Source organism: Anas acuta, chromosome 3, assembly GCF_963932015.1.
Source record: "Anas acuta chromosome 3, bAnaAcu1.1, whole genome shotgun sequence".
In the NCBI taxonomy this organism is placed as follows: domain Eukaryota; kingdom Metazoa; phylum Chordata; class Aves; order Anseriformes; family Anatidae; genus Anas; species Anas acuta.
This window is the reverse complement of record NC_088981.1, coordinates 23,294,322-23,438,500: the sequence shown is the minus strand read 5'-3', so window position 1 is coordinate 23,438,500 and position 144,179 is coordinate 23,294,322. Positions and strand designations below refer to the sequence as shown.

The 144,179-nt window shown below is 41.4% G+C and overlaps 3 protein-coding genes and 1 long non-coding RNA gene across 6 annotated transcripts in view; 1 reads left to right on the top strand and 3 right to left on the bottom strand.

The window, feature by feature from the left end:
* LPGAT1 (lysophosphatidylglycerol acyltransferase 1) overlaps window positions 1-43,216 on the bottom strand; it is a 66,167-nt gene extending 22,951 nt beyond the window's left edge. The window contains exons 1-5 of one of the 3 annotated variants that reach the window (XM_068676124.1): window positions 43,016-43,216; window positions 42,427-42,685; window positions 16,573-16,691; window positions 10,351-10,446; window positions 7,074-7,347 (exon numbers count right to left, since the gene is read on the bottom strand). In XM_068676124.1, coding sequence (XP_068532225.1) covers window positions 7,074-7,347; window positions 10,351-10,446; window positions 16,573-16,691; window positions 42,427-42,664 — 727 coding nt within the window. In that variant the 5' untranslated portion in view covers window positions 42,665-42,685; window positions 43,016-43,216. Of the gene's footprint in view, window positions 1-7,073; window positions 7,348-10,350; window positions 10,447-16,572; window positions 16,692-41,286; window positions 41,508-42,426; window positions 42,850-43,015 lie in introns of those variants that run through there. The other 2 variants (XM_068676123.1, XM_068676125.1) reach the window with 2 other exon arrangements.
* A 22,020-nt stretch (window positions 43,217-65,236) lies between these two features.
* On the bottom strand, window positions 65,237-86,108 carry INTS7 (integrator complex subunit 7). The gene is made up of 20 exons (XM_068676120.1): window positions 85,948-86,108; window positions 85,741-85,870; window positions 85,190-85,336; window positions 84,489-84,626; window positions 83,948-83,994; window positions 83,246-83,445; window positions 81,689-81,811; window positions 79,173-79,290; window positions 78,331-78,465; window positions 77,682-77,779; window positions 76,750-76,989; window positions 75,998-76,135; window positions 74,865-75,071; window positions 71,565-71,759; window positions 70,746-70,849; window positions 70,272-70,340; window positions 69,013-69,145; window positions 67,626-67,724; window positions 66,589-66,774; window positions 65,237-65,696 (listed from the first exon to the last, which is right to left on the bottom strand). Exons 1-20 carry the CDS (start codon window positions 86,042-86,044, stop codon window positions 65,409-65,411), a joined length of 2,892 nt encoding a protein of 963 aa, XP_068532221.1. The 5' UTR covers window positions 86,045-86,108; the 3' UTR covers window positions 65,237-65,408.
* An 88-nt stretch (window positions 86,109-86,196) lies between these two features.
* Window positions 86,197-112,255, top strand: DTL (denticleless E3 ubiquitin protein ligase homolog). Its single transcript, XM_068676121.1, has 15 exons — window positions 86,197-86,353; window positions 86,476-86,601; window positions 87,407-87,505; window positions 87,844-87,905; window positions 87,997-88,117; window positions 88,608-88,673; window positions 89,868-89,983; window positions 90,930-91,003; window positions 91,959-92,062; window positions 93,043-93,147; window positions 95,578-95,690; window positions 99,927-100,016; window positions 101,818-101,953; window positions 106,117-106,961; window positions 108,523-112,255. The coding sequence occupies exons 1-15, from the start codon at window positions 86,299-86,301 to the stop codon at window positions 108,589-108,591; spliced, it is 2,181 nt and encodes a 726-aa protein (XP_068532222.1). The 5' UTR covers window positions 86,197-86,298; the 3' UTR covers window positions 108,592-112,255.
* On the bottom strand, window positions 96,905-133,670 carry LOC137853604 (uncharacterized). Its single transcript, XR_011094590.1, has 5 exons — window positions 133,385-133,670; window positions 132,812-132,958; window positions 120,884-123,891; window positions 100,954-101,162; window positions 96,905-99,584 (listed from the first exon to the last, which is right to left on the bottom strand). It is a non-coding gene; the product is annotated as an uncharacterized lncRNA (long non-coding RNA).
* Between the last annotated feature and the right edge of the window lie 10,509 nt (window positions 133,671-144,179).

The following is a 144,179-nucleotide window of genomic DNA, read 5'->3' as shown; positions in this document are numbered from 1 at the left end:
AGGAAAACTTCAAAAAAATAAAGATCCAGTTTTCTTTGCACTTTAAGGACATTTACAGATGGGCCTTTGGAAGAGCTCTCAGCACTGACTTCACTTGCAGCTCTCTGATGAAGCAATAGCCATGCAGATCCCTTTGGGCAACTCACCCCACAGGGGTAGGACAAGTAGATAAAGGTGATTTGTGTCATAAAATAAGAGTTGGATTTTCAAAGTTTTTTATTTGTAAAAAAAAAAAAAAAAAGCCCTTACAGGTTCTTAAAAATCTGAGTTACACGATAAATAGGAAAAATTGGTCACTTTGTGTGTGAAAGACAGGAAAGCAATGAAGAGGAAAAGCCGGTCGGTTTTCACAATGGAGCTTCCATCCCCAAGATCTCTGGAAGGCTGGTAGCAGGGCTTGCTCTTACGCTCCTCATCAAATTCAGAAAATGAAAAAGGGTCAAAGGAGGTGAACATGCTTGCTGTGAAAATTATTCAGTAGAGTCAAATCAAAACCTTAATGTAAGCTACTACCAGCAATAGTCAAGAACAGACAGCAGCTTAGCCAGGCCCTCTCCCTGCTCTTGCTTCAGCCCATCTGGCCCATCTTCAATCCCCAGGTTCACCAAGGGGGAGAGCAGCAGATCTGGAAAGCGAGCCAAGAAGGAGGGGCACATTGCCAGATGGCACTGTGAGCTGAGTTTGTCAATTTTGTTTCCATTCCGTGGGAACTGGAGCTGTCTTGTATCGGAGGTCATGTCACATTTGGGCTAGCAGAGTAATGGCACACAGTTACACCATAGCCAGCAGCATATCTCACAGAATTGTAAAAGCTGCCTGTTTTAAATAACCACCTGTTGGCACAAGTAAGAGGTGTTACATCTTAGTACCACGTTCAAGACTCTTCAAGCCTGCAACTGAGATACTTAAATATGATAGAGGTCACATTCAGCACGAAGACAGTGAGAGACTGTTCACCAACCTTTCCAACACAAGTATAGGTAGAGGTATTCAACGGAAACAAACAGAGAAAGGTTTCAGACAGAGAGGAATGATTCTTCATGCACAGGGGAATGAAACTGCAGGGTACTCCTTGCCGAAGGATGTTAAGGATGCCAAGACTGGGCTTCAAGAGGAAACTGGACAGGTATATGGAAGATGTCCATTGGAGGAATAAATAAATAAGCAGAAACCCCCATCTGGCTTGCAAAACGTGCCACACTGAAAATAATCACAAGCTAGGAGAATGTGAGGGAGAAGTGTGACGGGAGGAGTGTGATGTGTGTTTGCTCTGTTCATACTTTGCCTCTGGTATGCACTTGGAACCACAGAGAAGATTTGGGGTTAGACAAACGTCTCGTCTTGTCCAAAATTGCCACCCAAATTTTAGTGAGGAGCTACCGCACACATGAAGCAATCTGCAGCGCAGTCTGAGGCATGCTCTGAAAGCCACACCAACTAGAACATACCTGGCTGACTCACAGCTTTCCACCTGCATTTCACTTAATTTGCACTCAATTTAATTAAGCGTGTGAAGACATTTCCAGCAACCCAATCGCATATATCTGTCATCTTAAAAAAGCACCTCCTGTTGTCACGGAGCCTACCTGTACCACTTCATTACCAATGCAAATGCAGTACCTGCGCGGGGCGAGACGGTGTGTCAGACCATTTAGTTCATGAATTATTAGCAGCATGCAATGTGCCAAAATCTGACAACGTGCAAGCTACACAGGTCAAGCTGAAATATCCGCAGTGTCACCTTCTGGAGATACTGTATTCCAAAATGCTGACAGACACGTGAAATGAGAGCACAAGGCTCCAGGCCTGCCAGGATCATGACAGAGTGCTTGTCAAGGCGCTCTCAAGAAAAGCACTAAGTGCAGAGCCCTTCATTTTAAAAACAGCAATGTATTAGAGAGAAGCCAATATGAAATTAATAGTAAATCCACAGAAGTATTCATTTAGAAATGGATTTCGAAACAAGGCCATTCGATTTATTATTTTCCCAGATGTAAAGTGGGAATGGACAAAGACAAGTAAATTGTCTGAGTAAGCAACAAAGATCATTAATTGTAATTAAAAAGTGCCAGACAAATATGGGCACATTATCTTATTATTTACAGTGAAATGTTTTTAAATCATTTATTAAATATTTAGCTAGAATTTCAAACTGTTCTTTCAGTGGATAGTGCTTCAAACTTCGCTATGGGAAGACTGCTGCAGTCCTCCTCGTTGCTGATTTCTTACCTTCTGCTTTTGTGGGGCAGATCTGTGCATGGACTCCTCAGATCAGCTCCAACACTTTCTAGGGCAGCGTGGGGAGAAAGACCCACCTCTGGCAGTCCACCAGGAACCCCAAGTTCAAAAAAAAAAATAAAATTCTAAAGGAAACTTCAGCCTCTGCAGGCCTCCCTTTGAGCAAGCAGGTCTTATATATTGTGATGTGTCCTGTCTATGAGGCATGTTTATTTTTAAAGCCATGAAGCTCTAGCAGATCCTGATGGACAACTGCACACAACACAAGGGGGTCGGACTTCCACATCTCTGAGGATGCTGTTTTCAGGTGTAAGGAGACTTTTGAACAAGCAGAAACTCAGGAGAGGCTACTACAAAAGTTAAATATGGTGTGAATCTCAGGTATGGAATTTGTAACAGAAAAAGAGGGCATCGAGCATACCCGTTCAAGAACCCCTCTTGGCTTGGCCAACGCAGCTACAGATGTTTCTGGCAGCCAAACCCTTTTGAACATTCTACCTCCACTAAACGACACTCTCATCCTTCATTTCTAGCACCTGCTGAAAGACTGAGCAGCCTGGCTGCCCGAGACTTCAGCAGCAGAAACAGCTGCAGAGGCCAAATTTAAGTTGATCTCTCCAAGGACTCATTTTTCTCCCACAGCATCAGTCTGCTTGTCACTTCCAGCCCCGGTGGATGATTTTGATTTCTCAAATTGCCTCAAAATGCCAGCAGTACGATTCTGTTTAAACTCTACATAAACGTTCACAACAGGCCTGCGGGGATCTGTCCTACACGGCTGTACTCAAACCACACGGTAAAAATATACCTCAGTATCAATGGTACTCACTTGCCTTGGGAGTGCTAAGGCGAGACGTGCACAAAGACAAGATTGAGCAATCAGAGGTTATGGCAGTTTTCCGATCTAGACAAAAATAAAAATAAAACAGTCTCCTACTTTTTTATTTTATTTTTTTAAATCACCAGCAGAGGTAAATCTGCATAACTATTGTGTCTTATTTTTGTTCTAACTCTGCATTCAGTGATGGTACGTTGCTTTTTATTTAGTTCAGGCAGATTCTTCAAGACAGCAGTGCTCTCCCTTTCTGTGGTGCTCACACAGCAGACATTTGACCACCTCCAATCGGAGATTTACTGAGGCTCAGAGCTTCTCATTGTCCCCTCCATTTATTCCCTGGTGTTACTCTCACCCAATGCTGCCATCCAGGCTCGACTAGGAGCAGACTCTTCAAAGCCACCAGCAGACCATCAGTAGTCACCACTGAGAAAAAGAATAAGCTACAAAGAGAGGCTTAGCTGGAAACCTTGCCTCCAGCCAAGCTCTGGAACACCGTCAAATTGCACTTGGAATAGGAAAGAAATCATCAACCGAGAGTGAACCTGGGGACTCCAGCTTCCACTTGTGAAAGAAAATATTTGCTAGCATTCACTAGGATTCAGGTGTGGCTTCCTGAACGGCTTACACTGCTCTAAATGCAGCCAAAAGAGGCCCATTGCCTCCCCTGCAACACATTCTGCCCTCTACTTGTCCTCTTGTGATCAGCTGGAGCACTGACCTCAAAATCAACTCCTTCCTCAGAAATTAGCACTCCGACGGAACATCTTACTCATCAGCCCAAATCTCTGTGCAAGAAATCACCTGGGAACAAAACCAGGAGCCCCCTTTACAGGATTAAAACCAACAGCCAAGTCCACCTTCCCACATTATCCAAGTCACATTCCACAAAAAGTGAATCAAAACGTGAGCTAAAAAAAACAAGTCCAGAGTGCAGCTCTGCAGAAAGGAAAACTGAATTTCTCTGAGATAAAGCAACAAAACTGAGTGTACTGTGCTACCTCTGAAGACAGACAGGTAACATTTCAATATGTGATCAAGCTCATAGCATCCTCTTATCAGACAGAATTTACTGCACAGTAAAATAAAACAGGATAAAAAAAATATACTAAAAAATATACTATGCTGATTAAAAATAAGCTCTGTAATGCATATCTTCAGTCAGCAACTGCTCCAAACTCCTTTGAATTGCCAACTGTTCCTTCTTAAGAGTTGGATCTACACACAAGTCAACCAAAGAACAACAACAACAATAAAAACAGAGTAGTTGATTTTTGCCAGAAGATTTTGCTAGTTCTTGCAAAGAGAACTCTCAAACTTTCAAGACCATCAATTCTTTCCAACTCAGGAAACTGCGGCCTAAGTGCCCTGGAAAAAACGGAAAAGAAAAAAAAAAAACACCAAAGAAAAATAGCCCAACCATCAGTCCCCACAGGGTTAGGGTGACGATGGACAGACATCAAGTATTTTTATGCTGTCCTGTTTCTATTCTGCACTAACACCCAGGAAACTCAACAGGAAAGGGATGTAATTTTTGAGGAGAAGGAGTTAATGTATAAAGCATTTTAACAAAAATCAGGTGAGGGGGGAGATGAACTTTAATCATTAGTAATAAAACTTGGAAGTAATGAAAAGATTGGGAGAATGATAAATAACAGAGCAGAAAGCTTATTACAGTAAGTTGAGTAACTTGGGAACCCAGGACAGAGGAACACCAGGGACACTTAAATAACACGGTGCAGAGAACACGAAGAAGTAGTGCAGGGGAAAAATGTTTTCACCGAACCATGGAATTCAAATGCGATGCTACCAAGACAAAAAAAAAGTCACTTCCCAAGCAAGGGAGTGCAGTAAGGAAGGACAAAGTTTACACACAATTTCTGCGCAAAGCACTGCTGAAAACAAAACCATACACGCAGCTAATTCTGGCATCCAGAACTCAGTGATGGTAAAACAAAGAAGATAAACCCAAGTTTGATTTCACTGGGATGGGTTTCTTCAAGTGGTTAAAAAAGGAAAAAATAAAAAAGATAAAAAGTAAAGATGACCACTAACCTGTTAGACTTTAAAATTATATAAACTTGTAATGTTTTATTTCCTTCAGCTGAACAAATATTCCTCAATTTTCTGAAGAGGCAAGAGTAAAGTAAAAGCATTTGAAAGGCAGAAGATTCGAGCAAGAGTCTTCCATGCAAGGTATAGATCAAGAACTAAACTTTCATACATCTCTGGAAGAGAAATTTTACAATGGTAAAATTTTACCATGGTAAAAACATTTTGGTGAGCTTAAGAGAGGAGAGGACTTAAATAGCTCGGTTTCACATGTCAAATATTACTCTTTCCTAGCCTACAAAATTTATTTTTACTTCTCTTTTCCTTCCCTTTTATTATGTTTTCATGTCCAGTGCTCTTTTACTCTGAAAGAGTAATAGCTAAAATCAAATATTTCTCTCCTATTTTTCCCCAATTCTGTGTTTTCAGAAGGATGGGTAGATGGTAGATGTACTTTTATTATATTTCTGAGATGAGTCATTTATTTTGTTACCCAACTAAGTCAACTGTTATCAGATACCCCTTTCTCAAGAGTCTGAATCACACCACTCGAACAAACAAACAAAAACTAGCAGAGCTTGATGTTCAGAGAAGTTGCACTCTAAGATAGAAATCTGAGATTATGAAAACAAAATATGTTTGGTTCCCTTCCAGAACCAGAAGACCTGCAATTCATTTGGGGAACTAACTTTTCACACTGTTCTGCCTTTGAGAGAAGAAGAAATGGAACAGGCTGAACTTTTCCTTCTCATTTTTTAGAACCCAGAATTTCCTAAGAAAATTTGGGCTTTCTTGAGTCCTTCTTTTCTGAACGTAGCCTGAAAGGAAATATTCTAATGCATTCCACAGCTTGATTTCAGTTCATTTAAAATATTCCTTCCACTCCTGCAAGAGCATCATCTCCATTCATTTCCAATGTTGACAAAAGTAACTTTGAAACTGAAAATCTGGAAGTAATTTCTGTATGAGGTTTCCTCTTAACCCTGAAATTTGAACTTCAGCACAGAAAAAAAAGAAGTTATCTGTGAATGTGGCTTCACTAGGTTGGGCAATTTGGTTCCAAATGAGTAAAACTGCTAAATGATTATAATAATTTTGGTATGGAAATACCACCACCACCCAACAATAAGAGAACAACACAATTCCCCTATCCATTGTTTCTATAGTAAGTAAAAGAAATCCACAACTGGGTTAAATAGGATCCAAGTCCACTGTCTGAAAGTGCCAAGAAGTTCATTTTTAAAACTGAGAGACTAAAAGCACCAAGTCCCGTAACTACAGGCATTATTTATATCCCAGCTGTACTTTCCCCTACAGCCCAGGCATCCCAGAACAATAATGCTGCAGGAATATTCTTGATCCCTCATAACTCTTCCAATAGAGACCCAAACCAATCTTTCAAATCCAGTCAGTGACAGCACAACTCCCAGTAACAAAGGCCAGTCGTCATAAAAATCTGGAGAGAATAAAAGAAATTGAACTCAACAGAAAATAGTTCAAGAAGAATGAAATACACAGTACTGGATGCAAAATTACTTTTAAAGCCAGAAATAAAGATTTAAATGTTGCTTATTCCATATTCCAGAAATACTTTTACTGCAGTTCCATAGTGCTGTAAAGCAGCACAAACCACTGGTTTTGCAGAAAGGAGCTGCCCCACCTTCTCGTCCTGCCAGGTGCTCATTCCAGTATCTGCTCTGCCCATCACGTGTCATGGTGCAGACTAAATCAAATTAAAATTAAGGTTTTCATTCCTTTTTGTCCCAACACCAAAAATAGAGGAAATAAAAGCAAATGTGAAAACATTTACATAAATATGAGTGTGCGTTACAGGTGCATTTGACATGTAGACAGACCAATTCAATATACATAAAAGGTTTTGCTTAACAATGCAAACATCTTGGACATTCAATTTGCTTTTTATCCACAAGAGTTCAGTGATCTTTACCTTTTATCACAGCGTCTCTCCCTGCAGGAGTTCCGTTTTCTTGCGGAGCAACAAGCGTTTTCAGGATTACTTGCGTTGCCCCAAGTCTTGGCAGGGTGACATGTTTAAGAAATGGCAAATTGTTTTTCTTGGCAAATGCCTGGCTTGTTTCCCTCCTTTTCCTCAGAAAGCCACCCTCTGGAAATAAAACAATCCATTTCCGATTACGGCTCCTGTAATATTTTTCTAGATGCTCCTGGAGTAACACAAGCTGCTGGTCACGGTGTGCTTTTCCCTATAAGAATAAAACATTGCCTGAGTAAAACGAATGCTTAAAAGAGACAACATCAGACCAATAATTATTACATTTCAAAGATTTCTCTCCCCTTTCAGAGACTCAGACAATATTCTCCTCAGAGCACCCACTGCTGCTTCACAAACCATCTGAAAAAAAAATCTTTGCTAGCAAGGATGAAACTCTCTATTTGGTGACTTCTCTGCAGGAGACACATCTGGACGGTGAATGGGCACTCCACCAGTAATTTCTCCTAGCCGAACACTAACTTTCCTTGCATCACCTTCCACACACCTCTTCCCCTCAGCCCCAGCCGGGATGAGAGCTGCACGGGCACCAGAAGCCACAGCCGGACCTCACGGCCAGGCCGGGTTCCCTACCACAGCAAACGACGGATTTCTCCCCAAACTGGGCCGCTTGGTGCTCCCCCTCTGCTAAAATCAGCACCCTGACGGGCACACTTAGGGACTGGATCTCTTCCATACTACATAGGAAAGGAAAAAAGCCTCATGTGAAAAATGAATGTTTACAATGTTTACAGGTTTTCTTCCTCGAGGAGAAACTGTTGAGTGGGAAGCATTTTTTGCTTCGTGTAAACTTCAAAAAAAAAAAAAAAAAGCCCACAGCAATAAAAGTGAGAGACAGCCTAGCCAACTAGATGTATGACACCAGCTTCCAGTTTGATAATTAGCTGTATACGGGCTATAGCCAGGTGATAATTAAACCCAAAGGACCAAGGGTAGGGAAAAAGACTCATTAATTTCTCCTCTTTAACATATTAGGACAACTTTTTCCACTTAAGACAGTAAAATTTGTCTTTAATTACTGCAGAAATATCTACATCATCTTCAACAACAATCTTGTCTCTTCCCACCTCCACACAAAGCAAGAGCAAGCCACCCAAATTTTCACAGGCATGAATTTACATGAATTAGCATTTTAAGGGTTCTCTAAGTTCAACATAATTGTCACAAACCTTCCACTGTACTTTTTTTTTTCCCCCCCCCGGCAGGAAGAGGGAAGTAGTGGTGTTAAGGGAAAACAAGAAGAAACAGTATTTTATTAAAGACAAGTTGTGTGAAAGTCTGGATCCTAAATTTTAAAATCTCACCACTGCAATTATTTCAAACTTACCTCATGAAAAAGAAGGAAAAAGCTCTGCCTGCTCATGTTAATGCAATTAAAGAGCAATATAAAAGTTCCTCAGTTAATACAGTCTTTTGACACCAGACCACAGGACTCCAGGATAGCACAGTACTTAAGAAAAGAGCAGTGAACAATAAACTGTATGCAACTTAAATATCAGGACTTTCCAAAACCTAAACATACCTGGCAAATAGGACAGGTGGGTAACTGCAATTTAGCAAACACTGGGTCAGCTTTCTTTCTTTTAGAGGAAAGAAAACAGGCAGCAGCAGAGCACTGACAAATTCTTTAGGGTGCCACGCTATTTGCATCATCAATACAGCAAGTTACTGACAGCCTCGGTTACCTGTCAACTTCTCGATGGGAGAAGAGAAAGCACCATTCTCCTTCTAGTAGGCACCAAAAGTATTCCTAATACTGCCGTTGTTGCTGCTCATGAAAGTGAGGCTAATGTACCTTTTTAACCAAATTGGTTATATTGCACCATCATCAAATTGTTTATTTTTTTCTGTAAAAATAACGTATTTGCTCATCCAAATGTTAGTAGGGCCTTTCTATAGTTAGGTAAAAGATCATTACTCTCTCACCCTAAGCATGTCTGCTACACCCATTGATAAGAAGCTACCAAACGACTCAGAAACATTTTATTTTCAATATGTTTGCATGTAGACTTAGGACGATATTTTATTTTTGATGTTGCAGACCTCAGTCACTTGAAGAGGAATGTGGAAAACTATTTTTTGCAGCTCAGTAATAGTTCAGCTTTGTAACTGGAATTGCAACAACACATTCAGAAATTACAATTAACAAGCTGACAGCCACGTGTACCTCAAAATGTGTATTTTGTGAATTTTAACCACTGAAATACATTATGAAGTATCACACCTGTTCTTTTCAATATGCTCACAGTACACTGTCATGTATCTCAAGATCTTAGCTTTATTATCTAATTTTGCTTGATGTTTTCTAAACAGGACTCTGGTTTTAGTTAAAATCTCACTGTAGATGTTTACTGCTGTGAGTATTTCTTTTTAAGTAAATTATTTTTTTCTCCTCTATAAATGTAAAATACGTGGATTTTCTCTGGTTGCCCACAGAGCTCAAGTCTAGACAAAAATAAAGAGGAAAGAAATACGTATGCTAGATAGTACAGTTCATAGCACCAGATCCATACTTACCACTGTACTTTTACATTTCTATTTTTACAGTATGGTTTAATCAAAAGCTAACAAACTTTCCCAAAAAGAACAAAAACAAAACAAAAGCCCGGGGGAAAAAATAAAGAAAAATAACAAATCATTTTTTCATTTATTAACATTTAGGATGCTGGTCCAAACACATTCTTTCCTGATGCTCAAATACTAAGTGATCCTCAAGAACCCATTCATTGCAATTAGTGCAGGTCCACCACTACCTGAAACTGGTACCGTGTCACTGTCTAAAGGAATGGTCCTGCCTTTCTCTATCTGAAATGCTGACAGTCAGAGCAGTGAATTAACCAGGCTGACTGCACAGCTTCAAGGTCACTAAGGGAAGAAGAGAGGGGACAACAACGGGCAGTCAGAAGTGGAGAGACAAAGAGGACTACCCACATACTTTGCTTGTCCAACTCTCACAAAAGACTTTCATCATAATCAAGTCCTGTAGACCTTCATGTCCACACAAATAATAAAATAAGCTTTAAAGTAACAAATTTCAGAATATACTGGATTCACTCTATCAGAATACACACATATTTCAACACAGTTATTTCATCCTGCAAAGCAACCCTGAAGGATTTGCGCAAGTAAGTCCTGTCACACCAACACACCCCATATATAAAGATAAATCAAAGCACCGTTACATGTTTCTATTTACCTGTCTTATAAAGAAGTCTCCATGGATTAGAGACACAATGCCAAAGTTTGTATACTTAAAAATATGATCCATCAGCCACATCATCTGACGGACAACCTGAAAATTTAAAAAAAAAAAAAAAAGAAAGAAAGAAAAGAAAAAGCTTAGTAAATCTAATGTGTAGAGACTTATGTATATACCAGTCACGCTCATAACAGCAATAAAACTACAAATATATGGAAGAAAGTCCATTTGCATCAAAGTATAAAGCTACACAAATGCTATGCTTCTCCCTCAAGAACCTTTTTGTAACATAACATACAGTTGTACTCTATTAGCTTTATGCTACAGTCATTTCTACCCATAATGCTTCTTATTGACACACCATCACAACTTTAAGTCATCTGCAAACTAAAACTATTTCTGGTGTTTGTTAAAGGTCACAAAACATCACAGGTTTGTGTTTGAAATCTCCAAGTGTTTTATATCTACCACAAAAATCTTTCCTTACATTTTTGTACTTATTTTGGGGTGAGATCATTTTGTTCTCCCGTTTCTGACATGCACATGCTCCCCACATGCTCACTACAATCTCTGGGCAGTGGCGTTCACTGAGACCTATGCACAGCCTGCATACCATTATGGATTTCTCTCGTGGCAGAGCAGCCACATGTGTCCCTGAGAATTTCATTAAGTCATGCTCCTTGTCCTGCCTGGCCAAGCAGCATGGTGAGAAAGCAAAAACAGAGTGGAGCCATTAGATTCCCCTTGACCACCGCTTTTGTAGGACAGCAAAAGCAGATACTGCATGTGCTCCGTCCTCTGAGATTTGAAGTCAGAGAATTATTCCAGAAGTAGATAACAGAAGGCAAAAGGTTCTGCTCCCAAGGTCCTTCCCCTCTACACCTCCTGTTTGTATATTTTAAGAGGAGTAGGAGTTGGCTTTCCAACACTGGAAGATCTGATGTCTCATCCATGCTGTCAATGATACGTTAGGCTGGCTGCCTTCTACTCTTCCCTGTGTTAGAAGGCTGCACAGACTGCTCCAACTTCAGTAAAACTCAGTCATGTAACATAATACTCTTCCATTTATCACGATCCAAAGAGTATGGAGAACCACTGTAATTCTCTGACAGTCTGAAGATCATGTTTTGCGGGAATTTTGTTTCGTGAAAAATAATAAAAAAAAAAAAGCTTGATAATTTGCAGTACCTATCTAGAATTGCATGCATCAGTAAGTCCTCCTTCCAAATAAATCTAATCCTCTCTTGGAGTGTTCTGATTTCCTATTCTCCCTTTTGACCACAGAAGCTATAAATGAATCCTGGGTTATATATTTGGAGAAACCTAACTGTTACCTACCCTGCTTCTTTTACTTATCCTCAAACAACTGCGGCCAGATGCTTAGCAAAGTAAAATTTTTACACACTTTGGAGAGCATAACTGCCAAAGAACATTTAAGATGCTTTATTGCCTTATACATATAGCTGATATCTCAGCTAAATCTAAACGTCACAGAATGCATTAAGAACACCGTAACTGTTGTGGGTTTTTCGTATCAGCAAACTTTCTATTTGAAGATTTTGGATAATGCTAGAGCACTGGAATCTGGACTTTCTAGCATCACTGGAAGTGGAAGGAGAAACCATGTCTGAGAGAAAAGGGCAGCTCTGAAAGACATGAAATACTTTGCTCCAGAAGCAAGCATCCATTCCTTCTCTATGACATGCCAGTATCCTCTCCTGTCTGCTAGTGACATTTCTTACTAGATGTTAAATATGTAAGGGAACAAAGACACAGTATGTATTCGTGAGGGATAAAACAACAAAATTAGTTCCTGAATATAACTGCCCACTTGAGACTAATATAGGTGAAACATTTTTATTGTGTTTTTGTTTTTTTTTTTTCAGAGCTTCACATTCTCTCCATTTCAGTAAAAGAGAAAGCCTTAGGGAAGTAAAAAAGAAATAAACGGTGGGCCCCAAGGGCAAGAATACAAAACATAGCATTACTGAGAGGTGTTACTGCTCCTCAAAGCACCATAATACCACCTCTTCATGTCCATGCACCAGCCTAGGGAAGACATGTTGTAGAGAACTGCATCATTTGTCATCATCAAGCTAAAAATAGTTTTCAAATTGCACTGATGATGCTTTAGTCTGCAGCAGCACCCATATGACCCTCAGCGTTCATCTATTACTTTGGCTGTTTTACAAATATTGTTCTATTCTATCAAGTAGAAGCTAAGCCAACATAATCTGCTTGGCCAGAGGAGATGAACAAGCATAATAATCTGCTTCCCTGAAAAGAAACAGTTTGGGTCTTTTGAGGAGTCAGCCTTGGTCCTATGTGTGGCAATCCAAGAGGAAGAACTCCTGCCCAGCAATGCTGGGGTTTCCCTCCTCCCAGAGCACTTTTTGTGGCTGTGTGCCAGCTGGGCATTTAGATCACAAATTCAGATGACTGTAGTTTTATCTTGAAGGTTGATCATTGATCTGCAGGGTCTGAAGTCCCATCTCACCATGTTTTAGGTGACACAAGAGTTTCTAACTACCTTGCCTGGACTTCCTCAGTCTTGTTGGGAAGGAGTGATGCCACTGCATCAAAGACCGGCCTAACACAAGTTTTAACTAGGGCAAAACATATATACTGCTGCCAAGTGGGCTACAGAAAGGCAAACATCAGAGCTCAGTGATTACAAATTTGCCTGTAAGCCTGTGCAGTGGTGTACTATAAAGTACAGAAAGGAAATACTAATGTTTTATGTATGTAAATTGATGAATACACACAAGCACATAAAATCAAAAAAGGGGAGTTCAGAGGGTAAAACACAATCATCCTGTTTGCAATCAGAAAGCAAACTAGATTAATGGGTATTCCTTCTGTTCTGCTACCAAGGGCAGAGCAGAGCAAACTGCAGGATAATGGTGCTGGCTCTTTTATTAGTGTCCTCAGGAACAAAACAGCACATCTCATGTGGGTCTCTAATCACACGTATTTCAAGTAGGTTAAGCAAAGATACTCAACATTTTTGAATGTAGGCTCATAGGTGTTCATGGACAGAGAATTTTTGGATGCTGTTTCAGGTCCTTTTTTCTACACCAGTTCCACTTAAGCAAAGTTCAGGATGCAGAAAATAGTTTTTAATGAGTTAATAGGAAATGTAGGTGCCTCCTATTCACAGGCCCGTTTTCATTTCACCCTGCTTAGATTTCATAACAAAGCAACCTGAACAGACTGACTTTCATTTTTAAAGCACCTGTCCATAACAACAATGAAAGCCAGGTATGCATGTCTTGACATTTGTACTAAAAAAGCTGCAAGATGCATTTTTTTTCTCTCCATTGTACTGTTTCTGTTCTTAATTAAAAATAAATAAATAATAATAATAATCAAATTTATCAGTCCTAACCCAGCCAGAATGCAGTAATAACAATATTTTAATCTACTTCTTTAACACAGGCATTAAAGGCTATGAGACCTCAATCAACTTACTAGGAGTTTGCCTTAACAGTCACAAACTGGAACAAATGTTTTGAGCTATATAAAAAGTGAAATAAGGTCACATCTGATTCAGCAGAAACCTTGCTCTCTGTGACTTGTCTTATAGTATTAGTCAAACAACACCAGGCCAGCCCTTCCGTTAAAGCATAACTTCTAGCTAAGTTCCACTTCACTAATAAAAGATAAAGTTTTCTTTATCCACCTAAGTTAATCTGAAAGGGAATAAATGTCTTAACAAATGCATTTTAACTTAGTGTTTAATAAGATTAAGTTTGCTTAAAACAGATAAGATACGCTATCATCTGTATATAAGAATTTATAGAACACTAGAAAAAAGTATGTCACAGTTCCTGACCTGGCCCTTAGGAAATCGATTGTCGAGCTGCAAGAAAATTTTTGAATTCTACTTTGCCACACAGAAAAACGGAACTTAGTCTTAAATTGAACATTTCTGACTTCTTAAATTAACAATTAAAAAGGCAGCAGCAAATGGATACATGCTTGCTGCTTAAATCTGGATTCAGTCCATACTGCCTTGCAAAGGACAATAAAAAAAAAACACTTTGGACCGCCACAGGAGGAAGTTCTTCCTAGTTCTGACATTGCCTTATCACTGAGAGGCCACCTTTGGTACGTTATTTTACTTCTCTGTACACTCTTCTGCATGAGATGGAAATGAGCATCTCACTTTCGCAAAATACTTTGAGCTGAAAAGGGTCTCCCAAGTGGTAAGAAGTGTTTAGGAACTAACAACTTAACCGTTGTAATAAAAGCAATTCTTGGAAATTACTATCTGGTTACTTACAGACAAATACCAAAGTTACAAAATACTCTAATCTTTTGTAACTCCAGAGTTAAGTTTAAACAGTATTTAAAAAGAAAAAAAAAAAAAAAACTGCCTCATTTAAATAGCAGTTTATTATATAATGATTTCTTTTGGATAGGTTCCCCCCTCACTCCCTCAATGGTTTCACATTCTCTCCTGGTCAGAAATATGAAGCATGCTATTTAAAAGTGCCCGATTCAGCAAGTTCTATCAAGGATAAACTATCCTGATCTTTCTCATTATTTTTAGCCAGCTGTACCACTCATGCAGTATTTTAAGAATGTGTTGAAGTTTGTACTTATTTTCTTTATTAGCCAAAAAAAATATTAAAGCCGCTCTAGGCTCTGGCCATGTATATTCCAAGAGCAACAACAGCAACTCTAAGGCAAAAATGCTGATTTTTAAGGCTACTTTTCTTTTCTAAAACCCCACAAACATAACATTCTCCACAGTGAAGGTTATTTGCCACCTCAACACCTTCCTCCATTTCTAGGATCTTCTGCACTCACTGAAACTTGCTTTGTCCTGACTGAAGCTTTTTAGCTAAGGAGTCAAATAGGATAAACATGGCTTAAATTATACATATGGATGAGCACACTAGGAAACATATATGAGTCAACGAACCTCTGTGATATTTAAAGCACATGAGACTTCAATAGTCAGGGTTATATGACATACACATCCACAGGACTGTATCTTCACAGTCACACCTTGATCACAAAGGACAGAACAAATGTTTCCCTTCATTTGGGTATAGTACAGAATACCATACAAGCCTAACTTGAGAATTCCCAAAGGTATTAAAAGAAACTAAAAGTGCTTCTAGAACATTTTCTTCCCTAGGTTATAGTAGAAAGGAAGAAGTAAGTCCCTTTCTTCAGCCTTGAGTGGCATTGTGATACTTTCCAATTCAAATCTTTGAGGGGGGGTTGTTTTTCCTTTGTTTTATACATTGGCTCTGCTGGCATAAGTAACATCTGGGAAAAAATCTACAAAAAATGTTAAGTGACTGGTAGAGATACAGTGGATACATAATCTATATTAATGTACACTAAGAAAAACAGTGTCAGTTACAAGCTGTGCAAATGCAACAAAGAGCAGCTGTTTTTTTTCCCTTGTTTCCTCACAGTAGGAGAGCAGGAAAACCAACAACACTACGACAGACACAGCTGGTGGAGCTTTTCAGCTTGCCAGGTGTGTCCCTCACCCTTTGTAGCCTAATCATACTTACCCTTTTCCCCTAATTTCCTCATTGATTTAATTTTCCATTTAGATCCATTACTCTAGTTTCTGGCACTACACTCTTAGACATGAATTTTCTGAACAGCAATGCACGAAGTGACTGACATTAATTGCACTTCTCACCGAGAAATGCTTAAGAATCTGTGAAATAAGAGCTTAAGCAATTCTGACCTTAGCTAGCCTGGATGTGCTGTCCTAGGGGAGTCACTTCCAGTTTCTGAACTCCAACCAACATCCCATACAGACCTTGCTCCTGACTTCATGAGGAAAATTCGACGCTGGACTAAAGTCATAATCAAGAAGCTACACCTGTGTTGGTTTGACCGAAGTTGGTATGAATTGCAGAAGGACATATGGTGAGAGGAAAGAGTGGAGGACACGATTACCTGCAAGGAGATCTGCTTCCCTCCATGTTAACCTGGACCTGCACACTGAGTCAGCTTGTATCTGACATTCCCTAAAGGCAATGTTTATGGTCTAAAAACCTGCTCCAAGGTAATGTCACATTAAATGAAAACTAAACAAAAAGCTTCCTGTATTCAGAGCCTTGGGATTATTTGATGGATTAACAGACAAAAGAAAGTAAGTCATCAGCACCGCACACAGACACACGCACACCCAAAGGTTACAAATTGCGAACAGAAGCTGCCCATTCCCCAGTTGTAGCCTACCGTGCCTTTATCCTGAAGGCACATCATCAGAGTGCAGACATCCCCCGTTGCTTGATGGTTCACCAGCACCATGGCTTCATCTTCCGATACTGCTTTAACATCATCACCCCATTCCACTACTATTGAAAAAGAAAAATAAAAGGTAAACTTTGTGATGACCACATTGCTAATTTCACTATATAAAAAAAAACTCCACACCCACACACTTATAACAAAGAAACCTACATGCTACATGTCAATTTAAATTGGCACATAGCATAAGATACGCTATATTAGCAAGACCATTTCTCCAAGCAGAGGGTATCCAGCTTAGTTTTAAATCGCATGCATAGAATAAGAACAAAACAAAAATACTCTATCAGGACATATGCAGAGATTGATCTTTTTGTGTCATTACACCATTCTATATTTAGGGTCTCAAAATTACATAAGGTTTTGACCCAGCTTTCAAATTCAACCATCTTGCCTCGTTAGACTTATTTTTCTAATTATGTCGTAAAAAAAAAAAAAAAAAAAACTGCTTTTACTGTTTTTTGTTTGTTTGTTTGTTTGTTTTTTTAAACTTGGCAAGTTTGCTTCATTTCTACACATACAATTATTAAGCTACTTGGGTAAAAGAAAAAAAGAAAAAACTTTAGTTGGAACATTCTGTTTAAAACACTACATTAAACAAACTTTGTAATTCAAATGAAGTTAGCTGTAAGCAAGAAAGTGGGTTCAGAAAACGAGCTGCTCAGATGACAGAAACTATTAGTCACTATTTTGTAGACCAGAGACCAGATACTCCAGTGGCAAGAATGACATCAGGAGGAAGCCACAGCTGTTGATCATCCAATATCTATACTCACAAAAACTATGCTGAGGTGAGGAGGAGGAGTTAAAATCACTAGTTGCATCATCACAGAGAAAATAAATAGATAGAGAGTAGAAGGCCTCCTGCAGAAGAACACAGGATGGAAAACAAAAACGCCTGCCATAAATCAAAGGCCAGCATGCACCTACTGCTCTTACTGGGGCAAAGAGACCGATGAGCAGAGTCTGACCCTCGCCAACAAGAGATGGTTACTGCAGCTCAAGGAAAGGGGAAGGATGGAAAGGCTGAGTAGTTCTGTGAAGCTCAAAAGGAAAAGTAAGATGCATTGCCTGTGCACGTAGGACATGATTATTTTTCTGTATTCGTTCAGGACCTCAAGAGGTTCTCACTAGCTATTATCTCCATTTCTGACCTCAAAGGCAATATGTCAGCTCCACTACAGTCCTAAAGATCCAGTTAAGAAAGGTTTTGTTAAAAGGTCTCCCAGCAGCAACCAGCCCTCCCTGCAGCACAATTCAAGGGTTATAGTTCTGCTGTGCTCCCAGCTGTAGTTTAACTGAGGAGAAACCCATGGGCTATGCACTGAAGGCACGAAGTGATAACCCGTGTATAGCTTCCCTGTCCTCGCAGAAATCCAATTAGCATCACACATTTGAAACTTGCTGCTAATTTTCCATCAGCTCCAAAAGCAGTATGATCTGAGATGTAAGCACAAAGTAAAATAAAAAAGTAAAAAAATAAATAAGTAAAATAAAATACTCTATTTGGTCACAAGTAGATGGAATCGGACTACAAATACAGAGAGGGGAAGCCTGTTCATCCCATAATGTCCAACCTTCCTTCCTCTCCCTGGCAATCTAAGCACAGGTCCTTCCTCAGTTTTCTCAGTGTGAACTTTGAAGATCATATTTTTTCTTCCTCCTTGATTACGAGCAAATTCCCTCCAATGTCCTCTCTAACTCCATGGAAGGCACAAAGCACCTGGATGCTGCAATCTCAGTTGATGAGGCAGGTGCACATTCAAGTATTTCACATTTCTGGGCACGACAGTACCCAACAATGCAAAAAAGTCAGACGAAAGAAAAACTGTCTTAAAGGAAATGTAGTAAGCCCATTTTGGAATTATTACTTCAGCGACTTTACTAAGGAGCCAATACACAAATAGTCATACTTAACTGCAGCTTTCCAACAAAAACTGAAGTTTTAAAGCACCAAAAACTAAGCACTAAATACATTGAGCATTTGCAATATAAGGTGGCTCACAGATGTCTAATTATTACCAAATAAAACCATTTTACTTCTAGATCTGTCATTGGGGATGGGGTAATCTTTGCCATAGAGACTTCCATGGAATACATCAGTTTATATTATTAATCACTTCTACCACAGAACAGTTTAAAAAAAGCAGTTGAAAAATAAACTATTTTTAATCTTGGAATGTATTTCACAGATCCAGCTTTCTGAAGGATTAAAGTAAAGTTCATAACAAAGTCATGAGAATTAACACACTACTGAAAACAACCAAAGAGAACTTATAAAGCTTTTTTTTACAAAAAAATAAATTAATTAAAAAAAAAAATATATATATATATACACATATATGTACACATAAAAGAGTAGCATACTAGGCAAAGACTAAGAGGTGACCTTGACGTTTTCAGATAGGTCCCAGTCAAGTGAAAAGAGGGAAAAATAAGTTTCTGCTGCTACCTAGAGTATTCTACCTGTTCTTGTTAGATATAATATGGGGCAAACACTCAACCAGCTTACGATGCACTAATGAGTTTCAGCAGAGATGTAGTACCAAGGTGAGTCCCGTGGCAAGGTTAACAAAAGTTTCATTTAATCCTTTAGTTGACAGATAAAATGAATTGAGTAAATCAAGTGGTAAGACTAATAGCTCAACCTCTGCAGCTCAGCTGACAGGTAGCAGGTTACTAAATCAGAGTGATTCAGCTGTACATCCTCTAGCCTCTTTTCCCTCTGCCATTTCTCCTCAGGCAACCTGTCTGTTGTGCTTAATATCGTTTTATGGTCAATTGATTGAGCTGATTATCAGGGAGAAAAGAAACAGTTTGTACAAGTCCTTCACATAGCATTTCTGGATGGGAAACAGAACAGCAAACCACAAGTGTGCAGAAGAACCACTGCCATTACCACAATTTTTTAAAGAAGAAAAAAAAAAAGCCATCTAGCTTAAATTCACAGTGCCCTTTAAACGCAGTGGAGGAATAAATGTCCCTCTCAGACTTTCCCACTGCTCTCAAGTTTTCAAAATGGGCATTTTTCTTTCAGAAATACTCGTGCCATTACATTCCTCCATTCCAATTGGAAACACTCAAATCACAGATGCATGGCAGCAGAACCAGCAACAGTGCTCTGCTCCACTGTAACAAGACAAAAACAGTTCAAAGACAAATATTTGTTGCTCAGGGTGCCTGAAACCCAGCAAGCATTCCTCCACAACTTCCTTGTATTGCCAGGACACATTTTATAACGATACCAGCTCTGTGTCTACAGCCCTGTAACAGTTAGATTTCTGTAAATGTGGTGTAACATAGTGAAATAATATAAAGACAGGGAGGAGCAGGAAATCAGTTTAACCTGGTAATTTGAAGCCACGGTAAATTCAGTACTGAACAAATCTAGTAATCCTGATGAGTAATGAAATCTTTTACCAGCAGGAGTGACACAAAAATGGCTTAGCTGTAAGAGAGACTTCATTTGTGATTTAGTTTTGAAAGCAAAAGGTTTCTCCAGGAAAGGATGAAGACACAGCATGCAGCTGCAAGTAAATGCAAGACAGAAAGACTTTTCCTTCCGAGTCCAAGATGTACACAAGTCTCTAAAACTAAGAAAATATTTCATAAAATGAGCTGCAAACTGAGCTTTTTATGAGCTAACTCTTGCAAAGCTTAAAGAAGAAAATAAAAGCAATAAAAGAGGTTTTTTTTTTCAGATTGTAACTCAATTATTGCACATCTAAATGCAGCTATGGAAAGCTGTCAGAACACGTGGCTGCTTTGTAATCATGTCCTTACCATAACTGCATGAATGTAAGTGATGCTATGAATAAATATTCAAGCACTCTAATTGCAGCATGTCATTAGGCTGTGCAGATCACTACTCAGCTAGCTAACAATTCAGCAGCTTTACATCGTACTTCAGAACATAGCTGGCAAGAATGACAGCCTAGTATTCTGCACGTTGTCTACAGGTGAAGCAGTCCTGTGATTTGCATAGCAATTAATATGAACAACTTCACTTTGCATGCTGCACTTTAAAACGTCAAAAGCATTTAAGATTTTCTACCCTTGCCTCTTCATTATAGTTAACAGTTGCACTACCGTGTGTGCAGTAAGAACCAGCATTAATTTTATTGGCAAATTAATGACTTAAGTTCTAGTAAGCACTTGGGCATATTATTAAGAAATCACACTGGGTTTCAACTTCTTTCTCCACTGAGTTGGAAAGCAGAAAAAGGAAAACCTCCTTCCAGAAATTTCAACAGCCATTAGGAAATGTGAAGGAACCAGATGCAATTCTCTTACCAGCATCATCCAAATCTGAAAGCTCCCACATCAATTCCATAAATAAAAAACAAGACCAATGCTTATGGCAAGGTCAGGGAAACTCAAAGTGTCCTAATTACCTTTATTAAAAACCCAAACACCATGAACACTTCTTTATCAGGGAGTGTAGAAATAGGACAAGGGGTAAGATCTTTAAACTAAAACAGGGTAAATTTAAGGTTATATATTTGGAAGAGATTCTTTACTGTGAAGGTGGTGAGGCCCTGGCACAGGCTGCCCAGAGAAGCTGTGGGTGCCCCATCCCTGGAGGTGTTCAAGGCCAGGCTGTATGGGGCTTTGGGCAGCCTGGGCTGGTGGGAGGTGTCCTTGCCCATGGCAGGGGGTTGGAACTGGGAGGGCTTTAGGGTCCCTTCCAGCCCAAACCATTCTGTGATTTTATGATAGAATGGTTAGATAAATCATCTGCAAGTTATGATATACATGAAGGTGTAACTGATTTGGGTATCCGCGTTATTTACCTTTTAGATTTTCTTACACAGAGTATTCACAGCTTTCTCTACAAATCAGAGAAGCTAAGAACTTCTTACTCCGGAACTCCCCACCCCACGATTTATTTTTCTTCTGATCACTTGTAGTCACACGCATCCATGAAGCAAGACTTCAAGAAAAACAATTCCAACAAGCTGCGGGTTGGCAACGCTTAGAGCGGAACAGTACCACCTTTTGTGGTTCTTGCAAAGCTTTAGTCACAAATAAATGGCGTTATTAATGGACAGTCTCCTTTGATTCCTCAAAAATCACCCTGCTTTCAAAAATAAGGGACCTTATTATTATCTACTCAATAGTAATTTAACTCATGACAACCAGGTTTCTACATTTTAAACATCCCTTCTTATGCTCCAGCATTTGTATTTGGCAAGGTTTTTGCTTTACTATTGTTCATAAATGTCCAGTCAAAGCATGTTTCAGATGGAGTTGTCAAATACATTTCTGTCTCCTTTACAGATGGGATTCCTTAACAGCTGCCATTAAGAAATTGCACTCCTGGCCTCATAAAAAAAAAGTGGATAAAGACACGCTAAAGGTGTTTTTTCACTCCCTTAACTAAAAGGCTAATGGCATTTGTCTCTGTAAATCGATATACTTGCCTATGGTGGAAAAAAGAAAACCAACAATGGGATAAGTAAATCAGCATACAATTAGTTTTATTTTTAAATAAATATTTTAGGGCTAGAAGGCATTTAAAAACTCTATATAAAATCAGACACATTCTATTGGAAAGAGGAAAAACGCTCTTCCTACCCTTGAAAAAAGCTCTTCCTAGGCTACCCTTTCTTTTCAAGATTCACTTTTACTGCCAAGAACACCTTCATATATTGTCTCTGTACACACAGGACACACAGTAGATTAATAAAAGTACAATCCAGAAAAGGAAGGAAAGAATGTGCATACGACATCAGGTATCATTAAGCTCAGCTTCACTCATCGTCTTGTTTATCTTATTAAAGAATGTGTCTTTACTAACAGAAGTATTTTAAATATTAATGCCATTACAATATACACACCTTAAGGTTGTAAAAATAGTTTCAAACAAGATTTTGATACCAAAAAAAAAGTGTCTTTTACAGATAACTCAATTCAGGCCTCCACTGAGAAATTTTTCTTATTTCCCCTCAAGAAAACCACTTATCAGAGAGAAGCAAGAGAAGAACAAGCTGGGGAAGAGAAACGCACAAACAAAAGGAGCCTGTTGTAGAGCATCTGTTAATATACTGAGATGTCCCAGTCACCATCGTAATTTTTCTGTAGCAAACTATTTCACGCTCCTTCACGTTTCGTTTTAGGAGCATTTCCTTTTGCTTTCAGTTCCGTTCTTTTCAGCTTCTACCTTTTAGGACTGAAATTTACGAACTGCTGCTTTGTGTAGGACTTTGGTGGTCATAGTATTTACGCTGTAAGTCCATCCACCCTCTTATTGCAATTAACTGGCAATAAGAGGTGGTAAAAACAAGTGAAAATCAGAACAGAGATGCCCTGTCTCCTATCTCACAAACCCAAGAACCATCCTTTTCCTAAAGCACAGCACTTCCATTTAGAAATAGCCCCTGGTGATGACTACTTTTGAGGATTGACTTCATTTTCCTGGAATGCACATTCAAGACCTCATGGGCACAGTTTTCTTGAGTTCTGTAATTCACTGGCACAAGAGATGTTGTTTGCGGCTGAAGAGAGGGCTCATTCTACCCACGTGTGACTGAGAATCAATAGAAATGAAACCTTGGCTCACCTTCAGTGAAGCAAAATCTTTCACTGACTTCAGTACAGACAGCATCATCCCAAGAGCTGCTTCTCTTCGTAACTATGCAAGGCAATCAGTTGACATGATAAGAAAACTTTTCAAGTCAAATTCTGTCAGGACAGGTGAGCTGCGCTGGTTACAGATGCTTAAGGCATAGTTCCAATATATCATCCACCTTACGAGGATGCATCTTTCACTCGACATACCCTCCATACCTGCGGGAGGTCTCCAAAAGCTACCTTACACCACTCCCACAACTCCGCTTGCATTACAGGGCACCGAAGCCCTGCTACTTCTCCTTCTGACCACAGAAACTGGAACCCTGGTCGAATACAGCGGTTACCACTTCCAAGCAGAGGCAGCAGATGGGCAGTGCTCACAGCTTTTCATGGCTATGCTGGTAACAAACCATGGCAGCCGAGAAGCAATCCTGCTGCCTGTTTTGCTGCCTCTATTATTAGAAAAGCAACTCCAAGACTGAAGAATGGGATGGAGTGCTGAAATCCTTTTGAAGTACCTCGAAGCTCATGAGTCAGACCACTTGCAGACAGAGCCAGCTGTACAGCACGTTCCTCCCCAGTGACGGATAAAATGCATTAAACATTAACTACCCAGAGGAACATCAATGCATTCATGAAATAATATAATATCTTAAAGCCCTAATACCTAATATATTGCAGATGATACAGAGGCCCGAAGAATCATTATTTGTTTAAAGCCCAGAACAAGAAGAAGAAAAACAACGGGCCACTGTCCCAAATTTTTCTTGCTGTGGAAGAGTAATTTTTCATAATTTTAAACACATGAAATGAAACATCAGAACAAGTAAAGGTTATAAAGGCAAACTGAAAAAAAAAAAAACAAAAACAAAAATCTAGGCTAGAATATTAAAAGAATCACAAGGAGTTTCAAAGGACAGACAAAAAATGATTTAATTAGAAGCACATGGCTCAGATTCTTCTAAGACCTTGGTGACAAACAGTAAATACACTGCAGATGAACAGCTATCACTTCAGTTCATATTTAAAGCTGACAGTAACGTGCTGATCATTCCTAGTTATATTGTGGAAAAGAAACAATTCACGTTCAGAAATAGGGATTTTCAACATTATCAAAGACACACAATTTATGGGACTGCCTTTGAGATTACTGGAAACCAAAAGGAGAAACGGAGGCTAGCTAAAGATGACTTTTGCTTTTTGCTGGCTAAATATTTGAAGGATGGCCAACAAGCTGCAACACTGTAATGATGGAAGTAAAGAAACATATTTATGTAACACAAAAATCAGAGAGGCTCTGAATAGATGGACCTCCGTTAAGTTCTTAAACTGATAAAAGACAGGATTTGCAGTTTACCAAGACTATAAAATGTTACATATTAAGAAAGAAACGTGGCACAAGTCGCAGGGCCCACAAGACTGCTCGTATGGAAAAAAACATTGATTTGAAAAATGTTGGTCCATGTGTTCTTTTGCTCCATAGACAGATATTAAAGAAATTTTAAACAGAAAACAAGACATAGAAGGTTTTTCTACCAGTTTGCCCTTTGTGTCTTTCAACTCCACAGCACAGACAATGATGGGAACACCACGGTCAATCCCTTAACTCAGGATATCTTCATACAAATTTCCAACTGCTGCGTGAGCTGGAGAACTTGCTCCCTCCTGGACTCTCATCAGAATAATTCAGAGGCAGGCCCCCTGGATACACAATCTCAAAAGAATTTGAAATAAAAAAGAAGGAAGGGGGAAGTGTCATTTACAACACAGACAAGGGACATGGCTCTCTGAAATTCAGTTCGTTGACACTGGGACTTGAGCTTTAAGACAGAAAGTTACAGAAAAAAGAATCTTCACCCCCAGCACAAAGTCCACTGACCAGGGTGCACCCCATGGGTCGGGACCAGCACAGGCACTGCTCAACATCTCTGTTAGCAACCCGAATGACAGGACAGAGAGCACCCTCTGCAAGTTTGCTGCAAGCCTGCAGACAACGCAGAACCGGGAGGAGCGGCTGGTACACCAGATGGCTGTGCTGCCATTCGGGGGGATCCAGGCAGGCTGGAGAAACAAGCCAGCAGGAAATTCACAGCGTTTAACAGGGGGAAATGCCAAGTCCTACACCTGGGGAACAGCTTTGCAAAAAAAGGCCTGGTGTCCTGGCCGATAAGCTGACCCTGAGCCAGAAGGGTCCTCCCCTCAGCACTGGGGAGGCCACACCTGGAGCACTGGGCCCAGTTTATCCTGCAGCAGGAACAGCCTGTAGTCACAAAGCACATTTCACATAAGAACTGACACATTTTCTTCTATCTTATTGCTGACACCACTGCTGCAGAACTGCAAAGAGGTAAATTTATTTGAAGGACGGTTCAACTCTTACGGATGTAAGATGCGGAATGTGATTCACCTGGCACCACCAGACCAAGGCAAAGAGTGGGGTCAGCGAGCAACAACACTAACCTGAGGCAGCAATGCATTTCAGCCACAACAAGGCACTGTGTTCACTGTTATAATATCTTCAGATATTTATCCAAAGATGAAGAATTCCAGGTGTTCATCTGTATCTTTATCCATATTACAAAATATGGCAAAACAAGCTACCTCACTGAGACTCTTTTGTCTGCATGTCAAACACTAAGCATGCAGGCAGTTACACCCGAATTAAGCAATTTTTACTTACTCAAATACCAAGACATCCAGATTACTACTTAACATTCAGATTTAGCCATCTACCACCTACTTAAACACAAGACTTGAAGATTAGAGTAGTAGTAAGTAAACAAAAAAGCAAGCACGTTTTCTTCCGCACTGTGAAATGGGAGGGCCTCAATTATTTCCCCTATTCTTTTTCCACAGATTCCTATTTTCCCTGTTAGGCAAGTTGCAATGGCTTTCTTTTGCTTCCCAAATATTAGAGCAGTATCACGTGAGCATTTGTGCTGGTAATTAAAAGGAAAAAAAAAAAAAAAGGGGTGGAGGGGGACAGCCCTATCAGAGGTATCAAGAAGACGGGATGACGGCAGCACCAACTGAACCAGAATGAAGCCTTATGGAGCTGTGCTCTGCTAGGCTGGAAGACCTGCCAGGCAAGTCCCATCAGCCCGACATACAGAGCATAACCTGCACAAACCACCCAAGTTGCTATGAGTTGCTTTAAAAACAATAAATCCTTGCTATAAAAGTTGTGTAAGCATGTGCCACACACACTGCAGAACCGCTGTTTAGGCAGGGATAGAGCGACAGCTGTTTGGTTTGCTGTTTGTTTAGGGAAAGCAAATTCTAAAGAAAATAAAAATTAGTTTTAAGAGAGCGCTCTGAGAGCACACCCTCTGTCACAACTGAACTACAGCATCATGACAATAACCTGAGCTGTCTCTGCAGAGTCAACTGCTACACGGCTGAACCTACCCAGGGGCATTATCACAAACTACAATGCTATTACTACAGTTTCCTTTTGAGTCACTGGCAATGGTATGCATTACTAATTTGATGCTGTTGCTTGTCTTTCCAGATGTGAAATTCCCTGTGAGGCCAGGGCAGAGTCATTCATAAGATGCTTTATTTCCATCAGCTGTTAAGGTGGCTCCAAAAGCACAGCGACTGTACCAGGAGGTGTAGGCAATGCCAGGGGTTCATGGCCTTAACTGAAGGGACACTTCTCAGAGTGTGTCATCAGCACCAAAACAGTGCATGGAACCAGCCGTGCGAAAAATGCCTTCAGGGAAATGGCGTGTGCAAAGCAAATGACTTGTGAAATATCAGTCCTGTTTCCTCCAGAGACAGCTACCTTCTTAAAAGCAGGGGGGTGGCTGAAACCTGGTTCACAGCCTCAGCTGTTAAATCTGAGGATATTGATTAAAAGAGAAACGAAGAAAGTCAACTAGCTGGTCTAGTGCAAGCTGGCTAACGCAAATAACCAACAGGCCATCCTGCAGGACCACAGCACTCCCGTCCGACGGTTTCCATCCAACTGCCTGGCTGCTGACGCAGCCTCATGCACTGCAATGCCACTGGATTTGCCATGAGGAATCAGTTCTCCCTATCACAGAAACATAGTCTGCACTGCATCGCTCAGAAAAAAAAAATAAATAAATAAAAAAAAGGACAATAGTAGAGTCCAGTGGCTATCAATAAAGAATAATCTACCATCATAAATAGGTAAGTAGATGGATGTCACCAGCAGGTTTAATCAGGTTTTCTTTTTTCCGCCCATGCTGGCACATAAAAGCAAGTGCTCACATCAAAGTGGCTCCAAGAGCAGGGTGAGGGTGAGGGCCTGTGGCAATCAGAAGGATGGCTGCAGCTCGTGCACGGCCTTTATTCCACTAGCTCCACTGAGATAACGCTGCGCAGCATACCCAATAGTTAAGGCTGCTGTTAATCAAGGGCAATATGCAGCACGTTCAGAGGTATACCTCTCCTGGCAGATTTTGTGCTTGTAACGAGGGCAGATTCGAGGCCTCACTGCTTGTCGACAGCCGATTCAGAAGATCTGACGAAGGAACCCATTACAAAAAGTTTAAGTATGTTCTGTGGTAACAGCTGCACTGCCCAAAACGAATGCGTGATAAAATCAGCACAAAGTTTTCACGGTTATTTAGGAGGGAGCAAGCTCTGTTACAGCAAAGCTTATCATACACTGCTGCTCAGGGTGGTTTTTCGTTGGTGGTGGTTTGCTTAAATGACAAGTGAGGTATTTGGAAAGGCTCAGTGCAAGGCATACAGAACTTTATGACACTACTTAGTTCAGGCTTCCACGTCAGGCCATGTTACATGCCTTTAAACTGCAGGTAACTGGTGGCTTACAGCCATGAACACGCTCAGGAAGAGATGGCTAAGTGTTCTCCTCAAAATGTGCAAACTGCAAGCATCATCCTGTATCGTTTCAAGGAATCCAGAACAACTAGAAACTTTTCAGATGTTTTTCTCCCGAAGAAATAACCTGATACACCCAGAAATCTTACAACAAATACCCCAGTACTGTGGAATACCAGCTCCTTCTTGGGACAGCATAAGACCTCAACAGAAGGTAGTTACATATACACAAAGACCTCAAGACGCTAGCCAGCGATGGGAAGACATGAGGTGGAAATTTCATTTCTATTCTTCACTGCAGTTTTTAAAACACCATATATTTGGGGACTGTACGCTTTTCAGAGCACTACAAGAGTCTCCTTCAGGTACAACACACACAGAATGGGCAGTCCAGCACCAGTTTTCTGCAAAGAGGGAGAGCAATCTCTCACAGGAAATCAATAAAGCACATTATTCTAGCGTGCTCCTACTGTAGCTGGAGAGCTCGCTAATGGAGGGCTTTCTGGTACCCATGAAATGCTCTGAGGCACCTTGAGGTTTATCAAATACAAAACCCCAGAAAACTCTCAACAGGGCTGGAAGCGAACAAGCATTACTTTTTCTTAAATAAGATGTTGAACTTGCCTAAAACTCCAAGTAAAAGCTTGCATTCATCCCTTTATACCAAATCTAGTTAAATACCATGGTGAAAAGGTGTGATGAAACCCTGAGTGAGCATTGGACTACTTCACTCTGAGACTGCTCCCCCAGGACTGGGAGCAGGCAAGCGATACAGCCAAGAGCATAGGTCCCAAGAAAAGCTGCCAGAGCAGCTACAGCTAAGAATTGAGACTGCACTTCTTGAAAGATTTGCTAACTGGGAGTTGGTGGTGGTGGAAACACCACCAGAATTAAACAGCTGAGCAAGGAAATGTTTTCCAAGTGTTTAAATCCAACTGGGCTCAGAGAAACATGATTTTGCATATATTCTCTGAATAAGTCAGCTTGATTCAAAAATATGAGACCACTGACTTTTCCTCCAAACTGAAGCAAACTACATGACTTTACTTACTGGATGAAGGTTCAAGGCAAGAAAACCAAAGATACTATTACAGGGAATCAAGATTCTACAGGTCGTAAGACCACTCCTATATCGCAGCTCTCCTTCTGCTTACCTAAATCAACTTCAGTTACCCTGCAGTTACCTCTTCGGACCCTTCATGTCTCCGCAGGTCCAGACAGAGGGCTATGAAGATGATGAGAGGGCTGGAGCACCTCTGCTATGAAAAAGGCTGAGAGAGCTGGGGGTGTTTAGCTTGGAGGAGGCTCTGGGGAGACCTTACAGCAGCCTTACAATACTTAGAGGCCAGAGAAGAAAGACAGAGACTTTTTACAAGGGCATTTAGTGATAGGGCAAGAGGTGAGTGTTTTAAACACACACAAAAAAAAAGGGGGGGGGGGAAAATTTAGGTTAGCTATTCAGAAGAAATTCTTCCCTCAGAGGGTGGTGAGGCACTGGCACAGGCTGCCCAGAGAAGCTGTGGATGCCCCATCCCTGGAGGTGCTCAAGGCCAGGCTGGATGGGGCTTTGGGCAGCCTGGGCTGGTGGGAGGTGTCCCTGCACATGGCAGGGGATTGCAGCTGGGTGGGCTTTTACGGTTCCTTCCAGCTCAAACCTCTCTGTGATTCTGTGTTACTGCAAAGTGCTGTTGATGCTGTCTTGTTATACAACTGACCTTTTTCAGCCCAGCTTATGTTGGAGTATATATAAAAAAAAAAATAAATGCAGAATGCATTCAGAAAACCCTTTACTTTTTAGATTATCTCTGCTAAAAGGCCTACACAGGAAAGGCAAAAGGCCATTCTGTGCATTTATTCACTGTCCCCTTGCAGTCAACTCAGAATCGAGGAGCTTGTCTCCCCTTGAAGGGCACTGACCATTTCAAGCCCCTCAACTCAGTTGACTCCAGACAGAAAAAGAACAAATTCTGTGTGCCTGAATGACTGTAAGAACAGAAATACATATTCACACAATGTATTTTGAGATTGCAGAAGTAGCATAATCTAAAAATCAATATCCACAGACAGTAAAATTGGGTGCTAATCAAGCAGCTGCAGCATTATTCTTTCCTCCCCCCCACACACCTTTTTTTTTTTTGCCATCCTCCAGGTGTTAAAATGGGTTAAGATCACCACAAAACATAACGAAGTCACTGAACATTTTCAGGTTGCAGTGTGGAGGGCAAAACTTAACAATGAAAGGCGTGCAAAGAATCAAGAAATAACTGGATACAGATGCAAGGAAGCACAAGGACAAACCTTTTAAAGGAAGCCTTAAATGTCTGCACTATTGGGTTTCAAGGGCTTTATTAAACTTTTCACCCATGCTACAAACAGTCTAAAACAAAGAAGTTAGAACAAGAACTACAAACATTTCCTCCTGGGCTTTTGAGATACTATGATCGTTTTTTTTTCAATGAATGGATATTACAAAGGCCCAGGGAAATAAGATGTTTTGTTGCCACGAATTTAATCTAAGTAAATTAATCATAAAACAATAAGAAGTTAGTAATGCAGATTAATTTAACAGCAAATTCCTATATTCAGTTCTATGTTTATGCAAGGCCCACTGTTAAGAACAAAAGGCCACAACAGCTTTGAGAAGCATGCTGGAAAGAATATGTAAGTCATTCTAGTTGGGAAAGTTTTTGCTGGCATGATGCAGCAAACAATCCAAGTTAAATATGTAAACATATTTACCCCAGATTATGCTATAGCAGTTCAGTGACTCTGAAGAAATAAATGTGTAGCTATGTTACAGGTTGCCAGTAAGCAGAAGTCCATTACCATAAAGTCAGAGGAGACACCATCAGTGGCACTCTCAGGCTGCCACAAATGAAGTGATTAGAAGGGAGGGCAGCCTCACTCTCATTATTCTAGCTGATGTACCTCAAAGCAGCAGCAGCAAGTATGCTGTTCCTAATTTTAAAAAAAGTTTAGCTCTCTGGCACCTGTTAGTATTACAAAACAAATAATCCTCTTATACCTGCTAACTGCAAAAAATACCTTGGATTTGCAGGTGAGTCTTACCAGGAGTTTCAGTAGTACTTTTTACAGTCTCCAACAAATTTATTCAAACACTCTGAATAGCTGGCTGTAATATCTACCCTTCATTCTCAGCACGCAGACTAATATTCAATGTACCTTTCAAAGAAATACCCAATAAATCCCAATTTTGAAGTACGTTGCTACAATGACAGTAATTGAGGCTTCTCTTTCTCTCTCTTTTCACACCCCAAGTGAATAAATAAATAAAAAAGATCCACATCTCAGATCACAAAGTTCTTCTAAACGTTGGGAACACACGCTAAAAATGACAGCAGACAAATGTTGTGTGGGGAAAAAAGAAAAAAAGAACAAACTTCCAAATACATCAATTAAAACCAGTACTTCACTATAGAGCAGCTTCTCTGGAGAGCACCAGTAAAGGGACTGAACAACAAAGTTGTGAAAGAGACTAAAAACAGGCTTCTCTATTTCAAACACAGCAAACATGCCACAAATACAAACAGACATTGCAAATCTCAACATCCCGCTTACAATTCAATGATTAATGTGAATACTCCTAAGGCCGTGTGTATCAACAGTACTTGATAGGTAGCTTGTCATATCCTGTGGCTACAGGCAGCTTTACTTACTCAGGAAGCACATGCTGCAAGTTTCACAAATTGCTCTTTCCTCTGACAAATGACCAAAAATGTGGGCAAAAAACTGGGCAAAAAAGAGTTTATTCAGGCCACAAAAAGTCTAGCACTAGCACAGCGTAAGAGTTTGGCTGATCCATTCAAACATCAAATTCTACCTATCCAACTAAAACCTCCACAATTTGCTCAAAGACACCCTGCCTCGAAACAAACCTAGTGAGCAACCAGACGTTGCTTTTGCATCAGACAAGGATGGTAGTGGGACTGAAAAAGGAAGGAACGTGCCACCTGGAATAGCTTGTTCCTTGCCGCCAGTCACCCAAATTAACCTGCCTTTGGTGACGCACTGTGACACCACTCGTGGTTAGATGAACTCAGCACTGCAATTTAGTTCTTAAGTTTCAGTAGGCTGTTAACATATTTGCAAAGAATGGGAGCAATAATGGGGAAAAAAAAAAAAAAAAGGTGCTTCAATGTTTTCTGTCATGGAAGTTCTACTTCAGCCTGCAAAAGTCTCATAAAACTTCAAAAGCCCAAGGTGGGCATCAGATGATCCTTTAAATATATCCAAGACAACAGAACTATCTGGATAAAGACTTAGCCACTCCCTTCCCTTATTGAGTTAGAAGAGCAAAGTGTTAGATTTGGTGGTACAAATGTAAGTCTCTAATACTGAAAATTAGTTTTCATGTAATCCAATGCATGCAAGAGGATTAACAGACATTCATATTAACCATACCTTCATCTGAAAACACTTTTACAAATGTAAACTAAACGTCCTGGGTTCCTTCATGGTGTATCAGCACATACACAGGCTATGGTTATATTTGTTTCCAAGTAAAAAGCTGTTGCTAGGAGGAACAAAAACCGAATTTGATGCCAGCGGCAAGTGCAGGAAATAAAAAGGGGTATGTAATCCAAATGAAAGGAATGCATTTGGAAAGGAGGCTGGCAGCTACCGGAGCTGGAGTTTTGCCAGGCCATCTATATGTATTTATGCATATCAAAACAGACCAGACAGGTACAAATTTCGAGAGGTCACCTTACTAATGCAGTGCCTTCACGCACGCTGCGTGACGGTGCAGAGCCCTGCTCGACAGATCGTCACGCTGCTCACCGCCCACACGGTTGCTCTCTCCCAGGTCTCTTCAAGCACTCTCAAATGCACCTCAAGCCTCATGTTTCCATGTAACCCTGGGTCAGATTTCTGACTGACTTCCTCTGGCTCTGCCCTGCCTGCGGTAATCAAAGCATCACTGCTGTGCCTCAAGAGCTGCAGTTGGGTTGACGTCCTTCACGCCTTCCTTTTAGAGATGCTACGCCAACTCCTTTATATATACACAAAGTGAGTAGAACGTCTAAAACCCACAATACTTCAAGTTCTATTACTACCTTATCCTTTTCCTTATATTAAAGCTGAACAGCTACCCATGTATACCTTTGGGATCTAAAAGGCCATGATAAACCAGGTGAACTAAACATCTGTCAGAGGAAAGGATGCTGCATCTGACACCATCTGCCACTGCCAGATGAATGAGTTGTTCTGGAACTGCAGAAGCAACAAAGCCTCATTTCCCAAAGATTTGTTGCCTAACCTCCCTTCCCACAACGTGCTGGACAAGGTATGCTAGCAGTGGGACAAACCCAGAAGCACCTGTGCACTAGTTGGCAGTACAGCTGATGTCCAGCGACACAGACGATGGCCAAATTCCGCCTGCTCTGCCCTCAGCTGCGGCACAGGCTCGGGTCTCTCTCTTCTCTGCTCAGCTGCCAGTTTTCACAAAACTCCCGAGAACATCATTCTCTCTGAACCATCTGGTCAACTGCAGACAAATTTGTGAGGAGGCAAATCAGAAATGTGGGAGGGATGACAAAAAGAAGAGCTGTTAAACAAGGGGCTTAATCCCAAAAGGAAACCATACTACAAACACTAAAAACATTTATCTACGTACATGATAAATTATCCAAGTCACCAAATTACATTAAAAAGGTGTTCAATGGCCTATCCCAAATACCACATTCAAACACAACTGACGCTTGTACTAACCAAAAATACATATTCTGAAGGTTGGTGGTTGTTTTTTCCCCCCGTTCTGGCAAACGAGCACAGACGCTACAGACATTCACAGAAACTGCACATGCTTGGACTGTCAGGATGCTAGAAAACAAATGAAACTAAATAAACAGGGTGACAAAAAAAAAAAAAGACAGTCAAAATCCTGCCTTTTGCCACCAAAAAAACACCCCCCCACAAACACTATGTCATTGACCTACAGATTCAACTTTCCAGAACCCGCGTCCTCTCGGACAGCAGCACGCTGGCCCTGGCTTGCAGAACACTTTCTACTTTTAGTTCTACAGAAGTGAGAAGCAGTAATAAAGCTGCTAATCCTTCTTCTCCCCCTTTATTTAAATTACAAAGGTAGGTGACACTCTAAACTAGCTTAAACTATTAGATCCCTTACACAGGGCCAATTCCTTACCTTTTAGAAGGTTTTGAGATCATATTGTATGATACCACCTATCCTGCAAAGTAAATATTTGTGAAAAGCCATAAGGAAAATAAAACCCCCAAAATCAGCACTGCTGACTTATTAAACGTTAAAAGATTTAAATTTATTACCTTCCAATGATACTTAAAATCCCCTTCTTTTTTTACACACAGGTGGGGAGGTTGCATCTCTTCTACATTATTCTGCCCGGGAAACAGAGCCATTAAGTTGTCTGGTTCAGTTCTGATTCAAGTTTAGCTGTGAATTAAATGGTTCTTGTTTGATTTTAGCTTGCGTTAATGAAACTGTTGACCCTCGTTGAGCCCCTTCTTAATTCTCAAATAGCTTTAAAATAACTGAGACAAGAACAGCAAAGCGTGAAGCTAGTACTTTTATTAAAATATGTTGAGAACAAGGAGAATAATAACAAAACGTGCCATCATGCATTGAGCCAAATTTTTCCCTAAGCTCTCCATCGTGATACTGACCTCTTTCCTAAGCTGCTACTTTGCTTAAATGTTCATTATTTTGGACTGTTCAACACTGCACAACTTCTGCAATTTGCTGGCTATTCATATCACTTAGCTACTTTCAAAGTTCTTTACAATTGTCTCTGCAGCTGACAAACTCAAACAGCCAAGTATACAAAACTTCCGAGGAACCCCACTGCTAAGCTTTCATTAAAACGAACACTGGCCTTTTTATTCCCTAATCAACCCGTTTTCGGTTCACGATAGCCCCTCGATCTCACCCTACGCTTGATTTTCTTCTCTAAAGCAACTTTGCAAAAGGCACTTTTACAGCCCAAATAACAATAATCACAAGACAGCAGAAGGAGGTGAAGTTCAGTGACACCTTAACCACTGGAGCCCTGTCCTGCAGAGGACTGCTCTCTCAAACTGGGGCCATGTGCAGTAGTTCAACGACTACAGCAAAGCTGGCCGTGCCACCGACAGATGCAGGTCCTCTTTCCCTTTGCTGTCTGCTCCCATCTTCTTTCACCCTACCTGTACAGCGAACTGGGTTTGGGAGCTGGTGTGTTTTGTCCCTCAGTACTCCAGCAAGAAAGGCTGTGGGGAGTTTTTAGCGTGTCTCAGGGCTATGATGCAGATCATCACACAACCATTGCAGTATTTGGCAAGAACACTGAAGCAGTGGTGCAACCATGAGGCTGAAAGCCTGGGACTGGCCTTCTTCGGGGGCACTCCCTGCTCAAAATGCTTGTGGGGAGTAAAAATACAGCCTTGTATGCAAAATCCCGCACTGGTGTCATGGAGCATTTTTAGGAACGCAAACATGTTGGTCTTATTTATTTCAGTAATTGCACATACGAATGGATGGACTATTATCTCCAGTGTGGCAACTGCAAGAGCAGTGCAATTACATGCCTACGCAATCCTGCATTTGACGTGTCATCTTAAGCATTAGTTTATATTCCGCTGTAATAAACACGAGCAGATTACATATCTTGGAGCTGTATTTTGGCTCAGTTCACGCCGGAAAGTTACACCACTAAGCTTATATTCCATAAAGGATTTACTAACTGCCCTGTCTAATTAAAGTTGCACAACTCTTCAATTTTTAAAGTCCTGTTTTCAACGGCTTAAAACCTTGCCAAACTAACCTTTGGCAAGACGTCTCCATCCCTCACACACCCAACAGAGAAAGGGAAAGTAATACATCTACTCGTTTGAGCTGCATTCTAAAAAAGTAATTTCTCAGAACAAAATGACAGAGAAAAATAGGTTTTATTCCTGTCATAAAATTGTTTTCTCTAGTTTTCTTGAAAAGCTCTAAGATTTTTTTTTTTTTGCACTAAAGCAGTTGTACTAAACACAAGTGAGAAGGAGAAATTGCATCTCTGGCATCAAGGCATTGTCCCTGACACGTTCCAAATCCCCCCTTCACACACACTGCAGAGAAGTGGTGCATAAAGAGTTTAATGCCCTAAGATTCTGCTCTTCCTCCAAACCAGAGCTGGACAAAACCTTTCCTACAATTACTTCATGTAGTTCCTAAGACCCTACCATGAAGAAAAAAAAAAAAAAAACAACAAACAAACACAGAGAAAGAGAGAAAAAGAATGAGAGAAAAAACTACAGAGAATAGAGAGACATTTCTCAGGTATTCTTAGTCATATCCTTCCAGGCACTTACCCAGCAATGAAGGGAGAAGTACGATGACTAGCATGAATAGATACACTACAAACAATGTCAGGCCTAGAACTAGGAGGGATGAAAACACGTCCTAAAAATAGAAATCTTGGCCGTAAGCAGGAATGGAACTGCAGCTCAGAAGCATTCCACAGGCATTCCCAGAGTAAATAATTTCCCCTTCACACCTTTCTGTACGAGTACTCCTCAGTAACTTCACTCTTACTTTCCTTAGGCCTACCTGACAGATTTGGTATGCTTGCAACATAGTGTTTTATCCAGATCAAGTGAAAACACGGGAGCATAGACTAACCCACCCTAAAAAAGAGGAAGCAAATAGCAACAAACAACACAAATACCACTAGCAAAAAAATAACAGCATGTGCTTGTGCTTGAAGTTCTGTACCAGCAGGCAGTAGCTTTCTAAAAATAAAACTTTGAGAGCATTTCAATAGCTAATCTTTCAGAATGACCGCTTGTAGTTAAATGATACAATAGGAAAATAAAAGATGAGCATTACTGCTTTTGACACGCTGCTGATGCTAGACGAAGTACAAAGCAAGAAGTATGGCAAAGCCCATGTTCTGAAAAGGCGAGATGGGAATTTCCTGGTGTGATTTTAGATGTGGTTAAAATAGGTCAGGGGTCACTACACAGCACCCTTTACAAACACAGACATCACTTGCCCAGAGAAGGGGACAGTGAGTTCACTGTACTGCTCACCGCCTCTTACGCTAAGGCACAATGAGCCTTTGCTCTGTGGCCGCACCAAAACCAGCTCCAGCGTCCCTCACTCATTCAACTCCGACCTTTCCTTATCAAGGCAGCTCACTAGTTACACACAGACTTCCTCTTACAACATAAATTCAAAGATCCCAGATTGTTCCAACCCTAGCCTACGCCGCAGTCAGACACATCGGGGAGAGCTGCACTCAAGTCAGGGACTGCCCAGAAGCTCAGCGCTGGTCTCTGCCTGGTGCATTGCTTTCCAAAGCCATCAAGGCACATCGGCTATCATCACACATTCAAACAAACCACAAAGCAGGAACAATCTTTTTTCTTCATTTCCACAACACCGAAACATGACTATTTCCCCCAGCCGACTGCCCAGTCCTCGCAGTGGTGAACAATCCCCAAATATTACCAATTAGAAATCATACTGCAGGAACAAAGTGGGGTAGAAGACAATGGCAGGGGTGAATGCATAGGTATGCGTCCTGAAATAACACCCCCTGCCTTATTTGGTGCCAAAAACGTACTTTTATCTCATCTGCTGTTTTCCAACTCGTGTTGCACTTCCTGCCTGACGAGAGGGGCCCTGGCCATGCCAAGCAGCACTGACAGCACGCCTTGCCTGTGCCAGTGAAATGTTATCACAACCCCACCTGGATCTTACCAAAACATGCTCATTTGTAAAGGGTTTAAGGAGTTGAGTCTGTTGACTGATGAAACAAAGAATGTTTTGAATTAGGAGAAAAAAAAAGGGGTGATTGCTGAACAGGTTATACAGAAGAAGTTAAATACTGGTCACTACTTGATTTTATGTAAGTGCCTTACAATAGATTTCAAATTACTTGAGGGGAAAGACAACTAGAAATCCAAATCTCAGTTTTACTCTTTCAGGCTGAATAATCAAAAGGGATAAAATATAAATTCTCACTGCTTGACAAAAACAGAATATTCTTAGATACTATTTAAACGTCCTTGCTGGCCGGTACAGAATGGTAACAGGCAATACCATTTGATTAGTTCAGCTTTTTACCTGCATCACGATACCACCAAGCATCCTCACACCACTAAGATGCTTTCTGCATGGTGGCAGAAGTTTATTACTCTTCCTTTCACCACCCTGTCCAACTTTATTGAGAGACTTTGTGTGCACTGCCAAGAGGCTAAAACAGAAGGTAGCACTGAGTTACCCTCTACCTTCTTCACCGCTGGAGTACAAAATGCTCCAAGCACAACTCTGAAGCAAAGCCCCTCCGAGACAGACCCCATGTGATGTGCCTGGGGCCCGGAGAGGCAGAAGCTCCTGCAGACGGAGGACACTCGCCCATCGCCAGCTCCTTGTCACCACGGGGCAGGGTGAGGCACACGGAGCTGCTCCCCGAGCAGGACTGAGCTGAGCAGAGAGGAGTGAAGCATGAGATCAGTGTCACGATTATCAGGACTGCTGATGACTATCGCGGAGACTTATAATTGCCATTCCGCAACAGCAATGTCACCGGCTAATGATAACTGCTGCATAGATGGCAGGGGAAGACAAGAAAACAGTGCACCTAAGCATTTTTAAGCCAAGCGAGGTTTAATTCTACCAGCCCCAACTATTTTTAGAGACTTGATTAGACATAGGGATATTAAACTTTACTCAGTAGTAGCTACTGACCCGAAGAAGTTCCAGTTTAGAAGATGGTTGCTTTAAAAGGAGTTTTGTAGGTGAGCAGGGACTCATCAGAAATTCACCTCTGCAGATACGCTCCATCTCCCTCCCATTACATCTACTGTACTATTTAGGGGCTTTTGTTCTACTTGTATGTTAAATGACAAATTATAGCACAGAAGAAAGGCACTTGCCAACAAAAGCTCAAGCACTCTCAAGTTCACTTATTTTCAGGCTGCATCTTCCAACAAACGCAGGAAAAATATTGAGAAGTGTTATTCAAAGGTGCCTTTCAAACCACACTAACACGTAGATTCTGAGTGCCCTAACTGAACTGCTCCTACAAGGGCAATACAAAATACAAAAAGCCTTCAAAAAAATGGCTTACAAGAGTTCCAAGAAGGTCTTTCTGAAAACAGCTAAAAATAAAGTAACACCATTAGATATCTGAACATTCTTCATAAGAAGATACTCAGTTTTCCCTTTCTTAGGAAATACTATAAAGAGCACAGGAGCAACATATCCTTATCATACCCTGCCCTTGAAAAATCAAAGTTCCAAGTTCTCTCTCATATTTGTATCTTAAAAGGAAATATTAGGGAAAGGAGAATTTTGACAACCTCTCTTCCCTTTCCTTTCCCTATTTTGCTTGTCCAGTTATCTGCTACCTTTTTACATAAGATCAAGTGCACTGGCAAACAGAGACACCTACATTTATCAAAAAGCACAGATTAGAGCTGCTGTAACAGACACAGATCATGCACTTTCTCTAACAAATCCTCTGGGATCTTAGCACAAAAGCACAGGTTTATGCGGGGGTGGGGAGGAGAAGGGCAGACCTAGTTCATGAGTTTTCCTCAGCTGTTCTAGCACGATTCAGTGAAGTGTACCAATGATTATGCAACAACAGCAAAGCCCAGAAGGAAAAACTAACACTCACCGTATTTTCTTCATTTGCGTTACGCTCTCTCCTACATATTACATACAAACTTACATGGGGGATTAAAAAAAAAAAAAAAAGTCTGTCCTGAATCTAGCTTGCAGGCTGAGTTTAAGTCCATAATTATAGTTTAATGTCACTTCTTACTCAACAGATGACCCAAACCTGGAAGGGGAAAAATAAGTAAAAAATAAAAATAGAAACACACCTACAACACAAGCAAAACAGAACATTACCTCCAATTAAAAAACTTATTTAGCTGGCAACCCTCTGAATTGAGAGGGAAAAAAAAATATAAAAGAAAAAACAACTGACCAACCACTCCACCACACCAAAAAAAGAAAAATCCTTAATCTTCTGGATGAACCCATACATACCTATTATCTTCTGTTTACTTTCACAAAGATGGAATATATTGCAGCCTATCTTTGGCTTAGTCTTGGAACTGAAAACAGACAAGTTCTAGAGCAATGTCTCTTTCAGATACACCACTGTAAGTCTTAGGCACCAACTCTAATAAAGTAGTATTTCAGTCCTGAATTAATGTATGTCATACTCTATATGAAGAGGAGAGCACAGCAACAACATAAATCTATAAATCTATAAATCTTTTATAAATCTACCCATCTGGAAACAGACGGTCAGATTTCCTCTGTCTACATGTACTGCAGTCAGAAAGGTATCCTAGCCTTTCCAGGTCTGTTCTGCGTGTGGTAGTGAACACTGATGAGGGTAAAGGAAGGAAGGACAAAGAAACGAGCTATTTTTGCTATTTTGTAGCTTTTAGCATAAAACATGTTCATATCTTCATACCAAATAAGAAAATATATTCAAACTGAGACTTCATACTAGCGCTTGCTTAAAATCCTCCCCGAGTCAGAAGCCATGCTTTATAGTGAGAAGCGAAGAGAAGGGCCTCCTTACCCATACATCATCCCAGCAAACACTTCTGGGTAGCTGTTTGTAAATGATACGTCACATAAACATACTAGGACATTTCAAGACTGCAAAACAAAGGATTTCAAATCGTCAAGATACAGCAGCAACACCAATGAACAGATGCTTCAGGAAGTCTCTAGGATATGCAGATCATGCTAAGACCACTTTCCAAGCAATAGGCAAAAGAAACCACACAGTTCTGCAGTCAGCAGGAAAACTGTCCCAAAGAAACTGCCTTCAAAATTGACAACCGTATCGCCATGGGATGACGGCTTGAATTTTAACTAGCATGTTCGATATACGCAGCGTATCCTCAGGGTCGTATGCTGTACGACTTTAACGTTCCCGTTATGCCCATGAACTTTCCCATTTCCAATTAATATAATACACACAACACCTTGAAAATTAACCCTCCCTTCCGGGAAGATTTTTTGCTTAAAGGCATAAAGCAGACTTTTAAAAAATATACCTGCCACTGCAAATACTATGTGGACTTCTTTTAAGGAGCAAATATAAACAGATTTTTAAAACAGCATATCTGGAAAAGCTTGAGCTGTACCAGGCAAGGCAATTTCGAAGCAGTGCAACGCTGCGACAGTTCTAGCCCGGCAGACCAGGATCTAGCTTGCTGCTGCCACCATCTCCTTAAGAAGAACTGGAAGCTCACCTAGAGTATCCACAGAAACTTTGTGCATCTCGGAAAGGCACATGACAGGGTACCAAAAGGCATATTATCAGAGGCTTCAGCTCTTGTAGCCTAACAAAAAGAGCGCTCCGTCTGGGTCAACACTGACATTCTGACTAATTGGGAGTCTGACCAGACTCCAGAGCTGTGTGTTGCCATTCCTTTTTTTCCTTGTTTACATGGACAAGACCTGCGGATGCAGCCTGGGCAGAAGAGAGGGAAAGAATTTTAGGAGGGCTGTTCATATTTTGCACTCAGTAGATTCATTTCCTCCCCTTTCCAAGGTCTAAGCACATACAAAGATCTGACAGCTGTTTTCTCGCAGGAAGTGCAGTAGCCAGGATGAAAATCAGTGTATTCAAGGACAAGACTAGAGCCTTCCTTAATATTTCAGTTCAGTCCTTCATCTCGATGAGCCTATGAATGCTAACAAGTAAAAATAAGTTCAATAATCACTGCAAAACAAGCATGCAGGGGAGGGAGGGGGAACCTACAGGTTCTGTAATTAGCTTTGCTAGCAGTAAATGAAGAAATAGTATAATCAAGAAACACCGGGTATCGCTATTTCTGTGAAAAAGGCTGCTTCTGTTTCCCTGTTTCCCTCCGTTCTCAGGCAGCAGAGAAGACAGTTGCTGTTTCAAGGACCAGAAGACCTACTCTTTTGAGATGACCTTCATGCCAAACTTCTTAGCTTTGCGTCCTGACAGTTTTAAGTGGAGATGACTTAGAGATGCATGCACTTTTACAGGAAGTTTGTTCACACTCAGAGTTTGGCTCTAGCAGCTACACTCACTGCACAAACCAACACTGCTCTGAACAGACGTGCCTCCTTCACCTAATGCTAAACCGAAGCGATCCAGACACATAATGCCAAAAAAGCATTGTTTCTGATAGCACCAAGCATCGATTGAGAAACTCCATTGTTTAACACACAATAAATGTGCAGCTACAGTTTAAGAAACGTTTCGGCACGCTCGGCATCTCCGTGCAGAAGCACAATGCATCCGTGCAGGGCACCTGGAAGAGAAACACCCCCCGCGCCCCCACGCCACAACACCCGCGTTATCAGGCTCATCGCCAGCGTAATATCGGTACGTTCGGTAGTTAATAAGACGTGCTTACCTGTGTATCCTGCCCACCAGCCCCAGGAAGCCACCATAGCTAAAAGCCATTTAAACAACACTCCTTCGATATACCAGAAGAGCTTACTATCCAGCACTCGGAGCGGCTGCAGCACAATTAAATACAAGACGTAGGACGGAATAGCAACCAGGTTATTGGCGACCATAAAAGCGAACCTGAGGAGTGCTTTCAGCAAGGTACAGCCCACCCGCTGGGCCTGCTGGAAAGTCACGGCCATCCTCTTCACTGCGGGACCGTCCTGCAGGGGAAGGCAAAGGGGGGAGCAGGTGAAGGCTCCGCGTTGGGCACGGGGCACAGGGGGCTCCTGCCCGCCCGGCCACCGCCGCTGCGGGGGCACGGAGGCAGCGGGGCAGCTCCCCAGCTCCGCCCGGCGGCGGCAGCAGCCTCCCCGCCTCCCTCCTTCCTCCCTCCCTCCTCCTCCTCCCTCCCCGGCGGCGGGACCCCGGCCTCCCTCCATCTTCCCCCCCGCCTCCTCCGCGAAGGTCACGGGCGGCCTCTCGCTGCCCTGCCCTGCCCGGCGCTGCCGAGCGGAGCCGGGCCCCGCAGCCGCTGGCGGGGCCTCGCTCACCTCCGGCAGGGCGGCGGGGCGGGGGTGGCGGCGGCGGAAGCGGCGGCGGGGCTGGGGGAGCTGGGCCCGCTGGCGGTGGCGGTGGCAGAGGCAGTGGCAGTGGCAGTGCCGGCCGGCGGCTGGCGGCCGCTCATGGAGCCGGAGGCGGCGGGCTACGGCTGCTCAGCCCCGCGGGGAGGGAGAGGAGGGAGAGGGAGAGAGAGAGAGAGACAGGGGGCGGGCGGCGGGGAGGCGGGAGCGGCGGGCCGGGCGGGCAGGCGCAGACCGCGGGAGCACCTCGGTTCTCCCCAGCCGGGCCTCGGCTGCCCTGCCCGGGGCTGCCCTTCCTGGTGCTGCCCTGCCCGGTGCTGCCCAGCCCGGTGTTGCCCTGCCCTGCCCGGCCGCGCACAGGGAGCCCCCTGCACCTGTTGGGGCCGCTCGGCCCCCGGTCCCCACCCACGCGGGTGGGTTAGGGGCTGGCGACCCCCTTAGTTAAGGGATGGGGGCTCTGTGGGGCACGGGCACCTGCAGCTCACGCTCTGGCTTGGCAGGGCTCCGTGCTGTCGGTCCTGCCAAGGGCAGCAGCCAGGCGGTGTGTGCTGCTGGCTCTACAGGCATAGGTGCACAGGGTGTGCTTCGTATCCAGCAAAACCTTCAGCTTTTCCTCTCAGCCGTCACCTATTTCCTCTAGGAACGCGCCGCAGCCATCCCCAGGGGCTGTCACAGCGACAGCGGGCCCAAGACCCTGTGCCCCAGCAGGGCAGGCCGGGCCCCAGTGCTGGAGGCTTCGCAGCACCCTCCTCACAAACTGCTCCACACCACTGAGGAGTGTTGCCTTCCATGAATGAGGAGCATCCCTTACTGCAGTCCCCTGTCCTTTCACTGGGCACGTCTGGCAAAAAAATCTCACCCTTCTCCCAGTGCTGACCTCCTCCAGCCATCTCCAGGCTGACCAGGCCCAGTTTCCCCAGCTTGGTTCAAACATTGTAACGCTTCCACTGAGCTGAGCGGTTTGTGCACAGAATTTTAACTTGGCTTGATTGTCGGGGAACAGACACAGGATGGAACAAATAAATAAATAAATATACCTCAAGAAGGATATCTCTGCTGGAACATCTTTTGCACTGAAAAATAAAATTTTCAAACTGTAGTAGTTAGACTGAAACACATATCGCTTTCACATCCAAACCGTACTATGTGTAATGCTAGTCTACCGTTTCCCAGACACTGAGTCTTCAGAGATGGCTGTACCATCAAGGAAATTAAAACCAAACCTCCACTCCAGGGAGAAAACAAAGATGTTATTGCAGATCAATCTCATTTCAGAATTTGAAAACACAAACAACCAAATAATGTCATCGTGTTCTGTTCGAGCAAAACAAAACAAAATTGCTGACCTTCTTGACAAAAAGGACGAGTCTTGCATTAGCAGTTCCAACTCTGGGTGTTTTGCTCTGATACTTTTATTACTAGGTTAAATCTGACAGTGCACTCAGTCAACTTTAGCTGTTCTGAGGTGTTATCAACTTCCGTAGGACTCGGGTTTTTTTTTCTTTTATAACACATGCAAACAACTCAGAGCATATACTTGAGCTTACTCTCAGCAAAATGTCAGTCCAAACTCCTCAAGATAAAGGACAACTGTTAGGTAATAATTAAAGTTACATTTTAATTTTTACATCCCAATAGCAAAATGAAGCCTTGTTTGGATATTATTCCAAAATAAAAATAAGTTATAATTCATGTTTTTCATATAAAATCTGGTTGCTCTTTTTATTCTGTTTTAATCACTGCACAATTTTTAATAAAATCCTGATATATGATGCTTCAAAATGAGAGAGTCCGCAGCATTTATGTTAGACAACTAACGAATTAGGTAATTTGTACAGCAGAAAGGAATTGCACATGGGGGAGCAGGCGTACAAAGCATTCTTTGTCATCATGATGGCCTTAAAGCTTAGGAAGCTGTGGTTTAACATTTTGCTGAATGAGCTAGTAGCAAAGACCCACCCTTAGTCCTCATTTCCTGACCTTCATGTGGACAACCCATGTTCTAGGAAGCTCACTCAAGGAAATAGCCCTTACAGATCCCGAGGTGCCTGCCATCCAGTCTGGGGCTCTGAGGAAACTTTTCTGGTATAAAGTAACACCTCTGTGCATATATGTGCCATTACTGGAAATAAAAAAGGGGAAAAAACCAAACAAACAACAAAAAAAACAAAGTGAACTCTTTTCATTTGGTTGATAGCTGTTAATGCTGAAGCTCTGCAGTTTCACAAGAGGTTTGTTGTGGTTTTTCTTTCTTCTTTTTCTTGTTTTAAATTCAATTCCTCGAGGCAATTCCTCATAATTTCTAAGAGATTGTGAGTTTTCTTAATGTGTAATTTGTCATTTAAAAAGGATTTAAGATTAATATAAGCAACTCTTGATTTGTGGCCTTTTTAACCATTTCTCTACAGTTTACACATTTTTCAACTAAATAACTTACTGTAACTATGTTTCTCAGCCCAGAAGATGATAATAACAAAGATGTCGATACCGATCTTTGGAAAAACATGTTTTAATGTGCTTATTAACTGTTAGAAATATACAGATACCAACACTGGTAATATTAGGTGGTTAAATGATGTCAGGCATAGCTGGAGCAGAAACTTCACTACTGGAAGTGTCTCCTACAGCCTCCAAGAAAACCTATGGGAAAAAAAAAAAAGTGAGAGAAAAAGGTTAGACTTATTCCTGCCTATTAGATGGAAAAACCGTGTTGTTATGGCAGTGGGAGTGTTACACAGTAATAAACAAACACATCTGTTACACTCAGACAGTTACGTTAAGAAGTTAGCCTAACCAGCCTATAAATGAGTGCAGGCAAGCTGCCTGCAAGGTTCTGAATTCACCAGGCTGGCTTTGATCACAGTATCTGGCTACAAGATGCAAGTCAGTTTTTACTCATTAACCCCTTGAGAGACTTTAGCAGAAGATAATTTTTTTTTTTGCCCCTGGTTACCCTTGAAGAAGTCCCTGGCTGCTGTTCGAGGGCAGGCATTTGCATTGCAACGCTGCCGTCGCGTTAGAGCTGCCTCCAAGCATAGCTGCGAGGAGAGAACACACTGCGGACGTTCAGGCAAGCCACATGTCACGGAGGCATGGATCGCCATAATGAAATCCAGGTTCAAAGCTGTAAACACCAAATCGACTTAAAGATGTGTTTCTGGAATTCAGAAACAGTAAGTTTTGGAATGCTTTTGAACCTCCATCCAGGTCCAAGGCTGGGAAATAAAAAGCTGCTCCTTTGTCCTGACCAGATTCAATCAGTTCTCCCTGCTTGCTTTTCGTGTAGCAAACTAAAGTCGCAGATGCCATATGGCCTGAGAAAAAAGCCTTAGGAATAGGCATTCATGTGCAGATGACACTAAAACCAAAATTGCCTTTAAAAAATCATGAAGGCCTGTCATACAGGCAACAGAGACAGCCTGAGAAACCTCAGAAATTCCGCAGAGCAGGAAATGACTACTGTTTCCCACCTCTCAGGGCAAATTATTACTTGAAAAAAGAAGTATAAATTTTATTGAAAAGGTAGTGTGAGAGAAGATAAAACTAGACAAAACTGACATTGAGGAACCACAAAGATGGAAGCGTGTGCAGAGCGCAGACAGCTGGAAGATGCACAGCATGAAATAGGGCATATGCTCAAGGCAGCATAATTCTAGAAAGCATCTCAAATGAACTGAGTAGTTGCTACTGGATTTGGTAAAATAAAAGTTTAAAGAAACACCAAGAACCTCACAATTATGTTTTCCATAGGCTGCAATCAAGAAAGAAAAAGGAAAAGGAATAAAAGAATTTGTGGGCCTGAAAGAAAGTTAAATTTGTAGCCTCCAATTCTAAGGTGCTTTACATGGTGTACAATACCCTGGTTTGGAGGGTTTTTGTACTGCCATCCTCAGAACATTAAACATTTCATTTCTTTTTGACAATATCTGTTAAACCTTCCGTAGTATTCTCCAACCCTGTCTGCCATTCCATTCTCTGTAAAGAGGTAAAACCACCTCTGTGCTCCAAGTCAATTCTTAAACTTAAAGGGTAATCTGTTACTCCACCTCTACGAGCTGTACCTCAAGGGGAACAGGGAAAATCATGCCTGTTAAAGTCCCTTGGTCTTCAGTGCCAAGAGGGTCTTATGTCCTTTCTCTTACTGATCCAGTGGCAGGGCCACCCTTTTTAAAAGCCCCACTTTCAATAATCTTTTAAGAGGCACGGTTTCCTTTTGAAGACTCACACACAAAATGAAAACAAAACAGAACAGCCATTTTCCTTGTCTGATTTTTCCCCAGGAAGTAAATACCACCAGTCTTTCTGCAAATAAAAGCAACTCTCACTGAAAGGTCATCTTCTCCTAGGGGCATCTCTGCCTAGGGACAGTTCAGGGTAAGATGAAGGAGCCACTAAAATGGAGTAAATTGTGCCAATGGCTTTAGTACCTGTTACATCCCTTAAGATGAGCCAAGCTGCAGGCAAGCCTGCCTTGCCAGCTCCTACAGTTCTATCATACAGCATTGTCATTTTTGCTCGTTTCTCCAATATTTTAAGCTCTTGGATGAGAGCCTAAGTTTCTTCTCATTAAAAAATTATAGGCCTCAGAGAAAATGTGTCACAAGTGTGTCCAAAATTTCAGGCTTATGATAAATGCACACTTTTTTCCCCCTCTCTACTATCTTGAGTTTACATCAGACCTCAGACAGTGTTCTGACAAAACTGTAGGCTGCCAAGTTAAGGCCTTAAGTTGTTCTAGAGGCATTTGTATTTTTCCTAAAGAAAGTGGCAAAGAAGACTTCCTGATTTTTAATAAACTATATAAAACCACAACTAAATAGCCCAAAGAAATCAAAAGGTTATTACTAGGATATGAGAGACTGAAAAACAGAAGCTATTCCTTTAGCTTACATAGAAATAGTGGTCACATATCGATGTCATGTTGCTCGAGCTTAAATATATATATATGTTTTAATCATGATTCATTAAATATTAGGCAAAACTGAACATTACATGTCTTTGAGTTGATATTTTCTTCCAATATTTTTGTAAGCTTAAACGAAATCAAGAAAACGTTTTATAACTGGGTGCATTGCATCTGTAATTTTACTTCAGGGAATTTCGTATAGTTAGGCACAGACAGAACAACTTCTGGATCCAGCGAGGAAACATCCCTTCACTTTCCATTCAAGTGTGATGCTTAAAATTCTGTCCAACATAAAGTAAAAATTAAAATTCTACCCACGGCTTCTGAGGAGAACAAGAGGAGCCACAGCCAAGGAGGCCATCTGACATGGAAGACACAGCTACACTAAATGAGTACAAGTACAAATTATCAAGTGTGCTACCAGGGAAAAGAGAGGACCACTCACATCTATTGCTGGCTCTGGCTACAATCCCATCATTCTGTCTAGTGAGTCCTGCAGCAAAAGGGATTTTCTTTATGCAGTGAGAAATCGCAAGAGCAAGGATACAACACTCCCTGCCCTGCACTGCTGATTGAACTCATCTGTTGGGTCACCACTGCTCCAGGTAGTTGAGCAACTTGGACCTGAGGCAACAAATGGCATTCCTCCTGTTGATCATACCTGTTCCTGATCCTGTTGATCAGTCGGGCACTATCTACAGGAATGTGTGTTAGTCCCGCCTGAGAGCTAATTCTTGTTTATCAAGTGTTTACCGATAGTTTCCTGAGGCCAAGGCTGTGTCAAAGTAGATTTGATGAGTACAGACACATAGAAAATGATAATTTGTAAATTTCCTTAGGTGTAGGTAATGTTCTAAAATTTAGAAGTGTTCAGTTATGATTTATTTTTTTAAACAAACGAGCAAAAGAGGTTTTTGGTCACTTTACCTTTGTATTACAAAAACAGGTGTGATAACCAACACCTGTACTCCTTTTGCTACAAAGAATCTAACAAGACTAACTATAAGCTACAGAGGGGGCCCAAGCCACATGACGCTTCAGTGAAGGCTGCCCTGGTCTCCTAAAAGGGTTTGGGTAGATTCACATCTGAATGTACTTACTGTTTCTACAGCATAGCAAACCAAACCCAAACACTGTCAAGAAGTTTGGCATGAAAATTTTGCATGAGAGCAGCACACTTGTCTTTGTTCATGTCCTTTACCGTTTGTGAAAAAGGTGGAAAAAAAATAAATGAATCACATTTTTAACAATTTGCCACTTAGTTAAGAATAGCAGAACATGAAGCAGATATAATCATCCCTCTCTTTCTTCTATCAGCCATATGTAAATTTCATAATTTTCCACTTGAGAGTAGCTTGTTAGCCTTTACAGCAGTGCCACTCAGATTTTCCATCTCAAAATTTTACACAAAATATATGCATCGCCTTCAGAATATTTTTTATTGGTTTTGGTCTAGCGTTAGCCTCTTGTTACAGCTACATGTTCTGTAACTCAAGGAGATCTGATAAGATTACTAGTAACCTGTTTCACAGTTACCAAATCAGTATCACCTTTAAAAAAAGGGGGAGGTTAGCACTCAAAAAAGTTAGGTTTTAGACAGATAAACCATTCAACAGATGCTTCAATCTCCTCCAAGAAGCACAAGTAAACTTAAAGTTCTCATTTCTGGTTACAATTTTCATAAAGGTATAAGATGAGCAAGATCTTAATATTAACCATAGCGGGATAATGCCTTGAGTCTCAGATTCATGCCTTTGCTTCCACAAAGTACATGTTGTGATGTGACTCTCACCATTGCAGTAAGCATACATACGGGAAGAAAATGGTTGCTCAACCTATTACAGTGCCACTTCATACAATGCTAGATTTCTCCATGCACCAACATCCGTCACCGTGAGCTGAATTATTCAGATGTTTTGAGGTGTTTAATTTCTCATTAAAACTAAACTGAAGACTTTGACTGAGACTACTTATTAAAGATGGATAACACCACTATGCAACCAGATGGTCAGTGAGGAACACTTTAATTTGTTGCTGCAGATATGGTGTTTCTGCCATACTGTGTTTGTCAGGCAATGGGTGGCTTAAGTGGAGAGCAATGCCAGGTTTGCCTCTCAGTTACATGGGCATTTTACATCTGTTGACACTACCATCACCAAGGAACCATAATCAAGGAAAATTTGTGCTTTTTTTTTTTTTTTTTTTTTTGTGGTGTTTTGGTTTTGCTTGTTTGTTTGTTCTGGGTTTTGAAAGAGAGGAGTTCTAAAGTTGCACTCAGCTACTTACTGAATCTTTAACCTCTGTGCTCTCTTGGTTATGAAATCGTTTATTCACAACAAACTGATTGAGTTCAATCATATCTACATAATCATATTACTTCAGGCAATTTTGATATACTGATTACATATAAATTTACACTTTACAAGATTTTTATAATCCCATAATGCTTGCTCATGCAGTCATTGTACGAATGGAAAACTGAAGCCAGCCTGTCTTTAGGCAGATGGGACTCCTCTACCATTTACTAGCTATTATTGTATTGCTTTGCGATTAGCCATTTTGAAAATACGTAGTGAAAAATGTGAAGTTGGCTGCACTGAATTAATCTCTAATATTTTTGTCCATCTGTACTGGCAGATTGTGCACTGCACTGCATGGCCCTGATTTTAAAGATCACATGCTGTGAGGTCAGTCACCAGATTAAGCTCCTATTTTCTTCAAACCCGTTCAAGTTCAGTTCAAGTCAACATTTACCAGACTGACTGACTTGTTTTTTGGTAAACTCTTATCAACATCCGGTCAATGTTTGTAGATCAAACCACAAGTACAAGAGAACTGTATATAAATACCTACCCCCAATAGATAGCTTATTATAAAATTAAAAAGGTTTTCCGACCACTTCATCCTTCCTATGTTTGTTGGATTACGTTAGCATTAAAATTAATACTGATGTTCCAGAAAAGTGTTACTTTTCTAGTTGAAAAAGAAAGTAGAGTCCAATGTAACAATGCCAGCCACCTTTGCAGGGGAGTATATTTGTTCATGTGAATTCCAGTGGCTTCAAACAACTCTGTGCAAAGTGCAAAGATCCATCCCAACTGAGCTGACTGAAGCACTGGGGACAAAATGATCAGGCCTGATCCAAGGTCCACCGAGCATTTCTAGGAAGTAGGTGTTGTAGAATAAATACCATCAGTGAAATTTGATCAGGACTAGGGTCTAGAGAGAAATAAAAACAAAACTCAACTTCCCTCCCCCAGTTTAGCACAAATTAGCACAGCATTCAAGCCCTTTGTCTTATGGTGCCGTAGACAGATATGCAACTCTTTTGCTTAGCTTCCTCAAGACTGTGTTTGACTTGGTTGCTGAGTTAGGGTAATGATAAATATGTCTATGCTGCAAGCCAGTTACGCGGTTTTTGCACAACAAGCTGAAGCTGACTGAAGAAATAGCCCTGCACTGGGAAATCCAAAAGGAGAAGTCACATCATGATTTGCATCTAAGCTACATTCACCCACACCCTCTGCAGTCTCACTACCTGATTGTTGCATGGCTAAAAAAATTATTGCTGCCTTTTTGCTGAATTCAGTAAAATACTGTTGTCTGTTGCTAACAGCAATTAATCATTTCCTTGGAAAAGTTCAGTTACAGTTATTGTTGGCATTAGTTAATCAGTAATCATTAATTAAGTCAGCCTATTAACACTATTAGTCAGGCATTAAAAAGTAGCCTTTTTTTCTTCAGGCTTTAAGATGTAGGAGGTTGAATTCCAGAAAATCCTTACGCATCTAAGTTGTCTTTTCACATTAAGTTTATTGATCTAAGCTAAGGACAGACCCAGTGTGAATCAGGGGAGGACAAAGGGAGAAGGCTATGTTACAACTGTCACATTGTACAATTGGCATTGCCACGATCACATTCACATCATCCCCACAGTAAATCCAAGCCAGGCCACTTTTTCCTGATTTAGACCAGCCAGCAGCAAAAGCTTATGCAACAGTCATCATCAGATGAAGAAGAATTTTAATCTAAAGTGATGAAAATAATGCTTTTATATACTTCTTACTACAGGACTCCAAGACTACTTTCCTCAAGTCTGTGCCACACAACAAACATGTCTATAATGGGCAAATACTTCAGATTTCGTGCCATAGAGTAAAGTGCTGCCCAAAAGGTCTGCAAGTTGGCATGTGCAATAAATGCTGGAAATTGTTCTTCCTAAAATACCACAATTGTTTCTCATCGGTGCTATTGATGCCTTTCAACTTAATAAAATGTTATAAAATCCATTACACCATTGTTAACTGTGGCTAAGAAAAGCAGTCCTAATGGCACGGGTGAATCCAGCCAGACCACGGGGGATTACATAGCTTGATTTGATCAGCCTAAAGCTCATAACAAAAGGCAAAGGGAAACAAAGATTTCAAAATGATTGAGACACAACCGTAATGCTACTTTTGCTTAGACTTATTCATTTATCATATTTTATGAGAAGAAAAAAAAAAAAAAAAGATGAATGAACAGAAAAACCACACTCCAAATGAAAGACTTCTCCTACACAAAACAGATGGAAGGGGAAAAGAAAAATGAGAAGTTATCCTTTCTTCTTGTATCTGCCCTCCATACTCCCAGTTTCTCTGAGCTGCTCTGGACACACTTTTTTAACCCTACCTGGCCAATCCAGCCTAAAAGCAGTCTCAAATACCACACTTTTGTTAGGGTCCCAGCTTTCACCTCTCAGTACTCTCTAGCCCTAAGAATTCAAATGAAAGCTGGGCCCAAAAGAGCCCAGAGAAGGAGGAAGCAGAAGATCACGTCCCAGGCCAAGAGCATACTTGAGTAGGACATCGTATCTGTGGTGCACTTAGCCCAGGACACTCACCAGGTAGTTCAGATGAGGATACAACCCCAGCTTTGAGGTGAAATGTGTGCATATATATCTATCATATACATAAATGAAATTATGAGACTAATAAATGAGAAGTCTGGTGATTGGTATAACTCAAGTCTTTCTGCTTGCTTCCACTAATAATTGTCAAGACTGAAAACAGCAGTGAAAGCCACTATAATTAGATTTTGTGGGGGAGGAGAACAGGAAACAGGCTAATGTGTTGAGGCTCTGAAAAATTATCAAACAAGATGTGCCTTGTGTTAATGCTGAGTGTAAAATGATACATCACAGCAAATGCAGTATCATAGAACCATAACTGCTTATCACAATGAGCTGTGAGAACTTTGTACTGACTTAATTGAGGTCAAGATTTAATTGCATGTCTTTTAGATAACATTTCTAAATAGCAGCATATATCTAAAGGGAAGACATTAATTCAAACCTTTTAGGCCAAAAAGCTACAGAGAAGCTGAAAGTTCCAGTCAGAGCAGGAACATTAAAAAAGTATGAAGATATCTTGCCATAAAATGTGCCTTGATGGGCAAACTGTAAGTAAGGATCAAACCAGCAATATGCTGGGGGAGCAGGAAGATACAGAAGAGGGTAGGCCTGGGTATTTAACCTACTATTCAATGTTCTTTTCTCTGTACTTGAGTCTTCCAGGAGATTGTTGCCTCCTGAAACCAGCCTGGTATCCTTTATCCCATTATTAGTACTCAGCGGGTGCTGGAGTTAGACCCTTGTTAAGGCCAAGCTACTAGAGAGAAACACAAAAATAAAATCCAGCAGTTGAAGAACAGATTGCATTACAGCTTGCTCATAAGGATTCTCTAGCTTGAGCAGTGGAGAACTGAGTTGGTGCCTGCTTGGCTGTGGGGAGCTCACCAGCTGACAGCCCGGTCAGGAGCAACCCTGGCTAGAGAAGTGTCTTGGGCACAGAGACCTACAGGAGCACCTACCACATGTAATAATCTGCTTGTTTTCCCGAAGGCAGGGAGGAATGGAAGCTGAGGCTTTAACACCTTGCAGTCCCACATCAGTTGATGCTGTCTCAGGCTGAGGTGGAGGCCAGCAATTTGGGGTATGCAAACTATTGCACATTCCAGCCCCTGTAACATACACTTACTGTGGTCACTCCTCTCCCCAAGTGGAAGGAGCATTGGAGTTGCTACATACCTTAGATATTGATCACTTCTCCACTAAGGATGGATCAGGAAAGGGTCACATGGAGGAAAAAAAAAAAAAAAAAAAAAGAGGAAAAGAAACAACTCATTAGCTGAGGCCACAACAGCATTTCCTGGGCTCTGCTTGGATAGATGGCAGGGGCAGCAGCTAGCACTGCAAGCAAGCAGAAGGTACACATGTCCCAGCCTATGGCTCACATTCCAGCTGAGGAAATGATGCATTCACATCTCTGCTATTCATTATGCTGCCAACTGCCTTAACACTTTGCTCCTGGCCACTACATTTTCTTGGTGAAGTGCAAACAAGGAAGAAGGCAGCCATTAACACAGCCTGGTCAGGTAGAGGTAAATCAGGTAAATCAACAAGGGTGATCACCACCTGGTAACCCACCACACAAGTGCACATTTTCCCTCCTCCCTCTGCTCTCCCTTCTCTCTGACAAAATCCGAAATACCACAATTTTTGCAAAGATAAAGAAAGAATCACTAGGTAGGTATATTTGAATGACCACATGCATACCACTACTTGACTTTACAATCAAAACGTAAAGATGAAAATACTGACTTGCTCATGCTGTCTCTGGTCACCGTCTTTACAAAACAGGTAACAAAAGAAATATCCATACAAAATTTGAAATATCCATACAGAATATAAAATACAAAGGATTAATATTCTATTCTGATAGGGAAGTGTCGAGTGTTGTAGAAAAAAATATATATTTTAGTCAAAGGGTGTCTGTCTCCCGTATTATCGCTGCTTTTCAGTAGAATCTCTAATAACCATTTCTTTCTAGGTCTCTGTGTTCTTGTTCACAGCACTCTTCATCCTGTGAGCTATGTTGCTGAGATCCTACCAAGCCTGTAACAGCTGATCTGGTTCACGTTTAATTTCACTTGAATGGTTATAAAAATCCTGCAGGGTTTCTAACAAAGGTCACCACAGCATATACAAATGAGCAGCTCTTTGTATGCTTTCATCATGCAAGACAAACAATATGAATTGCCAATTAAAAACAGTTAATGTGAACCTAGGTATTATATATAAGCCAAAGAAGCCTTTTATATAATCTGATCCCAGCTAGCCAGTAACTTCATTATGCAGGGAAACATGAGCTGGAATACTCAGATTTTTCGGGCTAGTCTACGGTTTCACATATACAGACATTTGCATGCACTCTGTTCTGGGCTAAGTCCACTCAAGTACACTGTTATTCTGCAAACAGAGTTCAACGGAGTTGCCACCATAAACACAAAAATCAAAATATGAATTCATGATACAATGATACCAGTCATTAAAAAAACAGACAAACAAAAAGCAAGAAGCAAGTAGACTCCAGAAATTTCTACCAGCTAGATTAAAACAGATGATTATAAACAAGATTCTAGTTTTAGCAATTTAGAAGTGCTTAAAAATTCAAACTTTATTCCTGGTTCTAATTCCTGTTGCATTGGAGTTGATCATCAAGTACACTTCAATTCCAAATGAGAATCTGAGAAGGATCTCAAGGTAGTCAAGTGGTGACGGGGTGGGGGGGATAAGGTGTTAACAGTTTATTTAGTAAATACAATGAAATGTCTTATGTTAATGAAACTCAACTGACTGAAAACTTATTTATCTTTTATCTTTGCTATTACAGAAGCATACGCTTATCTGGTGTCTTATCTTCCACATCATCCCTCTTCAGATTAGCAGTTGCTTGCATGAACACAAATACTTCAAAGGCTTAAACTCTTGAAGAAAAGGTAGAAAGCTTTCACGCATCTCCAACATACTTTAACAGAAGAAATGCCCACTCATCTGTAGCTCCTTCTACTCCTAGGTAGTCAAAATAAAGAAAGAATCTAAATAATGATAGTATTAATCACAAGTAGCATTCTTTGCAATGATTGGATTCTTTCTTTGCCAGTCTGGATAACACAGGTAAATATTTCACTGTATCAGGTGATATGTCCTGCCAGGTTTGTAATTGAAGTGGCCTGGAAGTTTTAATATTTTAGAGTGGCACAAATGAGTCACAGCCTTGACCGCCTCTGTTGAGCATAAATTATGTCTTAACAGAAGTCTAATATAGAACTACAGCAAAGAGTTTGTGTCCTGTGTTGACCCTACTATAATGTTAACAGGATTTGTCCTATATTCAAGGAAACTTTTGTCTATGCTCTATTGAGAAATTTGATTCCCGTGAGTTTCTTGTAAATCCATCTAGACTGAGTAACTTGAGTTACTTAATCACTGGCAAACAAGTTATGTATTGGGCAGCATATCTGTGGATTGCTGGTCTTGTTGGACGAGGTTCTTCTCATCTTTGTCGTTGTGTAATTTCCAGACATCAATTTTTCATTATCAACAACACAATTAGTGCTCAGAAGTGGTACAAATGAATCAGTGCACAACCAGCTAAACTGCTATGAATAACAATGGCTCTGCAGTTTCCTTGGAAAACTGGACTAAATCTTACCTTGCAGGTGAAGGACAAAGCAAAGCAAGTTGGATTTTTATTCCCACTGATATCAATATTTGAAAACTCCAGTTTACTAAGTACGTATCATTCATTTACTGTAATCATCTCCATGAACAGGATCAGAGGGCACTCAGTTTTTGCCTCACGCAAAAGGTGGAGATGAGGCAATAGGAGATAATTGCAGTGATACATTTTTAAATTGCTAACTTCCTTCTGATCAACTTTGGTTAAATTGCAAATCTCACTCACACACGTGCTTCCCACCTCCTGCCCGAACTTCCTTTTACACAATTTTGAGTGGAAGACACTTGGCTTGTAACACTCCTATTTATTTGCTATTCTGCTATTCCTTTACTCCTTGAATGGCCAAATATATCAGGCACAACCCTGTAAGAGGGCGCATTTGAAGGCCAAATCAAAGTTAATTGAATTAACAATGTTGTCAGAAGGATAGATTTTATTGTACATTTGATTAGTGGTGTTTGTTCCTTTTTTTGTTTTTAAAGCCACACATCCTGGAGTCAAGTACTAAAAATAAAAAGGAGCAATGAGATTATGCAAATCGTTATTTACGGCCATCATGAGCGCGGAGAAGCAGCTCAACGTAAAAGCTCAAGAGATTAAAAACTGAATAATTTCTGAGAATTTATTCAGATTGCGTAGCAGAGTATTTGAGGTTGCCAATGCCAGCCTCTCCCTGGGCTGCCTTGCAGCCACTAGATTCACAGCAGGAAGCACACCCAGGCTCCCAGCAGTTTCTCCTATCAAAGAGCATTCAGATAAATAAGCGGTTGGACATCGGTGAGGACTCATGAATCAGGAAAAGTACTTTGCATCACTGATAAACAGTGGCTGCCCTGACAGTAGATTATTAGCCCTTAAATGCTGTTATTAGCCATGACGATAAGGGGATTGCCCAGAAAGCCCAAAGCCCAGGAGGAACAGAAAGGCACGGCCCAGGTGATTAGGCAGATATCACAGAGGGCTCTCCCATCTGTCTTGTCACAGCAAGTGCTCACTGTGTTTATACTACAGAACGGGCTCCATTGGAAACAGATTTCCAATTACCATATCCCTCTTGGTAAGCTGTATTCTGGTACGGCATTGTTTACATATATGCATAAACGTACTCAGTGAGTCATTGGCACTCTCATCCACCATTTAGTACATTCATACCATGAAAGGAGAGACCTGGACACGAGTACCTGGTCTAACACTGGGTTTTGAGAAAAAAGTTTTCCTTACGAATTTAAAAAAAAAAAAAGGAAATTTAATCTCCACAACTCTGAAGAAAAAAGCGTTAGGAGCAAACTCAGTTTTTTTGTTTTTTTTTTTTTTAAAAGGAAGGCACCTAAATAAAAAACAAGGAGTACCTTCATGTTTTTAACCTAGCATACATATGGTTACAGGAATACAAATTTCTTTAGGGAAGAGATTGAGTGGGCTGCACCACCCAGATGCATCCAGTCTGTACATAATAGTCAGGATCAATTTACATTGCTCATGAAAAACACGTGCCAGGATGACAGCTTCACTGAATGAGTTGCAACAATTAGCATTATTAATTACAATAGCTTTTGTTCATCCCTCATGAAGTGATGGAAAGAGACCTTCTGATGAGGTCAGACAACATTTTTTGGTTAATCATTAGAACTCCTGGAACTTCCTACTTGTCTGAGGTGGGTGATGAGCTCTGATCCATCACAACCCACGTTTCTTTTTCAGTTTACTCAGCAAGACAACGGTGTAGTTTGAGCACAGTCATTTGCATAGACCTGTTTCTGAAAATACGTACACACGGAACTAATTCCTGTGGATTTAAGATTAAGTGACAAAAGCCAGGCCCCAGCTGAAATTGTGAAGTGTTCACGTAAGAGTAACACCAGTATAACAAAAATAACATGAAATCAGAACCTTAATGTCTGTGTAATTTAGGATTTTTGTTAAACTATGCAAGTCAGGCAGCTGTCATTGCTCATGACTGTCAGTATACATACTGCTGGCAAACTGGGACATTTTCAGTACATCTCACTCACTCCAGAGCACAGACTGACATCTCAGCACAGACCTGGCCTTATCCATCACTCCAGAGAGGGCACTTCTTCCCTTCTGCCCTGCATTTGGGTGAGGACTCGTGGCAGCAGGGAAGGCCAGACAGCTGGCTGGTGACGACTGCAGCAAAGTGAACTCTGCCCTCCAACTGGTCATGCAGAAATGCCACAGTTCAGATGTCTCCAAACAGATTGTTCCCTCCAGACTTGTGTTAAATACAGAAACACACCGCAGATGCACAGTCAGTCCAGCAGTTGATTATTACTTCTCGGATACACCGTATTTCTCTCCCAGCACCCTCCTGGTACTGGCTCCGATCAATTTGCTGCAGTCAGCCAAGACAGACCTGCTGATTCAGCTGAAAAAACACCCTAGCAAAATGAAAGCTTTAACTAGATAAACTTATTACCTGACGTAAGGAATAAAGATGGAAGCAGGAGCAAGAAGCAGAGAGAGCCTGCTTCAGCAACAACTCGCAGCTAGACTGCCTTAAGTGAAGTGTGAAACTGTACCCTGAAGGCTCACCCATCACCTCTGGCAGGGGCCAGCCATTCACATGCCTTCCAGTTTATATTTACCAGTCCCTACTCGTTCAACTGCTACTCATTGGTTTTGCCCTGTAGTTAAAAGCTGTGCATTAAGCACCAACACTTATTGATTTCAATTTAACTACATATCTAAATTTAGTACTTCTAGGGAGCAGGGAGCAGACCTGTAAGACAGAGTACCAGCAAGTGAAATACCAAAACTATAGAGAAATAAATTTTAAATCACCCAATCCAAACCTTTATCTTCTCTGGAGCTATCTAGTCATCACTGATACCCATTAAAAACTCCACAAAATGGCTTTTATTAGTCAGATTTTTGAAAGACTTCATCAATCTCAAATCTAAGGGAATATGATTAAAAAAAAATAAATCAAAAAAAAGAAATCAAAGGACTGTGACATGACTATGGCCTATTATTTCTATGCAATGGAAGTAATGCAGCAACTCTTGGACTGCTGTACTAGGTCAACTGTTTCAGTACTGACAAAAGGGAAAAACAACAACAACAAAAAAAAAAAACAAACAACAAAACCACCTTTTTACTACAGTTAAGCATCCAGCAGACTCAAGAGCTAAAGTGATCTCCATGGGCTCTTTCTACCCCAAGAAAGATTTCCTCTTGAAGTTCAGTGACCCCTTCTTACCTTGTCTGAGATCCTTGGATCAAGGGGTTGAGGTTCCATTAACTACGTGTCCTTAAATTGGACAGCATTAGAGATGGGCAAGCAAAAGGTAGATCAAGACTTTATCCTAAAAGCAAATAAGCACACCAGGGAGGTACGCCCTACTTCTCAGCACTAAGCTGACAAGCAGCGGAGTAAGGCAACTTTCTGGGAGTATGCAGTACAGCAACAGGGATGGCTGTCTTAAAACAGCTCACTGAAATACATGCTGTCTGTGACTTCAACAGTGAGTTTGAGCAGCTGCTGTTTGTTTGTCTGTGAGAAGTCCCTGGGAGCACAAAAAAACATAAGCTATCCAGGGTCGCTGCTAAGACAGATAACTTCCCTGCAACAGAAAACTGCACCTGGCTTTCATAGTCACATAGATAGAAGGTAACTGCAACACTGCATAACGTATCTGGTAAGAAAAGCAATGTAACACTTGTTTTCCACTTGCTTTCAAGAAGTGCTTTGGTCTCTATCACTCTCTATGCCTTGGAGATTAATAGGACAAGGATTTGGATAAGTCTCCTCTGGCTTAGCATCCAAGCTTGTGTCCTTGGAGGCATCGATGTGGGTGAAGCACAAGCAACTCTAATAGTGCTGGATGCTGGGTTACAGCAGTCAAGCACAGGGAACCACCAGTTCTCAACCCAGAACCGCTTTGTGAGCTGGCAGGGCTCCTAAATCCACTCCTTCCTCTCTCCCTTACTTCTCCTACCCCTCTGCAGGGCTTGGACAATGCAGACACCCGACTACACCTGTGCTGCCACAAAAGGAACAGTGTCATAAGAAGATGCTGCTCAGAACCAAAAGGGCACATGTATAAACATGGTGACCAAGGAGACAACAAAGCACCATAAGCCAGCAGAAAGAAGACAGTCAGAAAAAAAAAAAATAGCTATTCCAAAGGCAAAATGCTTCCATACCAAAGTATCATTCCCTCCATGCGCACATACATATACCCACTTACACATACACACACCTGTGCATGTTTTCTTTTCAGGGTGTACAAGGCAGCATCACATGCCTTTAAGAAGCCGCTAAACTTCAAGACTACTGCTGAAACAAGTTGTCAACTAGGAGAGAAATGTGCTTAGTAGGCAGAGTTAAAAAAAAAAAAAAAAACAGACTTCAAGTTATTCTTGAAAATTTTTCCAGCTGAAAGTACCTTCGGAGGACAAAACCAAAAACTTTTTTTTCCCCCTTTAGTCATCCCAGGTGTTATACTAATCCTCCTGGCCCAACCCAGCTTGATAGACAACAGGAATTTCACCAGCCTAAAGATTACTACTACATCCTCTTGCGTTTCATATATACCTATTCCACAACCCACCCCCCAAACCACTGATTACAGATTTACTATTTAAATCTACACATAGTTCTAGTTTATTTAGCAAGAACAGACCTTGTCTGAAAACCTTAGGCGACAATTAATAGTCACGGTAGCCAGGTGTATTAATACATCTGGGTCCATGTGCAGGGACACCTCCCACCAGCCCAGGCTGCCCAAAGCCCCATCCAGCCTGGCCTTGAGCACCTCCAGGGATGGGGCATCCACAGCTTCTCTGGGCAGCCTTGCCAGGGCCTTACCACCCTCTGAGGGAAGAATTTCTTCCTAATAGCTAATCTAAACCTACCCTTTTTTAGTTTAAAGCTGTTACCCCTTGTCCTATCACTACATGCCCTTGTAAGAGGTCTCTCCCTGTCCTTCTAGAAGAAGCAGCCCCCCTTTAGGCACAGGAAGGCCACTGTAAGGTCTCCCCAGAGCCTTCTCTTCTCCAGGCTGAACAACCCCAACTCCCTCAGCCTGTCCTCAGAGGAGAGGTGCTCCAGTCCTCTGAGCACCTTTGTGGTCTACCTCTGGACTTTATGTTATCAGTAATTTGTGAAATTTGTGATAATTTATTGTGATAATCAGTAATTTGTGGAATTTGTGATATCAGTAAAGAAATTCACTTTAAAATTGATGCCTATATTTAAAGGACCATTAAACTTGCTTCTAGACTTAACTCCCGTAGAGTTTCAGAGGATTTAAATTCAAGATATACATACACTTATTATAAAATTAAAACAAACAAACAAAAAAACACCTTAGCTAAATTAAAGCATTTCAATCCTCAGGTCAAATGAGTGCATATTCAAGGAGAAAGGAAAGGGAAGTCCAAGATGCGAATTTCAGGGAAACATTTATGAAGAACACTCAAGTGATCTTGAAAGATTATACTCTAAACCCTGGAGAAAGTTATAATTCTAAATGGGAAAAACTCCTTTCCTACCTCTTGTAAGGATCTGCATTGGCTTGAGCAAGAGATCGGCTGAGCATCTAACACTTTCTGATATGCCTGAGCACAGGTTCGCAAGAATGTGTTTTCTCCAGCTTTAAAGATTTTCTCCATGTCTGAGAAAGTCTGGTTACATCATCCCTGGGGAAGTCAGCTTAAATTCTAGCCCCTGATTACTATTGGCTTAATGCAGGACTGCATGGATTCACTTGAATCCCTGGATTATGAATGTTTCCAAACTCATCTGAGTTTGATAACCAGCTTCACCCCTCCCCAGACCAACAATTTATCAAAGCTAGATGAAAATGTATCGTAATTATAAAGACTAAATAATGACATAGCTAGCATTTGCCTGCATAAACTCTTTAGTTTGAACTCTTAGCAGCAGGCTCAGGACCAACGACTAGCCACTGAATTTCCTACTTTTGCCAGTGAGTGAGAGACCTGAACCATCTGCCATTATGAGCTTGCAGTAGCCATAGTGATCAAGTTACTGCTTTGTTTATTGAGAAATGTTACGGAGATTTAACTTGGGCCCATATCACAGAAGTACTTTATAGAAGATAATGCGACAAAGGATCAAGTATGGGCACCAGAAACAGGAGTCAAGCAAGATAACCTCTCTATTTCTATTAATAGTAAAGGATCACATTTACCCTTGATAGTTTCAACAGCTTTCTGTACATTGCTGCAGCTCTAACAACCTTCTTCACTTCTTGTCGGGTATTTTGAGTCACGAATTTCTATGAGAAAATTTGGTTGCTGTTTGCCAAGTGTATTACACCCTGTGTTAGGAATAAAAATACATATAAAAACAAAAACACAGCCAAAATCAACGTCAGTATAAAACTGACATAACCTAAAACACTGTATTTGCTTAAATGGCGGTTTAGTAACAGGTTCAGGGTCCTGCTTGATCAGCACGCACATCTAACCTGCAAAGGAGCCAACAGCAGTCATTTGTCAGAAATTCACATACTTGTCCAGAAAGCTACCTTATAGAAGTTAATTTCTAATAAATAGTACTTGGCACTTTCCAGAAGACATTACCCCCCTATTCCCAAGCTCCCATACCTAGCGTTCAGATTTCAGGTATTATTTATTGGCTCCAGAGTTGACACGAGTCCCTGGAGTTCTGAATGCCTCTCAGATCAGGCAAACAAATTCCTTTGGAGAAGGATTTTTTTTTTTTTTTTTTTTTTTTTTTTTAAATTGTAGCAAGGTTAATCTTACTGGCTTGCAGACAATTAAGGCTCAACCAGGGAAAGCCTTGACCTGGCCCAAGTTTATTCTGCTAACCTTCTCATAAGCTCAGCTATGCACCGTGAATAGCGTATGACTTATGAGAAAAGTCTGCTTCCAAATGTGGGAATTTCGTTTTGTTTCTAAGCTGGTTTAGAATGCAGCCATCACAGGTTTCTAGCAACATATCAGTCAATAACAGAGCAAGAAACATTCTCTATGCAGTATGAAAAATTACTTAACTTTTTAGGCTGGAGCTTTTTGCTTTTTTTTTTTCTCCTCTCTTCTGTTACTATATAAAGGGTTTTGTGCCTAAGAAAATGACCTGGGACTTTAATGAAAAAAACAACCAGCTACAAATAGTTCAGGTCTCCAATATGACAGGCTGCACGTGCAATGGGTGAATCATCTCTTTCTGGACCTTATAAGCTATTTGTAGTTATAGGCATGTGTATGCATGCACGCATGTATTATATATGTATGCACACACACAAAATTAACTACATAACCATTGACGTGGGGACAGAAAACACCACTTTCTTTAGACATCTTGAAGGGCTATGGTAGCTTGCCTCCTGCACAAAATGAAAATCAAATTTAAGAAAGACACTTGATTTTTTTCAACAATTCTGTAATCTTCCTATTCTATTCTTGCATCGTCTTTTCTGTTTAGGATCTGACTAAGGTATTATGAAATCTTCCATGATCACTTCCAACTTTTTTTTCCCTGTTAGTCTCAAGCCAAGAGGAAGAAAGTTGACTTCTTAAGCAACTGTTAAGGGAAGCCACAGTGAAAATGATTCTTCATCCAGTGAAGCTAAAGAAACCTAGGTTTGTAATAATTAATAACTGCACTCTCTGCATATAAAGCAAGAAGAATCTGCAAGCTCTAGTCAGCTTTTACAGTGAAATTAACTTGAAGAAATAACAGGAATTCACTTACAAAACAATGGAAATTTCTACTGCAATGACAAGGATTACACCATTTGTAAGTTGTGATGTCTCTTAAGAAGTGCCATCTTTCCTCCTCCCCGATAAGCAAAGCTAATTTATTAGGACCAGGTGAGCAACTTGTTATGTGATCCTTGTTACGTGGTCTGGGAGTCCAGACACAGGCTGAGTTCAACCCTTTAATGTTTCAAAGGAAGCATGAAAACTATGTATGAGTCAACATATTTCCAAAATGATTCTGAATCAATTTCTAGTATTGGCCTCCTTTTTCTTTCCCCCATGTTATCCTGTTAAACTAACAATTAGGATTATTAAATCACTCAAAGAGTACACAAGACTACAAAGCTTAGACATATAATAAATTTCCTTTTTTTAAAAACAAAGCAGTTAAAAGAAAGAATGACTTGCAAGTTAATTTCCTCTTAAAGAACAAACAAACAAAAAAACCAAAACACCTCAGAACTAAAGCCTCATGAAATTCATATACATGAAGGTAAAAACATCACAGTAATCTTTGCTATGTCATCTGAGAAACAGTTATTGCTCCCACCTGTAAAATCCTGCTTCTTGTAAGACTCCCCTGACAGCAGTCTTCTTCCTTTGTAACAACCAGGTATGAGGAGTACGCTGCAACTTTCTTTCATACGCATGCATCAAATAGTGCTGATGAATTGTGGTAATACAAATACACCAGCTGAATACTGAGAGTTGCTATTAAAGCATCAAAAGAAAGACCTCTGGATATTCCTGCCAATTCTTTCACATAAACAAAAAAAAACACCTTGGGATGACACTCAACTCTGTATTAACTAGCTGAAGTTTTTGCTGATGTCCTAACATTAGAAATCATGTGCTTAAAAAAAAGGAAACCATTAAGTATGGAAAGTACTAGTGAAACAGCTCTTATGGTGTCCCCTGCTATCAAAGTTCATGGAGCCTGCTGCAGCAGGTTTATAAACAGGAGTGAAGAGATCACAGAGAAGGTCTAATATTAAGCACAACTCCAAGTTTGAATTGATCCCTCTGCTGAATCAAGTTCAAATTTATTGTAGATAATCAACCTAAAAAGCAACAAATTGGCATCTGAGATTTAACCTTCTAGAAAAAGTATACACCTTTCAAAAAAACCATAGAAGAAAAACTGTCATACCACTGACCACAAAAGAGTCACTTCTAGGAATTAAAACCGTGAGTATGCTGTTCTTTGTTGTTGCTGCTGTGATGATGATTGTCCTTGCTGTTGCTGAAGACGAACTTGCTGTGAATATGGATCCTCAAGAGACTTAACAAAAATAGTTGTTTTAGGCCCCGTTTTCCAAACAATACCATTTGAATCTATTACAGAGGACTCTACTGTGATGTTATGGGTGCCAAGTATCACGAAGTTTAACAGAAACTGAGTGCTGAAGTAGTCGTTGTGTGGTTCCACCCTCTGCTCCATTTCATTGCTCATATTGTCAATAGGAATCTGAGAACACACAAAAGGTTTAAACGTCATTTTATATAACCTCTTAAAATATGTTTTTTGTTCTCTGTTTGAAAGACAGGAGGGGGAAAAAAAAAAAAACCTTTGTCCTCAGTTTTCCAAGACCAATGCACATGTGTGCTTGAGTCAGTTTTGACAGAGTTTTCATTGACAAATGTTATTTTCTTTTTTCTAATATCTATCAACGTTTTTTTTTTTAAACATCTATCAGCAACAATGCAGCTAACATCAAGTCTCCCCTACCTCCCCAGGGTTCTGGTTTTCACAGAGTAATGCACATCAGACAAACACTACACACTTCCTGGTCCTATTTTAGAAGCAACTACCTCCCTTAACCCCCAAAATCCCCAAACCAACCAAAACAGACATTTCACTAAACACTGTTAGCAGAACCTGAACTTCAGGCATGCAATCTTTGATAAAACTGTTCACTTGAATTTAACAGGCATCTTCTCAGGTGCTATTTTATTTGGACAGCCTGTCTTTCTGATTTCCATACTCAAAAAAATCCTTAATATGAGGACAAAAGTTCTAGAGACTAAACAGCAGAGAACAATTTGTTCCTGACTTTCTTTCCTCCAGAGTTTCCCTTGATATATAGGTAGACTGAATTTCCCTCATCTGAAGCAAATTTCTAATGACTGGGTCCAAACAAAGTCTCTTCAGCATGGAAGAAAAGTTGTTACTAAAAAGCTGCAGCAAGCATAGAAATCCCAAATCCCTTCCAAGCACTATGATCAGATCCCACTGGTACTTGAGTGTCACCAGTGAGAGGATTAGAGAAGAACCCGTTAATTTCAACCAGAGGCAAACAAAGAGCAGGGAAATAGAGCAAGAAAGCTTAAGATTCCTCCTGGACATATTCTACCCATACCTTATAGTCTTGTCCAGATTTGCTTTGCAGCACTGAAGATACATTTAGACAGACTGACTGGATTTTACGGAAAAGGCCTGGTTTAGACCCATGCTGAACCACTCCTTCCACCTTTAAGGCCAATTGCTGATTGTTCTGTACTGCAATAGGTTCTGCTGGGTTCCTTGGAGATGGGGATAGAGCAAGCTGAAACACAAGATGACAGACAAATATGTAATCCTATGCCTCTTGGAAAACAAAAACAATTTCAGGATGAAATGGAACATCATCTTATAGTAAAATTTCAAAGAGGGATTTGGTAGAGAAACCAGCAGATGCAAACACAGAATTTGTATCAGTGATTACTATAAAAATTTAGTAAGCACCATCAGCAATATCAGGCATGGTCTTTGTAACTCTTTCTTTAATTAAACACCTTCAAAATGAGTAAAAGTCTTCTAGAAAACATCCAGAAGTAAGCTCTTAAGTATATGAACCTAAGCACAGAAGTAAAAAGCTGTAAGAATAGATAATATATACATATATCTTAAGGCTTTCACTTTTCCCAGAAAAAAGGACCATTTGAGTTAAAAATACAAAATCCACTCAACCCCCCACTCTTGAAGGTGTCATATAGCCATTCCTATTCAGTCAACCGATAAATATAACGATTTTATTTCAAGATAATAAATCTTGCTTTTTGAAGGAAAAGGAAAAACAATACAGGCTTATAAAGGCTGCCTTTCCATAGAACATATTTAGTTCTGCAGATGCAGAAACAAGAAAAATTGCAGTCAGGTTTTATTTTAAGATCCTGCAATTAAAGAACTCAATCCTATTTGGTTGATTAAGTCACAGCCTAGTGGTTCTTAACGATTACATACTATTATTCAAGTTATGACATGCATATTAAGTTATTCCTAACTACAGTACACACCTGGGTTTGACTGTTAAGTACCTTCACTAAAGATATTGAAGCTTTGTGCCTTCAGAAAGGCTTTTCTCATGAAGTAAAGACTATAAAGAGAAACTTTAGGCCACATTTGAGCAGTACTTACCTTAATGCTTGTAGACTGTAGTTTCTGAAAGAAGTACCTTTGAAAAGAAAGGGGTACCTTCAACAAGGCAATGACAGCACTGCATAGACAAGCTGTATGCTGTAAGAAACAGAAAAAAAAAATCAAATGAGATGAAATGTTTCATAGAATATGGAAAAGACGCACTCATGGTAATGAAACTGCAGTGACTTCCACTAAAAGTCAGAAATATATTGACATAATCATATGATTACAGCCCCCACAATGACAGTGACTACATTCATCCTCTGCTTATGTTCTCTCCTTTATGAAGGTTTTCTGCTCACGATAGAGCAAGGAGACCAAGAAAAAGAAAAATGTAAATTATTTCAGTCCTAGTGTTAGAATCAGCAGCTTAAAACACTCATGCACAAAACTCTGACACTCAAACTCTCTAAAATAAATAGTAATCCCCCCACAGCAAACAAGACTGGCACCTTCCACAACTTGATATGGTGCAATAATATAAGTTTTAAGCCTTTTATCCACTCTTCCTTCCCTTACTGCATTGTACCATCCTTCTTGTTCAGAAGAGTGAAGTGCTACTGAAACCACTGAGCTTAGCTGGCACAGAGACAACGATGACAATTAAGTTAACAGGGTTTACTTTAGCTACACTTTACACAACTTTTTTTTTTTTATATGCTATTTGGAATTGGTAAGGGCTGTTGAATTTAGAAGAAAGGCAAATAGATGCCAGCCATAACAAAGGAGCTACCCTGTTTCCATCAACATGCACTTCAGCTTTATGATGTTCAGTAACAGTAAGAGACAACACTATATTAGCACTGTAAAGGAGTATGTTATCAGCTCACTGTTTGCATTCAGCAAGCTTTACATTGTGTTCTCTGATGACCTGCACTGATAAGAGAAACCCTATACTCCAGCAACGTAGTATTAACTACCAACAGCTCAGAAACTGAAGCTGGGCTAGTGCTGGACCCTTCAGCACTGTGTGTGGTGGGAGAAGAACTCCTTCATGACAGCATCGTGAGTAAACAGACCACGCTTCACTATTTGAATGTGGGTGTCATTAGAGATCTGTCAGATACTTGATGTTACTTTTAGGTATTGTGACATTTATCAACATCTGCCATATTCTTAGCACCAGAATTTTAAAAGCATTGTTTTAATCAGGCCAATAAGGTTATAGGTATTTTAGCAGATTTTTTTTTTCAAGTATTAGAGTATATCCTTAGGGACCAGGTTCTGTGTGCCACTAACAGCTTATGTTAACTAACTAAAGTGTGCTCTTTAATTTCTTGGCCTCCATGAAGATATATGCATACACTATATATGTGTGTGTGTATGGAGCTGATGGGTTTTTGGAACCTTCATCTACAGAAAATACATTTAAACTATTACTTGCCAAGTAAGACACGGGAGCATACTTCCTGTTGAGGGATTCCACTTCTTCTAGTACACGATTAAATACAGACATCATTCTTCTTTCATATTCACTCTCAACATGTGCTGTTCCATTTGAAGTGTATTCCTGGAAACTAGAAAATAAAACATTTTGTTGTACCTAATATATTTTCTTCATCCTAACCTAGGGTGCTCAATCCCAATCAGACCATTTCTGTTACAACTTAAAGTCCATTAAGAAATAAACAGTGTAAACACTTCAGCAGACAGATTTATTATTTTTCTACTCTAAGACTTTGCACTTTACATTTAAACCCTTTCTTAACTATAGCTTATCCACCATGTTGTGTCTTCCCCCTTTCTCACATGAAGCAGTTACAGGTCTAAAAAGATTCAATAGATTTTATTTAAGCCTGCAGTGTTTACAATGTTTTAAAAAGTCTCACAAGTCAAAGAGAAGGGAGAATGCCAGTCAGAGTTAAGAATAAATCTGGAAACTCTTAATCTCATGTTCTGAATAGAATTCTGCCTCCTAAACACCTACCTTTTTGAAGTCCACAGCTTCATACTTGTAAGAAGTATGATTAATGCATCTTCTGAACAACGCTTAGTTCATAATAAGTAGGACAGTCATTTGGGGTGTCCAGTTTTATTTCAACTTAGAAGAATCACGCATTTATAAAGATATTTATCTACATTATCTTCCTTTCAATCTCTGACTCAGAGTTCAAAAGAGTGATTCAATTCATAGTTGCTTCAACATAATTTTGCTGGTGCATATGAGTCCACAGTTTAAAAAGAAAAAAAAAATTGAGAGTACTGGATTTACATTAGAAAGCTTAAACTAATCTAACATGTCTAACATGCCCTTCATGTCTGAAGGAAACTAACATATACCTACTTTTTGCACTTACAATTCTGAGAGAATTCTCACAATTCTAACACAGAATGACACATATTAAAATACATGGCCAGAGCTTAAAAGCTGCTTATTTTAATGGAAGTCTATATTTAAGATGAGTGCAATATAGCTCATATAGCTCACAAGAGCAAAATAAATAATAAAAAGCAGAATCTGAAACACAGTCTCTATACTGCCAGCTATAGCCCAGTAACAACAGGTATCCTCAAGCCTACCCTGAGTAAAGTCACAAGGGTCCACTGGGAAACTTTCTGAACATTCCTTGAATTCCTAGACTTAAAGACCCAAGGATTTAGAAACAAAAAGCGAAAGAGTAGGAAGTTAACTATCAAACCTACTTTGCAGATTCTGGATCCAAAATCAGAGCTTCAATCGCATGTGAAATCAACAGGCAGCTCTGCTGTTGTCTGATATTAACAATAAGGAGTTAAGAGACTTACAAACTTGGGTTCCTAAAACAAGAAATGCAGTACTATTTACTGGCTTTTTTCCTTACTTCTCTAGTTTTCATGAAGTAATCCTATCACCGTTCCTTTAGGAAACAGAGCAAACACTACCAAATTCCAAGTTTTATACTTGGCAGTTGCAAGTTTTGAGTCATAACTTTTTCAGAAACTAATTCCAAACAATAGCACAGCAGTACCCATTTCCAAATAGATTTTTTTTTTTTTAATAAAAAAAAGGTACCCAATTTTTAGGTAAACTGCTTCAAAATGGCTTTGTGCCAGCTTTCATAGAAGAAAGGACTGTTAACCTTCATGCTGTCTGCATGAGAAGACAAGAGGACTAACTCTGAGCTTTTAAAAGGATACAGTTCTACATTCCTTAGAGTTGCTGAGTCCGCATCAAAAGATGATTGATAGAGATCCCCATACCGTGCAGCCAGGTTTCGGAACTCTTCCATTGATAGTTTCATCTACGGAGACAAATTACCAGTCAAAAAAAAAAATCATACATCCAGAAAACCACTATACTAACATACACAACTGAAGGAATAAGACACCATTCAAGCAGATCTAGAAAGTTTTTGCTTCTTCACACAGATAAAAATCACCAGAGTGACAGAGTATTATCCATGCTTTATACAGGTATTTTTCCTGTAACAAAACACAAACATATCCTTTTTTGGGTTAAAAGCAAAAACCATGAACAACCTCCACTCTCCCCCACTGACAAACTAAACTGCTCTGTCTTTCAAAGACTACCCACTGATTCCTTCTTGCAGGCTACGTGCATTTAGAAACCCCCTGCTTTGGTATTCTGTATGGTACCAAGCTGCTTGCCAACACTCACCAGGAAGAATTACAGTGCGAGCCTTAAATGTGTATTTTTACTTTTAACTAATATAATCACAGTATCCGATGTATTTCAAAGCAAGGTGGAAAGGTCTCGCTGCAATTTTGAGTGTATTGCCTGGGTTACTGCCTGCATATTCTTGGAAACTGTGTGCACGAATGTGGAAAAAAACATGCTCTGCTTCCCTACAGTTATAGGGTAAAACCAAGGCCCACTGTTCAGTCAGGCTTTTCGCAGATGTTTTTCAATTCTTTCATCTGGTATCTCTGCTGAGAAACAAAATTCACACCAGTTATAAAAGTAACTACACTGAAGAGTGGAACAAGAATACATGCCTGGTTAGAGATGCGTCCGCACCGTTGGAGATCATTTCCTGATGTCATAGCAATTGTTGTGGCAATAGCTGGTGGTGGACTTGTTTTTAGGCTGTTGCAGGTACAAATAAGTTGAGAAAAAGCTTGCAGAAGGTCAATCCTGAGTTTCACAAATCCACACTGAAAGCTCAGAGGATTAAGTGGTGTACTAGCAGCCTGAAACACAGTAATAGGAATGTTGGCAATCTGGGTCAAAAGCAAACATGGTAAAATAACTTTGCAATGTCACTGAACTGTCTCATCAGACAACTGAACTCTCCAGGTCAGTACCAAAAGCTGTTTTTCAAAACCACAGTTAACGGATTTGCTCGATGTAAATCATGCTGAATATGAAGGCCACGGAAGTTTACAGAATTACTAAGCTGTACTTCAAGTGTATCATCCTTGTACCAAGTGTGACTTGAGCTGCTACAGTACTATTAGGGCACCTATTTCCTAAAGGCCTAGCCTTTAGACTTCAAATGACTAGTCCAGATAGTCCCTGCCCTAAGGGAGGACACAGTTTGCCTTCTGATTCACAGAGGACTGAAAAAGTGATTCTCTGCATGAGCCACAAGATAAAAAACTGGCTAAAGATACCTGCACCAAAAAGGAATAATCAACTTTGATTTTCTTGGAATTGTGAAATGGACAGGAACAAAGGCACTGAACCTTGCATCTGATGAAGACAGGGACAGTTCAGTGACAACCAAGAAGCGTAAACAACTGAACCCCAGGAGGAAAGATGCTGCTATTTTTTTGAAATTATGTCTCTATCAAATTCTGTTCCTTAAGAGCTTATCTATCTCAGAGAAGCATCCATGACAGCTTAAGAAAGCTAGGAGGGGGCAAATTGCAGCACTCAAAAGATTTGATACTAGTCAGACCAAAAATCCATTACTGTTTTTTCTGTTCTGATGGATTTGAGAGGACCACCCTTTTTTCTCTAGCTGAGAGGAAACCTGCCTGCAAAACAAAGCACCAGGACATTCTTTTACACAGAGAATGGATAAATACTAAACTTTTGCACGTCTTACTCAGTGCTTCTCATTTCACAACAGCAGAGGCCACTTCTGGAAGTGAGAAGTTACAACCCTTCTACAATACCTTACCAAGAACTATATATATTTTTTTTTTCTGACAGGAAAACAAGTATTTCACAAACATCCCAAGTCATCTGAGAACTGGCCTACGATTGACTGAAGTAAGGAAACATCAGCCAGCTGCAATCACCTTAAACTATTGGGTTAGATTTCAACCAAAGAAAATGTCTTAAGCAAGACTCAAGCTATTCTCCACTTAAGCTATTCCACCCCCCTTAGCATTTCACTTTCCCTTCTCCAAGGGCATAACCGTCCCCCTGCCTCCACTTTTGAATGGAAGTTGCTCAGTTTATTCTGCAAGGGTAGTCTCAGAAAATCCTGAGGAAAAGACCTCACTGTACTGTAATTACTCTACAGAGAGTTCATGTTTTTACAGAGTGAAGTCTCAGTACTTTAGATCAGAAAAAAAAAAAAGACATTTTTAGTAGAACAAATCAGTCTTGATTCTTGTAAATGGAAATATAAGCTTGTCTCATTAATACTACAATTTATATTATCTGCTCCCCACATAGCCATGGCCAATAATTGAGTTACAGTTCTTTTTGTGAAAATGACAGAGAAAGTTCTTTGGCTCAGTTAAGTTCTTCAAATGATGCCACTTATCAACATATTTGGAATTAGTGCTACTTAATTATACAAATGCTTTGTTCAAGTTCTGTATCTTCTCTGGATTACCAGCAGTGAAAAACAAGCAAAGTTTCCAAAGAGATGAGCATTCTGTGTAAAAAGGATGAAGTCTTACTTCAAAACCCTTGCTAACAACACAAGGAAGCACACTGTGAGACAGAGGGGACTGTGGCTGACAGACTTGATGACAACTCCCTGCCCCACACACCTCTCATCCACAAAGTAATTAGACTTTTTCCCTCAAGGGGAGAAACTCATATGAAAAGACATTCTGCATACAGCAATGTAAGGAGGAGGGGTGCACGTATATCAAGAAGGAATTGAGAAATTTCCCAATGAGATCTGACACTGTCTGCGTATTTCATCATCGCTAAACTGGGCTGACTGAATATCTGCAACAGATTACCTGACACAGCATTTTCCAGCTACAGGGTGGACAACTACACAGGCTTCATCACTTGCACTAATGGTCTGCAGTGCTGAGTGATGCTCTACACTGAAACAGAAGCAACAGTAAAGCCGGAGCCAGAGGAAAGAGAGACAGCTAAGATCTTCTGCAGTTAGACTACCATGGGCCCTTTGTGACACTTTGCTCCCCTTTGAAACACCAAGTTACGTAGATGCAAGCAGTGAGTGGCTCCTTTCGTAGCTGAGAGACTCAAGCGTGGTGAGAAATTTGTAGCAGTGCAAGGAGTCAGCAACAGCCAACCAGCAAACAAACAAAAAATCACAACAACAAAAGAAGACGCACAGCTTCCTCTTCTCTAACCCTCTGAAATCTGCACTTACTCCTGTGGACCACAGTTCAGAAGGAAGTGCTTTTCTGGGTGCAATATGCATGGCAACACAGGAAATGAAGTCAGCAGAGGAGATGAGATGAAAACAGAAATTCTTCAACAGAAAAAAAAAATCTAGGGAAAGAGATTAAGTTACTGACCCACAGACTGACCTGTTTCAGCAACAATATTTTCCTGCCTGTATTAAATATAAACATCTAATTAGATGGGTCTCCCCATGTCTTCTAGATGTTAGAGAAATACTGAAGTATGAATTCCTCTTAGTGAATTGGTGTTGCTTTATTGTTAGGATTCCATAAGACCACATTGTTAAATACAAGGTAATGTGAACTCAGTAGGAGGAAGGAGGACAATTCAATCCTCTCTGCATCTCAACAAGCTAGGAGTCAATTCAGACAAATTCCCAGGCTAAATCATTACAACAGCATTTATTCAGCCAATATAAGGAGTGAAAAATTTCGAGTACTGTAATGTCAAGAAAAAAAAAATATTCTGTCATATCCCATGATTTGATCAAGACAGGAAGTCAGGGGGTGGGAAGGCAGAAAATAGAGATACTAGCTAGTCAGCTTAGCTACAGAACCTTGTCTCTGAAGATACAGTAGGTTAAAACTGGCTTTTCCTTGCAGTCCTCTCAAAAAGAGGCTGGCAGATGTCAGACATCTGCAAAAACTTTTCAGAGGTTTAAGAACAGGAACTAAACAGACCTACAATATATAAAACCACTACCAATGAAGTAGAAGCTCTGTGCTAACCGTCAGTGATGCTATTCCTTTGTGATATGACTTTAAAGCTTCAGCAATGCAAGAAAGAGCTGAGCTATAGTTGTCCTCTTGCAAACCTGTCAGACACTGCTCTGCATGGGAAAACTCCTTCAAACTGTTCAGCCAGAAGTAGAAGTGTTCTGAGGCCACCTGAGTCAGCAGGCTTTGATAGAGCTCTCTGGCCATGTCATGGTTACCCTGTAATGACAATGTTTAGAAGGGGTAAGAAAGAAGGCCATGGGTTTCTAAGTAACAAATGCAAATAAGAAGAGTAACATCACCAGAATTAGTCATACTTCAAAAATAAATATAGTGAAACTTCTTTCAATTGTTTGATCATGACAATGCTAACAATAAATAAAACCACAAAGCCTTGTTTTATGGAAAGATCAGCCTGTATGAACTACAGTACTTATTTATACAGGACAGTAAATTTCTAGATTTGTTTCTTACCTTGTCAAGCCTTTTTTTTTTAAAACAAAAACAAAAACAAAACAAAACACAAACCAACAAAAACCTGAAGACATCTCTTTCATCCTCACAGTAACACTGGGTTTGGAGCTATCAAGATCAGCTCAGAGCTAAAACCAGGAACCCTGACTGATTTACCAAAACAGCACTATGCTCTGTCCTCTCTTCTGCATTATGTACTTTATCTACTTAAAATTACCTCAGCATTTTGTACTAAGGTTTCTATGCAATTCTAACCCCATCTATGACTTGATGGAAGGGAACAGAAAAACAGTATCTTTTCCTTCCTTTCTTCACACTGAAGAGAAGCACACATCAGGATGGCCTGTATCACCTTCTAAAGAGCAGCTATGCAATGCAGAGTTCATGTGCTCCAAAAAAAGGACATTTTTGAGGCTGTTACCTTCATCCTTCTCAAATACTTCAAAAAGACAAATGGCTAGGAAAACCATCCTGATCGGATGACTGCCCTGAACAGTATATACCTGAATCAGCATTTTAAGGAATTAAGAGAAAACATTATATATGCTTCCCCCCAAAATTGGTTTCTTCCTTCTGACTCCTATCATTTTATTTTCTTTTTCCAGATCTAAGAAATCATTAGCATCCTTCCAACCACACCAAAACATTTTTCTCCAGATGTTTGCACTTACCATTCTGGAAGCCTGCCTGGCTATCCTGTAAGCTGTCCATCCATTGGAGGCATTCTCAAGCTGCTGTTTGATAACAGTTTTGATTTCTGAAGATAAGGCTTTCTGACTGGAAACAAATATCACTGTGGCAAGAGAAACCTAGTGAAGAGTAGAAGGATGGAGGAAGAAGGGTGGATTCCAGGAACAAAACAAAAAACAAGGAGAAAAAAATATCAAAGAGAACAAAAACAACCCAGCCCCATTTCTTAAACTACCAGAAATGGTCTGCTTGATTTTGGACTCAAAACTACAAAGACTTAACACATATTTTAACCGAAGAACTCTTCTCTGTCATATGTCAATCTTAACTTTTGGGGTAACTAAACTATTTGTTGTCAAATGACACGTATCAGAGACTACCACATGCAAATTGAGATCTGCCATCTTGTTTTTTCTCTAAGCATTATTTGACAGACTATCCCAATACCTTTTTAGCTAGCTTTGTCTAAGCAGTGCCATCTGCTGGCAAATCTAATGGAACACATACACCAGCATTCAACATCGAAATCACACCTCATAGATAGAGCTGAACTACGCAGTCAAAGCTTAAAAGAAAACCAAAAATAAGGCTATAGGCTGGCACATCAACTTGGGCATACCAAACGGCTTAGACCACCTTTAAAACAAAAACATAAAATTAAAATAAAATTCCACCCACAGTAGTTTATATAAGCTTTATCCATCCAGGATTGTTCACCAGAAGGAGGTCTTACCAAGAGTTCCTGTTTTTTATCTGTGGCAGATCGTCCGATTACTTTGTAGAGGTCCATCAGGTCTCCTAGCATCCCATCTGCTAAGATGGGCAGCTGCATGGCAATAGCTGCCAAACAGTGGCACATGAGGATCCTAGCAGCATCCTGGGCACTGTGCAGCTGGGTCAACAGAGACTCGACCACTGACTGGCTCAGGTGAGGGCGGCTCTTGACCAACTTCACCATGCAAGTTAAGGTGATCTGCAATTCACACGCATCAATACATACATTGAATACAATGTCTATTTAAAAAAATAAAACAAAATCAGATACTTAACTGAAAATGTGATTACAGAAATGCAGAAGCGCTAGTATTTTCAGAATCACATACCACACAGAGAAGATATCCTAAGATCCCAAGTCTCTATCCCTGAGCTCACAGCACAAACATACCACAAATTCAAGAAATGATAAATCTTTCTCTTATCAGCCTTTACAGGTAAATAACTAGACTAAATTCCTGGTAGCAGCTTATAAAGTAAAATAATAAAAATAATAGATCATAGGAATGTTGTAATCATGCACAAATTGCATCCCCATCTCCAAAAATCAGGGTCTCTCCAAAAATCAGGGTCTCTCCAAAAATTTCTCCATCCTCCACAGACACCTCCATCCCATGTTGAAGTTTATGTTTCCTTACAGCTGTTCATCAGAGGGATGCATCTTTTTTCCATTATGACAATCAGCTTACTCTAGAGCTGAGAGAGGTCATGTTACAGTTGTGTACTACCACTCCGAACTCCAATTACTGGCAAAACACAGATTTTTATTTATTTTTTTTCCAATATGCTATGCTTCTACCAAAAAGGATCTAGTACACATTAGCTCTCCTGCTATACAAACCATTATTGTAACTTACAGCTGTGCTAATGAAAAGACAACAGTAGTGTCACCTTTAAGGTTGCTTGAGCTCCTGGACTGCCATCTTGACTACAAAGAACAAGAAGAGACTCTAAGCCAAAAACAGCATCTTGCTCCAAAGGCAGAAGATCTAAGAAAATGAAACAGTCAGTCAGTTCCCTGTTACAGTTTCTGATCATAATCAATATAATACTTGCACTGGTGTTGCAGTGATGACAGATGAGTATTTTCCTAATAATTCTGCCTTACTTTATTTTGATTTCAAACAATTCAATCTCTCTGGTAACTATTCACCAGTCACATCAACTGTGACGTATGTAGGGTCAACATAACAATTCTAGACTATGCCTTCTAAATGTCACGTTTTTCTTTTGCAACAGACTTTGTTCTAAGAGTTTTCAAAGGCCAACAAGAAATTCAGTAGCTTATAACATAGGTAAGACAAGCTTTTATTTAACAGGAGCTCTGCTGCACTTGGTAATCTTCTGTAAGTTAACAGAAGATGGAACCTTACCAACCATTCATAAAATCCTACAAAACTTTTCCTACTAGTTACAGTCCCCATTCTTCCTGACCAGGGTAAAGGATCAGACAGCCTTACAGACAAGACCAGTTAATATGTGCTAAGTGCATAAGCCCGACTGTAAATAGACTCATTTCATCGTCCTTGCTTTCATTTACCTTTTTCCTGACAAGAGGCTGATATATTAGTTAGAATTCTCACTCCATGAGCTGCAATGCCACGGTTATTATGGTAACAGCACTCCTGTGCTAGTTTTACTAAATCAAATGATCTTGCAGTTGTAGCTGCTGTTCCTAAATAAAGAGAAGACAGACAGGACATAAAAGAGCACATTTCTTAATTGTACCACAAATCTTTCAAGTACATTTATGCACAAAATCTGCATTGACTTAGGGTGCTTTTGTTGCTTGTTAAATCATTTATTTTAATTCATTTGTTTTCATCCTATCATTTTAACATGTATTCCAATATATACAAACACAAAAGCCTTTCTTGAATGCAAGTTAGATATACACAAGAGAGTATCCAGGTCTAAAGGTTGATGTTTCAGGAACTATCACCGTTTTAAGAATGAAACATCCTGAACCATTTTGAAATGTCTATTCTTTCTCACACCATAAAGCCTCCATGCTTCATTGCTCAGTTTATTCATTCTAATAAACCATGCAAATCCATGATTTCAAAGCACCTTAAGCAGAATACAGGTTGATCAATTAAGAAGCACGCTGTTTCCTTAGTGTATAAATAGAATTTTAAAACCCAAAGGTAAACAAAGTTTATTAGCCACAAAATCCAGAACAGACCATGACTGGGTCTATCGATATATTACTATCCCATATAAGAGTACATACAGTGAAAACAGCCTAACTGACCATCAGTGTTCTGGAGGAAAAATATACTTTAAGAATATGCCACAAAGTGTTTAGTGATTGACCTGTTTACTGGTAGGTAGCCAATCCACCAAAAATGCTTAAGTAATCATCTGATCTAGCTTTCTTACCTGGAGCACTGCTGAAGTACTGTTTAATGGCAATGGTCCCTGATAACGTGGAGAGAACAGATAGCATGCCCAGTTTCAAACTATCATAAGGGGTGTGAAGAGCAGATTCACACAGCGCCTACAGATTAAGAGAAGGGAGAAGATACAAAGGGAAGGAAATCCCATGAGCTATCTGTATTAAATATTTAATTGTACTTGTCTGCGAGAAGTTCTGTGAATCAGAATTTTTCCCATTGAAAATACTTATACTGAATTCAGAAGTTAGAACTCATGTCCTGAAGCACTGGTTTTAGTAGATTGAGGATATGGCTTGCTAAAAATTGACAGTGGATCTCGTATGCTAGGAAACACCACTTACAAACCACTTTATTGATTAAAAAGCAGTGACAAAAATATCACGTCTCATAGACCAAACGTTGCAAAAGCTTTTAGGACAATTCTCCAGTCTATTAGAGCTATATTGAGCATTTTGCCTTAAAACAATCTGCAGGACTGAGGGACAGAGGATGCTTGAAATAGTACCTATGAGGAAACCTAGAAGACTTGGCAGGACAGACTGCAGGCTGTAGTCAGTTACCTTTGCAGTCCGTAGGAAGAAATGCACCTTTGGTAACTTTCAGAAAATCAGGGTTTAGGACTTGTCCCTTTCCAATCTAGTTACAGTGTAAACAGCCAGGATACACGGACATGCAGCACTGTAAGAACTCCCCTTTTTCATTTCTATCTCACTAAACACAAGAACTTGTGTCTTCATTGGTAAGTTCTCCTTAGTTAAGGCATCTGAAGTGCTCAGCAACAGCACCCTTGGACCAAATGCTGCTCTTACACGGTAGCATTATTAGACAGATATATGCTTATAGATAAACAAAAATACATTATGGTCTGAAGCCAACATCTTGAAAAACACCATGAGAAGGGCATACAACCAAAACAGGCAAAATTGATGGAAAAAATGCCAAAGAATCAAAGCAGGATTTCCCATAGCCCACCTGATAAGCATTAAAGGACAGACACATCTGGAAAATATCTTGACATATATATCCTAATGAACTGGTTTAGGCATCAAAGGCATCAGCATCTAAAACTGAAGTTTGAAATTCAGTAAAGCCTCCACGATCTGAAGACAAAGCCTCCTCTCTGACCTATCCAGACCCAAAATGCTAAAAAGTTAACACTGCTGAAACGGTACCAGAAAGAGGTTTTGCCATGAGAAAAAGAGGGCCTGTCCCAGTCCCTGCTGTATAAACATTTATCAAGTTGTTTAAATGTATGGGAAAGAGTTGCCCAACTCAAAACGTTAAGCTTCAGAACTCAGGAAGATCTCTCATGACCACTATATGTGGCCCAGCAAGCAGTAATGTGCTGTAGACACTAACCCAGTCACTGGTCTACTTCCCACAACAGCAGAACTGTCTCCTGTGCATTTCAACCAGCAAAAATACTTATTTTAAGACATCGTATAATGATGAAAGCCATGTTACCATGTCTCTCACTTGTACTAAGACAACTACCAACCAGATGCAATGGTATAGAGTAACATTTTGACCACAAAGAATTCATAAACCATTAAGCAGTTCCTTAAAATTCCTAAGAGAAATAAATTTCTGAGATTAAAACATTATGAAAATGAACCATTTCACTAAAACAAAAGCCTCTACACACTAAATCATCATCTCATTGTACTGGAGACAAAGAAAAGCATGTGTTATTTCTCATGTGACTATTTACAAAAGAAGAACTACGTATTTTTTCTGCCCAGTTCTGCCTTATACTCCAACAACATATAGCAAAAGCAGCTTTCCAAGAGTACTAAAATCAGATAAGCAGAGCTATAAACCTCTGCCATTAAGCTTTTGAAATATTCATTTTTCCAATTAGAATCTAGTCTAACCTGAAGTTATTTTCTATAGTCATTTCTACCAGAAAAAGGGAAAGGCAAGAGGGGGAAAGAAATGTAAATGTACAACTGCAATTGAAAGACAGATGCAATCCTATTTCCAATGTAACAATGGTTTCCCCAGATAACGCAGATATGCTATAAACACCTTTTAGGAACTCATTCATACACGAAGAGTCACAAAGACATTACTGAAAATGACCCATTGATTCTTAGTGATAAAATTGAAGTTACTTTCATCTGTTCAAATATACCTTGCTGGATGACACGCTTTGACACATCCCACAGCTACAAGACGTTGTGACATGAGGTCATTAGTACATGTTCAGTATCACAGCATTAACAAAAACATTCACCTTCTATGTCTACTATCTTAAATGAGTTTGTCAGGTGCAAAATTTTTTTCTTTACTGCAAAAAGGCCTACTACACATAAGTGCCTTTCCTCAGTTATAATACTTCAGTTATTCATTAATATTTGGCTACTCTGGCAGATTTTGTCTATATTAAGGATATGGAAGTGAAGGAAGAACGTGCCTCTCCAAAATTATTCTTTTGGAAAGAGTTCTATAACTTATTGCAAAGTTTTGTAATAAACTTTAGCTAAAAAATGCATAAACCTGAATATTTTCTCTCGTCCATGTATGCGGTGTCTTATTGGCCAACAACTTTAAATCTTGGATTGCAAGCCTCTTCACAGCCTTCCTGGGGTCATTCTTCAAGTACTGCAACAGAAGCTGGACCTATAACAAAGCACATTAATTAAGAGAAAGAGATGCTGCTGGAAGGAAGCCTTTTCAAAAGGACTCAAGAAGGAACTTTGGGAATATTCATCTAATACTACTATGCCCTACATGTCTTGCTACATGGCAAAGCCTCTACTTAGTCTGTGATTCCATGGCAAGATTCCAGCCAATTCCTGCTATTCTCCTCTCCCTCTCTGCTCATGTACGCTGTTTTTCACTGCCCTGCATACCCAAGAAGCCCTGAGAGCTATTTTAGCTCTTAGAGAAATACTGATAAAACATTTCCAAAACCCTCAGTAAATGCTTTACATTGTGATGATTATGCTAAGAGCAAGTATTCCAGGAATGTGACACTAATTCAGGTGCCTACATAATCTGCAGTCAACAGAGACCAGCAGATGGACTATGGGGTTTTTGGTAGCTGCTAATACATACAAACAGATTAAAAAATAAAGAAAAAAAAACAATCACCCACCAGCACATGAAGCATTTATTTCAAATTAATTGAAATGACACTTAACTAAGTGTCCTTTGTTGCATTAATTTTTTGGAGATTTGGAGATGGAACAACCAGCAAATGGGAGACTGCATGAACATGTCAACCATGGTTTTGCTCTCCAACTCCATTCTGTCTACTCGACTTACATAAGCAGCATAGTCTGCTGTGTTGTGGAAACACAGCCTAAAACACCATCTTACTGCCATAGAAAAGCACATCAAGTATTCTAGTGTTGTTTTAGTTGGCTTAGATTCAGTACTATCTCTGAAATACAGACATCAGCAATTCGAAGCAGTTTCAGACAGATCAATGCTATTAGTCTAACAGTAACAGACACCAGCATTCCATAGATGTATGGCATTAAAAGAAGGCCAATAATTTTTTTATGACCACTTTACAAGGATTAGTTAGATGAATCTCAAATGTCGCTGTGTTCAGACTTGCTATATAAATCACATCCACAAAGCACATTAACAGAACATAGAAGCATCGTATTTTTCCATCACTGCTTTCCCACAACTTGGTTTATAGACCTAAATTATAGCAACAGACTCAAATTCCTCAGAGTCCTTCAATAAACTCATTTTTGAATGCACTCTATGCAGTTGAATTATTCATTTCCTTGCATGCAGGGAAGGTGAAAGGCACACCCACTACTCAAGAGAACATACAGCAGTAAGAAGTGAAGCATGGGTTCTACACGAAAGATGGACATTTTCTGATTAAAACAAAACAAAACAAACAAACCCCAAAAATGACCTGTTTGGTTTCTTAATTCACTTGATTTCCAAGGAAGATTCTCTACAGTATGTAGTGGCAATCAGCATATCCTTTAATACATTTTCAGCATCATCTAGCACCTGAATTTTTTTGGTTTGGTTTTAAATGTGCTTTGTACTCTAATTTGAAGGAATGAATTCAGGAAGAATTACCTGCTTGGGAATGTCAACCAAAGAAGAAGCAGCAAGTAGAGTAAACGTGTGAAGAGTAACGATGACCATCTTGGTAGAAGGATATGATGTTACCAGCTGCTGAAGCAGCTGCCTGGAGCTGGAGGCCAGGCTAGCATCATGATGCATGTGCTGTAGAATAGGGATCAGCTTCAATTTCAAGTCCACAGGTGTGGCTAAACCTGTAACAGGGAACAGAGACATTGCCAGGCTGTTAGTCCGTTGTGCTGTCTTTTGGCAGTACTAAGACACACAACACCCTTGCATTACTATCACCACTTGATGTGGATTGTGCAGACACCTGCATTAGTTTCAAATAACTCGTCCACTGGCTACCTGCATAACCATAACAGTACCACACACTTTAAGAGTGCTTTGGAAAGGTGGCTCCTTGCCTCATTGCAGGTAATACACAGATTAACTTATCTGAAGCAAACTGCAATAGTGTTATAGAATCTCATTCACCGGACTACAGATGAGCTTTTGTTTTTTACCAAATGGGCATTATGATCACTTGGATTTTAAGAACCAGATAATAGATTTCTCAGCTATTTTAATTCCAAAACTGGAATTATTTGAGGATAAGGACAACAGCGTTCTGATATCTGATATTTATGTATGAATGATAAAGAATTCTCAGAGTAAATAGAGCTTTTCTTTTTATCTTTCAATATTTGTATGTACCTTGAATCATCTCACTGATTTTGTTACATATTCCTGCAGCAAAATCCCTGTAGAGAAAATGACAAAGTAAGGGTGAAACAAATTTATTATTATTGTTATTAATAATAAAAATCAACAGAAGTACCGAACCTTGCATTTTAATAACAAAACCTTTTACAAGAGTGCCTGCCCAGTCTTAAGGGGTTTTGGAACTCCTACACATGGGAATGATCAAATGATAAAATGAAAGCTTTCAAATATGTATCAAAGTGACAAGCAGCATTATACATAGTTGCCAACTATAATTTCTGTAAAATAATCCTTGATTAAAGTTGCTCTATTGCTTTGCATTCCCGTATTTATGAGCTTTTCATTAGTATTTTAGAAAAAAGGCTTCCTATTAAACTTGAGTCAGATTTCCCTATGACACTGTTATTACACATAATTATTATAAATGACTTGGCTGGCACCAGAGGAGAAAATACTAAATTTTGTGAGCGACAGTGTCAATGGAGTTTCCATTCTTTGTAATATGAAAAATGGAGAAGAAACTACATCTTACTTTGATTGTGCAGAAAAGTTGGCAGCAGCAAATATAGCAGCTTCAACTTCCACATTATCATGGGAATCCAAACTCTGACGAATACTGTGATGTGCATTCTTCCTTTCGGGAATAATTGATGCCATACTGCCCAACATCCTACACAAACAGATCACAGTGGGATCAGGAAGCACAATGATTGTCAAGAAACACAAGATGAAACTGAACAGAAACATGAAAGGACTGCTCAAAAGTTTCAGTTTTCATATGTGTTCCTTTCATGTTGATTACAAAACCAAACAAACACTAACGGTAGGCAATGTAAAAATGTTGGCCTGTCTCATGTTTGTCATTCAATAAAGACATCAATTATATTTTGGTACCTTTAGCTTGGAAGGAAAAAGCGATAAGCTTCAAAAATTCTTACAAAACTAAGAGCACACTTTGGCACTAGAAACACCAAGCATTTTTAAGATGCTTTTATGAAAAGGATCTGGGGGTTCCGACTGACAGCAAGCTGAACATGAGCCGACAGTGTGCTTTGGCAGCCAAGAGGGCCAACTGCGTCCTGAAGTGCATCAGCTCTGCTTTCACCTGTATGATAAATGTAGAAGACAACTCCTACAGTCCATTCATGGTAGCTGCAGATTTTATTATTGAAGATCAGTAAGCTAATAATGAGCTAGTGCTGAAGTGCATTACGATCATTTACACATACGTACCGAAGCGTAATAGCCCGAGCCACCGGATCATTGCTGTGAATTACTGAAAAAACCCTCTTCACAAACTCATCCACGTTGAGGATCTTCTCCAGGTGCTTCTCACTCTGCTGGGTAACTTTCAGCACACAGAGCCTCAGGAAGTTGTTTCTATTAGAAGACACGTGCTTATCTTTACCGGGCTGCTTTATAGGGCAAATTCAGAGACTTTAAGTACAAAGTGATACAAATTTATTACTTCTGGGGGTTAATAAAGAAAGGTAAAGGGCATGCTTTAGAAATGGCACATTGAAGCGGGCACATTTAGGGCATGGCATACGGACAGGATACGGTTTCGTGGCATTGTTGGTGTTACACCTGGGCCCCGTTCTCTTCCGGGTAAGGGGAAGGAAGGGGATGCCGGTGCCCTGCAGGCTTTGGGAGCGGGTTCCCCGGGGCAGCCCGGCAGGGATGAAGCCAGGAGGTGGCACCGCTGCTGCCAGGCGCGCCCGGCCCCGCAGCTCGCAGCCCAGGGCAGCACCGCGCGTCCCCCTGCCCCGACCGCCGGCGCTTACCCGACCCTGAAGACGTCGGCCAGCTTGAGGAAGGCGGAGTTGATGAGGATGGGGAAGGGGTACTTCTGGAACAGCCGCGGGAAGCGCACCACGGCCTCGCACTGCTCGCCCAGCTTCCCGGAGCGCAGGCCTAGCACGAGAGCCACGGTTACGGCACGGGCGGCCCCGCGCCCACCCCCCCGGGCAGCGCCTGCCCCCCGCACCCACCCTTGTCGAGCTCCATCAGGGCGGAGTTGGCGTCCAGCTCCTGCTCGCCGTACCCCGCCTCGGCCAGGAACGACTTCCCCCCGCCGCCGCCCGCCATCGCTGCCGGCACCGCGCAGGCGCGCCCGGCCTCCCTCTCCCGCCACCTCGCCCCTAGTGAATGGGCGCCGGGTGGGTGTGGCCCGCGCGGGGCGCGCCCTCCCAGCCCGCGCCGCCCAATCGGCGCGCGGAGGGGCGTTCCCGCCCGCGCGGCCGCTGCCCAATGAGCGGGGCGGAGGCGGTTTTGGCGCGGCGCTTGGTGGCGGGAGTCGGCGCTGCTTGGCGGGAGGCCGCGCGCCTGGGCGCGTCTTGGCCATGCTGTGCCGGGCGCTGCTCCGCCGCGCCGCCGCCACCTCCGCCGTGCCCCCCCGTGAGTACCGCCGGGACCCCGCACCCCGAACCCCCCGACCCGGGGCTGTGCCCCCTCGGGGCTCCCCAGCTCCGCGTTCTCCGTGCCCCGCGTGGTCACGGGGCCGCCCGTCTCGTTTGCAGGTCAGCCCTCGGCGCTTCCCCTCCAGCATCTCCTCGAGAGCTACGCGTGCCGCCGGGAGGATGACCACCTCTCCTACGGGGAAACCGGCATGCCGGTCCCGCCCTTCGGCTGCCGCTTCTCTGCAGGTACAGCTCCCTCCTGGGAGGCCGCTCTCGGCTGTGGGATCTGCCGCATGCCGGGCTTATCGGTGCTGCTCCAAGGCTTGGCGTTGGAGCTGTGTGTTTCTGTGAGGGCATAGCTGTGTTTGCACCCGCATCCTATGTGTACTGCTCCACAGTGCTCCTGGATGTGCGAGCAGAAACATCTCCTTACAGAAATGACTGAAAAGCATTTATTCCAATGGGGTTTTGTGTTTCGGCTTTGTCTGTTTCAAGGTGCATCCTTGTGATGCAATATTTGACAAATAAGGCTTTGTTCAAAATATACAGGAGAGGTAACACGATGGAAAATAATAAGCAGAAATCAAAGAGGTGGATGTACGCCACTGGCACATGTGGAAGCTCCTAGACCTTTAGGACAAAGATCTTTAGATCTTCCATGTGTGCTACTCTAGTTCTCATGCCTTTCTCTAAGGCAGCTTGCTGCTTTTCCAACCCACATCCAAGGAACGTACTGGATGTTGTGAAGGACAGGCCATAAAGATGGAGGAAAGGAGCTATCATAACTGGTGAAAGATCTATTACTAAAGAAGTTGCTCCTTGCCATGTGATTTCCCACTTGAAGAGTTCTTGAATGGAACATCCAGAAAGAAATGCATGGCAATATTCCTGCATTTTTAAGTTCTAAATTGTTCTGTAAATACTATTTATCCTTACAGTTATCCTTTGGGTTGTGTGCCCTGTTTGAGGTGCTTGTACTCCCATCACAAAGGAAGGGGAGTAATTTTGAGTCAGCCAAATAATAGACAAATAAACTTCAACTTCTTTTCAGCGCCGAACTTCGAGCATATATTGGCAGTTGCAAATGAAGAAGGATTTGTTAGACTGTATGATACCGAAGCTCAAACAACCAGCAAAGTGATCTTCAGAGGTAAGTTCCATAACAGAATGTGATCTTCATTTGATGTGACAAGTATATGATTTGCTGGAGTCCGAGCAAGCTTTTTGAAAGCTGATTAAACGCAAATGTGGGCATTACTTGTATCCTTTCATATACACTGCTGAGTCCTGTTTACAAAGCAGCTGTGTGAGTGTGCTCTTCAAAAAGCACGCATAGGTGAATTGTTCTGTGTTGTTTTTTACACCTAGGGCAAGCTGCTGACAAATAATGAGATTTCTGATTTCGATGTCTGATATTCTTTATCCGTCTGAAAAACATCATCGTGCTGCAATGCACTGAACTAATCTTGGCTTTTGTTCTCTTGTTAGAATGGCAGGCTCACTCAAATGCTGTATTTGACCTTGCCTGGGTACCAGGAGAACACAGGATTGTAAGAAGTCTTTTTCTATCTACTTTTATTCTTAATGCTTTGGCAACTGCGTGCAGAAAGTGACTAAAGTTTTTTATTCTTTCCTCTGAAGGTCACTGCTTCAGGAGACCAGACAGCCAAGGTGTGGGATGTGAGAGCTGGGGAGCTTCTTGGCATATGCAAAGGTCACCAGTGTAGCCTCAAGTCAGTTGCTTTCTCTAGATTTGAGAAAGGTAAATGTTGATATTCCTCGCTGTATTTTTTCCTTCTTCTTTCCCCCTAGTGCATCTATACGTATGGGGCTAAAAAGGGGTTTCGGAACCTGACAGTGACAAATAGCATAGGCAGGATGAACAGTGACTTAGCCAGCGAAGCAAAAGCAACTTTTTGGAACCTCACGGTGGTCTGATGCTCTCTGCCCTTTTCTGATCTTGGACAAGTTAGATGCGATGTCAAGACATGATATTGAAGTCACTTGGTCCTTACTTACGTACATAAGCCTGGAAATATTCTTCAGAAGCAGTTTTTTTTTTTGTTTTTTTTTTTTTTCTTTTTCCTAGAATAGTAGTAAGGAAACCTCATGAAGAGTAAGGAAACTAATCAAAAAGCACAGCAGATGAATGACTTGAGTTTTCCTGTTTCTAGGGCTAGGGGCACATAGACAGCATTCAAGTTGTTAAATAATCACATTTGGAAGCTAATAGCTCTCTATTTCTCTCTCAGCTGTCTTCTGTACTGGAGGCAGAGATGGAAACATCATGGTTTGGGATACCAGATGCAGCAAGAAAGGTAACTGAACTTTAGATATGTATCAGAAAAGCTCGGTATCATGTGCTAAGCAGTTATTGAAAATGCTAATTCAATTATTACATATAATTATAACGTAGGCAACACATCAGTAAGAGGGAGAAGATTATTGGATAATACGGGACTGACTGCTTTAGTACACTAAAAGGATGGAAAAGAATTTCTTCTGTGTCTAATATGTTGTTCCAGTCTGTCTCAGATTTGCAGCTTGATCTACGCACTGTCCTGATAATACCCTATGCCTCAGTAAAGAGTATAAGAGGGTACAGAACATATCCTTGTGTACATATAATCAGAATACATCAGCAATAAAATGGGCTGGCTGAGAGGGATTTGGCCAGAACCATCTAGAGGGGTGAAACAAAGCTGGGAAGTTTCCTGCCAGAGTAGGAAGGATGGCAGAAAGAGCAGAGCAGAGGACCTTGTGAGTCTGAGGAGCAACTGAATGTATTGTGCACCTAAATGCAGGCTGAGCTGATTCTGCTCCTCTCTTCTTGCTTCTTAGAGCTGCTTCTTACCTGCCAGGTCACACCTTTATACTTTTCTTCAGCTCACTGCTCTGTCATTAGCAGTTTCTTGGCATGTGCTGCCACAACATGTCACTGTTGTGTCTGTCTCAGGTTCCCTAGTTCTTGAGCCTGGTGACAGGGGGAAAAGGGAGGCTGCACCTGACTGGAGTGGAAGGTATAGTGAGGGGAAAAGGAGAGGAGTAATTTTATCATAGTAAAGCAGCATAATTTTCATAAAGTGAGAACTGAAGGGCAAAAGGCTAAATAGAAAATCAGGAAATAAATTAGAAAGCACTGGAAGCGGTCCTGTAAGTGTAGTTTTGCTCAGGATGAAGTCAGCTGAACATTCAAGGTCAGGAGGCCTGCTGAAGAACAGACTGCGGGGCAATGATTTCTGAGGGCAGCCTTCCCATACCAGTCCTGGCTTCAGTGCCTGTGCTACATTGACCTCTGCATTTTTTTGCAGTATATGCTCCTGTTTCCTACTATGTTTTCATTAGTATTGCATGTAACTAACAGTTACTGTTTTTGGATATATTACTGATTTTAAAGGCTAGTTTTTAGGCCACTTTTTAGGATTTATTCCCAGGTCCTGCTTGTTTAATTAAAGTGGTAGCAAAATTGTGTAGACATAGAAACTAACTGAAGTGTCTTTGATTTCTTTTAGATGGATTTTATAGGCAGGTGAATCAAATCAGTGGAGCACACAACGTGGTTGATAAGCAGACTCCTTCCAAGCTCAAGAAGAAGAGGCAGAACCTAAGAGGTCTTGCTCCCCTGGTGGTAGGTATCTGGCGGACAAGTGAAATGGGGGCCTCTGTTCTGAGAACGATGTTATACATAGCAGACTTCCTAAGCAATCACAGAATGGTTTGGGTTGGAAGGGATCTTAAAGATCACCTAATTCCAACCCCCCTCCCATGGGCAGGGACACCTCCCACCAGACCCACAAGCACACATCGCTGGCTTGTGTTGAGCTTCTCATCAAACAATGCCCCTAAGTCCTGAATGGTGAGAAGTATTTGGCTTGTTTTTTGGTAAATGCTCCAAAGTATCTTAGCAGGTTTTTGTGTCATGGTCACTTGATATGGCTAAATTTAGACGTTGTTTATCTGTCTAACAACCCACGTGCCATCAAAGCCATCTTTGTGTGAATACTATGTGAAACTACTTGTCTTTCTAGAGAGGAAAGGAGTGGCCAGCAGTCTTTTCAGCATTCTTTTTTTTTTTTTTGGGGGGGGGGAGGAGGGGGCAATAGGTAGGGTTCTATTATTTTTTTTGCTTGTTTCCCCCATTAAGTCTGACTACATAAATGACTGCCTCACCAGACTAAGAACTGGTCTTATCATTGATGAAGACAGTTATCTTCTCTCTGACCTGAAAGGTGTAATCCTAAGCAGCTGTCCAAATACTTAGAACTCACTGGCAATTCCGCTGATGGGGTGGGGGAGCGTTGACAGGATTGTTGTGTCTGAAATGACATCTGGTATTCCGGGTTCTGCCTGTAGGGACCAGCTTGCTAGCAAGCACAAAGCTAATTTTGTTAGGAGAGAGCCCAAGATGCTCAAGCTAGTTTTAGAGCAAAATCCAGGCTGGCCTATGGCCAAGAGGAATGAGATTGTCTGGCTAAGAGGAGTTGCCCTCAATCATGTTCACTTAGCCTTGAAAGCAGCAAGATTTTTGCTAACCTTGGTAGCAAACAAAATTCCTTTTTATTTTTTCTTTTAAGGATTTCCAACAGAGTGTAACTGTGGTGCTGCTTCAGGATGAACATACTCTTATCTCTGCAGGAGCTGTTGATGGGTAAGGAAGAAGGATACTTGCTTGTCCATTCTGTTCTGTGTGCTGTTAGTGGCACAAAAAGTTTGGATGATTTTTTTTCCCCTAAGATCACACAGCGGCCCACAAAGCTACAATTACCTTTAGTTATAGTCAGCTGAGCTTGCTGCCAGCTTATATCGCCAGAGCTGAATGCTGCTTTTCTTCCTTACCCCAGATTGCAGCACTAGGACAAATTGTGCATATGTGGTAAATGTTCATTTTAGTGTTTTAGCTTTGGGGCAGAATGAGAACAGTTCTTATCTCTGATCTCATGGACCTATAGGACCACAAGTAAACAGACTATTGTTAGATAGGAGCTGTTTTGGGATGTGAGTGGGTGGTCAGTGCCTGGATATGTGTGGGCATTTGAGAAAATGTTGCCTTGAGTTATAAAGGATGCATTCTTCTAGCTGCCAGATTTGTTGCAGCATCTTGGAGCGCAAGCAAAATATCTCACTGATTATCACGGAGATTACACTCTCAGGTCTTGCTTCTTTAGGAGGCACCGTGTGGAGGCGTATTCTCCAGAGCCTTTCTGAGACAGGTAATATTCTCTTGCCTATGGCTCAACAAGAGGCTTGATCCTGAAGAGAAAGAAAAACCTTAAAAGACTTGATTTTTAAAATCATAACTGTCACGAGTATAAAGGCATCCTTGTACTTTCCTTTTATTAGTTGAGGAAACTTGACTTGTGAGGTCACGTTGTAGGTTGTGTTAGTTACACAAGACAATGCTGCTTCCTCATCCATACCCGGCAGAATAATTGCTTCGCTTTTCAGCACGTCTCTGCTCTGTTTTTGCTCTGCTATTCTACTTATTGCTGGGCACTCCTCAATAAGCAACCTGTCTTCCTGTGCTTATAGAAGGCTCTATCTGCATTGCAAAAGAAGTTTTTGACTGTTGACAAGTTAGAGACATTCGTGCTTTTATATTTCAGCGTGATCAAAGTTTGGGACTTGCGCAAGAACTATACTGCTTACCGTCAGGATCCAGTGCCTTTCAAGTCTTTCTGCTACCCCGGCACCAGTACTCGCAAACTGGGTAAGTTATTGGATAAGGTATTTACTAAATTTGCAAGGTGATTTTAAGAAGTACTGACAATGCTATCTCTTTTATTTTTAGACAAATATTGTTAAGACTGAGTTCAGCAGGATATTTTGATCACCAATACCAAATTTTCAAGTTGACAACTGAAAGTGCTCCGCTTTTGTATCATTGCACCAATGATACAAATTTGCATGAGCTTCAGCAGTGTGTTCTCAGAACTGGAGATGAGGGAATAATAGAGCTCTGTAGGTGGAATTTAGCTAGCACTTTTGATGCATGAGTTGAAACTATATTGAACTCTATTTGCATTGTATCTTTCAAAGACAACAGAAGGGGCTGTTTTTTAACATCATAACCTTAGTCAAGCAATAATTGAGGCTGTTTCTTATCAAAAATAAGTGTTTTTGTTCATGTTGCTCTATACTTAGCACCTTATGATGCTCTGATGCAACACAGTAATTGCTGATGACTTGTCAACTGTCCTGATGTGTTAGTTACACGTAATGGTCAGTATAAGTCCCAAGGATGAGGGAAGTCTTTGAGGAGCTGGTTATAAAATAACTTGTGTGCAGGAAGAGCTCTTCCTTGAAGCTAAATCACTAGCATAGCAAAGGATGGCTTAAGCTACCAAAGCATGAGGACTTCTATTCACTTTCAAATTTTGTTTCTACAATTGGGTGTTCCTGCTATCCATTTGAAGCTATCAGATAAATTGCTTGCCTGCTCTGAAGATGGGAATTCTCTCTCAATAATGCCCTGAATACTCATGAGAAAATGTAGATATTGTTCTAGGTACTTTATTTCTACAGCAAGTGCCCTGTCAAACAAGTAAATTTTCCAGTGATAATCTATCTTGCATAATAACATCCTTTCCAAATTTCCCTCTTGTAATTTCTTTGAGAATGCCTGCTGTCCAAACCATTTTTTGGAGTTACTTCTTACAAATAAATTCTCTAAATTCTTCTTGTCTTTAGGATATTCTAGTCTAGTTTTGGATTCCACTGGTGCTAATCTCTTTGCTAACTGCACTGACGACAGTATCTACATGTTCAATATGACAAGTTTAAAGACCACTCCAGGTAAGAGTGATATCTGTGGTAATAACCTGTAAAAAGTAATGCTGTGTACAGTAAGCTTTCTGAGGTCATCTATGACAGCAGGCATCTACTAAAATCAAACAGCTGGCTGGCTTGCTATAGTGTTACATGGATGCAGACTTCTGCTTCAAAATTGTTCTTATTCAACAATAAAAACAACTCTTCAAGCTACAGGTGATGTGGTGCTATAGATGCAAAAAGCTCACCCTCAGCCCTTGGTGCTCACAGCACTTGCTGGAACCCTGGTGTAGCAGTTTTGTGGGGCAGTCCAGAGACAAGGAGCATGTTATGGACTGACATCTGGCAGTGTTAGCTAGATGTTACAGAGCTTCTCTCATGTCTGAAAGTACCTGGGAAAGAAGGTACCTGTTGAATATTATACTTTCATATACTAATATTACAAGGACTTCATATTTAGTTTTAAACCGTTGTAAATAAATATAATAGCACAAAACCATGTAAGTGCAGATGCTGCTTCAACTAGACTGACACTAAGAGTAGTTTGCATATTGACTCTGGTTATCTTGCGAGGAATGGTTAGTGTCCACCTGCTGCCCACCTGAAGCAATCTTGAATCTTCTGCTTACTGCCAATCTTTCAACTTTGAGGTCTGAATCCATGTGAAGTGATCACCTATTATGTTGTACTTAGATATTTTAAGGTGTCTGTTAAATTTAGCTTCTGCAGCAGTTTCTGGGAGGAAATATCCCCAGCATATTGATGCTTCTTTTTGTCTGTCATTTGTTTTCTCAACTTTCTAGATTCCTTCAGCTCTGCATCTGTGACCTTTTTGTTAACAAGATGGGTCACAGACTTTGGTGCACTAAGCTTCTTTGTCATAGGCCAATGGCTGCTTCTTAGAAAGTGGCAAATCTTATTAGATGCATTCCAGACAGACATATGATTTAGTTTCCATTGCCTTTTCTTAGTCTTCCAGTTAATTGAAACTAAATGAACAATGTGTCCTTCTGTATGCTCTTCAGCAAGGCAGTCTGTTGGGTGGGAATGCTTCCAAAGCTGAGAAATAGTGCAAGGATTAAATATTAATAGGTCAGTAGTTGATTTTAACCCTGGGTGTCACCACTGAGCTGTGGAAATTCTTCCACCAGCCTGTCCCCCTGCAAGAACGGGACAAAGCCCAGGACACCCCATCACCTGCCTCTGCATATAGCTGTTGCCTTCTGTTGACTTGTGTGTAGCAGATAAAACCTCGAGAGAAATCTTGATTCATCCAGTCAGCTGAAAATTGTGTGTGGCTGTTGGGGAATTGGCCAGGGAATGGTGTGCCGTGCCTCCCGCAGAGGGCAGCACGGGCCTGTGGTTGGCGTGAGGTGCCAGTGGGGACGCAGGGCCTCCAGCCTTGCTGGTCTTTATCCAGACAGCAGCAGCTCCAATCTAATATCAGGACAGCGTTAGCTGGAAGGGAGCCGTGAGGAAATCCTTCTGTAATAGGATTTGCCTGTAACCACTGCGCAGAAGGAGCCGCAGGTTAAAATCAAAGCATCTTGTGGGGTCTCACCACGTTTCAAAGAAAGCCAGAGGCAACCACATGTCCTCTGGTCTGTGGGTCACCTTCTTTGCCAAAAACACGATGGGAAAGAGTCTGAAAACCCTCTAACTGACTGCTGACTGCCATTTTCTTGCTGCGCTCCTGTGGATCCTGCAACGTTCACAGTGTCACCACTTCTGAGCGCCAGGGCCGGGCGAGGGTGTGCCGGCCCCATGTGGTGCTAAATCAGGAAACTTGCCCTTTCCACCCTGATAACGAGGCTGGGGTGCTCCACATCCACGTTCAGCTCCTGTGCTGGCCCTTGGCTCTTCCGGTGCTCGCAATAGGAAGAGCAGCAGCTATTTGGGGCCTCGAGGTGAAGCATTACGGGGACGTTAAATATAGATGTCTGACGAGCGTAGCTGACACGGCGGACGTTTTGCTGATGAAACGGAGATGCTGGCAGCCAGAGAAAGGAGTAGCAAATACTCTGGTTGCTTCAGCGGAAGCATTTTGTGTGACTGTCCTTGTTAATGTAGTGGAACTGGTGGCTGTGGCACTGGGAAGAGGGGGAGAGGAGCCATAACCAGAGCATTGGGGTAGCCCACGTGATGTCTTGGCTCTGCTCGTATTGTAACCAGGCCAAAGCTTTAATAAACCTGCCACTGCTTTCTAATGCTGTGGAGAGAGCCGTTCAGGTAAACCTGCTTCGTATCAGGAGCTATGAGGGCTGCTGTTGAATGATGCTTCCTGCTACCTGCCGGCTGGAGCTCGGAGCCCTAGAGCAAGGGAGCAGTACAACCACTTTCTCTAGAGGATACGTGGCTGGGCAGGAAAAGCCTGTAAGATCAGCCCTGCTTATGCAACCAACCCCACAGCTGTGCGCTGAGTGGTGTTTTTACTTTCACTGTTTTTTCTCACAGTGGCGGTTTTCAGCGGACACCAGAACTCCAGCTTTTACATCAAATCTAGTACTAGCCCAGATGACCAGTTCCTGGTGAGCGGCTCGAGTGACTGCAACGCGTACATCTGGAAGGTGAGACGCTTGGGAGAAACCCAAGGGAGCGGGCCTGCCCAGGCTGGCTGCCCAGAAGTGCTCTGCTCTTTCGTTTCATTTGCTTTTCATGTTCATGTAGGACACTCCCTGCCTCCCACTCCTGCTTAAAGCAGCGTGGGGTTAGCTCCTGGCATGTTGTGCCCAGAGCATGTTGCTGTCCAGGCTAGATGTAGCTAATGTGAAGCAGAGCTAACCTCCTGTCATCAATACATCTCTCATCACTGCTGCTTATTGCAAGTTGCCGATTGTAATCTGGTTTTAATGGGCATTACAGTCCTCTTTCGATCCTGTTGATTTAGGCAACTGTGACAAGTAGACAGTTCTTGGTTCATATTTAGCAATGCAGCACATTAGGGAAAAAAAAAACAACACACACACACAAAAACAATTGTTTTAAAGGGCACGCTTCCCCACCCCCCTTTTCTAGCTCTTGCTGCAGATTTAGCTTATTCTCATACTTAATTTGCAGTAGTTAAAGCCTTTGTATTACAGCGAGGGCTCAGCCAGAGCCTTCAGCAAAATTCCAAAGCACTGTCTGACAGCTGAGAGGCTTAGTCACTTGGCATCTTGTGCTGACGTGTAGGAAATGCAAATGTCACAAAGTTAATAGCAGGGACCTCAGAATAAGGCGTGCTTCAAGTTCTGTTCTCCATAGTTCACAGCTGTACAGGAATAGAGTAGACTTCCTATCTCAAGTAGAGTAGACAGAAGCTGCAGGTGACTGCTCGTTTCAGGTTCTGGGTAATTTTAGGGACTATTGAATTGTTTGCCCTGTTCACAATGAATTTGAAAGTAAAATAGAAAGGTGAGAGAAGAGGGTCACCCTTTTGTGGTTTGAGCATGTAGTCCCTTTGATTGTGAGAACGCTTCTTGTAAGCAGCTAGGTTGCTTACTCAGAAGTAGCAGGAGTGCAGTAGCATGGCCAGTTCCATGTCAAGGAGTGTAATTTTAACCTTCCTTAGTTCTTTGCAAGTTCAGCAAAAATACCTGTGGAAACCTGGGCTGTGCATCCTGCATTCATGTGTTTTGGCTTTTTCGTGGAAAAGTGGCTGGAACTGGGTCAAGAGCATTCAAGGATGTCATAACATCTCAATGTTTATGCAAATATATTTAAAAGCTATTTGCATACAGGAGGCTTCTATTGCTGTCACATGTGGGTGACAGATCATATTACGTACTTATCAAATAAGTAATCGGGTAATCACTTTTCTTTTATTCCCATAGGCATGTTAGAAAGACGAACCTTCAGCAAAACTTGGTCTCTTTCTCAGATCTGTCATATGCAGATGCTTCTTAATTTGTCTTAAATGTTGGAAGACTTTACTGACATTGAAATGTGTGTATCTTTTAATGGGATGAGGACTTAGAGTACTGTGAAAATATATGCTTAGATATTTCGTGAACAGTTAACAGGTAATGTTGGAAAGAACTTAATGAAGAGTGCTATCTTTCCATATCTAGAGAGGAATAAAAGGCAGACCAAGACCTTATCAAGGAATAAAAGACAGAACAAGACATTGTCCACCTAGATTATTTCTTTGAGGAACTTCGGAAGCAATGCCAAGCTGCGCTTGGGTCAGCAGTTCCCAGGAAGTACTGTGGCTAGAAGGTATTGCTGACGAGAGTGCTGTTTCAGTCTGCTTCCGTGTATAACATCACTTTCAGACAATGAACATTCACTTTATTGTGTTGGGTTGTGTTTTTTTTTAATTATTAATCTGTCAGTTAATGAACTGACTCAAACAACCCTAAGATCATAAAAGCCAGAGAGCAGAGAAGTTTCTGTCTGCAGAAATGGTATCTAGCTGACCTACCTCCCTGGTAATAAACAATATATTTCATAGATATACACTTCCACAGCTCCATTATCCTTCAATATAACTATATTAAGCTACCCTTTGGTCTGTCTTACCCAGTGTTGGAATGTAGGTGCTTTTGTATCATTAAGCATAAAACTATACACACCATTTAATGCTGATAATGGATGCAACAGCTGTTCAATGAGTAGAGTAATAAAGTCTCACTTCCTAGGTTTCTCTGTTTCTTAACCTTTCCACAATAGCTCTGACTTCCCCAACGATATCCTGTCAAATCAGGCAAAAAGCAGCATGGGCTGTGGCTAATCTTGACTTTAAAATGAACAGGCTGGCCAACTGTCTTCTGCCAAATGCAATGGACAGGGCTGCAGTTCTGCCTGCCTTGCTCCATGGGAACACTGGCTGCATGCTCCATCTCATCAGCACGAAGCTGTTCCAAGATCACTGCCCTCCTTTGGGTGTGGACCTGCTGAACAATTTCAGCCAAAGGTTGAAGTAGACAGATGGGTCCCCTTGCTGCAGAAGCCACCCTTCCTTAGGAAGCAGGGCTAAAAATGAGGGTTTCTGGACTCTAAATACATCAGCATTCCAGAGAAATAAGGAAATACAAAACTCTTGCTAATGCATTTTTTTTCTAGCACCCAAGTATGGGTGGTGTAGGTTGGCCTCCTCCTTGTTCACATTCTAATGAATGCATCCTATCCTACTTTAGTACACAGTAATGTAAATTGGGTGTAATTGGTTTAATTTACACCACTGCAGTGTAAAACCAGTTTGGTCCAGCAAGAGTTATTCTCTTCCTCTGCTTTCCTTTCAGCAGTCAGTGACTACTAGTGACTACTCAGTCTGTTATGTGTGCATTGCAAGACTGCTATCAGTAAATGAAGGTGTTCTCTGCACCTCTGTTGATTATTCCCTAAATAGGCATTTAGTTTCCATGATGTTGCATATTTTGGCAGAGAAGGAATAATCTGAACAAGGCATTTAGTGGATATTTAGTCGGTGACTGCCTCTGCTATATCAGGGAGAAAATATGGTCTGTTACGAAGAACCTGATTTTTCTCACAATATCACAACAAGTTACAAGATTCAGAAGCTGGATATTCAATTACAATTCTACAGGGTTCTATAGGAGGTGATCCACAAGGGAAAATATAATAAAAACAAGACCAAAAACTTTGTGTTAAGTCAGAAGCCTTCCCAGATGTTTTGCATCTTTCTTTGAAATCTGTATGTAACATCTACTCCTTTTCCCACACAGTAAAGGATCAGTTCATTCACTTAGTCATGTATGCAAATCCTCCTTATAAATCCCCCTTATAATATCACGTCAATAATGGTGACTCATAGATCTGGAACGGATTGTCTGCTGAAAGCATGCAAAGCTTGGATGTAATCTGTGTGTGCATGTTTGTGTGTTCTCTTCCTTGGGCCACCTAATGCTAACTTCGGCTGTATCTATCACATGAGCTGTGATTGAAGAGTAATAATAATATGGATTAATAATAAAAATGAGAAAGATTTATGAACGGTTAAAGAGAAACGGGGTTTGAGTTTAACGGGTATGTGTGCTATAGGGAGCACTTTTGTGAACTCTTAAGAGGCTTTGTGGTCCAGTTGGTTGGCTGGAAGAGGTTCAGACATTTGGCAGCCACGCAAATACCAGTTCTGAAGCCAATGAAGATTAATCTATTAAACTTCTGGTGGTGTTTTTTGTTTGTTTTTTTTTAAATAAACCTTTTGTGGTAGGGACGTTTGCAAAATAGCAGCAGAACGTATTTACCTATTCTCAAAGTGCTTCCCAAACTTTTAAGCATCTTACCTGGAACAGGTATTTTCTTAACGTAGAAAACGCTCGTGTGGTGTGTTGGGTTGACAGCTCTGGTAGAAATCCCACGTGCAGCTGGAGTTAAGCAAGTGTTTCCAGGCAAGTCTGTACCTCTCAGTGCTGGCCAGCTACTTCAGCTCTAGAGATGAAATACAAACTGATTCTCAGAGCTCTGTCAGTCCATGTCTCTCAGAAGAGATTGCCAACAGTACGTGATGTGGGGATGCTCTGTGGGGAAGGAAGAGCATTAAGACATCTCTGGTTAGTCTATGAGGTGGTGAAGTAAACTCTGGTCTTACTCTACATGGTCCACTGAACAGGCAACAACTCCTCAGGCAGCCAGTGCCAAAAAGAAGTCTTAGAAGTAAGGAACAGGGATTTAGGTCTGGGTTCACCTCTCAGCTGCAATGGACTATGATTACAGGCAGGAAGCATTTAACTTACCTGTCTGATATGGGAAAGACAAAGTATTTGCATGCTTCACAGGTGGGCTGTGGAGGCCCTTCTCAGTGGTGTATATTAGGCTGTGGGTCTTGTGATTTTATACTTATTTTCCTATGGAATTTACAGGTTTCTGAACCCAGCCTGCCTCCAAGGATACTTGTTGGTCACTCTCAAGAGGTTACTTCCATTGCTTGGTGTCCTTCAGACTTCACTAAGGTTTGTTTTCTGAAAAATTGTCTTCCCTATGAAACAATAGATGTAATGTGATAATATTTGCTTTTCAAAATTGCGGCAATATTTGTTGATTTGGAAGGAAGTTCTTAGTTAATAATTTCTAAAAATGTTCATTCGGGAGGAGGGGGTGGGCAGTAAACCAAGCTTGTTGCATGAGTACAGGTATCAGAAATTTTTCATTTATTTTTTTTTTAATAATTTGGGCTCTTTGATAAGACCTAGCAAATTGTAAATGAACAAAGACTTCTCCTAATGAGAGGTTGGTACACTACTTGTGAGAGACAAAACTGTGAAACCATGTCATCAGGGCTTTCAAAAGCCAAAAGCTTGCTTTGTGGCTCCATACTTACATGTCTGACCACTGATACATCTGTCAGTCTTGTACAGAGTGGTAAGAAATTTTGAATGCCCTCTAAAAAACGCATGGACTCTTTCATTGTGACTTTCTTCAAGATCTGAGCTGGTTTTTGACAAATATTTGTGTGTAGATGCAAAAACCTGCAGTTGATGTTTATGTCAGTTATTATGCCCCAAGTATCACTAGAAGGAAGGGAATTAACAGAGGAAGCTGGTTTAAGTGACTAGACTAGCTCGAAATGAGAAGTAACTCAGAAAAATCCTAGACAGTATCCTAATAATAGAGTTTCTTGCATCCCATAGATATGCAAGTCAGCCACTTTACTTAGCTTTCACTGCAGCACCAGGTGTTCAGAAAAACTTTACAATATAGGAGAGTAGGAGTCTTGCAGACAGACATGGAGAATTATTCTAGCTGTATAAGATGCAGAAGAATATGTGAATTGGTATTTTGGATAAAATCTCTGGTCTGCATGGCCCACCATCCTGATCATTATGATTTGGAAATGCAGAGCAATGCAGCCTTTTAAAATCTATACCAACACAAGTGAAAAATAGTTACCTGCTTTACAGACTGAAGCATGGAGAGAAGTGAAAACGTGATGCTAAGAAAGGTCAGTAAGCAGCCTGAAGTGATTTGAGAGCCCAGGTTGCTTTCTGGGGTTGCAGTGTTGGTGTCACGGTATAGACACTTTGCAATCCACATTACTACGAACTTGGGCCACAGCGTTTCCTTCTTGCTGGTGATTCCCAGGTGAGTCACCAGATAACCTGTTCAAAGAGCCATAAAAGCGTGGCTTAGGTAGATGCTGCTGCTTGTTTGAAATAACTTCTGCAGATCATTTTGTAACACACAGAGCCACAGCGGGAATCTAGGTGAATGTTTCTAGCAGAATTGGTTTCTCTGCCAGACATCTGAGTCTGCAGAGATAGCACTTAAGGCTGGTGCACCAGGCTGGTGCAACAGCCTTCCAGTGTCACCTGCTAAGTGTGCTGCAAGTGTCTGTCCCCAAGCAGAAAAGGTCCTGAGTAACAGAGACAGACCTAGATGCAGGTGCAAGAAGCAGCATGTCTGCTTTTGGCTACTGAGTGGTGGAAATAGCAAATTATGCACTGGCCCTTCCTGAGCATGCTGTTCTGTTACAGAGCTGTGCAAGGCCAAGGGTTACTGGTGGCTGGGATTTCTCTAGCAAAAAGAATTGAAGGCTTTATGCCCGAGAGGCAGCCTTCCCCTTTAAAGCAAACATTTGTCAATGGTACAATAATGAAGTAGAGTTGAGTTATTTCATTTGCTTTATGGGTAAATCTTGTCCCCTTGCCAACCAGATTTCACCCTGCATTCATACTGGCTTGGTGTGTTGGGTGTAGCTGTCCTAGGTCATGTTGCAGTGCCCCAGGGATTGCAACAAACACACTTCTGTTGCAGATTGCCACGTGCTCTGATGACAACACTGTGAGAATTTGGCGCCTACAACGCTGTCCTGAGGAGGAGAAGTCAGCGTCCAGTAAAACCAACTTGGTGGGCTGGGCCACACAGAAGAAAACAGAACATCGTGGAGCAGGTAAGACCCCTGTGATATCTTGCTCTTCATCAGGGCTTCTGAAATTTGGCTGTTCACCAACAAAAGCCCTTGGCTTGTCTTACTCTTCCCTTTTTTTTCTTTCTTTCTTTTTTCTTTTTGTGTTAGCCAATAGTTCAGATAGCCAGCCAGACACTTCTACTTGTAAATACTTCTACTGCCACCAAGATGAGCTGGCTGCAGTAGCTTACAGTATGATGAAGTTTACATGACCAGCCTGCAAAGTAAATATTTATTAATATAGCTTGTCAGGCAGCCAGGTCTTCAGTGGGCATCAGCAGGGTTTGATAAGTGAACAGCCAAAGGAGATGCCTGGACTTATTCAGCTGGCAGAGCTGGAACCCAGAATCACTTGCTTCAGAGCTGCTTTCGTACATCTCCAGCTAAAGAGGGTTTGGTTATTAGCTGTAGCAAGTCAAATTTTTTTTTCATGTCAAATAATAACAGAGAGCAGTAAGATCATACACTTTTTCCAGTTCCTATTTTACCAAGTATAAAGGGCTGATGGCACAGCCTGGAAACTCTGAATTGGTTCCTTTTGCCCAGCAGTTGAACTCTGGTCAGTCGTCTTTGCTGATATTAATCACAGAATCACAGAATTTCTAGGTTGGAAGAGACCTCAAGATCATCGAGTCCAACCTCTGACCTAACGCTAACAGTCCCCACTAAACCATATCCCTAAGCTCTACATCTAAACGTCTTTTAAAGATATTACATCTTTCTTTAGCTTTGTGAAGTGGGACTGACTGTCCGTACAGACAAATGGCACTTAGTCAAAGGACTTCAAGAATGAATGTAGACAATCACAATATGATCAAATTGTTCCAAAAATTAATAGCATTCATCAATTCATTTGCAATACCTGTCTACAAAGCCTAGGTGATCAGACAAACCTTGCAACATGCTTTTGAATCTAGCAAGCAGATCTGGCCTATATCACGCTTAAGAATGCCTAAGGTTGGTCTAAATGATTATAATATGTACATCTGAAGAATTATCAGGAAAAATCAGTTCAATGTCTCTAATGTAGCCTTGATTGTGAATTGCTGCTCCTCTCTGGAGGAGAAGCTACTCACTGGACAGTACCTAGAACAAAAAGAAAGGAGCCCTGGGTCATAGCACTGCTTTGACTTGTGTAAAATTTGCATTTTGTTACAGCAGAGTGGGTGAAAGGAGAATAACAACCCCCTCCCCTGAGTGAAATAGGATGAGCTTCACTGTAGCGTAGCTCTGGAACTAAGAATAAAATAGCTTTTTAGCAGCTGTTGGTGTGACTTCCTGTGTTCCACCTATCTTTCCTAGCCACTTTCCAAATGAATTTCACCTTGGCTAACGTAAATAAAGGCTGAAGGTCTCCAAATCCCACTAATGGGATAACGTTACATCTAACCTTTTGCCAGTGAGTAAGTCTTGCAGGAAGTTTGCAGGACAATAGTAGGGAGAGTGCCAGGTCTGCTCTGTAGTTGGTAAACGGTTTGTGTGTACATGCACACAGAGAGGGCTGAAAAATACACTTTGTGTATTTTATAGAAGTAAGCATGAGTCTAGTGTATAAGCCTAAAACCTGAACTAATTTGTACACTAAAATTTTACAAGTCAGCTTTGGCAATTTTACTGGAAAAATAGCTTATTTCTCATTGTTCTTACTGCATTAAAGCAACACAGGAGGGAAAAGGAAGTACACAGACACTGCAAGCACAACAGCAGGCTTCCTGCTGACCTTGGCTCTTGAGCACAAAGCACGTGCTGTTGGAATATAGGAGTTATCTGCAGAGATTGATTCGGCACTGGCAACTAAGTACTATTTCAGACTTGCTGGGGTGAGATCTAGGTAGTTCTCCACCTATTTATGTGGAACAAGTTGTGAGGCTGAGGTTGTGTATTAACTGTTGACCTATATCATGAAGTGTAGCAAGCAAATTCCTTTTCTTTGGAAACTGTTTTTGTGGTTCCCCTAAGTTGCACTACTTTCTCTTTGCTTTTGTGAAACCAAACTTGTGGAGTGGGCCTGTACCTGAAAAAATTGTGAGTCTTAAATCTGGAGGTTCGTAATACCACTTTAGAGCATTTGTAGCAGAGAAGGTGGAAAACATCTCAAATACCTGCATTGGTGTTAGGCAAATTGACTGCAGGTATTTAAAGTATGCACAAGCATGCAACACTCTGTGGAGCAGCAGCATGAATGGAAACAGCCTGGAACTGAGTAGAAGCCTGAATAATGCATGCAGTCTTAGTAAAAAGCCACGTGTTGATTATCTTTATCTCAGGTTTGGGGATGTAGCTAGTTTGCTTCCTGTCTGACTCTCAGGACAGCTTTTTTTTTTTTTTTTTTTTTTTTGCTTATCTGCTGTCTCCACAGTATAACTCTCAGATTGGTTTGAGACTGAGAATACTCATACCCAGGTAGTCATGCTACATTTATATCTGCTGTATGAATTTGTAGGTGGTCATTATGGATTGAGAACTGCTGGGTTTGCTTCTTCCTTTCTAGTAGCTTAAATTTTTAAATATAACAAATTCCCCAGCTTAAATATTATTGTTTTGTAAGTGCTCATTAAAGTAAAGATTAAGAGAACCAGTCTTGGCAGTCACTTTCTCCTAGTCCATGCTGAAGTAAATTATTATGAGGTAGCATACTTTATCAGGAAAGCCTTTAATTCTGTTTATGCTTTAAGGTGATTTGTAGTGGGATCCATTAATATGGGGTCCTGGTATGGTGCACCAGCACTTGTACTTTAAAGGGCTAGATAATGCAGTAAAAGGAAAGATCAAAAGAGGTTTATTAGGGTATGTAATCAAAGAGTTGTGTAGGTGATCACTTGACATGTTATTTGTCAGACAGCCTAGACACCTAAAGAAAATGGCAGGTTATTCACAGTAGACTTCTCATTGTCCTAATGAAGTGCTTTACAGTACAGCAGCTAATGTTGAGAATTAAGAGTTCAGATTAAACCTCTGGAATACAGAAAACATTTAGAGCTCTTGTGCTCGGTACTGGAAATGCCTGGGGCATTCATGTGCTATCCTACTTAATTGCATCACCTCAAGTTAGATGAATGAGAAAGCAGGCATCTAAGGGACCTGTGAATGTGGTCTCTGGAGGGTGCCATAAAAAAAAAAAAGTAATCTCCAATGTTTCTGCAGATTGAGATCTTTTCTATATATTATTCCCACTGTCACTACTGAAATCCTCATGAGGTCCTGAGTGTAAATATACCTATGACTACCATTTTAATAAGCTGGGTGTTCAGAAACTTAAGCTGGGGATTCAGGAAAAAAAAGGAGCACGGGATTTTTACATCTTGATTAGTGAGCTCAAATGCCATTGTGACAAATTTGTCTGGGGATCATTTATTTTAAAGAAATAACTTAACTACAGTGACAGATTTTATTTGCTTTGGAACTGAAGTTCTTGTTCAGGAGGTGAAGAACTTCTCTCATTTCCCTGGGTGTGGTAAAAATTTACCAACTTCATGCTAATACAGCACTGCAGAAAGTTCTCTCTGAAAAGGACAAGAGGAGGACGTCCTTTCCCATTCTCGCATTTTTATCTTAAAAATATGCAACTATTAAGACATGACTATCAGCATTATTCATTTGTGAAGGTATTGTAGCATAAATTTTCTGTGGTATTATAATTAGCCTTGGGACCTTCTTACAGTACGTCTGTTCCTCAACTCTGTCATGGCCCCATTAAAGACTGTGCAGGTGACCAGCTGCAGGTAGGGACCCAACCTTGTTCTCAGACAGCTTCCCAAAACAGATCTGTCTGGACCAAGCCATTGCAAAGCTGGCAGCAAGGCTAGATAAACTTAGAAAATTCAAGATCTGTTTTGCCTATCCATCAGTCCCTCAGCTATAGCTTAAGTAAGGATTCTAGTTTTAGAAGGAATATGAATAGAAGTCAGACATTAAACCACAGTACTGTATTATACTTAGCCATATGATAAAGGATTTTAAATAGGATTTGTATCAGTTTAACTGAAATAAGAAGCATCTATGCAATCTGTAGTTCAGCAGAGTATGTCTGAGAAGCAGGGTGAGTGCTGAATCCATCTCCTGCCTGGAAGGGGCGTTTATGAAAGGTCTGCCTTTCATCTGCTGTTCTATGTACCTCATTAGACTACTTATTTCTCCTCTACCAGGATCACCAGCCAGCCTACAGAATACTCCTGCCAAGGCTGTCACAGTGGGCAATCCGTGTGTTTCCTCGCCACGTCCAGCTGCCTGTGCTCCCAGTTATTCTGGAGACCTTCCTCTTTCTACAAACACTCTTACAGTCTCCCTCAAAACCCAAATTGCTGCAGCCTGCACACCAGCAAAGCGGACTGGAGCCAGCCCATGCGCTTCTCCCAAACCTGTGACTTCCTCCAAAATGTCCATTAAACACTGGGTTACCAGGACTCCATCCTCTTCTCCTCCAGAAGTGGGGAAAAAGGCTCTTTCTCCTAGAAAAGCCCTGGCAGAAGTCACACAAGGTCTCCTGGAAACATCTAGCACTCCTAAAGCACCACACTCACAGGTTGAAAAGCGTGCCAAGAGGAGGCTCGACTGCAGCAAGGAAGGCGACGTGAGACAGAAGTGTCTGCAGGCCTGTAGCTGTGTGACTGAACTGGACCACGTGGCTAAGAAGTCCAAGCTAAACTTGTGTCACTTGGCTGCAGAGCAGAAAGCTTGTGATGAAGGCTCTCTAAGTCTGGCTGACCTGGATAATGAGCAAGAAGGCTCTAGCCACAGCCCAAAAGAGCCTTCTCTTTCTGGAAGCCGTATTAATCCATCTGGTGTTCAAACTTCCCCTCTTCCTTTCCAATCTCCATGTGGAAAAGGCACAGATGTGGTAGATAAGGAGAATAGTTCACCTGAACGAAAAAACTGGCTGTCTGCTCTGGGAGAGAAGCTACGGACTGGCAAAGCTGGCAGCCCCCCGTCATCTTGCAGTCCCAGCACAAAACGACAGGATGCTGCAGCAGTGGCCACCTCACCGAAAAATGTAAGTAGGACAGTCAGGGACAGTGGTAATGAAAGAAGCTTTCCCTAGCTAGCACACTCCCCTTTCTGCGCATGGTTAGCTCTCTTCCACCCAGGCATTCAAAGAATTATCTGATTACGGACAAAAGAGATGATTTCTGGCCTAATAAGCTAGATACATTAATGCTGTTATCTACTAATCCCCTCTGTGCAGGAAGAGAAATCTTAGGATGGTGTTGTCCATCCTTTGAAAGGAACTTAGAGCACACAGGAGCTCAAAAATCCTCATAGTCCCCAGCTGGATGTTTGAAGGATGTAGCTGTCATCTGTAATGCAGCTCTTCTCTAAGAAGCACAGTAATGACAGCACCTTTCCTGGCAGATCTATTGTTTATGAGTTCACAGTCACGTCTGCCTATTTACGTTACTGGAAAGACATGTTAGCATTGGAAGAAAGAGCTAACTTTTATTCTAGCCCAGGTAGCAAAAGAACTTGTTACTTATCTTAAAACTCTGGACTAAATAATTCCTTTAGTTCATTCTACCAAAAACTATCAGAAAACAAAGAAATTGCAAAAGAGACAGAGGACAGGATTTGACCTACATAATCCTACTTTTGATGTACAAGAAGCCTGGCACTGAGCTCATATTAGGATCTGGAAGTTAAGCTTATAAAGCAGCTAAAAAAGTTGGTGTGAAGGCTTGAGGATTTAGCATACATACTGAAAAATGATAATTACATTTTTCAAAAACAAACCAAACTTGTCTCTTCTCTGAAACTGGACTCGACATCCAACAGTTTATTTGACTAAGTCTTATTTCAGTAAATGTCAGGTAAATTTTCAGTTATCACATCTTAGTTGTGCTCTCAATTGAACATCTGATGCTAGACGTTGTTGCCGAGTTGAAGGCTTATTTTAGTGAAGTATCTCACATCTTAACTGATTTCACCTCTTCCAGCATTTCTACCAGATGTGAGGTGGGCAAGCCACCACTCCTTAGGTTATGTGTAGGAGTTGAACTCTTCACGTTATTGTTGTGCCAAGAAAACGTGATTATAGTAAACCTACAAGTACTTATAGTATGGGTTTAAACACAAGATGTAAAGATTTGCCCTTGAGAGAGATTACTGTTCAGCAATCATCTGTCCTGCCCATTATGCTCTAGTTCAAACTTTGTGATGCTCATGGCCTGTGCTGTGCCCGAGGCTTGCCAAGGTGCCTGGAGTAGCAGCAGCGCTCACTGATCTGTTACATCTCGGGGATCTGCAGCCCTGTAATCTGCAGTAGGGAAGCCGGAGCTGCAGCCAGGGTGCATTTCCTACAGCAGTAAGACAACCCCTGCAGCAGTAAGACAACCCCAGCTTTTAGCCAGTGTTTCCTGTGGATGGTAAGCCTCTTATCTGTGAGACAAACAGATTACTGTAAAGAACCTTTCATTTGCTATCTTACTTGGAAAGCTAAACAAACTGGAGCGATGATGGAGGGGAGACTTTAAGACTCCGGCAGCATGAGAACTGTAAACCAAGAAACGTTTCTTATTGGTTTTGTGGTTTTGTTTGTTGTGTTTTGTTTTTTTTTCTAGGCTGTAACCACTCCATCTTCCATGAGGAAGATCTGCACATACTTCCACAGAAAGCCACAGAATGACTGAAGCAGTGTGTGGCAGTTGCACCTGATGGATGTTGACACTGTGGTATTGAGACCAGATTTAGCAGCGCTGCCAGAGCAACGTGCTGGGATTACACAGTTTGTTTTCAGACCTCAGTAAACTTGGGTTTTTACTCTCCTCTTTTTAAAGCCATTAACATTTGAAATCAACCAAGCGTGGAAAGTTATAATACTTAGACTCATGGTTTCTTAATTGCTTCAGCTGATGGATCTTATTTTGTAAAGACAACAAAGTATTTTTTTATATGGCAACTGTTACAGTCCAAACTGAGCAACAGCTCTGCTGTGCATTGTTGACAGGCACATGAAGCTTGTCTTTTAATGTTACTAATCTGCTGTTGAAATTTTCTCTGCTTAAAGAGTACTGCGTGAAGCATTGCAGAAAAGTAAGTGTTGTGTGTCAAGAAGCCTGTGCTGGAGGTAGAGCTGAACCACTTCATGCTGAATGGCATTTCCAGTTATTCCTCTCATACAGCAACAACAACCGAGCAAGGAAGTTATGAAAGTGTAAATAATACAGAAGACTTTCAAATGCCCTTGTATCCATCTCCATCCAATGGCACAACTGATTATATTCCGAGAGGAGAGAGTATAATCAAGTACTTAACACCTGTACTCCTCTTACCATCCCCTTCCTTCTCCAAGTCTGAAAACTTCTGTATTTATAAACTTAGCTGGCCGTAGGACCATCAGCACTACAGCTGTTGAGACCAACAGCTTGTCGCTTCTCCAAAATAAAATATTGGCAAGATGTGTTACAAAAGTTAGTTCAATCTGTCCCAAATAGTGCTCCGTAACAGCTGGTTGCTCAGCAACTTCTTACAGATTCAGCCTGCAGCAAAGGCATTAATAACTGCTTGTAAAATACCTTTATAACACTTATAATACAGTATTTATAAAATAATACCTTGTAAATTAGGGGGCACTTCACATCTTAGAAAGCACTTCACAGCGTTTACATATTAATGTTTTATATGCTTTCCCATCTGTAAGTCATCACTGATGCTGATAGAACAAGGTCAGTAGCTGAAATGAGATCACTGTCCTGCTGGCTAATGATAATAACCTTGTGGTCATGGTTTCCCGAGAGGTGGTTAGTAAAAGATCTGTATCTTAGATTGGAGCATTTACTCTGTCTTCTGGTATGATGGTTCCTATGAACTTAAATAAATAAACAGCACCTCAGAATCCCTATTAAGTCTTTATATTGCAAAAGTATTGAGGTATTTGATGGGGATGTGCTCCAGCTAACTGATGTTTTCTGTCTGAAAATTTCAGACCTACTTTACAGCATCAGCTAACTGATGTTTTCTGTCTGAAAATTTCAGACCTACTTTACAGCATCATTGAATTACTATGGTAGTTGAAAGGGATTAGAAGAAAACATGCTGGTTTGTATTTTGCTGTGGATTGTATTTTGCAAGGAAGTAAAATACATGAAAGAACTGGCTTCTGTGAAAGGTCTCTTGTAGTTACAAAGCAAAAATAAATGGGTAACGTAATTTAAAGGAGAAAAAAAAAACACAAAACAAAACAACATCAAGTCATCATCAAGTTGAAGCTTTTAGCAGGAGCACTCAGGTACATGTAGGTACCAGAACAACTTCCTCTTGTTTATTGAATTACAACCCATCATCCTGTGACCTTTGAGGAGATGTCATTAAGTTGGAAGAAAGTGGGAAAGGCAATGTAGTGCTTCGGGCATTTTTTGGTAGTTTTTTTAAAGAAAAAAAAATAAATTGATTATCTGAACAGATAATAGCTTGAGTAAAATGGGAATAAAAATCTATTAGTTTAATATTAATCTACTTCTGGATATTGAGCTGTATAGGTGGAAGTAGCAAAAATATAACAAGGCAATCTGGTAGGTTTGTGATTAAATTCTGTCTGAACTGTAATTAATCAGAGCAACTGCATAGGATTCAAACTGCCTTGCCTACAGCCAGTCTTCCATAACAGGTTGCAGAATAAGGAGATAAGGACCTTCTTGAAGTATGAGTGTCTTGTCAGCCATTTCAACAGCAATAGGATTTTGTGTTCCACCATATCTTTCACAATATTTTCATCCTCCAGGAATGTTCTACACTCAAAGTATTATCTCCTGTATCTTGTAAATGACTACCTAGGGATGATTTACACTAAAGGTTGTTCATCCCAGTGGTAACCATCAGTGCGGATGGGAGATTTTCACTTTCTAAACAGTACCTGTTTAGCAGGATCACTTGTTCTTCGGAACATAGGCTGTAATTCCTGTCACCTTAAGGTGCGGAAGCCTGGTTCAGAGCCTAGGAGAAGTAACTGAAGCTCATATTTTTCCATGTCAAAATGCCTTGATCTTGTGACAGAGTCATGATTGCAGGAGCATCAAATCACTGAAACAAATCATATGTCAAGTGGTTTAAGGTACCAGGTGCTGTCTTTACCTGAGACACTTGTTGAACTAAGCACCAAGGGCTATGCCTTCAAGGAACTGAGCTCTTGTTTTGAGCTAGCAAGCTACATCTCTGAATCATCTTTCCTTCTAAAGGACTGACAGAAATTCTGTACTCCATGATTGCTTCTTTTGAAATATTATTCCCCAAACCCCATATGTATATCAATTCCATCTTATGCAGGTTTTATTTTGCAGGCTTTCCATGCAGAAGATACTTCTTACTGATGTCTTTCTCCTCAGTGTTTACCTTCTAATTGCCAAGTGGGATTTGGGAATGACCAGGGCTGCTTATGATAGTACCCTTTCCAATAGTTGTTACTAATGCTATGTTGAAAGTTAAGCCTGGCACTGCTCAGCTCTGAGCAGTCAACCAGTTTAGCTTACTAGCAGTTTTACAGGCTGGCAGTGGCTTTGAGCTAGCCTGGCTTGACAAAACTGAAGAGATGCTTGGTCAGCTGGCTTTGGCAAGTATTTCTTCTGGTAACAGTGCCTACTGAAAAATCTCTTGGGGAAGCTAACTCCAAAGAAAACCAAAAATTGAATTGCCATGGTTCCCTGACTCAGTAGATAGCTATATCAAAACCATTGAGGCGATGGAAGTGACGATCTGGGGACACCATTGCCCACTAAGAGGACTGTTCCATCAAACTATTTCTTGAAGTGTACAGTTGGTAACTTCTTGTTGGCCAGGGATTGCTAAAGTCTTCCTTTGGCACAGCTGACCATGGCTGAAATCTGGATTTCTTACCTTCATACCACCCTGTAGACTGATCTACAAAGGTTGATGGAAAATACGCTATTGTGCCATAGCAAAAAGGTTCTAGGTGCTCTCTGTATGTGGTATATAATTTCTTAATCTTTGTTTAGAAATAGATGTATTTCAGCTAGGAATTTACCAAAAGCGTTTGGTAGCTGGCTAGAACTGTCCCGATACTCAAGGGTAAAGACATCCCTCAAGGTCAGGTATTAAGACTGTTTTTGTAGCCAATACTGGTTTGGCAGTAAATGGAAAACAGTGTTTGGACCATCTTCAGGTCCATGACAATCAAATTTCATTCTTCCTTTCTGAAGCTGACCTAAACAGTTTTCAACTTACTTGGAAATTATCACACTTTGTTTCTCTATATTTTGTTGATAACAGTTAACCCAATGGCTTGCAATCTTTTGTTCTCTGTGACTCAGTCCACAATAAATAAAATACATTCTGCTCCTATATGGTATCCTTCTTGGGTTGACTTTCAAAAAACATCTTTAATCACAGCCAAGTGCTCCATCTGCACTGCACAAAATACCAAACATGATGGAAAGCAAGGAAATGGAGAAAGCAACCAAGGAGCCCATATATAATTTATTATAAAATAGCTTAACAAGAAACATTTCATGTCAATTGTTTTATAGAAATATGTGCTGTGTTACTAGGAAAGCATGAAGCTGAAAGGACAAAGCAAAATTAAAGCCAAGGATTACCTTTCATTTTTAAGCCTCAAACTGGTTTATTTATTTTTAAATCAGAACAAGCAACTTTCCACCCTAATTTGAGCCTTATGGAAAAATTTTAGGAACTACAAGTACAGCAGGACTACAACATGAAGACCCACTACTCCAGGCTTGTACAACTAGGCTTGGACTTGAAGTCAAGAAAGGATTATGTATAATGAAGTTCAAACATCCTGTTTCAGTAAATACAACATGATAGCTTTAACTTTGTTTAAGCAATACCAGTTCTTTTTTTGAAATAGTTCACTCTCGATTTAAACACTTCAAATGATCACAAGTCTGCTAGAGTGGTATATTAGTTATTCTGAAGGTGAAATACCGTGAAAAGATTCTAATTTGTGTTTTGAATTTGTTTAGCTTTGCCTTTCAATTATTAGCTCAATTTATTCATTTTTGGTCTGTGTTAAAGATATTTCTACTACTATAGGTCTTTTATCCAATATGTAGGAAATCCAGACATGAGATTGAAACACCTCTTAGTCTCTTTCATGAGCTAAATAGTTTCTACATACAAAAGACCAAAACATTTCCACAGCTAGGGAAGCGCTGCATTCCTTCACATCAAGGTGCCACTGCAGTAGCTCTACCGGTATTAACACAAAGCCACACTGTCTTTCATTTACCTCAAGGACTCACCTTTATGATTTACTTCTCCCCTCTTGTCTAAAGAAGAATGGCTGAATTGTTCTGTAAAGTATCTTTAACCATACACCTCTGTAACCATGCCTAGGTTTTTTATTTGTCTCATAAATTATGCAACTGCCTGGTTGCCCCGTGAGTGTGTTCTCAGGTGCTGTTGCTGAGAGAGCAGGAGAGGAGGAGATGGACTCAAATCCAAGCACCAAAGACGAAGCTGGGTAGAGCTGGTCAGTCATTCCTACACAGACTTACCTGCAGCTGTGGCAAAATAACAGTGCACCTTTGTTGGTTTGGGGTTTTAGCCTTCTAACTTTCACACCAGTGTGATATAACCTCAGTCTGTTGTTATATTCCTGCAAAATGTGTTAGGTACCTAAAAAAAACAGACCAATAATAGTCCATAGGACTGGTACACTGTATGCTGGTACAACAGCAAAGCAGGCTGTGTTGACAGGAGCTTAGCAAATATTGTCAGGGTGTATTGCTGAATTATGCAGTGTTACCATTATTTCTGTTCTGCTAATTTTCATGGATTTACTGACAGAGGAAGTGGCAGCATGTGTATGGTGAGATTAAGGAATCCATCAGATTCTTGAAAACAACATGTGACTGAAATAAATGAAACAAGCTCTGGTTTGCTTGCAGAGACTGATTTGCTGTAGATAGTTGGTGTCAAGGTGGTCATGTGAAAATTGGGAGTGTTGCATCACAACAAGTCAGTTGTTTGTACACACGCAGCTATTCTAAGAAGTGAGGCAAATGTTAAAGAGGAGGCTGATGTTTGCAGAAGTAAGCAGAGGTACAAATAATCGATGTGAGAACAAAACTGAAAGGACAAAGTACATTGCATAAGAGATGCCAATGGCAGAAGAAACTAAACCTCACACACTTGTTAGGTACATAAAAGAAAGATTAGGGCTTGGGAGGCCCACTCTGTGCCTCCGTATCAGACTGCTATCTGTATCCTCAAGCTTTTTTCCTCTGTGCAATGGTACAGTTGTCTACACTTGCCAGTCCACCCTGATTAAGAGCAAATGCAAGTTGAAAGGCTGCTCTTACTCCAGGGTAGGGAGTGCCTGCTCTGATTTAACCTAATCTGCCCTCGGAAAGGGTCAGTTTTGGCTGAGTGTTTCAGAAAGGGATGCAAGGCCGCTGGGTGACTGGCACTACGTAAAACCAGAGATGCTTCCTAGCCAGAGGGCAACAGGGAAGTGTTTCCACATGAAAGCAAGTTCTGAATGTCCTCATCCCAGCACCCCCAGCTATGTCAGGTGGAAAACGGTGACGATGAGAGCGACCAGCACGGCCTGAGAGCTACAAGCACGGCCTGTGTGCACAGCAGCAGCTCGTGGCACTGTTAGCATTCATGCCTTGGCCAGGCTGGCACCTAACTGGATGCTAACTGTGGCACAATGACAGGTTTTTACAGACCTTTTCTTCACATATACCACAGGAAGCCAACCAAGTGGTTCTTCATCCTAATTTCCTTGGGTATCTGCTCTCCAGCTATCTCCAGCAGCGGGCCTCAGGCTTTACTCACAGCGGCGGTGGTTTTATTAAGAGCCGCAGGCAGGTTCCGTGCCTGACTCATCTGCTGTCATGTTGTAATACGCTGTCGGTTTATTTTTCAGCTGACCAAAGTTCCCCTTAAACTCAATTCATCTGTGTTTACAAATACTTCACTGTGTAATATACGAAAGCTTTTTCCCAGTGTTTGAGCAGGACTGAAGATTTACAGCTGAGAAATTTCCACATTATATGCATTAGAAAAGTGTTACCCTAAATGAGTAATGGAATTTCGTTTCTGCTCCAGGAAGCAAATTGATGCTGAATGAGAGAGAGAAGAAGGTTTATCCTTTCACCCTTGTTGTGTGTCTCACCACAGCACAAGGCTGTGCCAGAACATGTTCCCACAACCTTTCAACCCATTCAGCAGAGTCTGCAACTTCCCTGGCTATTTTTGTGTATTGCACTCAATGATTAAGTGCTGGGGACAGTGTTAATACATCCTTTCACCAAACACACACTGCAGAATGCCATCTCAGCTGCTCACACTGTTTTTCCAATTACTCTTCCTAAAAACTGGATTATCGATAGATTATCCTTCCGATCGTAAGGGCGTACACTTGGAGATGTATTGTTCCTGGCTAGGACTCCATCTCTTAGTAATCAAGCATTATTTGTGTTGACAATACAATCTCTGCATCTAACCGAAGCCCGTTGCAGGCTGCCTTTGCCTATTACACAAACAAAGTGGCTCAACCACTGCTGCAGATTAACCACCGCTGGGGTGAAGCAGAGCAGCTATTTAATTGCACAAAGCTGGAGAACACGGTGGTTTCTTTAACGTCTCCCGTTGTATAGTGGCTTGCTAGCTTCGCTTGGCCTTCTTAGTCTATTTACCAAATATGCTATAGCTCTGCTAATGGTTTATGCTGGGCAGAAAATCCCCTTTCTGCTGTGAGAGCTGCCAGTATTTCTATCGCTCAGCAAGACTGGGGTGCTGCAAACCCTGCTACCACAGCAGAGAGAGCAGTTCAGTCTCACACGGACCACGTACAAGAGTTAGCCTCCTATCACTGCAGTTTGCCAAACTTGGCGATACTAGAAGAGAGCCTCCTTTTTTGAGTTCAGGCACAGCGATGCAGCATGAATAAACCATCACAGCTGCTCCCGTAATACCAGCTGACAGCAACCAAGGCACAACACATCCTCAGTGACCGACGGGCAGCCAACTAGGAGCTCACGATGCAAATCGCCTCCATTTCATGTTGCAACCTGGTGCAGAAAGAAAAACAACCCCAAAAAGACCATTGAAGAGAGTAGAGGAGCACCTGGCACAGCTACGTGGGCAGGATCAGAAATCCTCACCCGCACAGAAGAGCATCTTCAGGAGCGCTTGAACCCTCGAGTAGCCTCTATCCCCTGGACTTTCAGGCAGGTTCCGCAGTGACATTTAAAAGCAGGAGGCAGTCTTTCAAGGACCTCCAGCACCAGGGAACATTTCAAAATTAAAGCCAATGTTGCTAAACAGAGCAGGCGTAATTGTAGCTAGCCAAACTCTGGATCTGACCCCACACAGGAGAGCCTCTGCCCAGGGGCAGAGCATGGGGCTGTCTGGGGAGTTTTCCATGCGTGTATTTCCAAACAGGTTCAGCTCATGGAGCCACCACGTTCTCACCGGGTCTTTGCAAGCCCAAATGCCACCTGATGGCAGTTTTGGGGCTAGGCCTAGCTGGGTTTCCACTCCTGCCCTCCCAGCTGGGTGTCCCATTCAGGCATCAACATCATCACACTGGAAACTTTCACTGGTGGTTTCACTATGGAGGTTGAGTTGATGAGAACAAAATTCTCAACTCATTTCAGCCCCAGGAAAGGAAAGACTAGTATCTTCAAACTGAAGCCTTGGATGCTCATCTACTGTGCTTAAAGGCAGAACTCACTGGTTCATCAACTCATCAGACAGATCAATGCATGAAAACATTTGCTGTTCTCTCCGTGTCCTCTGTTGCAGCACTTGTACATTGCTTGTTTTCCATCAGTCATGCTGTGATAAATCAGACATTAATATGGAAGTCTCTGCAGCATCCTATTGTGGCAAAGTAACAATACCTTAGAAGCACTTTTTCCAACTCAACTGTAAGTACTAATATATTTCTCATACCTCTGTGATCAATATTTCTCTTTAAACACAAGAGACCCATAGCACTTCCTATGAAAGCATTTCAAAGGGCAAGCACATGGGGAAGTAGAAAGCCCCTGTTGTGGAGAGGGGGATTGATGCCAAAAAGAGGGATGCAGACAGTGGTGTGTGAACCCAATGGAAAGGCAGAAAAACAGTAGATACATTTATTTATCTTTTTTCTTGTCTGATTTAAACGTCAAGACTTTTGTACCACGTCATCATCGAGAATGTGATCTGCTGCCAGTACAGTTTGAATGGTATTTTCCTGGACCACGTTTGTGTGTGTGCTTCTAAAGGAAATCTCCTTCACAGCAGACTGCAGCAGCCAGCTTCACACTTTTTCAGGGCAAAAAGCTTCACCTTTGTCCTTTCTTGCCAATGTGCCTCACTTAAATTAAGCCTGGCTTTCTGATGACTGCCCCGGGGCAGTTTCTGTGCATGCGAGAGGAATGATGGCACAGGGCTGGCTGGTGCTAAAGCACGCCAGAGGGGCACGGGGAAGCGTGCTGGCAGGGGAACAGATAAACAGTGCGAACAAAGCGAGCAGCCCAATCTTGCTGGGTTGTATCTCACGTCAGCTGCAGCTCTGCTGTCCCCGTGCAGCTCTCACACAGTCACGGTGCAGGCAGGCAGATAGGAAACACAGCTTGCAGCAGCGCACCTCGAAGCAGCGAGACTGAAACACCCGCAGAAAAAGAAAAGGTGTGCTCACTGGGCTGTAGCACACACCAGCAGTTTCCTCTACTGCTTCTGCAATTTTTTGGAAGCCTCTTGTTTTTCTTTATCTGCCACGTACAGCAGGAAGCCACGGTCTGTGTGCAGGCTTATCACAGATGATGATTTTTGCTTAGCAAGGCTGGAGATGAGTCACTTGCCACGCCAGAAGTGCCGTGCCAAGGACACCCCAAGGAGCCAAGGCTGCTTAGGTACCTGTGGATGTCCACAGGGCAAGAGGCTTGAGGGACACCCTCCTCTCCACACAGCTCTCTGCAGGTTATCTGACACGTTTGTGCTTGTTTCTCCTCCCTTACAGTGGGGCTGCTCCTCTCCCTTTCACGTCATGCTGGTGGAGCCTGCCCCTTGCAAAATGCTTTAAAATCATCACGGAGAGAGGGGTGCACTTTGCTGCTCCAGGGTAACTGACGGAGAGAGGAGTTTAAGTGCATTGCCCCCCAAATCCAGAGAGTTAATATAACCGCAGGCATCCTGGCTTGGAGCTGGGGATGCCAAAAAAAATGCTTAACAGCCACCTCTCACTCTTTCTGGCACCTCCCTCGAGGTGAGGGGGGAACCCGGGAAAGGATCACTGCAAAAGAGCCTGTAATTAATAATTCATCCAACCAGGATCTTAAGACAGTAAAAAAGAGTCTCTTTTACAGTATGATTTCTTTATGGTGGACATGTTATTACACTGTTTCAAGTTCAGTGAAGCCACCCCAAATTAGTCGCAAGGTCCAAATGCGCAGGTGCTTCATCATTAAAAAAACCTCTCACCCTTTGTATACTCTTATGTCACTGCTACCCAAAAAACACATGCAAGGGAATATCCTCTGGACCATCCTCTCCCCTCAGGCATCACCAAGCCTCTCACAGCCTGCAGCCTGGCAGCATGGCACAGTGACTGTCCTGGTGGCTGCTGGGTGCTTTCTCCAAAAGCTCTCCCATCCCCAGCACAGACTCTGAAACCACTGAGCACTGCTGTGCCTGCAGGCTAGGTGACCTGCTTCTGCTCTGCTTCCATCCTCGCTGCTGTAATGAGAACCTACACTTGGAAATGTTTGGAAAAGCACGGACTTCTTGCAAAGGAAGCCCATGGAGGTGAATGATTTGAGGTGTGTCACAGCCTGATTAGCAAAATCCATAAATCCTTAAGCCTCTCCTTTGAGCCACTGTGAAATAACCTTTAGCATAGATGTTGCTGAGGGCTCAGGTTCTCCAAATGCAGAGCTGACAGGTCTCAAGGTCTCCCTCCGGCTTGTTTACCTCCTATATACTTTTCTTATGTTGATTTTGCATTTAAAAGCAACAAAAGTGAAAAAATTACACCTTGTGGGAGCTTTATATCTGTCTACATGAGCTTGCCTGTATTTTGTAGGGTGCTGCTTGCTGTATGCGGAGGGAGATCCCTCAGTGTTGCTGGCAAAGGACATTCCCAGAAGAGAGGGGCAGGCGAGGGAAGGGCCAGCCTGGGAGAGGGCAGCACAAGGCAGCATCTGTATGGGGAGCTGGGCAGCCCCTGCCAGTGTGAGAGCAGATCTGGACCTGTAGGGAAGATTTTTGCACCACCCCATGTATTTAAGCTCTGCTGGCAGCAGCCGTGCTTGTTCTTTCCACGCTATAAATACAGGAGCAGGGTTTGCACGAGGTCAGGCTGGGGATGGATTCCACTGCTCTAATAGCAGGGAGCAACGCTTCATTCACTCGTCCCAGTGCTGTGTCAGCCCCATGTGGGGAGGTGACCCACGGCAGGTGACCTAGAGGCTGCCCCCAAAGCCTGTCACCTACTGTCCAACTCCCTCGCAAAGCTTGCAAAAGGGCCTGGGGTACAGCTGGTGCCCAAGCACAGCAGGGCAGCCAGGAGGACACAGCGTGCTCAGGACCAGCAGAGGATGGTAACATGGGAACGAGCAGGGCACTGAGGCCATGAACTCAGATGCCTATCTATTAAATATGTGTGTTAAATACGGTGATCACATGTTGAAGGAACACTGATCTCTCTCTGCAACTCCTTTTTTTTTTTTTTTTTCCCAGATCATAGAGAAAATAAATTTTGGTACACTTGACATATACAGGCATTGTCCAGGCTCACAAATTACGGACAAGCCAACTGTCTGTATGCACAATGACTGTTTGCTGAACATTGGTGTGAAGAGAAAAATGTCTCCTCTAACCATAGTTGATAGTCCCCACGCAATTCTGAGAATCGCAGAATAGTCTAGGTTGGAAAAAACCTTCAGGATCACCAAGTCCAACCATCAACCTGACCTACCAAGTGCCATCACTAAACCACGTCCCTCAGTGCCATGTCCACACATCTCTTAAATGCCTCCAGGGATAGGGACTCCACCACTTCCCTGGGCAGCCTATTCCATTGCTTTGCCACCTTTTCTGTGAACAAATTCTTCCCAGTGTCCAATCCAAACCTCCCCTGGTGCAACTTGAGGCCGTTAAACGAAGTTACCCAGCAGACACACATTTTATTTGAATGCTGAATCTGCCCTACTTCTGCGCACCAGTGTTTGTGATCCGCCAGGATTAGCCCTGCAGTTGGAGTTAAATGAGTATTTCTACACATTTATTTCTGGCTGAACAGCTGAGAGTGTCATTTCAGGTAATGATGGCTTGGCTCAGGGGAATACGCTGCAGAGTTGTAAAACTGCTCTCCTGGACAATATGAATTATGTGCGTGCTGGACAATGTGAATTCAAAATCTTAAGGCTGTATCAAGGGAAAGTGAATTAAGTTGTTTCACCTTCATGCTGGTTTGGACACCCAAAAAATACATTATCCGTCTTTGCTATCAAGAAGCCTGGACAAAGTAAAATTTACATCACTCCCCCCTGGACTGTTCCTGCTTATCATTTTAATTATGAGAATTCAGAGGCTGATGTCATTTTTGTGCTTTGATGTATGGGTGAAGAAGGAGATTATATATGGATGAAGAGGGAGATTTTGTTTTGGGGATGGAAGGTGGTTTAACTTACAGTAGGAAACTCTAACACTGAAAACTGACCTCTGAAATCTGATAGCTCGCTACGTACAAACGTAGAGCTACTCTAGACTGGGTCTGCAGAAGCAAGTTTCAAGGCTCTCAGAAACACTGAGGCAATTAAAGTCATTTCCAGTTCTTCTCACATACATTGCTAAATTTTTAATTGTCATCCATATGCACGCTGCAACGAAAGATAATTCCTGCCCTAAGGAATTGTCAAATCTAGGCAAAGGCTGGTGGAAGCATAACGTATTACAGGTAAACCACTTCCATATTTTAAAAGCATCCAATTAAGTATTAAAACATACCTGCAGAATCGCCCGGTACCTCGCCTGTACACAGATACTTCTCCGACTGCATTAGAGGAGAAACCACACGCATTCAGCAGGCAGCAGCGATGCCTGCTGATCAGTTTGTGCACCGTTCCCTCAATCTCTCTCTGGGGACCCTCGGGCCAGACTGCAATCCTCATGCTGTTTATTTTCATCTCGGCCTGCCCCAGCGACCACCTCGTTGGTTCTCTGGCAGCACACCTGCAGGGCTCTATCACCACCCGTGTTTTTAGTTGCAGGCTATCCAAGACCTTCTCAGGCGCCAGGATGATAAGCAGCAGAGCGGGCTTGTGTTAAGGCTACCTCGGTAGAGGGTAAACAACATTATCTTCAGGAGAAATCCACCTCGCAATCTCCTGGCATGCAGGAAGAGTGGGAATTGCGGCCGAACTAACTTTCCCTCTTTGCATCACAGTGGCCTTAATGTGTTTGTAGAAGGAGTTTAAAGACATGCTCCGATGTTTGCGGAGATTTTGCTTCTATTTTCTCTTCTAAATGCAGTCTCCTTTGAAATATCGAGTCTTGAGCCAATCCCTTAAGACTTTAATGAGAATTTTGCAAAAGTAATAAAATGAATAATGGCTTCGGGTTTTGGCCCTGGATAAAAACAACTGTTGTCCCTGTGACAGAAAAAAAATACTCCATTGGCAAGAAATATCTCTGTGGTCACCGACACAATAAATCATTTCATAAATCCCTGACCACTGATCTTTCAATTGCTTTGTAGTTTGAAACGGGTATAATGCATGCTTCAGAAAGCCCTTCATTACGCAGTTTTCCCGACGCAGCCGTTCAACCCCCTCACGCGACTGAGGCTTGTTTTTAAGGCAAAGCCCCAATGGGGAGCCGCTGCTGTGAGGCGCCTGTGGCCAGGCCGCGGGGGAGGCCTGCAGCGATGCTCACCCACAGCGGAGGGGAGGAGGAGGCAAAGTGCTCCTGAATGGGAAAATGGAGAAATGGGGATGGTGCTCTGCTCCTGGGGGAGCACTGCCCTTCTGGGTGAAACGGGTTTCTGGTCAGGAAGCGTAGCCACCGGTGTTTCTGTGGGCCAGCAGAGCGGTGTCCCGTTTGGCGAGGGGGCCAGGCCAGCCGGCCTGCAGTGTGCCGCCTGCCTCCTGGGCAGGAGCACCGGGGGAGCAGGCAGCAGCAGCTCATCCCTCCTCTTTGGGTAACAGCACAAAAATATTCACGAGGCATCCTCTACTTCAGCAAGTCCTCCCCTCCCTCGTGGCGTATTGGCAGACGTTACTGTGTTTGTGTGAAGCATCATCAATGCTGCTGACTCAGACAGTTCCCAGTGTGGTGCGACGGAGAGATGTCCTTACAATTAGCGGGACTCGGTCCATGCCTACTACTGAATGTTAAATACCAGCAGACTGGAGTGCTGCGTTGAAACTTCTGCCAGTGACTGCTCACACTTATCTTGTCTGCTGTTCTCTCTTGGAAACCTCTTCAGCGAGGAATTTTTTCTCCTGCTGGATGCTGTGTACCTACACAAATGCAGCAGCGGAGATCCCAGAGGGGAAAAAAAAAAAAATCCCTGAAAAACCTGCTGCATTTCATTGCTTTCTTGAGTTCAATATTCTGCTCCTGAGCTGCTTTAGCATCTCTTACTACACCAGTATTACCTCCTCTGGAGGGTGTAGATTGATTCATTTGTACACTGTGATGCTTCTCTTTCCCCCGTGCATTCTGCAAAGGAACAAAGCTCTTATCTTGGATATTTCAAGACCCATGAACCCACCAACAACGCAGAGCTCAGCCCCATGACGTCTGTTTCCTGTGTGATGCCTTTTGTTACAGTGCAGGCACATCTGAAACTGCAAGAAATCCCCATGTATGCCAATATGATGCTCTTCCCATCACTACTGAAAACTGCTTTTCTAATCTCCATCCCAGGAAAAAACAGGAGGGGTAGGATGGGCCTGGCCATACCTCCTCCTCTGAGATGCAGCGCTTCGCACGGTGTGCTGGCCATCGAGAGCGTGGAGGTGGTGTAACTAAACACAATGCTGCTGCATCGAGGAACAAGCCTGATGAAGCCTTTTAAAAGATGGATTAAAAATATCCAGTCTGTTTTTCTTCTGTGCTGGTGACCACAGCTTTACACAAAAGCACAAGGAAGGAAGTGAGGAAAGTGGGTTGTGGCGCTGCAGCACAGCAGCAGCTCTCTGCAGCTCCTCAGGCCAACACGGAGATCTTCGGAAATGTGTTATGACAGGTAAACACAGCACCAGGTGTATCAAGGGTATCGAGGGCAATACTGACAGTATCTCAGGGTGTCTCTTCATCTTTTCAGTTCAGACCCTATATGCAAACATCACACCTATCTACAAATAAGTATGTCACATATAAGGGCCGTGACTACGCTTCTGAGTGGGATGAAGCAAGACGGGGCTCTGCTGAGTAGCTGCCCAAAGCTGTGTTTGTTTTATGAGCCAGATTGAGCTGTACACAACTCACACTGATAGGAGTGAGGTTTACCAGATGTATGCCACAATTAAATTAATTGCTTGTGCTTATCAGCTGAGTAGTTTGCAGCGTGTTTTTTTCTCCTGACTTAAGGCACATTTATAATCAGAGGGGAGCTGATGCACAGGTGGCATTTTCTCCACCAACATGTCCACTTCTTGAAGGGGAAGCCATTTGTGTGTTGTTTTTTTTTTTTTTGTTTTGTTTTGTTTTTATAGAGAAATCCTGGTGTCACCTGTTGAAGCAGGACACTTTGCCATAGTACTGGAACACATTTCGCCACAGCCTCTCCCCAAGCTCTCGGGGCTCTAGGACGGATTCGCAGTGGTCGCACTGGGGAGGGAAGGGCGAGAGGGGGGGAGGACTGCCAGCCACCCCCAGCCCCGGTTGTGCTGTGCCTGTTCCCATTTTAAGTTCAAAGCCTTCCACATGGCAGCTGAGTGGGAGACTTTCCAAAATCTACAGGAGGCTGGGAAAGAATCCAGAATCCAGCGTAACGAGGAGTATCCTGCCTGAAACAGAAGAACTGGCAAGTAAGCATATGTGAAGCGTACCCCTCTTTGTCAGAACCAGAGCTGCTGTTTTGCAAACAAACTCCCCACCCGTTTGCGAAGCAGCATTCGCTGCCTGTCTGTGTAGGTGAGACTGTGCCAGCCCAAGGAGCTGACAGCAAGCCATCCCTCCTCCCCACACACTGCACCGCTCCCACCTTTCCTTCCTTTTTCCAGCACTGCTAACCCTTTTATCACGCACTGGTTCCTCAGATCCGAGACCTAGCAGGCTATCATATTGCCATGCAGATTGGTTTATTTTGGGGTCTAAAGATTCGTCATGGGCATGTCTTATATAGGACTGGGCCTTACATTTCTCACTGAGGTCCTTGCAACAATTTCTCTCCTGCCAAATCCCTTTCTGTCTAGCTCCTGCGCCCACATTCAGAATCCATTTCCTGTGGCTTTGGTTTGGCTGGGTTTTGTGCTCTTTTTCCCTTCTTAATCCCTCAGCTTTCTTTTTTTTTTTTTTTTTTTTTTTTTGCTTTTTTTCCCCTTCTTCTCTTCTGCCTGTAACAGCATTTGTATAACCTTACTTCTTCTGCACAGCACTTAAATGGCAACACCACAGGCCTGCCTCTAAGCTGACAGCACTCATTTGCAAGCATGGGAAGAGGCAGTGAAGGCCCCCTCCATTTAAACCATTACGGTATATGAAATCTCAAGCATTATAAAAGTTTCAGGCACACACTTTGTAAGCCACAGACATGCAGAAAAATTAGTTCCTCCAAAACTTCCCTCACAAGCAGAGAGGCAAATCCTTTGCTGCTCTGCGTTTCCCTTCCTGCAGTGGCTGTAATAACATCCAGCAGTAATTCAGATGAGCAAGAGGCTCCTGCTTTGTGTACAGCAGTGAAAAGCCAAAGGACGGAGCGGGCCAGTGCTTCTGGCAGAGCAGACACATGATAATTAAACAGCAGCAGCTAGATATCCGTCGGCGCAGGAATGGCATACTTTCCTGGTGAGCTGGCAGTGGCAGGTAATAAAGCTTGCATGCTTACACTTCCATTACGAATGGAGCTGCTAGGAGCCTCTCCTCCCCAAAGAATGCCGTAGCATACAGTGAAGTGAGTCTGTGGTCACTGGCGTTTCGCAGGCATCTGGCTGCACACTCAGCACACACTGGGTGTGCAAAGCCATGGCACGCCACCTGGGCAGCGCTCAAGGGCTGCTAAGGGAAGCAGGAGCCTTCTCACGTGTGCAAAGAGGGAGTCCCTGTGCTTTTAACACTTTTTGGACCACAAAACGAAGCCGTTCTCAGCAAAGAGAGATGGTTGCACTTACAAGTATGAGCCCCTAAGGTTTTTTGTGGTCAATATAAAATCCTCCCCGTTACTTCATGAGGTTCTTAGCTAGTACCTCATTGATTACTGCTGCTGTAACTCCTCCTAAACAGATGAAGTATTTCAAGCACTTCAGAGAAAAGTATGTCCCCTCTCTGCACTGACGTGTGCAGAAATGCCTCTCATACTTTCTGGATCTAGCTTATCTTTCCCAAGGGCTGAGGCATGACGTTTCTTGGTTATTCTTTTCCCTGGCACTTTGAATAGTGCTTCTGCCTTGCTCCAGAGGCGAGGGAGGTCAGGATCCTTCCCCAAACATTTTGCTGAAATTACAGGAGTTCAGACATACTATTAATGTTAACATTATTGATTGTCTTAGAACATATTTTTACTGCCTTGTAGTATTTACAGACTTTACTGCGAACCATCCAACTACTCCTTTCAGGCACATGTCCTTTGACGTAATGGATACAGTATAAATGCTTGAAATCTCAGGAGCTGTGAGGGTTTAGGACGCATGTGAAGATGATTAGTATTTCCTTCAGGAACTTCATGTTTCTGGGATATTCTTAACATCAAACTCTTGCATCCCTTGGACATTCAAAGCTCCCGAGGGACATAGGCAAGCTACAGTCCAGCCAAGTCCACTTATTCCCACAGTTCGCTTTCCACACCTCATTAAAAAAGTGATCCAAGATTTCTCTTCAAAGCTTCAGCAGCCCTGCACATTGAAAAGAAGCCTTTGGGAAACAAACCAGCATACGCTGTTAAGTGCACGCAGTGCTCCAAGAGGATTATATGGCAATAAGGAAGTATTTCTGTGCAAAAACTAAAAGAGAAAAAATATTTTTAAAAAGCATATACTTTAATATGCTTTTAAATACTTTAAAAAAGGCTTGCAGAGCAGCAAGCCTTTCTGGCATCATAGCAGTTACACTGGTATGGTTTAGTGCAGGTACACAAAGCAAAGCAGGGTGCACTGGCACAAAAAAAATTTGCAGCTCTACATGCAGAGTGCAGTTTTTAGTGGCAATGTTTATATCAACTGCAAAGTCATGTTCTACGTAGTAAAACCTCAGTATCAACCAGGTATAAACGCCAACCAAATTCACTTTACATGGACGCGCTTACATTTCCCCCTATCATTTCTCCCACGATTTTCCTTTGGACCTCTCTTTATCGCAGCCCTCTTTGTCCTTCCGTGCTGTACGTCTCTGTGCACTTACTTCCACAGCTCCTGAACCTCTGCACAGGTCTCGATGCAGACTGGAGTCCTCCTAGTCCTCTCACAACACTTATAGATCACAGTGACTGGTTTGGTCATTTAAATTCCAGTTTTCCTTCCAGCACGCACTTTCTCTTCTTCCTTATCTCATGGGTTAACAAAACAGCTGCAGCAGGTGGCCAATGCAGGCCCAGTTATTCCAGCAGGACAGGTGGGTGTTAAGCAATACTGTTACCTGCTTGTTCCTGCATTTTCATACAGGAAGATAGGGAATGAATACAATTTGGGAGAGGTATAATTTTGGTCTTACCATCAGACTGCCTCACCAGCCTATTTTCCATTGCAAAGAGGTCTCCCCAAGCATAGACTTTATTTTCCCCCACACAAATTCTCTCCGAGGCTCTTGCCCATTTATATTTATCAGAAATTTGAATTTGAAATCTACAGCCACCCCACAAAACAGGATGAGGCGCCTACATGTGTACGTCTGTCTTCCTTGATGCTGTTCTGGAGCAGCATGGTCACTCCTGACCCCAGGAGATCACTGCTGGAAGAGCTCCTCCACCTGAAGCAAAGGCCACCTCTGCGGACATCACATCATGCCATGGCTGGCCCCGGTGGTTTGAAGAGGGGTCTGAGGGCTCAGGTTTACCCCCTAAAATGAGTACAAAGAGCTGTCTGGTTTCCTTACTGCAGTCTCACTGGCCAAGGTGCAACACTTTGGGCTGGTAAACTTGAGGATTATTTATCTGCTGGCTGTGCTGCAGGTACTGGGCTGCTTCAAAACATTGCTCAGGGAATAATCCCAGCCCAGCAAACTAACTTTTCCCCCTCCACAAGCTGGAAAAGCAAAGGGCTGACCAGCACTGGGTACAGTACCGTGGGGTTTTAATCCCCGATTACTGGGTGTTGGTCATATAAACAAGCTAACAACAAAACAAGGAAAGACCCTAGCTGACATGACTATAGGAGGAAAAAAGGCAGGCTTCAAAATCTGCCTTCCTTTGTGTTTACTCAGCTTGAGTGAGGACAGACAGGCTGCAAAGCACACAGTGCTGGAAGTAGGAAGCTGGAGCACCATGTTGATTCAGACATTAGCCTGAATCCTGCGGTGACCCAGATCACAAAGATTAAAAGCGCCACAATCCTTGAACTAATGAAGTAGGTAAGTGGATAGGACTTAATGATGGTGTGATACTCGGGTTACAGTCTGTGTACTTCTTGCAATAAGGAGAAACTCTTTGGCTGGCTGACGAACCTACATTTCTGCCTTCCTCCCAGCCTGTCTGGAACTAGTGCTTACACATGCCTGGTGTCTCAATCCTGCCAGCAGTCCTGAGAGGGACGCTAGGTGCGAGGAACATGAGAAATGGCTTAACTTTCTCCTATCAGCTGCTCTTTTTTTTTTTTTTTTTTTTTTCTTTTTTTTTTTTACCACTGTAAGCTGTTTAACTAGGGCAGGGACAATTTCTTTTCATGGATTTGCATGCTGGATGCAAACCACAGCTCCTATATTCCACTGGAACCACTAGCTGCTGCTATGAAAAAAAAAAAAAAAAAAAAGTCATAAAGGGATGTGCAGTGAGAAAGTGCAGTGATTAAGTGATTACCTGGAAGAACAGCACAAATAGGAAGGTCAGGAGTCCAGTGATAAGTGATATCTAGTACATTTATGTGACAGTGATAGAGACAACAAACAAAGAAGGCACCAATAGCACTATCAGTTATCAAAGGAAAAATTACAGCACTATCAGCTCTGGGTGAGTGTGGAATCTCCATAGAAAAGCCTGTACCTCTACTATGATGCTCTGATAACAGACATAAACACTGAGACACTGAGCGATTAGGCTGCTGCTTTAAGGAAGATGATACAAACAAGTCACTTCAAACTTCGGACAGCCCCGAAATGCACCACAGCCTCTGCATCTACGTCCCGGCAAGCACAAGCAGCCAGAGCGTGTGGCAGTGGTGGTGTAAGGCATTCAGACAGCACAGCGGTGGGTGACTGCCACAGGCAGACTCAGGTACAGAAAACATTTCACAAGCTGCCATTGTGACACTCTCTGTCCTTTTTTTTTTTTTTTTTTTTTTCCAGATGGACCAAGCTGCAAGGGAGCTCATGCACTGGGAGAAGTTACTTGTCAAAAGCAGAGGCAATTAAAGAACAAGAAAAGAGGATTTTTTTCATTTTTCTTTAGGAAGAGACAAACCATGGGGTATGATGTATTACAGCAGGGCTGCCTAAGCCTTGGGAGATGTGATGGCAGTTCTGCAGCACTTCTGTGGACCAGCCCTGACTGCTCCTTAGTTCCATGAGCACAGAAGCTCGTGGGGCTCAGGATCCACATATGGGAGCACTCGGAGCCCTTGGGCTATGGCTTCACCACCAGAAATCCCTGAATTACAAACTGCATCTCTGTTAACTCTCCTTACAGACTAAACACATGGGGGATCCCCTCTAACCTCTGCAGGGAAGTGCATGTTCCAAGGCATGAATATGGCAGCCAGCCTGATAAGAACCGGCGTTTTGTAATCAGGGTAGTGAAGACTGCCATTAGTTCCTCAGCTTTCAAGTCTCTGTTTTGAAGAAGGTAACACCCCCAGCAACAACCAAAATGATTAAGACAGCAGAAACTGCAGAGCAGATGAGTAAATAATAACCACTTGACTCATTTCCTAACTCAGAGATGCCTGGAAGCCTAAATTAACAAGTCTTAGAGCAAAGGACTCTCAGCAATTTCACCTTTTGTTTTTATTGTACATAAAGAGAGAAAAGTCTGCAGGGAATGGACCTTGTGACAGTATCTTGCTTGGGCCACTTACAAAGAAGACTACACTTTGTGATACTTACAGTCATGCCGTGTCCTATACACAGTGCACGGTTAGGGGATGGATTGGCACCACACCTTCCCCACATGTGGGCACCACGTGGCGCTCTATCTATGGGCCCTTCTCACTCTCCCAGATGCAGAACAGCAGTGGTTTGGGTTGTCCTTTATCATAATGACCAAACAGATATTAAAACAAAATTTTCTTGCTGCAAGGAAGGCTTTAAAGAATAAATAGGTCTTTGGTAAATTGGTCTACGGATGTTGCCAGAACTTGAGCTGGACATTTCACAGATGATACAGGAGAAAGTTATTAAAAAGTCTTCCAAGGTGACCATGAAATCAGGTATTCTAAGTGCATATTCATGGAGGTACCTGCTGAGATATGAATTTAACTGTCTTGTAACCAGAAATGAGTCACTAAAAGTATCCCAAATACAGAATTCTTGTTAACTGTGGAAAAGAGCCCCAAATATCTGCAGCCAATAGGATCCTGATAACAGACAGCCTCTCAGATGGGGTAAATGGCTTCACAGTGAAAATATAGGACATGCTAAAAATACCAGACATTTTCTCTTAGCTATAAACCAAAGTGGTACAACTGGAATCATTTAAATATTTTTTTTATCCTCATGACATGACTGTAGGAATCTGGAAAGGATATCAACAAAGCGACTGGGGCTGGTGATCTGCTCAGGAGCCAGCCATAAACCAGTTAAGGACAAGACTGATGATAAGGCTCAGTCAACAGGTACTCTGCTACGTAAATAGGAGAGGGGCTGGGATCAGGGAGCACTGGCTGGCCTCCTCAGATATGAGGCTATCTATAACAGACAGACTTCACTGTGCGCAGACAGGCTTCATCAGGGTAGTTTCAAGCCTGGTAGGGCTTGCTCAAAAGACAATATATCAGAAATTGCATTATTTCTTAACCCCATAGTAATCTCAGATTAGCTTCAAAAGTATAGAAAAGCCAAGTTTTCTGGAACTTTTACAGAATATGCTGATTTCTAGCAGCCACTGCTGGCACCAGCCTGCTTTTCTTTGCATATATGTTGATTCATAAATGGTACTCAAGGATTTAGGAACCAAATCTACCACACTTCACAAATGCTATATTTCCCTTAAACTACAAAGAAACATAATTTTGTGGGTCTAAAAACATAAGTGCTATGTAGGGCTTGTGCTCATTCCTCAACAGGGGAAATATTATTAGCCTATCTAACACAACATGGCATTCTAGAGGGAAGCCTTATCCTGGATGTACCCACAGAAATTCACCACAAGTGTAAACACATGATAGAAACAATTCACCACACCTTGACAACTTGCAGTCTGGATGTAGGAGCTTAAGAGATAAAATGTTAAGGTAGATATATAAACTACTTTATTTGACTGTAACTTGAATGTCCAACAGAATGTCAATGTAGTCCCCAGTCAGCTAACAAATGACTTTGCTCAGAAATGAGGCCTGGGGAACATTATTCACAGTTTCAAATCATGGAATAAAAAAAAAAAAAAAAGAGATAACCTATATTATTTGTAAAAGCTGGTTGAGTAAAAGACCCAAAGAGCCTGAGCTTAACAAACCTGAGCAGCAGAAGGTAACTTCCAAATTTATGAATTAGTTGTTTTGCTCTTATGTATCACTCATTAGTTCTCAAGAGTTTATTGAAAATAGCAGCATTTCAAATTTGGGTAGAAAAATTATACCAAAATTATAACCAAAAATATACAGTGTACCTACAGTTTTGGAAATTATCAAGTGTGCTATTTTGAGTTACGACACTGGCAAGGGATTTGCAAACATTTTGGATGCTCCAGTAATTCAAAACAGGCATGACGTACTTAAAGCAGGAGGCTTTTCCAGCCATGTGATCCATTTGTTTAGGCCATGAGTCCAGGAGGCCTCTTACACAATCCTGTCCCCATTTGTCCTACCTCTGTTGCTTCTCGCATACATTTCCCGTGAAATTCCTGTTAAATTCCTGGTTGCCATTAGCATGACTGTGCATACACAGCCTGCTGAGTGAAAGCGGAATAGCCTTTCATCCAAGGTGGCACCTTCACCTTTCTCCCTCCCATTTTACTGTATCTCTCACTGGTGGAAATTTTAACTCCATCTGACTCCAAACATTTAATCGAGCCTCTTAAGCATCGGTGCCTAATTGTCCCCTGTTCACCAAGAGCCAGGCCCCGCAAGAATGTGATTTCAGCTCATCAATGAACTGCCTCTCTCCAATGACCATAGAGAGAGCATAGATCCCAAATTCAGGTGTCATGGTGATGTGTGCCAGATTAGTTTGTGTGTAGCAGTCATATGTGTTAATTAACATCAGCACTGGGGTCTAACATGTATCTCCTTTGGAAAAATTACTGTATTTCAGTGGGCTTATCCAATACCCAGGATGATGGGCCTGGAGCGATCCTGAAATACACATCCAATTAACCAGATGCAGAAGTTGTATACATGGTGTAGAAGCGTGGTCTCTCAAGCCTTTGTAGAAAAATTGTCCCAGAAAAACGATCCTTCATAGACTCAGATGAGTTATCATCTAAGAACCCCATGGCCAGATACAGTCTTCATGAAAAGCAAATGTGCTAGGTTGTTAAAGAGGGGCAATCTAGATCCTAAATTTTCCTATCTGAACCAACATACAAATGAGCACTCAATTAGGATTGCTCTCTGTGAGAAGACATCAATATTCAACACGATGGAGTGTTTTCACCACTGTGTTTGTCTATAATTCATTTGGGTCCTGGACTCATATCTGTTTCTTTCCTGCATAGTTGTTGCATATTAAGCCAGTGAACACAGCCCACAGATTTTGTTTTATGTGCTTAAAACCTGCTTGCAGTCATGAGGTTTTAAAATTCACACTTCTTTTCAACTGCTGAAGCAATACGCTGGGACAACATATCACAAAAGCAAGGCCAACTGCTTTCCAAAACGAGATGTACCATGAAACAAAATAAATTGCAAAGAGAAATGGACCACTGTGAAAGCAGAAGGAAAATAGTGCAAGGTAATAACATAAGCAATCAAAAAAGCAAGCAAAAAATATACAAGCACTCACACCACTCTTCCAGTCCACAAAATACTCAAATAGGGACAGCAGTATTCAGTGGAAACTGCACAACAGCATCATTGTCCAGCTGCTTTGTTCTTCTCCTGTAAATATGGATCTAATGTCCAACACTGCAGTTCACTGTTAGAACATAAGGAACCAATGCTGGCCACACACCATGAATCATAGCGAGTTTTCATCTGTATTTAACATTTTTGGACTTTGAACAAACTGACCGAACAGCTAAATATACAATCCGGTTCCCATTTCTAAAATCCCATTCCTGGCAAAGCCAGCAGTTCACAGCAGGTGATGGCTCTCTGTGAAGATACCAGTGCCTTCTCTTTTCTAAAAAGATGTGATGCAAGCTCCTACTGATTGGCAGGGATGTATATTCAAGCAGACAGTTTCTCTGAGCTATCAGTTCTCCCTTCTGTGCTGTCCAGATATGAGAGCAGAAATTTAAAAGTTAATTACCTCAAAATTTTGCTTCCTTAAAAATATTTCGTGAGATTCTGACTTCTTGCTCCTGGTACAAGACTGTGAAGTACTGTTGCTGCCTGCATTTGGTCCTGAATGGCACTGGTTGAAGCAAAGAGTTACGGCTGTATCTTCTTTCTGGCCCTAACGATAAACCAGGAAAAAGAAATAAAAGGTGGATTTTAACATCAAAATTACTACATATATGACAGCTTTTCTGAAAAATATAAAGTTACACACTGGAAATCCACTCTGACTTAACAAAAACATCACTCCAGGATAAACTGATAATTATGAATAAGTGGCTGCAAGTAATTTTGAATAGGTAGCTGCATAATACTATGCAGACAAGGTTGATTAGACTTGGAAATGTTTAAATGGGGCATGTAGACTGGCTCCATATACTATGAAATTGAGGTTTTCTGTCATGCATAAAGCCAAGTTCAAGCATCCAAGATCCATAAGGCAAGTCTGGAAAATGATAATGATTCTTCCATAGTCGTGTAACTGTGTAATTTAGAAGCTTCACCAAATGCTGCTAATCTTACAGTACATTTGGAAATGCCGTACAGTGAAAATAAAGTGAATCCAAAAACCAGGATATTTGGGGTATCCAGCATATATATCTTCCTAATGGAAGGTTCCAAATGGTCCCATGGAGCTCCAGGGCAGTTGTGGTGGCCAGGGCTGGGTACAGGTGAGGTGTAGTTCAGGCAGGGCTGAGCACACAAGGGGATCGGGCTGAAGATCTAGGATCCTGTGGGGCTGATCAGGACAACGATGGCCAGCTGTGCTCAGCACTGCATTCCTCAAGGTCTCCCTGGCTGCCACGTCCAGCCTCACACTGACTGATGGGCTAGAATATAAAATGGAGGTCACATTATTATTCCTGGAAAAAAACAAACAAACAAACAAACAAAAAAAAAACACCTGATGCTAGCTATATATTTGCCTTTGTTCTCAAGGAAATGGGACTTACACAATCACACCGTCTGTTGGCGCGGCCGTTAGATTTACCCCTACAACAAATCCTGAGTCTGTTGGTCAATTTTAACCACATCTGACAGAAGGGCAAGGTTCTTAAAGATAAAAGCTCTTCCAAAGTCAAACAAATATGCACATGGGTTGCAATGAGGAGACCACAGCAGTTACCTCAGTGTGAGAATCAATTGCCACGAGAGCTCAACAGCCACAGGGCCCTGGGGACAGTCAGTGCATGTGTCCTGTATGGGCAGCCAACGTGCAGCAGACCTCAGAGCCACCACAGAACTGGCTGTGTCCTGCCCAAAAGAGCACTGGGGCACTGGGGAGGTCATAAGGACTCATGGGGGACACTTCTGGTTTGTGAGGCTCTGTGGGACATTGGACACCTACCATAGGAAACCAGGCTGCATCAGCTCTGCTACTCAGCTTGCTGTTCCTTTCTTTAAATTAATCTACAGAAAATCCTTGTTAAAGGTCACAACAACAGAGCCAAAGTTGGCACGAATATGTTGTCAAAAGCCAACATTTTAAAAGGCTGATAGTTTCAAATGCATCACGCTGTGACATTAAAACATGACAGCATTATACTATACTAAAATAACTCCCGATGCTTACATAATCTGTAGATTAACATTCTGAAGCTCTCACTAAAAATAAAATAAAATAAAATAAAATAAAATAAAATAAAATAAAATAAAATAAAATAAAATAAAATAAAATAAAATAAAATAAAATAAAATAAAATAAAATAAAATAAAATAAAATAAAATAAAATAAATCCTACTGCCTTATTAGTTTTGGAATTTTATGTTAATAAATGCACATGAAACAATGAGTAAAAACTGAAGAACACAGAAACTCAGAATCACAGAATAGTTTGGGTTGGAAGATCATCTTAAAGACCATCTAGTTCAAACCTCCTGCCATGGGCAGCATAAGCACTTTTATGCTGTTTTTCCTTTGAGAAAATGAACAAGCATCTTAGGAAGCTGTTATTCCTGAAGGGAGCAGTAAGAGAAATTGGGTGAGCGTACTAGCATCAGTTTGCAGTGCTATCTTCTATCTTTGAAAACATCGGAAAAATGTGTATTTCCTCACTTTCCCCATCCTCACCAGCATCTTCTGTATAGAACCACCAGGAAATCATCAGGAAAGCAGTACACCTTATGATAACAACCATGAGAGGATGTGGTCTGTGCTCTTGGGAAAGCACAGAATCGCCAATTCTTGTCAGATTGGCTCAGGAGGAAGCAGAATGGAAAGTTTTAGAATCTGGATAGCAACTGTGAGAACAGCACTAAGATTATTTTAACCACTTGCTAACTAGAATTGGGAATGTATGATTGTTTTCTGTAGAAGAAGAAAGTGGGTCCAATATTACTTTGTTAGTTTATAAAGATGAAAAAAATATCTCTCAAAATGTCTTTGAATGCAAAAGGAATCAAGCAGCAGGGGAGGCTTTGCTCACAAATTCAACCCCCTTTGACGGTGGCATTCTGCCCAAATGTTATCTTTCATTTTATTATTTTTAACATTGTCAGACTAATGGCACTTTTGTGGCTGTGGCCATCATCTTCTGACTGCCCTATCTCAGTTTCTCTTTTTTGTGTGTGCCCTTCCTTCCAGTAACACAAACCTTTACCAAAGAGCAATCAAACCTCTTTAACTGCACAGGCTTCTGCTTTGGAAAATAGCCCATGCTATTTCAGTTATCTGATCCATAAAAGATCACTTTCCTTACCAAGTTATTAAAATTTACCTAAACTTATTAAAATTACTTATGCCTCTGAAGGCCTAATTAATGTTTAGACACAGCAACATGATAGCAGCTTGCAATCTGATTAAAGACACTCAGCATGATAAAATCTATGAAAGTAACACAAAGAATTTCAACTCTGGTCTGCAGAGTTAACAGCAACATTAAATCACATAGCACTACAATTCCTACAGTGACAGATTGTTTGCACTTAAAAGAGGTCAGCGAAAACAGCAAATGTCATACAGTAAATATAGAGGGATGGGGGGCAGAAAAATAAAAAGAAACTTATTAAGACCGAAGAAATCACCATATTTGCAACTAATGTAAATTAGTATATCTTCAGTGTAGATGATGAATTCAGTTGTGCAATGGAGCTAAAAAATTGGCTCAAAACAGTTATTAGAAAATGGGATGGTAATAAAAGAACAATGGGGAAAATAAATTAATGAATTAAAACTAGTTCCACTCTGAAATATCCAGCAAAAGAAAAATAATAAAAATAATAATAAAAAATTAAATAATGTGCTTATTACTTAATAATTAACTCAGATGAACAGACCATTCTAATATCACAGTGAATTCAGTCACTACACTCCTCCAAGTGCTGCTAACAGTTTCCTCTTGTTATCTGCACAAACTTCCACATATCTTCAGACCCCACAGTGCTACTTGCCAAAACCATGAAGTGGCTGGGCTGTGGTACCCAATTTCTAGGGCATGACAAGCAAAATGCCAGTGTCTGGGAAGGGTTCCTTCCTACAGGAAGAACAGCTGGGCAAACTGAAGCAAAACACATGTGGGTTTTGCAGCTTGGTACTAGCAGTGACCTGGACAGGGAGTAACTGTAGGTTGTGCAAGCCCATAATGCAAATAAGCCTGAGCTGATTTCCAAGTGTTTCATAGATTAAGTACATTTCAATACTGATAAATTAAACTCTTCTGAAACCAGTTCTTGGCACCGAGGTTAACCTGCTTGGAAGAACCAGTGTTTGTTCCAGAAAACTCCCTTACCCTCAAAACCAAGTCACTACTTGTACACTGCACAATGGGGGCTTGGTAAGGTCAGACTGGGCAAGGCGCTGTTCCTGCTAAACAGTGACAGAGATGGTAGAGCCCCAGTCCCTGGGAACAGACCTCACACCGTTTACTTGTACAGTTATAGCCACAGTTGCCAGCTATCATCATGAATCCTTTTCTACAGCTCCATCTTTGGAGGTACTTCGGCCTTTAGAAGTCAAAGGCCTGCGCAGATCACAGCCAGCAGGCAGCCTCCAGAGAGCAATTCAGTCTCCCCAAGATGTGACTTTCCACTTCAGAGTGCCTATTTTGCTCCTCTGCCTCCCCAGAGAGCCTGGGTTAGCTGGGCTCCAAGTGAGGTGCTCCTGCTAGGTGCTTACAGCCTGTTAGGATCAGGCTGTGCCAAGTGGCTGGGCGGCTGTGCGAGGCAGAGGTCATGACCACGCAGACTTTGTACTGAACTCCAGAACAAGTGACTCTGCACTAGGTTCAGAAAAGAAATATACAATTGTGCACAGAATAATAAGCCTCGACCATATTTTCCAGTCCCTGGTTTCCATAGCACTTTGCAGTACTACTTGGCAGTACATCAGACATACTCTAGCATTTCTATAGGCTTCTTTTTGTATCCTACTGCTCCTCCTCAAAATCAAGGTGGCTTTCTTTACATTGTAGGGTCTCACAGTTGAATCACATCCCTTTGCTACTGCTTCAAAAAAGTGCCTTTCCTATTCAAAACTTTTGAAAGACCTTGTAAATCTTCCTCTTCGTTCTCTCTGTGAGCCCTTTTGAAACTGCCAGTCTTTTTTAATTTCTGTTCCTTCTTCCTGTTTGAGAACTTTCCACGTTATCTGGTACAGTCATTAAAGTTAATTACTCTTCACTCTGACAAGCATGTGGCATAGGCCCAGTCAGCAAATGGTCTGTTCCACATTAAAAATACAACATATTCATAATAACTTTGTCCAAGATTCATAAAACGTGTGTAGAGCATACTGGTCACCCCAAATGCCTGGGATCAAATAGAGTTTAAATATTGTTTTAAATGGATGTTTTAGTTTTCTTTCTTTTTTTTTTTTTTTTTTTTTTTTTCCTAAGATAAATTACAGGACTCACTTTTGAGCCTCCTGTAGTCTCATAAACAGCAGCTGAGCAGCCCAGTCAATCAATACAGATATCTAAATAAGACTTTGGTAACAGTGACTTTGAAGTTTCACTTTTTTTTTTCCTTTTTTTTTTTTTTTTTTTCTCCTACAGAAAAGGTAGGCAATGGTAATAATAAAGCTGCAGAAATACATATCAGAGTTTGAAATCCTCACTGCCCTATAGGACAAACAAACACTAAAGAGGTTTAAATGAAAACAGTATCGTAGTGTTTAGTAATTTCCTGCATAGACAGCAGTACATTCAACACTGGACTACGGTGAGGACACTCCTTAAAGAGTTAAGTACTGCTACATTCTCTGTGCTAAAAATTGCTGAAGACAAAACAATTCACAATTCAGAATGCATATTTGGAGGTAGGAATGGCATAAAATCAGATATATGAGGTTATTATAGCAATTTGTCTATGTCATTTTGAAGATGCAGGGAATATTAACAGCAGTTGTCATAAGAAGTGATCCCATCTTCTACTCTTCAGAGTGATCTAGAAAAACAGTCGAGGACGCCCATATCAAATAAAACAGGAATACATCTTTTAACAATACCTTTTTTTTTTTTTTTTTTTTTTTTTTTTTTTTTTTTTAAGACTTCAGTTTGCACAATGGAAAAAAACAGGCATAGATTTCACAGCATGACACCTGACACATGGCCCAGTACAGCTGTTGACATGGACAGAATAAAAAAAATACTATGCAAGAAACTCAGGGCACGGCAACAGCACTTACAAAAACTCTCCTCTCACTTAAACTTCTTAACAGGCAAAAAAAAAATAATCCAAAAAATCAGAGTAACCATTCTTAGGCTAGAGACAAGCAAGAAAGTCTGTGTAACAAAGCCTATTTTTGGAAGTCACACTACTGAAATCAGTAACAGTACTGAGTATTTTGGGATCAGTGGAGATCTGTTTTATCAAGGCTTATGTTGAAAGAACACCTAATACTTTTCTGCCTTATTTTTCACATCCTTTATCAAGTATCATCTCAGGTGCATTGAAATTATTTTGTGAGAAACACATTCGAAATGTCTTAATTCTACAAAGTAATCCAAGCCCAAACTCAATTACGATTTTCCTTGATTGCCTTAATTTTTCAGCTATGTAATGCTCTCCCATTGCATGAATTTCTAAGCTGCCTCGTTATTTTCTGTGCAGTATTTAAGGCTTGAAGATGTACCACTAGTGGTGGCTGCCCAGAACACAAGAAGTTTCCACAAGCACTGGGATAATGAGAAGTCAGTGCATACATGCATCCTATTAATGCATGATGCATTCTATGGAAAAGATAATAGCTTTTATTTTTTTATTATTATTATTTTTAATTGCTATTATTTTAGGACAAGGAGAGTAAATTCCAGCAGAGTGTTAGAATTTGTTGCACAGGTTCCCAACAAATGAATGCCTATAGTACAGGAGCGATGGGAAAGGCAGGACTCATGCCAGCTCTGTGCAGAGATGGTTCAGGGCAGACTCATATGAATATGAATATTTCCATCTTTTGGGCCAGAATCATCCTGGCTGCAGCCAGGGGAAGTGGTGGTAGCACAAGTCACCACCTCGGTAAGAAAGGGAGGAGAGGCAGCAGGAGCAGCCCCACAGACAAGAAGAAGCAGGGCACAAAAATGCTGAGGGCAACTGGGGAAGCAAGGACGCAGTGTGTGCAGTCCTGCAGGGCACAGAAGTGAGGGGGTGGCATCAACTGGTGCCAGCTTCAGAAAGGCTGGGAACCAGTCCTTTACTTGGTACCCTGCTCACTGAGGGTATCCGTATGGACCATTTCAGTACCTTGCAGAATGGCGCAGCAAATGCATCTGTCTTTGTTTTTTGGTGTTGAAGATTGCAAGGATCTGAGAGAGCAGACACCAAACTCTGCAATTATTAGGCAACTGAAACGGCATGGTGCAAAGGAGCATTCCAGACCCTTTCATTCTGCTCAGTTGAGGGACTGTCTTGAACTCAATTTAATCTTGAACAGAAATACCAGAATAGAACATACCGTATAAAATTAAATACAAATTTGTCATGTAACATAATGCAGTGGTGGGACACTAGAAGCAATCAGACAGGCAAAGGCTATGGAGCTGGACACTGGCAGCAAGACGTCTAACCCAGGCCAATGTACTCAATGTGATGGAGGTGTCCTGCTCTGAAGTATACATATTTCAAAAGATCTTAAGATTTATACTCAATATGTATATTTAAGACCATATATATACACATAGTCCTAGTCCAGTTCTATCCCTGTATATATTTAATGTTTTTAACCGGAGCAGAGAGATCAGGATCATGGGTTGCTTTTCAAACCAGTCCTCTCAGAAGAGCATTGAGACTTCCAGATCCGTTTATAGTTCTGCTGCCTACCTATTGTGTAAGAAAATGTATGGCTTTACTTTCCAGACACCAATTTTAATGATAATTTTAAAGGAAATGTATTATTTAAAAAAATTTTTAATTTCAGAAAATGGCACTCCTGCATATTTACATTTTTTATTACAATATCTGGCCTTTGGGATCATTTGAAGAATTGGTCCTTAATGACATGTTAGCACATTTTATGTCAATGTAACTTTGATGACTTTGGTGGTTTTATGGTCTCCAAAAAACAGAGTAGAGAAGAATCAGGCTACCAGTTTTCCACAAAGGAAAAAAATGGAAGAGATTTCTGACATACTCCTGTGTGGGGGCATACATTACCAAATGGTTTAGCTTATTTTTCCTTTAAGGTCTGCCTTACTTTCAAACCAGTTAATCAGTGAGAAAGAATCTAGGAAGGGATTACAGAGGTTCTTGGTTATTACTACAATCTTTCTGCTTCCCCTCAGACAATTCTGAGGTCTACTAAGATGGAAAATAGTCTGTGATTATTTTTTTTTTTTCCTTAAAAGCTGGCAGCTTTTTAATGAAGAGATAGACTGCAGTAGCATGTGCAGTCACTGCAATCTGTTCTGATCAGTGCTGGCTAATTAAGACCTTAGCTAATTTAATTTTGAAAGATGGTTTGAGTTAGAATCTGAAACCCCTTGTTTAGTAATACAAATGAGAACTGAAAACATATGTTACTCACAACGGAAAAGGAAACAGTGCTTGTACAACTGATCTCGGAGGAGGCTGTAGGTGTCAATGACAGCAGTTAATTTTACAGTAACAATTCTGACTCAAGGCAGACTATAGTCTCCTAAAGTGTGCAATAACCTACTGGCAAACTCCGGTGCTTGAAAAAGGACACCAGAAATGAGAAGGCTGAAGTAATAAGTGGTGAGAGTGAATGGAAAAACTTCAAAAAAGGTTTTATTCCCTGTGAAGTATCTTTTTCCAGAGAAAGGGCAAGGATGCAGTTTTGCTTCATCTGAAGAACCGTCAGTATGAATTTCTATTAGTTTGACTGGCAACATGCAACATTTTTCCAAATGTCTTGAATCACTGCCTGTGCTAAGCTATCAACAGGCTGACAAGGTGTGCTGCTGCTTCGTGGTGTTCTTCTCACGGGCTAGTGGGGCTGCGCACAGGCAGCTCGTACAGCACAGCTCCTCTGTGTTGTAGTGCGGTTTGAGCCAGAAGAATATTAAAGAGGGGCCCTTCATTTACTTCGCCAGTAAACTATCTGGGTGTTGTCCATGATGAAGATGGGATTTAGAAGAAATGCAGTTAGGAAAGGTGATGGCTTTGGCAGTAAGACTGGCCTAGAGAGTGCCATCCCTCTCCACCTCCTTGGTGGAGTAACTTCTGAAGCTGTCTTTGCACTAAAGCCAGGGCACCTTCTCACTGCTTGGTAAAACTCACAAGCTTTAGAATATATATTGAATGTCACTCAGTATAAAATTTCTGACTTTTAATGCTTTTACGTGGCCACATAAATATAAGTATGTCTACAACAAAATTCCAAGTTGGTTCCCCTTACACTTGGCTGTGATTGTGATCAACTCATTTTATGCTGCTACAAAATGTTATATAGTACAAAAATATGGTTGGCTCATCTTTTAAGAATATTCAAACATGTTTAATATTCTTGACATTTGGCTACCTGTTTGCTTTCACAAAACTCTTTCTTGAAAGTGAAAATACAGCAATATTTTTCTGGCACTGTTTAACTTTCTGATTCTTAAATAGTAAAGCAATGCTGCTATTTAGATTGCAAGGACAGCAGGAGGAACATTTACTCTATTTAAATCTTCCCTTTCTGAAAACATGGTTTATTTATTTATTTAGAATATGTGGAACACACTTGATAATAGGTTTTGTAAAAAACAACAAAGGGATCAAACCAGAGTTATGAACTGAAATTACCATAACAGTATGAAAAGGCTGATATTTCAGAGCTAAAGACATGTTGTGTTGATAGCTGGTAATTCATATGGAATTTGTCTTTTCCAAACATGGAAAAGTTGCACATTGTCTAATCATATGAAGTTTTATTTCTCAGAAAATCTTTATCTTTTTAAATGTTGTTGACTTAAGACATTAGAAATGATTCCAGTCTACAGCAACGAAGGGAAAAAATCAGTTGTTAAACATGTCTGACTCCTGGAGATAATTCAAATGGAAAAAAATCCAGGTCATTGGCCTTTTTAAATAGACCCCCGGCAATATTTACTCCTCCATAAATAGCACAGTCACATGAAATAAAACTGTGTTCAGTAAAGCCTGCAAAACAAAAGAACAATTTACAGACTGAAACGCAAACTGTGGCTCATGTGTTCACTGGGTAGGATTAAGTGAGCTTGCTGCACGGTCTGTGCTTAGTGCCTGTGGTGTCAGATCCGCTGGAAGGAGAGCAAGTCAGGTCACCTAAGGGGCTCCATCCTTCTGCAGAAAGGCTGGGACTCTGCTGTACACAGCGACCTGTGAGAGACAGCTCCTGCTGTAACACCAGGCTTCACTGCAGCAGAAACAAGTGCTGCTTCCTCTACCATCATGACTAAGAGCACACCTACATAAGGAAAATTCTCTGGCATTACTACGCTGCTTTAATTTGACCACTATGGCTCTATTGCTATAGTAAAGGCGGTAAATTTCCCCAAGGTAGACAAGTCCTAACATGGAGATGTGTACTCCTGAAACGCAAGAAAGGCTGTTTACTTCATCTGCTGGCAAAAATAAACCTATGTTACAGACAAAAAGAAAAACAACTAATTACTATAAACGTTATTAGATCTCTCAAAAGCTCATTTCAATCTCTTCTGTGGGCTTATCCACAATCCTGACTTTCTCTCTCTCTCTCTTTTTTTCCCCGCAAAGATTCAGCTCTGGGAATCATTTTACTGACAGCAGTCTCTTTTAAAACTTTTCCAGCTCTGAAAGCTGTTGAGTAGAACTTGAAAACATGAAACAACTGCACACAAAAGCTTCATAACCTATATGACAAATTCATAGAATCCACAAGCGCATATGACTTGATTTTAATCATTAGCCAGTGAGTGGGGGAATGGGTTATAATTATTCAATATTTAGGACTCCTAAAGTAATAAAAAACACCCATTCTGCTTTTCCAGCATTTTTTTTCAATGTCCCTGAAAAGCTGTGGTTTGAAACCAAGGAGTGACAGAGAGGGGACAAACTTGCACATGATGGTTGTCAGGACACTGGCTAGCAGACTGCAGAGAAATGGCTGTTGAAGAAGACTTGGCTCTTTGTTTCCAGTTGTTAAATCACAGTAGGGACATGTGAAAATATAGAAATTATGTTCTGCTATTATTTGCCAAGTAAGAAATTACTATTTCTGACATGGGAATAGAATTACAACTTAAGATACAAAACTAACTCCTTATAGCATATGCTATGCTGTCAAAGCGTTCGGAAACTCTGGTACAGTGAACTCTTTCCACCTTGGATTTACTGAGAGACTTACACTTCTCTTCATTTCTCTTTGTTACAGCCAACATATCTGGTTCGCATCTCTTGGCCATGTTTTATACTCTTCTGGCTGCCACATTCATTAAGTTTCCAAGAGCAGCTGATTCTTAGCATGCAGTAATTCTTGTTAGCCTGCTGAGAACTTGACAGAATAAACCTTGCTGTTTGTTTGTTTAATTCCCTTCACTGAGCATTAGGAATTATTTCTGAAAGAACTCTAGCTTCCAGGTGTTCGCTATTAAATGCAAACATTTCATAACAGAAATACTTCCTTTTTATTTTCTAAATGTTGTGTTGAACAAGCTTTGTAGAAGACTGCAAAGCTGAGGAGAGTGCTAGCTGGCATTTACAAAGGCCTGGGATTTCACAGACAAAAGCGTTTAGAAAGTAGTAGTAGTAAGGCTACAGTTGGGTGGTTTTTTGGTGGTGGTCATTTGGTGTTTTTTTATTTTTATTTATTTTATTTTTGGCATTTCAGTGAATAGGGGTGCCACTTTTTACATTTAAAAATACTACAAATCCACTCTTTTTGCTTAAGATCTTTCCCCATTTTACATATAAAATGCAGGGTGATCTTTAGCACAGACAACAGATTA

Coding starts and splice junctions, on each gene's coding strand:
- INTS7 (XM_068676120.1), bottom strand. CDS start 86,044: ATGGCGGGCGGCGGCGGGGGGAAGTCGTTCCTGGCCGAGGCGGGGTAC. Junction 79,291..81,688: donor GGACGAGAGAAAATATTCAG/GTTTATGCATTT, acceptor CTTAATCTGTAG/GCGCTGTGTGAATCTGCTCT. Junction 70,850..71,564: donor GCGGACGCATCTCTAACCAG/GCATGTATTCTT, acceptor TTGTCTCCGTAG/ATGAAACTATCAATGGAAGA.
- DTL (XM_068676121.1), top strand. CDS start 86,299: ATGCTGTGCCGGGCGCTGCTCCGCCGCGCCGCCGCCACCTCCGCCGTG. Junction 95,691..99,926: donor GCAACGCGTACATCTGGAAG/GTGAGACGCTTG, acceptor TGGAATTTACAG/GTTTCTGAACCCAGCCTGCC. Junction 100,017..101,817: donor GTCCTTCAGACTTCACTAAG/GTTTGTTTTCTG, acceptor CTTCTGTTGCAG/ATTGCCACGTGCTCTGATGA.